We start from the raw sequence: 144,179 nt of genomic DNA, 5'->3' as shown, positions 1-144,179 counted from the left end.
CAGTACTGCAGGCCCGGAGTCGGGCCCGGCGGGGGGCGACCAGCTAACACACATTACTGCTGAACTAGCGTCCATATCTGCCAACATGCTCTCCAAGGGCGACAAAACTGCGCTTGTGGCGGAGCTGAGGGCGGCGATCAGGGAAGAGATCCAAGAGGTACGTAGGGACCTCACTGCCCTGGAGGAAAGAGTCACGGAGCTGGAGGGGGAGAATATCAGGGCCATCCAACACTCCCAATCCGCTGACCACGCCACTGCTAGACAGGGCTCGGTTCTGCTCGAGCTTCGCAGACAGGTGGAGGACCTGGACAACAGGGGACGGCGTAATAACATAAGAATCAGAGGCCTGCCGGAGGCTGAGCATGAAAACCTAGGCATGACCCTTACGCAGCTTTTCACCCATATTCTGGGTGAAGATGCCCCAGAAGATTGCCAGATAGAACGAGCCCACAGGGCCCTTCGTCCCCCCAGGAGAGATGGCCTCCCACGTGACGTTATCTGCTGCCTACTGTCCTTCCAGCTTAAAGACGCCATCATGAGAGCAGCACGTGCTCAGACCATCACCTTCCAAGATGCCGCTGTTTCGCTCTACCAGGACCTGTCTACCCTCACCCTGGACGCAAGAAGGGCGCTGCGGCCACTCACGCATATTCTCCAGGAGAAACGTATACCCTACAAATGGGGTTTCCCCTTCAGCCTCCAGGCCAAGCGGGGGAACACGTGGTGCTCCCTGAGGTGGCCCAACGACATACCCAGCTTCCTGAGATCGATGGACCTGCCACCTGTCAACGTTCGCAATTGGATACTGGACAACCCTCCACCACGCCCGGACCACCCTGAGGTTCCAGAGCCGCTCCGCAACCGAGCACGTAACGACACGCAACCTATCCGCTGGGGAGGCCCTAATGGGCCCGAAGAATAATTGAACCCGTTTTGATCCCGGCCCCGGTGTCACCTGGCCCTCCGGAACTGCCCCCGTATGATGATGTGCCTATCTGAAAGCATCGACGACAGCTAAGTACACACACTGAACCTCATGTGGGGTGCATAGTTACTACCCTCTCCACGCAGGCCATGGGGACCCGGGGCCGACATTTTGGGGACACTCCAGATATGGGGGGGGGGCTCTCTTTCACACACCGTTTATGGCTTTTGGGTGGGGAGCGGGTGTAGGCCCCCACTATATTGTACCGGGACTGCCCACCGGCGGATTTTTTCCCGACCAGGGGACTGGGGTACTCTGCCTCTTTCTGACATCCGACCCCTCCAGGGTCGGAGATCGGGACGCTACCCAGTGTTCAGCCCAGAACCGCCCGACTGCCCACGCCGAATGGCGAGACTCCCCTTAATTGTACAGGACTCCCGGGAACCGTTAGCTGCTTCAACGGCTAGAATTGGGGGGGTCCAGTATCAGGTTGGGGTGGGGCGCTGGATGGGAGGGGGGAATTGGGGGGAGTCTGGTTATGAGTGTTATATTGCATGCCAACTGCATCGTAGCCCGTTATGTAAGATACTAGTAAATTCGCCCCCCTTACAACCCACTGTATGCATGTCTTAGCCTGTATAACCACCATACACCCCACCCTTCTGAAGTTGCCATTTTCCCGGATCTGGCACGTCCCCTTGCTGGTGATGGAGCGGCCGCCCGCTCCTTAGTTGGGGGGGGGGGAGGGGGGCTTGCGGGGAGTTTCGAATGGGCCTGGGAGTTGTACGCTGCACGGGGCGTTGCATATAAGATAGCGAGCAGCCTGCACCGCACACGCCCTGTCAGACACAGTACGATCCCAGGATAGCCGTTATACTGGTTGCGCCCCGTAATGCCGCAGTTCTCAATGACCACAGGTACTGGCGGACCTCCCTTTGCCCAGTGGCTGAGACATGGGGAACTGTGAGCTTAAGGGGAACTTCGCTAAGGTTTATTTACTGTTAAATCTGAATAATGTTGCCTGTACTGTATGTTCTCTGCAAAATTGTTCTCCCTTTATCAGAATGTGTGCAATTTCCCTGCCCCGCGCACCCCTCCCCTCCCCCCCTCCCCCTGTTTCGCCCCGACCGACTGAAGTCACCCCAAGTTCCGGATACTGAGACCATTATTGGAACCCCGCCCTCCCCGCCACGCCTGGGATACCCAGGAGACGTCCCCCCCCCATGGAAACCAGCCTGACGAGACTGAGCGCCCCCCCGGCTCCGACTCCCGCCGTACCACGGCTTAGTCCCCTGTTCCGCCCCACGCCAGCCCGCACGGAACGCCCAACGTCTGATGATTCCGTAGCCCCTCAATCAGACCGTTGACTTCACATATATTGTTTATTCTATTCGTACTGATTCGCACGACCCCTGAGTGTTGCTGTCCGCCCCTATGTGGTCCGGGGGAACGTGACACCCGGTACCACCTGACGGACCACATACACGTGACTTCCTAGTCCCCCAGCAACGGACCCACCTGTATATTAGGTCGCCCATACCTGACCTAGGGCCACGGTTGCCTATAACCCCTGACCCAACCCCTGACCCGACCCCTATCTACTCCCCCCCTTATCGCCTTTCCTTCCTCTACCCCCCTCCCCCCCCACGCGTTCCGTGCCCGAACTCAGCCATGGCATCGAGCTATCTGCCCTCGCCTTTGCTCCTACGAACGCATAATGTTCGAGGCCTTAACTCTCCCGAAAAGAGGAGACACTTACTACGCTCCCTCTGGGCACAAAGGACCTCTGTGGCATTTATTCAAGAAACACACTTACAAGGTAAAGATGCCCCCCTGATTAGCGATAAACGATTCCCCCTAGGCTATTACGCCAACCACCCCGAAGCCAAACGAGCGGGGGTCGCCATTCTCTTCTCCCACAGTACCCCTTTTGTCAGCTCCGCCTCGCAGGCAGACCCCCTGGGCAGGTACATATTTGTCAAGGGTGAAATCGCCGACCATAGGTACACTTTCGCCACGGTGTACTGCCCTAACAAGGGTCAGCACCGGTTCTTAACAAAAACCCTCGCACTATTAGAGAAATTCCGGGAGGGAACACTGGTCCTGGCGGGCGATCTCAACATTCCTCTGGACCCGCGGATGGACTCATCCGCGGGCACCAGCACCATCCCCTCACACTGTATACGCCAGGCCAAACAATCCTTAGCTAGATCAGGCCTGATAGATTGCTGGAGGGTGGCGCACCCCGAAGACAGGGATTACACATGCTACTCAGCGGCCCACACCAGATACAGCAGGATAGACTATATCTTCCTTGCACAGGAATACCTCCCCTTCCTGATAGACGCCTCCATTGGCATACAGCACGACTCGGACCACGCACCGGTCCAGGTTACAATCAAATCTCCGCTCTTTAAACCCAGTGAACGCCACTGGAGACTTAATGAAAATATCCTGACTGACAATGATATCACCACACAAGTAGCCCAGACACTGACCCAATACTTTGAGGAAAATACCACACCAGATGTCGCCCCCCTCACTATATGGGAGGCGCATAAATGTGTAATACGGGGACATTTGATCAGGCTATGCACTCAACGGAAGAGGGAACACGGCGCCAAAACCCAAGCTCTGATACGTGAGATTTCCACCCTAGAGACGCGACATAAATCTGACCAAACGGACGACACTTATCGACACCTCACGGACACACGTAGACAACTCAAGGACCTCCTATCCCAGAACCTATTACACACCATTCGCAAGTCCAACAGACACTTTTATGAGTTCTCTGACAAATGTGGTAGGACACTGGCACGCACACTGAAACAGAGACAGAGACTGCATCACATACACCAAATCAAAGGACGGGACGGGACAATGAAAAGGACCCCGACAGATATCCTGCAGACTTTCAGGCTCTTCTACGAAGAGCTTTACAATTTGGATACCACCGACCGAAGTACTGACGCGCGCCAACATCGGCGCAAAATGGATGATTTCCTCACGGACCACATAGGCCGCACGCTCCCGGAAGACCTGGCCGAGGAATTGGAACAACCGCTCACGGTAGAGGAACTAGCTACTGCACTCAAAAGTTCCAAAACCCATAGGGCTCCAGGCCCGGACGGACTGCCCACTTCGTACCTGCGCAGGTTTAGGGACATACTGCTCCCATGCCTGGTGCAAGGTTTCAACTCTCTGCTAGAAGAAGGTCGGTTCCCAACTGATACCCTACGCGCCACCGTAACGGTCATACCGAAGGAAGGAAAAGACCCCGCGGAATGCGGGAGCTACAGACCGATCTCTCTCCTCAACGCCGACCTCAAGCTTTTCGCCAAAACCATAGCCATGAGGCTCTCCCGTGTGCTCCCCACCCTGGTCCACCCGGACCAGGTGGGATTCCTTCCGGGGCGTGAGGCGCGTGATAACACCACCCGAGCCCTACACATGATCCACTCTGCCCGGTCGACGAAGAGGAACCTAATCCTGGTCTCCACAGACGCGGAAAAGGCGTTCGACCGGGTAGACTGGATGTACCTTGAAGCCACCCTCCGCCACATGCAATTCGGCCCTCATATCCGCTCATGGATTCTCTCCCTATATACGAACCCCACGGCCCGCATTCGGGTTAACGGCGCTCTGTCTGCCCCCTTTGCCATCCGGAACGGAACCAGACAGGGGTGCCCTCTGTCCCCCCTCCTGTTTGCCCTCACTCTAGAACCCTTCCTGGAGGCGGTCAGACAGGACGGGGGAATTAGTGGGTACAGACTTCATAACGTAGAACACAAAGTGGCCGCCTATGCGGACGATATGCTATTTTTTCTAGATAACCCCACAATCTCTTTTCCCAACCTGCTCCGAGCCTTTAGGACCTTCGGCGGTATATCCAACCTGAAACTTAACTTGAGCAAGTCGGAAGCCCTGCCGATATCTCTCACGGCAGAGAAGGTTGCGCACCTAAAATCGCAATTCCACTTCTCCTGGTGTGACTCCAAACTTAAATACCTTGGCGTCTGGCTGCCCAATGACCTGTCACTCCTATACCGACTAAACTTTTTACCCATACTCGCGACAGTACAGTCAGACCTCCAACGTTGGAGGAACCTCTACGTTTCCTGGTTCGGCCGCATCAACGTGGTAAAAATGAACGTGCTGCCGCGTCTCTTGTATCTGTTCACGGCCGTCCCTATCACTATCCCCAGAGCATACTTCCAATCTCTGAACACAGCCATACGGCAGTTCGTATGGAATGGGAAGGCGAGCAGGGTCAGCAGGGCGCTATTGGAGCGCCCCAAAAGCAAAGGGGGCGCGGGCCTCCCATCCCTTCAAGGATACTACCACGCGACACACCTACTCAGAGTGATAGACTGGCATGCCCACCCCACGGCTAAACTGTGGGTCCCCATGGAACATGGGCAAGCAAGGGGAGCGCTCCCTTCCCGCTTATGGCTCAGCTCCCTCACGCTTTCCTCACTGCAAACAGGCAATCCCTTGATTGACGCTACACTACGGGTCTGGTGCTCACTGAGGTATACACGTCAACTCACCTCTACTGACAGCCCCCTCACACCTATTACACACAATCCGGGTGTAGGAGGTGGTCTCACGCCAGCGGACCTACACTCATTTCCCGACCCCGATTGGCTTAGCTTCCGACAGCTCCTGCAGGGACAGCAACTTAGACCCCTCACGGACCTCATGGGTGATAGGGTACCCACTGGACTGGATCACTTCCACTATGCTCAAATACGGGCTTACTATAAGACCTTCCCAAACAAACAGTGCCTACACAGACCCCCCACGCAGTTCGAATCCCTATGCATCTCTCGAACCCACCCAGACAAGGGAATCTCAATGCTGTATGCGACGCTTTTACACAACGAACACCAGACACACCCCAGATATGTGACAAAGTGGGAAGAGGAGACAGGGACTACTCTAACAGCTCAGGAATGGGACAAGATCTTTATACTGACGCACAAAACCTCCATCAGCTCCAAAGTTCAGGAGACAGGCTATAAGATTCTCACGCGCTGGTACAGGACCCCTGATGTTGCACACCGCATAGACCCTGGGATCCCTAATGAATGCTGGCGTTGCGGAGGGCCAGACGGCTCCTTCCTCCACATATGGTGGAATTGCCCTGATATTGTCCCTTACTGGACACGGATCAGAGAAACTATCCGCCTTATAACAGATATCACCCTACCCCTCCACCCCCTTACTATGCTCCTACACCATACTGAGATGTCTATCTCTGCCTACAAAAAATCCTTGCTTAGACACCTACTGACTGCAGCCATAGCGCTCATACCTACCATGTGGAGACAAAAGGGCGCGCCCACCTTCCAGAGGTGGCTAGACAGGGTTGGGGAGATACACCACATGGAATCACTCACGGCAGCCCTGCAAGGCAGATTAGAGAAATGTGACCACATCTGGATGCCATGGCTGTGGTACCTTATGATGGACGGGACCGGAACCCGTGGATCCCCCCCCTCCCCCCCCCCCTCGTCCCCATCCCTTCCTCCTCCCACACCCTCCCCACTTACCTGCGATGAAACATAGGCTAACCGTTACCCAAGCCCTGCCCCGATTAGACTGCCTGTCACCCATATCTCGACCTCGGATATAGGGTCGTTGACACCCCCCGACCTTGACTGTACCGAACCCAATCCCGACGAATGCCCGACACTACGGACCCTGTATGACCTGGACCCCTAGACTATAGATCCAGACGATCCCTACCTACACTCACCAGACCGCCCCGCAGACACTCCACGACCAGGTGTGGCGAACCGTCCTTTGAAACTGGGTACCCCACCTTTCCTTTACGTGATATGTTCCAGGCCGATACACCGGTAGCCCCAGTCACTGACAGCCGCAGAAACTGGAAACTCAACTACCAATATGGTCAATCTGAGAAACCCCACAGGGGGTTCCCACCTGGTTTCACTGTTTTGGGCTATATAACCTCACACAGTCCACCCGCGTTAGCCCCCTATGTTTCCTGAAACTACACGTACCCTACGCCCCGTTTCTGTTACCCTCATGCGAGGCACAACCCATAATCAGGAGTGGGTCTCCACATGCCCAACGGGCTAGAGGAGTCCCTTCACTCCCCCCCATAGCACGATACAGGACACGCTCTATTGCCAGCGGGTATTGATGATCATGAACACCTGAATGTTTTCTAGCCAATGATTGTGCTTAGACTGTGTCTCCTTATTACGTGACTCACCAATGCAGTTGTAACTACGCTTGTGGTATATGTTAATACCGTTACCATCACACATGCTACTGTCTACGTCTGGGAGTCTTCCCGAGTACGCCCTATTGGTTTGAGGCATCCTAAGTCTCCCCCACGCAGCACGGTACAGACCTCACGATGGTGTCAACCGCTGGTTACAAATATATATACATGCATGTCTACCAGTTGCTTAGTTTGGTTACTCTTAGGCACCCTATTCATGTCTTTGTTGTGATTTAATCTTGCCGTGTCATTACCACTTATGCCACTCATTTATGTTACGTTTTTATGTTATTGATGATGAGTACGAGCTATAGCCTGTCCTTGTCGCTCGTTATGTGTAAATTGAAAATTGAAAATAAAGATTGTCAAAAAAAAAATCGAACTTTACTGTAAGCAGCTTCCTCTATTTCATGCTCAGTTTGTGTGATTGTACCCCACTCCCCACAGGATACATGTCTGTCCTCGCCGTCTGTCGATAGGAGCAGTTACTAATTACCAACTCCTTTCTATTCTATTACCGGCTGCTGATGGTAATCAGAGTCTCACTCTGTGCATGCTTACTGCGGCCTGGGATCGGCTTTACCAGGAGATGGTGACCGTGAATACAATGTATTAAACTGGGATTTAGTGCGACGTCCTAAACAGTTCTATGGAATTGTTAATTTTCGTATAGAAAGAATGTTATATATGGCACATAGCTAAGCTTATTAAATGATATAAAAAAGAAACATAACGAGTGGATAAATGGTGAGTTAGCGTGTTTGTCGAGGGCAGAGCAGTCTGTAAACTAGTAACAACTGACACCTGTAAATGGTGCTCAAGCCTACGAACACCACAGGCTGCAGTGGTGATGGTACTTGGAGTGTCTCTTTAATTATAAACCACGGTTTGCCATCATTTCTTGGGCAGACTGTAGTCTATTTACGTCCACTCCATGAAAACAAAAACCTCCATCATTGCAGAGTGAATTGTGGGTAATCAAGCACCCTGCAGAATGTGTGTGTCCTTGGCATGTTATTAGCGTGTGATCAGGATATATCGCACCCATTCACAGGAATACTGGAGTCTCACCAGAATGTATATAACACAAAGTTGTCAGGGTATTTATATCGGCAGACATTTGTGCTATGATAGAAATACAAAGTGTATGTTCTGAAGTCATTGCTAAACAGACCAGACTCCATTTTGTATCTTCAAGTTAACAAAGAGACACAAAATTTCTATCCTTTCTCTTTGACTGACTGCTTTGCCCAAGCTGAATGGAATGTGTATATAACCAAACCAAATAGATAAGACATTGAGAACGGGGGATGGACAGAATATAATAAATTCTATTCCCAGACTTAGGTGGCAGAGGATTAAATAATTAAATTTTACTTTCGATATTGTACAACGTCCCATTATAGTTTAAGGTGAAACTTAGTTCACAAACTATCAATTTTAGGAATTATAGCAGAACTTGCAGACGCATGGTCTGGACAAAACTGAGAAAGACCCTGTGATCTGACAGATAAAATAAATTATTGGATACATAAAGATAACGTAAATGACGTCAAAAATAGCCACCAGGAAAAGTTAACTCTTTCCTGGATAGGTATGTGTAGTGGAACAAGGCTGCCCTCTTGAGTTCGAATATTAAAATGATTACCTAGAAGGCAACCACACCCCACATTTGTGATTGGCTATCACCTAAGGAATTTTTCCCTTTAAAAAGTTAAGACAAGGGAAGAGAGGGAGATTCAGAAATTCGGAGATTCAAAGATTGAAGAGAGACACATTACGACACTCTGGGGATTCAGAGAGATCCAGGCAGAATCGGGCGACCAGAGTAACCAAGAAACTCTCACACTCCATGCAGAGAAAGAGATCTATGACATTTAGCTACCTGAGGATATCTGATGAGAAAATATCTACTTAACTGGTAAATATACAGACATTTAATTAATTAATTAAAATTAATTAAAATTAATAGCATGATATATGACTGGATAAATCATGTTTGATTTCATATTTAGAAATCTTAATTATTAAAGAATATATATATGGTTATAGCATCCTATCTGCAGCTGGGATTAATATAGCCATTAATGTATTTGTGTGATTAATATCACGTTAGCATATCATGACCATTTATCCAGCTGTATTGATTGGCTCTAAAATAAGATAAAATATCTATTTAGACAAATTAATTAAAATATCAGCTAATATAACATAACAGATTTCTCATTGGATGGATCAAGGAGTGGTTACTGACTATTTAAATATTATTTCTATTTAATATTACATAGGAGTAAATCTTAACTACTTAGGAGGTCTAACCAGCATTGAAAGGGTTACTTCTGCCAGAAAATTTTACTGCAGCTCTAAGGAATGCTCTGTCTCCTTAAAACTTTGTTTCCTTAGCTGTAAAGAAAGGGTCGTAAATCAGTCTTGACAGCTAATGGAGTCTATGCCGTACTAACCAGGAAGTAAACTGCCACTCTGTATTGCAAATTGGAGGCACGCTGCTGAGATTGTTTAAGTTGAAATTATATTCCATATACAATAATATTTGTGTAATTCATGCAATTAATCTTAATATAGAAAAGAGTTTTGTATTGAGATTAAATCACTGTATAAAATATGGCCAGCGATACATCTGTAACAGATAATACTGAAATAATTGAAGACTTAAGAAAACATGCTTTAATCAATATTCATACACATATGAAAAATGATTTAAGCTATGACGTTTGGTTAAAGAGCGTAGAATGGGATGCTAAACGGACGCTTATGACTGATGAACACATACTGAAACAACTTAAAGTAATTGCTGAACAAAAGAACATAGAGAAAAAGATGGGGTACATAATACAATCCTGGCCTTTCTTTATGACAGCACTTCTTAAGGCGTTAGATGAAAACAAGGTATTGAATACCAAACTGGACACGTACAGTGAACAATTTGGCATTCAAGATGGGAAATACCAAGATTTACTTGCTGAGCATAAAACTCGTCAGGCTGATCATGAAAAAGAAATGACAGCTTTGATGGATAAATATGCACAGGAAATAAATCAGCTCAAAATGCAATTGGATAAATATGAAGAGGAGAGTCTGAAATCAGGCAGTGAGGTTGATAGCCATCATTCTGTGCCAAAAAGTTGCACAAAAATGAAAGAAAAGACTATCTATAAATCCCCTCCTTGTCATGATTTTCCCACACCAGACCAGGTTTTCATAAAACAGTCTGTAAGGAATGAGGTGAGTAATTCAGGAATATCACCTGTGAAACAGAATTCTCCATCTCCTGGCATTGCCAAACAACCTTGGCAATCTTGGGCAGAACAGTTTGAAAAAGCTGTCTTGGCCAAACTTGAGAGGGAGAGTCCAGTTCAAGATGATAGGAATGAAAACAGACATGGTTCTGTACACTGGCAGGATTCTGATGCTGATCAGAATTGTGACAGTGAACAAGAAGCTCAGAGTGATGGGAGTGAAAGTGATTGCACTGTCCACTCTGAAGGCCATGTGACTGATATGCCATCTGCACTGTTGTACGGGTCTAATTCCTCTTCAGCAGACAGATCGCATAGACGTTTAAAAAGAAACAGAAGTCGCAAATTAACGACGCCTGTTTATGAATCGCCAAAGGTTGTTAAGTTCCTTAGAGAGACTGTCCCACAATTTTCTAGAGGTTCAGGAAACATATCCGAACATCTGGAAAATTATGATAGAGCAATGAATTCATTGGGCATGTATGATGACATTCAAAAGAAATGGTTCATTACATGGACCTTTGATTCAATGTGCCGTGTTCATCTTGAAAGTCTTCAAGCTATGCAATTAATGTCCTGGTCCAAAATGAAATATGAAATAATCATGGAATATGGTAAGTATAAAACCGTTGCTTCTGCAAAGAAGGCGCTTTATAACTTAAAGTGCCGCCCAGATCAAAGTCCCAGAGAATTTTTAGTAATTCTTAAGAATGCATACTCCGTGGCCCAAAGAAAACCCAGGTATGAAAGCACAGACTTCAAAGATCTGTATTTTCATGCCATGCCGGTAAGTATACAAATGAATCTAGCAAGAGATTATGATTGTAAGCTACCATTAGAATGGCTAGTCAGTCAGTGCATGAAATTGTATACCATACACCATGCACATGACGAAAATCAGCCAAAGGTTAAGAAACCTGGTGATAAAATGGTATCAGAGACTAAAATTCAGTTAGGTTTAGAAACCCAACAGAAAAAGAGGACCTATTCTGAGGTTTTGAAAACACCAAAGCCTCAGAAACAGGAAAACGCCAGAAGCAATTCTGCAAACTCCTCTGACAATAACTCTGAAAAATCCAATGCCAATGGGAATAAACGCCCCTGGGTTAATAAAAACCAAGGCAATTCCCAATGGAGAAGGAATCCTCAGGGAAATAGGAGATATGGAAACAGAAACAACCAATCTGCTTCCAATAACTCCCAACAGTCTCAGCCATCCCAGCCAAATTCTAATGGGCAAAGACAAAACGGCAATGGGGGAAATAATTTGCGTCGTCAGGTTGGTCAATTGACAGATCAGATGGGCAAATTAATGGAGCAAATGACAAAAATCAACCAAGTCTTTGCTATCAATCCTTTTTTAGGGACAGCTCAAATTGCAGAGACACCTGTGCAATTGCAACAGCAACAACAAATACCGCAGCCACAATAGCTACAGTGACTAAACAGGATAGGTTGTCAGTAGATGTAATGCCTAACCCTGTTTCCCTTCCAGGTACTAACAGTCAAATAAACAATAGTTGTGTTAGGAAACCTATTGCCAATCCCGTCACTTCACTTCCGGGTGAAGGAGGCGCAACGTGTTCCTCTGTTTTTTCATTTCAGCCAAAGGCTAAAATAGCCCCAGCAACCACTAGTTTCCAGGATCCAGCCCTGAAAGGGTTAACTGATGAGATACCGACCACTAGTTCCCGCTTGACAGTTCAAGATAATCCTAAAAAGGATGGGCCTGTGGGTAAGACTGAGCATTCCTCAGTACAGGTAGAAACTACTGCTGTGACCGGTAATGTATGGAAAACAAGTAATATGTTGACACATTCTAAATTCTTATGTGAATTAGAAGAACCTGAAGGAAGGTACTACATGTCTGTAGAAATACGGGATTCGCTACCCCAGCCTTTCAAAGGGTTAATAGATACTGGTTCACAAGCCACGATCTTATCCAATACCTACTTCCAGCAGGTAATGGACTTAGCAACGGATAAGCCGAAGCTAAGAGATTTCCCCAATGCTCTGTTGAGTGTTGGAGGAAATGCACTTCATCTTATTGGCAATACCTGGTTAAAGTTTAAAATAGGTAACAAAACCTTTAGACACCCGGTGATAGTGGTAGATCTCCCCTATAACCGACTGATTCTGGGTATAGACATACTCAGAAGACTTAACACAATTATTGACTGTGTAAATGGAATTGTATGGTCACAAGCTAAGGTTCCTATAACCTATGAGAAATCACATGTACAATCTGATCGTAACTGCCATGTGATAGAAGAAAGACCTGACTCGATAGAGGTACATTTTAGGAATAGTCAGTCACCTGACGTGACTATCCTGCAGGTGAATGATGCAATCGCACCTGTAGATGAGCATTCCGTAAGAATTGCTCCAGAGAGGATCCAGAATGTCTCTCTGGAAGGTGATGTTTTAACCATTTCTCTCCACAGGGACTATGTTGAATCTGTAGATCTGGCAGGTCATGCTCAATTCCTTGCCAGAATTGAAAGGGTTAATAACAACTTGTTCTTTCCTATTCAAATAAATGACTTAGGAAGAAATAGGAATGCAAAGCTGGTCTTACAGAGTGAGAACAGCTATATTAGCAGAAGTCTGTTAAAGCAGATCGCTAATCCTAAAATGATCAGGTACGCTTCCCCACATGACAGGTGGATCCAGAACCTGGATGGCGAATCAGAGAGTCACAATGTGATAGCAAAATGTTTACTATCGATTTCCATCGGAAATAAGACAGTTAAACATTTATTCCTAGTGATAGACGAACCTCGCTATCAGGTTTACATTGGCAATGATGTCATACATCGCTTTGCCATACACCTTGATCTGATTAATTCCAACTTGTGGACAAGGTTAAAAGGCAATCCTTGTGGATACCTACACGAGGAAAACGCCCTAAAATCAGGACAAATACTACCATATGCGGTAAGTATCCAAGTACCTGATGACATAACCATTCCACAAGGGACAAGTAATTTTCTTTTACCCCTACAGGTCAAGGAGGGTCAGAGATTAGAAAACTCTGATACCCTAATCTGTTTATCCAACAGGATACAACGATTAGGGATGGTGGTAACACATACACCAATGGTAAGTATTGGTAAGAATCCCACCTATATTATGGTCAACAATGTTACACCCAATAGTGTTACTTTACCAAAAGGAACATTATTAGGTCTAGCATTGGATGCTGAGTACTATACATTTGGTTTCCAAAACCAAATTATAGGCCTCATCCCTGAAGAATACTTAACTGAGGACGAAATTGTCGATCAAATATTCCATTCCTCCCCAGAAGGATTATTCACTATCCTATCTGTATATCCCTTCAACGTCGAAGACGGCTCGTGTAAAATCGAAGAAGCATCAATCACCTTCGATCATCCGCTCAATGAGCAGGAATCACAAGAGTATCACGACCAAAGAGAAAAGGTAAGTCAACACCGAACTGATCTAACTTCTAGGCTTGAAGAAGCTTATGAGATAGGCCAGCCTGAAATCTTTCCAGGATTTCAGGAAAGGCTAGAAGAGCAAATATCTTTAGCTGACGGTTGCTCCAACGATGCTGAGCGGCAGCAGCTAAAGGAAATCCTTTTGGAATTCCAAGATATTTTTGCCAAAGATTCCTACGACTGTGGGTTAACTAACCTCCACGTAGCCAGAATACAAACTGATCCAAATTTACCACCTGTATTTATCAAACAATATAGACTCCCATTAGCGTCATACGATGGTCTACAAGACATCATTCAGAATTTAAAGGAAAGGGGTATTATACGTCCAGTGCACAGTTCGTATAATAATCCGATCTTGGGGATTCTGAAACCTAATGGACAATGGCGTTTATGCGCTGACTTACGACAGCTAAATAAACGCGTCTATATGTCTGGTTGGCCAGTGCCATACATAGACCAATGTTTGGTACAAATGCAGGGATCCAAAATATTCACTGCCATTGACTGTGCGCAGGGATATTGGACTGTACCAGTCCATAATGAAGACCAATACAAATTGGCCTTCACATTTGGAAAGCAGCAGTATACCTGGACCCGCATGCCTTTCGGTTACATAAACTCTGGTCATGAATTCGCTGTGTTCATGCATAAAGCTATGCCTGACGCACTCGAGAGAGGAACGTTATCATATGTCGACGATGTCTTGCTGAAAAGCACTTCCTTTGATAAGCATATCATAGAGATTAGACATGTTCTCACTCAGTTAAGAGAGGCAGGGATTAAACTGTCTTTACAAAAGGCGCAATGGTGTCGCACTCATGTCAATTTCCTCGGACATGAGGTAACCTCTGAAGGATTAAATCCCCAGAGGAAGAAGGTTGAAGCCGTACTGAAGGCTAAAACACCTTCAAACATCAGGGAATTAAGATCGTTCCTTGGTATGACTAACTACTCCCGTAAGTTTATAGATAACTATGCAGAAATAACAAAACCACTCTTACACCTGCTTAAAAAGGAAACTACCTGGAACTGGGGGGAGCCTCAGGACTTAGCGGTAAGTGAACTGAGGAGGAAGCTCACTCAGGCACCCTGTTTAGCATACCCAGAGGGGGGTAAACCTTTCTATCTGGAGACAGGATATACCGATTTAAGCATCAGTGCTGTTCTGTATCAGAAGCAGGACAGTTTAAACAAAGTTATTGCATATGCTAGCAAGACTTTGTCACCTGTTGAAGTTAAATTCAACACGTGTGAGAAGGCGTTATTGTCGACTGTCTGGGCACTACAAAATTTTCGTAGCTATATCCAAGGTGAGAAAATAATTGTAGAAACGGCTCACCAACCTCTAGAGTATCTGCAGAGTGAAAGAATTAGAGACGGTAATCTCTCTAGCAGTCGGATTACTGCATGGACTCTATCCTTACAGGGATGGCCGTTAGAAGTCCGTTATAAACATAATAAGAGAAGCCCAGTTGCCCAAGGTTTAGCAGAATTACATGACTGTACTGCTCCATCTCTGGATGATATTGACACCGGAGATGACTTCCTAGAAGAGCAATTGCTATCCCCTTATAAAGTTTATGACGAGGAATACTGTCGACCACTACCGTGGGTATACATTGATGGTTGTTCATATCACCACGTCGCTGGTGCTGAACGGAAGTTAGTTGCAGGTATCGGAATTGCCTGGATAGGTGATTATCCCAATGTATCTATAGGATACAGTATTGGTCCTAAAAGCAGTCAGATAGCCGAACTCTGTGCAGTATATAAGACCATTCAAATGGCAATAGAATATAGTATCACAGAATTTGTTATCATAACTGATTCCAACTATGTTCGCAACAGTTTCGTCGAATATCTGCCTAGCTGGAAACGTAACCAAATGCTTAAAAGCAATAACAAACCTGTTAAACATGGGAAATTGTTTTGTAAAATCGATGAGTTGGTTAAGGAACATGGTTTAACCATATATTGGAAGAAAACCAAAGGCCATTCTAAGATAGAAGGTATTGACAAGGATGGTAATGACTTAGCCGATTCACTGGCAAAACAAGCAGCCATCAATGGTGAAACCCTAAACATTGATGATCTCATGGGTTCAATTCACATTGAAGCCATAACTAGACGACAGGCTAGAGATAATGCCGACTTAAATGTCGTGCAATGGAGTCAAGAAGCTCCTAGTGAGGACCTGATTACCAGTCAGAAGAACGATCCTGTCATAGGTATATTCTATAAACATATAGAAGACCCTACTGCCAATCCCATCACAGATGAGGATTGCAAAGATAATGAAGATTTACGAATCTTGATGAGATATAAAGTCCAATTTAGTATCATGGATGGGTTGCTGGTCAGAACTTCTAAACATGGTATTCAACAATGGGTAGTCCCAACTGTATACCGAGGGTTAATGCTCCAACACGCACATGATGCACCTACATCTGGGCATCGTGGTGATAAGATCACATATGAGATATTGCGTGATTATGCATATTGGCCACACATGTTAAGAGATGTTAAGACATACTGTCAGGGATGCTTGATTTGTCCGCAATATCAACCCCATGGTCCAACCCATCGTGCACCACTTCAGAAGAGGGGGGTGTCATTACCCTGGTCTGATATCCAAATTGACTTTATAGGTCCTGTAACAAGATCTTCAAGAGGTAACAAATACATGTTAACCGTTACATGTATGTACACAAAGTGGATAGAATGTTTGCCTTGTAAAGAGAACACGAGTACCGTGTGCGCCACTTTGTTGATTAACCATGTCTTTTCCAGGTTCGGTCTGCCTCAAAGAATTGAGTCAGACAGAGGTAGTCATTTTACCAGTGAAGTAATGGCTAAGATGTGGAATATTCTAGGTGTTAAACGAAAGCTACATATTGCATACCGCGCTGCGTCTAGCGGGGGGGTAGAGCGATATAACCAGTCTATCGTTAATATTCTGAAAAAGTACGTTAAGGAGTCTGGTAAAGACTGGGACATTAAATTGCCCCTAGTTTTAATGGCGATTAGAGCTACACCTAGCACTGCTACCAAATTGTCACCTTTTGAATTGATGACAGGAAGAAAGATGGTTTTACCACAGCATTTATTATATCGTACTTCGGATCATAATTTGATCAATGCTGCCACTACGCATCAGTATATCGAAGATTTGCGCAAGCATTTACAGCATGCGTTTGCTTTTGCCCAAAAGAATCTAGAGAAAGCAGCAACAGGGGTTAAAACCTATTACGATTTAAAAACCACGAAAAAGGAATATGAGATAACAGATCAAGTCTATCTGTATAATTTTGCGCGAAATCAAGTCAAGGAAAAGAAATTTTTACCTTCTTGGAAAGGGCCATATGTCATCATTGACAAAATTTCCCCAGTAGCGTACAAAATAAAAATTCCTAAGGATGGTGATTTTATTGAAAAGTGGGTTCACATTAACCAGTTGCGTGCTTGTCATCCTAAATCTCAATTAAGGATTATAGGTGTGGATTCTGATGCAGAAGGGTGAACGACTAACCTGGATGAATGCTTGATTCACGTGGTATCGTATGATGTGAAATGTTGTGATGTGCCATGATCTCATGTATGTTCATGTCATTAACCATTTCCTTGCCATCCAATAACTACATTTTCTAAGCAAGTTACTAGCTAGTTTTACTGCTATAGGCATATTGCTGAGGAATCAGTAATAAATGTAGTGAGGGATGAAGTTATAAAAATAGAATTAGAAAGAATACATATGTTGATGAATCGTAATAATGTGTTGTCCTAGGCCAAGTGATGTCACACTGTTATAAGTTTGTATACTTAACAAACCTTGAATCATTAGTAGATAAGTCTGAAACGAGTTCCTGATCCGTGACTGTTGAAAGATGTCCAAGAAGGATGTGGCGCATTTCTGGATCGTACTGCTCCTGTGCCAAGAGCTACGGACCGACCCGATCGCAGAGATGGGACCATCCTCCGGCATCCTGATTCAAGAGACACCAGGGTTCATCTTAACAGAGAAGAGGATCCTTACCCGACGTGTGTTCGTCAGCTTGGACCCCAAGATTTCCATCGAGAAGGCGTACAACATTTCATCGATGCAGCTTCCTGAGTTACAGACTTGGTACCAGATGCACCTCCAAAGAGCACAAGACCGTGTGCGAAACATCTTGGAGCAAGCCCGGAAACCATTTGTATCCAGTTCTGTTTCGATGAGCAACCGACCCAAAAGGTTCCTCACCGCTATAATTGTTGCATTAGTTTGTGCCACTGTCTGTGCAGTTGTCGCAACTGGAATGTCTGCAGCCAACTCTATTACTGTCCAAAAGCTGGATATGGAAATCTATGCGCTAAAGCAACACATTAACGATATTCATCAGGTGATAAAAGAGCAAAGAACACTTCTCCAAGACGTGTTAACTATTGTGGAAGACACAGTTGTTACAACAAATTTGCATTCGGAGTTAATTGCCAAATCCACTGAATTGCACCAAAGTCATGACTTATTTAAGCGTGAACTTCTAGTTCTGCATGACCCAATATTGTTTCACACACTTGCTTTTCTTGACGAAGTGCAAACTGGAATGATTGAATTGACAGGGGGACGCATACCTCTGTATTTTGTATCCAAGGATATTGTTCATGCGATGCTTGCTAATGTGGATGGAGAAACAATTGAGCCTATGCAATTAAATCTGGCCTTTGAGATGGGGAGCGCTATACCTCTCTTAATTGATCCAGAACGTATGGAGATTTGCTTTTTATTGGCCATACCATATGTAACTCCCAAAAACATTTTTCAAATGAAAACAATTTACAACGTTGGTACATGGAAGGAAAATATCCATGTAAAAGTCCAAACCCCAGACGTTTTGGCTTTTCAACCGTGGGTACCAGATTGGTATTCAATACCCATTTTGAATGACTGTGAGAAATTCAAAGACAATAATTTCCAATGTGATGAAAAACCTTTTGTGTACGATTCTACCAACGCCTTGTGTGGGATTGAGTACCTTAAACATGGCTCTGAAACATGTCAAGTGACTATGTCAAAAACCGACAGTAATGCGTTAGTACATGCTATCTTAGTAAAAGATAAATGGTTGGTAAGCACATGTCTTAAAAACATGAGTGTTCTTCGCAGGGACCAGGTGACTAATAAAGTACTGCCTTACTAGCACCTGTATCACTGATCAAGGTACCCCACAACTCTCGTATCACCATCGGTGACGTTGCGCTATACCCAGTGTACACTGACGTCCTCGAAAGTGCTATTGAGATGGTGGATCCCTTCCAGAATCTAGATATCCCTCTAGATCCTAATCTAAAGTTCTTGCTGGACCATAAGCCCAACCACACTATCCAAATGTCAATCAAGAAAGATAACATTTCTGTGGACACATAAATACTCTGAGTTAGATACTGACCTTATTGATCGTGTCGACTGGTTCATACATGTTAAAATTGTTATTGGGTGTGTTATGATAATGATGATATTATGGTTGATTGTACTAAGCGTAAAGTTCAAAACACTTACAGGTACAAAAGCATACGAACATGTCCATTCCACGCATGAGCCTATGTTAGAAATGATGTGATTGCACAATATGTCTTGTGACTTCCATAGTGCCAACTCATAAGCTAAATTACTTGGCTATGACAGGCACTAAAGGGGGGTTATGTCAGGGTATTTATATCGGCAGACATTTGTGCTATGATAGAAATACAAAGTGTATGTTCTGAAGTCATTGCTAAACAGACCAGACTCCATTTTGTATCTTCAAGTTAACAAAGAGACACAAAATTTCTATCCTTTCTCTTTGACTGACTGCTTTGCCCAAGCTGAATGGAATGTGTATATAACCAAACCAAATAGATAAGACATTGAGAACGGGGGATGGACAGAATATAATAAATTCTATTCCCAGACTTAGGTGACAGAGGATTAAATAATTAAATTTTACTTTCGATATTGTACAACGTCCCATTATAGTTTAAGGTGAAACTTAGTTCACAAACTATCAATTTTAGGAATTATAGCAGAACTTGCAGACGCATGGTCTGGACAAAACTGAGAAAGACCCTGTGATCTGACAGATAAAATAAATTATTGGATACATAAAGATAACGTAAATGACGTCAAAAATAGCCACCAGGAAAAGTTAACTCTTTCCTGGATAGGTATGTGTAGTGGAACAAGGCTGCCCTCTTGAGTTCGAATATTAAAATGATTACCTAGAAGGCAACCACACCCCACATTTGTGATTGGCTATCACCTAAGGAATTTTTCCCTTTAAAAAGTTAAGACAAGGGAAGAGAGGGAGATTCAGAAATTCGGAGATTCAAAGATTGAAGAGAGACACATTACGACACTCTGGGGATTCAGAGAGATCCAGGCAGAATCGGGCGACCAGAGTAACCAAGAAACTCTCACACTCCATGCAGAGAAAGAGATCTATGACATTTAGCTACCTGAGGATATCTGATGAGAAAATATCTACTTAACTGGTAAATATACAGACATTTAATTAATTAATTAAAATTAATTAAAATTAATAGCATGATATATGACTGGATAAATCATGTTTGATTTCATATTTAGAAATCTTAATTATTAAAGAATATATATATGGTTATAGCATCCTATCTGCAGCTGGGATTAATATAGCCATTAATGTATTTGTGTGATTAATATCACGTTAGCATATCATGACCATTTATCCAGCTGTATTGATTGGCTCTAAAATAAGATAAAATATCTATTTAGACAAATTAATTAAAATATCAGCTTATGTAATATGTAGATTTCTCATTGGATGGATCAAGGAGTGGTTATTGACTATTTAAATATTATTTTTATTTAATATTACATAGGAACAGATCTTAAATCCCTAGAAGAGGTTTAACCAGCATTGAAAGGGTTATTTCTAACTGCTAGCTAAGTTCTATTGCCCTACACTGCAGCTCAGTGTGAAACTCACATTCTTTCTCCCTGTAAAGCCTATCATAAATTGTCCTGACAGCTAAGTGCTGTAGAGGCGTTTATATTAACCAGGAAGTAAATGGCCTATTGTATTGCATATATTGTTTTATACTGAATATTCATTGATTATTGCCATATTGTATTGCATATTGTTATACTCGAATTCCATTGATTATTATCATGCATGTTACTCATCATTATTATTTAAATTGTTAAGAAATAAAAATTATCTATTTTTATAACAATTTGTGAATTAATTATATGGTTTACATTATCACTTATAACGATAACGATTAGGGATCTGAGAATTGAAAATCGTGGGCAATTTCTCATCTGTTTACAATTATTATCCCATAAATATCCCCACAAAGTAATCCCTTTCCCACGGTAACATTAAACCGAGAGAGAGGCGATCATTGTCTGACGAGCTTTATTTGTATGTTTAGCACAGAAAGAGATTAGGTGACAGATTTACAAAGTTTACACAACAAATGAATGTTGTAAATGCTTGGGTACAAAAAAAACTTCTGTTCAATAACCGTTTCTGTAGACCTAATGCAATAAACCTTTGGTTAAGGGTCGTCAGGGATGTACATCTTGCGATGCAATGCTGCCTGTTGGCATAATGGGTCCACCAACAATGCTCATATTGTGGTGCAGAAGGAAGCAGGGTAGTAGGAGCCCCAATAACGTGGCTTGTTTATATGGGTATCAATGTCTGCGTGAAGTATAATTATCCTCAACGATTATGAAGCCAAAGAGTGTGCGCTATAGCAGGAAAGAAAAGGAGAAAGCGGAGGGAGAAGAGAAGATGAGAGTAATAGAGGAAGGAAAGTACGGGGTGGGGGAGAGAAAAAAAAAGTGAATTTAATCTATCTGATTAGTCTATTTAAGGTCATGTCTGAATTTGTGGTAGAGCTCAGGTTCCTTCACATACCTGCAAGAGGTCTAGTAGTGTATGATAGCCAGAGTGTCCAAGTCTGGACACATTGCTCTAAAAGTCTTCATAGGACTGCCGTCAAAGATCCCATGGCGTAGATCTCAATTCTAGCAGCACATTGCTGGAGGGCGGGTACACCAACCTGTTTCCAGAATGTCAGATTAAGGGACTTTGTGGCAGTTAACAACGGATGAGTCAAGCATTTATTTATTTTTTGTACGTTTTCAGTGGTAACGTGGTGTGATGTAGTAGCATAGTCAATGGTTGGAATGGTAGGATGGTGTCTGTGATTTCCTAGATTTTGGTGTGTTTCCATCTTCCAAAAAGGAACGATCGCGGAACATGACCACCAGATGTGCAGTCCGGTTCCTCCATCCAATTCAGCTTTCTTTAGGATTTTCAGCGTGCATATTTCGGGCGTCCTGTTCCAAAAATGTTATTAGTTTGTAGCATGACTTGAAATTTTGAGCATTTGTGTGTGAGGGTAAAGATTTTGCCCCATACTTGATCCGTAAATGTAACTCCTGTTTCTCTCTCCCATTTACTCGTAAACCCAAGAGGCATGTCGCCTCCGCTCGACAGCAGTATCGAGTATAAAGCTGAGATTACCTGTATGGTGCATAGTTGTTCAGTTTGTCAGTGGTCTGTGTATCTGCCCTTGGCCCTGTATGGACATGTAATGCGTTTTAATTTGGTGGTAATGGAAGTGATCTAGTGGGGTCAGATGTCTATCTGGGAGAAGTGCTTTAAGTTGGGGGTGTGTGTGTGGTGCATGTATACCCACCAGTGACTTGAAAACCTGCCAGGTCTTTAGATTTAGTTTGGCTTTTTCGGAATGGGGGTGAGTGGGTTGGGTGATGTTGTTAGTTGTCGCTGATGGCGGAGAGGGCAGCATATCCCAATTATGGCATCCATCAAGGGATTTTTAGTTTATAAGGTGCCCAACGTTATTTTCCCCAGCCATAGCTCGGATGTAATTTTGCCTTTCACCTGTTGGATCTCCATGTCCACCCACCGCTTCTTAGGTGAGTGGCATGGTTTTATGTTGCTATTGATGGGAGTCCAGTCCTCCCAGCTTGTTTGGTTCCATATGAACCGTTGTATTGCAGTCACTATAGAACTAAAGAATGCTCTGGGGATTGTAAACGGTATAGTCTGAAACAAGTACAGTATGTGTGGTAGAATGTTCATGTGACGAGAACAATCTCGCCACATTGCATTGGAGGGGCCTGGTTGCCCGCCTGCTGCCTTTAGACTATGGCCCCATGTTGAAATGCTTGATTTTCCCCTGCAAAGACATAAAAGCCGGGTCATTCGGTGCTTGCCCTGTTTGAGCGGTGATACCCTAGATAGCTATGCCATGGAGCCCATTCGTATAATGAAAGACTATGGGAAAGACTTTGGCTCCATGGCAATTGAACTGTATGTGTGTGATCTGAGCACCATTCAGTAATAATGTGTGCTCAGACCTAAGCTATCTGGGGATATGTTGAATGTACCTGTTTTATGCAATGGCTGCACAGTTATATATTTTTATCTTTCGCTGCCATGTGTTCAATGGAGTTTTGCCTCTGTCCTTGGAGATAATTGGATTACTTCCCAATTATCTCCAGGATAGAAGACTCTGTGGAACTGGTTTTAGGCAGAAAAGCCATGCTTCATTTGGTCACTGTAGCGGCACCCCGGTGTAGTAGGGGTTTACGCCGCTGAGAAGGTGTCCTTTCCCCCTCAAGCTGAAGTCAGCTAAAGCATAACAGGTTCCCAATAATTACGAATCCAAGTAATAGCCATCCCCTCCAAGCACGAGACGAGACTCTGTGTTGAGGGTCAAAGTAGGAATAACGTTTATTCTGTAACTCAGGCTTTTATGCCGTACAACAACTCCTCCCCGTATCCGGAGGAGATAATACATTTACAGTGGGAGTCACTCCCACTGTACCGGGCAGAATATTTTACAATTATTACAGGTTTAATAACACACACAATATGTAACGAAAATACAATGTGCTACGTGTATTAGGGAACGGAGATCTAAGGGAACAATATACGTGAAAATCCCCTAGATCGGTTGGGCCGTTCGCTAGATACACGTTTGCACCATTTACGCATGAACAATATAATATAAACAAAAAGTCTCTCTTGGATCCGGTGTCTTGATTTCGGTACTCTGGATCTGTCGACCAGCATGGACGTACGTTATCGGTAAGGGTGAAATTCGTCGTGTGGAAAGTTCGGTCATTAGTCCATGCGGTCAAAATGGCCGCGACCCATTGTTCTCTCCACGTGGCGGTGTGTACCGTACAGATCCATAAGTACCCGAAATCCCCAATAATCCACATACAACGGCAATTCTCCGAGATGGTATCTGCCACTCCAAAAGGGGTCTGTCACACGGCTCCCTCCTAGTGGTACACTCCGGCAGACCTGGCTTGATCCTTTCGGATTAACTTAGGGATGACCGGAATTCACTTGTCCGGAGAATTGTCAAGTTGTCGGGACAACCCATCGGCGTTGCCATTGAGCTTACCGGGTCGATAGCTGATGGTGAAATTGTACGTTTGCAGGGCCAAGCTCCATCTTAGCAATCGGCCATTGTCTCCTGCGACCCGGTTAAGCCATACCAATGGATTGTGGTCGGTTACCAAGGAAAATTCTTGTCCATACAAATAAGGGGTTAGTTTTTTCAATGCCCATACCAGGGCCAGGCACTCTTTCTCTACGGCCGCATAACTCACTTCCCTCGGTAACAACTTTCGGCTGAGGTATGCGACCGGATGCTCCTTTCCGTCTTCCCCGATTTGGCTCAGCACAGCCCCCAGTCCATACATGGAAGCGTCTGTATGTACAAGGAAACGTTTGTTAGGTACTGGGGCAGCCAAGACAGGAGCATTAACAAGTGCATGTTTGAGCGATTGGAATGCGGCTTCACAAGCGGGAGACCACAGGACCTGTCTGGGTAAATTCTTCTTGGTCAAGTCAGTCAAGGGCTTGGCTACCGTACTGTAATCAGGGACAAAGCGCCTATAATACCCGGCGGTCCCTAAGAAGGCCAATACTTGGGTCTTGGTATTAGGTGTGGGCCAGTTCGCTACTGCTTCAACCTTGGCAGGCTCCGGCCTCTGGTTTCCACACCCTACTCGGTGACCCAGGTATTGGACCTCGGCCATTCCTAAATGGCACTTCTCGGGTTTTAGTGTCAGGCCCGCGGCCCGAATCTTATCTAATACTACCCCTACGTGGACTAAATGTTCTTCCCAAGACTCACTGTAGATCGCAATGTCATCCAGGTATGCACACGCAAACTCCTGGAATCCATCGAGGAGCCGATCCACCATTCGCTGGAACGTAGCCGGGGCATTTTTCATCCCGAATGGCATGACCTTAAATTGGTATAGGCCAAACGGGGTGACAAATGCCGACTTGGGGACGGCATCCTCGGCCAGGGGAATCTGCCAATAACCCTTGCAGAGGTCTATGGTAGAGAGATAGTTACCCCTGGCTATGCGATCTAATAGTTCGTCTACCCGGGGCATAGGGTAAGCGTCAGTGGTAGTTTTCTCATTCAGTCGTCGGTAGTCGACGCAGAGCCGAGTGGTTCCGTCTTTCTTGGGGACTAGGACTACGGGAGAGGCCCAGGGACTGTCTGATGGTTCAATGACCCCTAGCTGGGTCATTTCCCGTATTTCCTTTAGCATCCCGTCCCGGACGGCTTCCGGAATACGGTAAGGGGGTTGTCGGAGGGGGGCCTGCCCCGGGGTTTCTACCTTGTGTATGGCCAGGGTGGTGTATCCTGGCTCCTGGGAGAAGGTACTCTGTTTCTCCCATAGGAGCTGTCTAGCTTGCTCCAGCTCCGTAGGGTTCAGTCGCTCTCCCAGCTTCACTAGGCTAACTGGGTCGGGGTGAGTCTCCCCTTCTAGCAGGTCAGGTAGGGGTAAGTTTTCGGGGTCATCAGTAGCTGGGGCACAAACAGCGTGAATATCTTCTTGCCGTTCTTGGTACTCCTTCAGCATGTTCACATGAAAGGATCGTTGGATCCGTTCATCTGCACAGCTGGCAATAAGGTAGGTGGTATCACAGAGTTGGGCTAAAACCTTGTAAGGACCCTGCCACGCAGCTTGCAGTTTGTTGTCCTTCACCGGTTTCAGCACCAATACCTTCTGCCCTATTTGGAATAGTCGTTGCCGGGCACCCCTATCGTACCATCGTTTCTGTCGCCCCTGGGCCGCCTGGAGATTCTCCCTTACCAATAAGGAGAGTTGCTCCATGCGGTCCCGGAGTTCCAGGACAAATGGCACAATAGGTGTCCCTGCCGGTTCGGTCTCCCCTTCCCAGTGGTCCCGAATGAGATCGAGGGGTCCTCGCACCCTCCTCCCATACAATAATTCAAAGGGAGAGAAACCCGTAGATTCTTGGGGGACTTCCCTATAGGCAAATAACAGGTGGGGTAGGAATCTTTCCCAGTCTCTGCAACCGTCCGTAAAGGTCCTCAACATTTGTTTGAGAGTCCCATTAAAGCGCTCACAGAGACCGTTAGTTTGGGGGTGGTATGGGGAACTGAGCAGGGGTTTAATGTGGCACACTTTCCATAAATGCTGTGTGAGTATGGCCGTGAACTGGGTTCCCTGGTCGGATAGGATTTCTTTAGGGAACCCCACCCGAGTGAATATCTTAACCAAGGCATCGGCTACTGTCTCCGCTTCAATATTTGACAGGGGTACTGCCTCTGGGTACCGGGTCCCATAGTCCACCACAGTAAGAATGTACTTCTTACCGGATGGGCTGGGTCGTGCTAGGGGGCCTACAATGTCGACGGCGACCCTATAGAAAGGTTCCCCAATGATCGGCATCGACATTAATTTGGCCTTTGGGCGATCCCCCCTCTTACCCACCCGTTGGCAAGTGTCACAGGTTCTGCAATATTGTCGTACGTCCCGGTTAAACCCTGGCCAGAAGAAGTTCTGGGTAATCCTATGGCCCGTGCGACGTACTCCTAAATGGCCAGCTAAGGGTATATCATGAGCTATCCTCATGATCTCTTGTCGGTACTTCTTCGGTAGCACTAGTTGCTTCTGTGGGACGGGGTTTTTACCTGTTGCGGGCTCCTGGGGGATCCTATACAGTCTATCCCCCACCCACTCGTAGCTTTCCCCATCCGTCCCTAGTTCCTTTTTGTCAGCTTTATCCCTATACTTCCGTAGAGTGGCGTCTCCCCGCGTCTCCCTCCCGAAAGTCTCAGGGGTATCCCAGTCTAAGGGGGTCTGTCCTAAGGTCACAGTCGGAGGGTTAGATCTTACCTGGGTCTCCACGACCGGCGGGCCGATTCCAATGGCACGAGCCTGAGCTCGGGTGGTGACAGGACAGGCTCCAGCAGGGCCTTGAGGAGCAAAAGCGGACAACAGCGGGGCTAAATCATTTCCCAAGAGTACTTCCGCTGGTAGCCCTTTCATCAGGCCCACATTCACTTGGCCAGCTCCCACCCCCCAATCCAAATGCACTCAGGCCGTGGGGAGGCGATGCACCGCACCCCCGGCCACTCTAACGGCCACCGTTTGTCCAGTATGCTCCTTTTCGGGGACCAGGTCGTGTTGAATCAAGGTTAAGGTGGCCCCAGTGTCTCGTAATCCACTGACAACTTGTCCATTTACTCGGACGGTTTGTCGGTGATGTTGACGGTTGTCTACAGCAGCCGCATATAGGGGGTTGGCCTCGTGCAAAATTTCCCATTGCTCTTCCCCCAGGGGCTGGGCTTCAATGCAATGGGCCCCCGGGGTAAAGGGCCGGGTGTTCCCTTCAGCGGGCTTCCTCCAAGAAGTTTGTCGAGCTGGATCAAGTGGGCATTTGTCTCTCAGGTGGCCCACCTGTTGGCACCTATGGCACCGCCGGCGGTCCGGGACACTGGACTGGGCGAAGCGGGAGGAAGTGTTGTAGCTAGGTTGAGTAACGGGGGTGGTTGGAGTAGGGCCGACGGGGCGGCTTTCTACTCGGGCAGCTGTCTTTTGGACCGAGAGATCGGGTTTGCGGGCGTCTGCGTACTCGTCGGCCAACCGTGCGGCTTCGGGTAGGGTAAGGGGTCTCCTATCCCGAATCCACTCTCTGAGCTCCTTGTCCACCTTTTCAAAAAAATGCTCCAACAAAAACAACTGTAAGACCTCCTCCGCGGTGGTAGCTTGGCACCCATCCATCCAGTGGCCAGCCGTGCGTTGTAATCGGCAGGCCCATTCGGTGTAGGAGTCACTGGTTTGCTTTCGGGATTCTCGGAAGCGTCTCCGATATGCTTCGGGGGTTACCGCATATCGGGACAATAGAGCTTCCTTTACCAATCGATAGTTTCCCACCTCATGGTCCGGGATCGCCCGGAAAGCATCACTGGCTCGTCCGGATAATTTGCCAGACAAAATTTTGACCCACTCCTCGGAGGGTACTTTATGCAAGGCACATTGACGTTCAAAGTCCGCTAGGTATTGGTCAATCTCCCCCTCTGTTTCCACAAAATTTTTAAAAGCGGCAAAGTGTACTTTCCTCTTTTCCTCGGGAGTTTGGAAAGTCCCAGCAATTGGACTGGCGCTGGTGGAAGTCTGGCGCCGGTTGGCATCGACCGCCGCAATTACTTGGGTTACAATCCTAGGTGAGGGGTTTGGTCCGTAGTGAGCCAGTCTTACCCTCACCTCGTGGTCGAATCGTTCGTCTTCCGGGGTTCGGACCAATGCGATCTCCGGTTCTGGGTTTGGTTCGACACCCAGTTCGCCATTATGCTCAGCTAAGTCCAATGCGACCAACTCTGCCAAAATGTCTTGTTTCTTTTTGTTGCTAGCCGAACGACCACGGCTCTCCAACAAGTCTTTTAGGGTAGATCGTTTCAACCTTCCGTAGTAGGCCTCCATCCTGTTTGCTCTCGGTAGCTGTCCTTCTGGGGTGAAAGAACGATCCCGCCGCTGCCACCAATTGTAGCGGCACCCCGGTGTAGTAGGGGTTTACGCCGCTGAGGTGTCCTTTCCCCCTCAAGCTGAAGTCAGCTAAAGCATAACAGGTTCCCAATAATTGAAGATTATATTAGCTTTAGTGTACTAATAATCTTAATTTTAGTAATGACAGGAGGCGAATATTTGCATATCTTTCTTTACTGAAAACTCCAGCAGCATAGAAACAGTAACAACCAATCAGAGAAAAGATATGCTGCCCATAAAAGGGCCTGTCTATGACATCATTTCCTCTTTCTTTGAGGCGAAAAAAGGTAACAGTCAATACATAAAATATCAATACAGATTAACGATTCAACAATATAAAACGATAAAGAACTTAGGTAAATCCATGATATGACCCAGTGGAAAACGATTCTTCGTCCCATGAAATGAATATTCACGCTGAAAGAAAAAGAAAAAGGTGAAAGGTTTCTGGCGTGGAAAACGTGTCCGCATATCATAACCATTGTATAACTGAACAATAGTATATATTAAGAATAGAAATTCAAACCTAGGGCATCAAAGTATTATACTTAAACTAGGTTATCAAAAGACCACAACGTCAAATGAAAAAGTGATGATATGAATAATCCATACATAACCAGAACAATGCGAAAAAACATATGCTAACATATACAGTAGTAACCTGCATGCTTACCTGAGCACTAGGACTTAATACCTGAAGAAAAACAAAATATCTGGGGGGGAAAGAAAAAACCCTAGGGCGGGAAATATTCGCCTCCTGTCATTACTAAAATTAAGATTATTAGTACACTAAAGCTAATATAATCTTCAATTTTACCACATGACAGGAGGCTTCATATTTGCATTTTTAAAGCTTAGGCCTAACCAGTGTGAAGGAAGCATGTGAAACCTGGCGAAAATAGAATGTCCGAAAAGTACTTTCCCTAGACCAGTCTGCGCAACGCATAATGTCGGTTAGGGAGGCGCCTGCCAAGAACGCTTGGGATGCCGCCGCCCCCCTAACTGAGTGTGCCCCAAAGCTAGAATCGATTCCCACCAGTTGTAATAACCAGCGAACCCATCTGGCCAGGGTGGTCGTAGACACTGGTCCGTGAGGCTTCACGTAGGAAATCAACAGTTGACCCGTCGGAACCTGCCGTAGAGAGGCTGTGCATTCTACGTATCTCTTGAGTGTCTTGACAACACACAGTTTGGGGTCCAATTCAAAGTATGGATAGGATACGGAGGGCGTATCCGATTTAGTCCGTCTCGCAATGGAAAAGGTGACTCCCTCTGGAGTGAGAGAGAAACCGTCCACGTCAAAGGCCCTAATGTCAGACACCCGTCGAAAGGAGACCAGACACAACAAAAGGGCCAATTTTGCTGAGAGTTGTTTCAGAGATAGAAACGGGTTGTCCGGCCAACCTCTCAGAAAGTCCAGTACTTTACTTACCTGCCAAAGGTTGGAATATTTGGGCGCTGGGGGTCTCGTCATTCTAGCGCCTCGCAGTAGGCGACACACCAGCGGGTCTTGACCCACCGGTCTGCCTTGTACTGGGATGTAAGCCGCTGAAATGGCCGATCTGATCACGTTAAGGGATCTGAATGATCTACCAGTCGAGAAGAGATGGGCAAGATAGTTAAGTATCAGCGGGATAGGGGCAGTAAAGGGATCGGAATCCCTCTCCACGCACCAATCACTCCAGGCTGACCAAGCGGAAATGTAACATCTCCTGGTGCCCGGGGCCCACGAATCCCAAAGGAGGTCCTTAGTAGACTGCGATAGGCCGTGGACTGACCAGGATCCCCTGAAATCGTCCAAGCCACCAGTTCCAACTGGTCTTCCAGGACGAGGGGATGAGGTTCCCCTCGAGGTCCCGACAGCAGGAGTGGGAAGGTCGGGAGTCGCACGGGAGTGTCGTGGGACATCTCCAGGAGGTCCGGGAACCACGGCTGACTCTGCCAGAGGGGCGTTATGAGTAGAGCCGAAGTCCTGTGGGTGCGTAAGTACCGTAGCACTCGTGGGATCATCGAGAATGGAGGGAAAGCGTAGGCTCCGTGTGAGGGCCAGTCCTGCAGGAAAGCGTCCGCCGCTTCGCTCATCGGATCCGGAAGCCAGCTGTAGTATCTCTGCAGTTGGTGGTTGGTCCTCGATGCGAACAGATCTATTGATAGCGGACCCGTCCGTTGTCGCAGTGACTGAAATATCTCTCTGTTGAGCGTCCAGTCGCTGGTGTCTCTCCAGTGCCGGGAGAACCAGTCCGCCGTCAGGTTGGCGACCCCTGGGAGGTATTCCGCCTGTAACGTGATGTTCCTCTGCATGCAGAAGCTGTAGATGTCCTTCGTAGCTTCGGTCAGGTCTTTGGACCTCGCTCCGCCCAGGCGGTTGATGTATTGCACCGCCGAAATGTTGTCCATGCGGAGCAGGATACAGCGGTTCGATTTGTCCTTGGCCAGGCTGCGTAAGGCGAAGGAGCCCGCGATCAACTCCAGGCAGTTGATATGCAGACCGGTCTCCTCCCCTTGCCAAGGGCCCCCTGTGGAGGCCTCTGAGCAGTTGGCGCCCCATCCCCATAGACTGGCGTCCGATTCCACAACGAAGTCCGGGGAGGGGCCGAAGATCGCCTTGCCGTTCCAGGCTTGTATGTGTAGCAACCACCATCTCAGTTCTGATCTCACCTCCCGAGTGAGTGGGATCCAGTGGTCGTAGGAATGTCCGGTGCGTAAGTATCCCGCTTTCAGCCGTTGCATGGCCCTGTAGTGTAGTGGGCCCGGGAATATCGCTTGAATGGATGAGGACAGGAGTCCTACAATCCGGGCGAGCATCCTGAGCGGCATTGAGTCCATCTTCAAGACTCGCCTGATTTCCTTCCTTATTGAGGCAATCTTTTTCGAGGGAAGGCGTAAGACGCATTCTCTCGAATCGATGTCGAACCCCAGGAACTGCACTGACTGGGATGGAGCGAGAGACGATTTTTGCATGTTCACCACGAAGCCCAGGGACTCTAGTAAGTGAACTACAAAGTTCGTCTGCGATCGTAGCCTGGACGCTGATTCGCAGAAAATCAGCAAATCGTCCAAGTATACGAGACAGCGTATGCCCCTTGTACGGATGTGAGCCATCACCGGTCTCAATAGCTTCGTGAAACACCACGGAGCCGAGCTGAGGCCGAATGGCAGACAGGTAAATTGGCATACCCGTCCTCTCCATCTGACGCGGAGAAACTGGCGGTAGTCTTTGTCCACGGGAACCGTGAGATACGCGTCTTTGAGGTCCAGGCGCGTAAACCAGTCGTTCTTGACGAGCAGGTCTTGTAGAAGATGGATGCCTTCCATCTTGAAGTGTCTGTAGGCCACAAAGGCGTTTAGTTGTCGGAGGTTGATAACCGGCCGATACTCGCCTGTTTTCTTCTTCACCAAGAAGATATTGCTTATAAAGCCTCCCCCGTCTGGCGCGTACTGAACCGCGCCCTTCTCGAAGAGTGAGTGGATCTCCTCGTCCACCAGTCGGTTTTGTTCTGCCGACATGTGTATCGGGGGGGGGAGAGCGGTTTGGACAGGCTGTGCGGTGAAGTCTATTACGAAACCGCGTACCGTCTGGAGGACCCAGGCGTCTCTGGTGATCCGTGTCCAGTTCTGGAAAAAAGAAGACAGGTTGCCTGCAATAAACTTTGGGGCAAATGTACGTATGGAGGGACTCACCATTATTGAAGCGGCCGCGTCCGCGGCTCCTGAAACCTCTGGACCTTCCTGCGCCTCGAAATGTAGAGGATTTTTGTGAGGCGGACGGGAAGAAGGTTGGCGTCTGTGGGAACGCCCTGGAACCTGAGGTCCAAAATCGGCTGCCGGCACGGTTCCGCTGTCGGCCAGCCCTTCCAAAAACACCTCTAGCTGGAGGAGCGTGGAACACTTGTCTGAGTGAGGTCTGGGCCTTGTTCAAAGTTGTGAATAAGTTCACATGTCGTTTCAGTTCAGAAATGAAGGCATCGCCAAATAAAAGACCTTTGGCCTTAGGCCCGAACTCCTTGGCTCCCAGTTCCAGGAGCTTGCTGTCGATTCTGATCAGAGCCGATCTGCGTCTCTCGACACAAAGCGCTGCGTTGGCGTTGCCCAGCAGACAGATTGCGCGTTGGGCCCATTCGCGCATGATATGGGGGTCCAGTAGCGATCCTTGATTGAGGGCCATGTCAGCATGATACAACATCTTGGCTATGGGACCCAGTAGGTCCAGCACTTTGTCCTGTGCTGCCTTGATGCCCTTTTCAACCCCTTTGCGCGGGTCTCTGCCCGAGCGTGACATAAAGGCTACCATCGTATCATCGAATTCTGGTGTTAGTGCCACCTTGTCGGGGATCAGGGGTCTGGGGCATTCGGCCCGGAGGCGCGTCCGCACCTCCTTCTCCAATGGCTTGCGCAGCCAGTAATGAATAAATTTTGCCAGATGTTCTGGCAGTGTCCACTCTGAGGAGCGAGGGTGTCGGATGGTGCGTGGGTCAAACAGCGGCAAGCCCTGCTCGTCCATAAGGACGCCATCCCCGGACGGACCGGCGGTGTGGCTGTCATCGGCCTCTCCGTCCAAAAAGGTCTCTTTGACATAAGTCGAAGAAGTGGGTGGCAGGTCCTGCCAGTCCTCGTTGTCCGAGGGTGAACCCTCCCGTTGCCATTCATCCACCACATTTAGGTCACGTGGGTCGTAGGCGTCGTCCTCGTCCGAGGACAGGGGTGCGCGGGGTGCGGGTTGTTGGTCCGCGCCCTTGACCCGTTTGGCGGGCACCTTGCTCTTCGCCTTGGCGGAGGGGGGGCTCAAAGGTTTCTTGAGTCGCCTGGTCTTGGACGTCTCAGAGCCCGACGCTTCCATGCGTCCCGAAGGGCTAGTATCACCATGGCTGTGGGGGAGGGCTCGCAAGAGGGCCTTTTCCACTGAAGCCGCCACGGCGGCATTGATCATGGCTTGAAAATCTGAGCTTTGCGTGTCTTCCATGACCAAAAAGTAGCGTCAAACCTGTGGGGCGAGAACAAGGTTCAGTGGGGAGAACCGTGGAGGTTTTTTGTATGCAAACGTAGACAATATAGTCGTGTATAGAAGGCTTTTATGCACGTCTTTTTTATCCAAAGGGCTAAGTCAGACTTAGGTACGCCCTAGTGCATATTCTCGGGGTTCACCCCGGGTGGCGTGCCGTGGTAACCAGAGGACACCCACATTAACCAAAAAAAGGGGGGGCCGTAGCGCCCTGCATGCGTGACTGGGGGGTCACCCCAGGTGGTGTGCCATGAAAAAATACCCAGAGGACACCCACATAAGTTTCACCCTTGGGTGCAGTAATTTAACAGGACCCTGTGAGGGGTACCCAATGATATACCCTGGAGGGTTGGTAGTGTCAGTAAATTCCCCTGAGGGGTGATAACATATATATGTGTATATGTATGTATGTCCCTTTAATAGTAGTCACATTGAGGGAACGGTAGCCTTATGAGCCTTCAGATTATTGCATGCAAACCCTTGCCTTACAGTGAGGCAGATGTACACATAGTAAACCAATGTTGTGGAGAAAATCTTGCACCCTCAGTGAGACAGAGTGCATGACACATAAAGCACAAAAAAGGAACTATCCCTGCATGTGGTGCAGGAGCTGGGAGTGAGAGGAGACCGGGGAGACACACTGATGGTGGTCCCCGGTGTCGATACGGCGGTCGGTGAGTACCGAACCGCAGAGAGAGGCCGCCGCGGATCTCGCGATAACCGCGAGATCCAAGATGGCCGCCGGCCGCGTGGGGAAGGGGTTCCCGCTCGCGGCCGCGATCTGCAAGGAAAAAACGCGGCGGAAAACTCGAATAAGCCCTGGCTACCCTCCACCCGTCACCCCACAATAGCCCTGCGCTAGATAGAGGCAGGTCCGCGCGGCGAGCGTGGCACAGGCAGCCGCGCCGCCCGCGGATCGCCGGAAAAATAAAGTGAGAAAAAACGGTCACAGAGCAGAGTGGGGGAAGCAGGTACAGGCAGTCAGGGCAAGGATAAACACATGTTATATAAAATATATAGTACACAACTAAAAAACAGGTATACAGCAAATATCTTTGCACAAGGCAAAATACTCTGACCTGTTAATGGCTGGAGCAGCAAAGAAAGAGGAAATGATGTCATAGACAGGCCCTTTTATGGGCAGCATATCTTTTCTCTGATTGGTTGTTACTGTTTCTATGCTGCTGGAGTTTTCAGTAAAGAAAGATATGCAAATATGAAGCCTCCTGTCATGTGGTAAAATTACGAATCCAAGTAATAGCCATCCCCTCCAAGCACGAGACGAGACTCTGTGTTGAGGGTCAAAGTAGGAATAACGTTTATTCTGTAACTCGGGCTTTTATGCCGTACAACAACTCCTCCCCGTATCCGGAGGAGATAATACATTTACAGTGGGAGTCACTCCCACTGTACCGGGCAGAATATTTTACAATTATTACAGGTTTAATAACACACACAATATGTAACGAAAATACAATGTGCTACGTGTATTAGGGAACGGAGATCTAAGGGAACAATATACGTGAAAATCCCCTAGATCGGTTGGGCCGTTCGCTAGATACACGTTTGCACCATTTACGCATGAACAATATAATATAAACAAAAAGTCTCTCTTGGATCCGGTGTCTTGATTTCGGTACTCTGGATCTGTCGACCAGCATGGACGTACGTTATCGGTAAGGGTGAAATTCGTCGTGTGGAAAGTTCGGTCATTAGTCCATGCGGTCAAAATGGCCGCGACCCATTGTTCTCTCCACGTGGCGGTGTGTACCGTACAGATCCATAAGTACCCGAAATCCCCAATAATCCACATACAACGGCAATTCTCCGAGATGGTATCTGCCACTCCAAAAGGGGTCTGTCACAGTCACAAAGGACTACGATCTATCTTTTGACCCACTGGACCAATTTGTATGATTTTGACGTATGTTTGTATTTGGAGTATGCTGATTCTGAAAATGTAAGTTTTTTTTTTTTCTTTTTAAGTTATGAATAATGTGCAAAAACTGTATTTCTCTGTCTGTGATAATTACATTACCCATTGTGTAAGGTAATTGATTCACAGGCAGAGGGGAGGATTTTGTGTGGGAGTGTCTGAGTGTATTGTACGTGTTTATTGGTTGTTTTCCAAAACCCTGTGGGTGGTACTAATGTGTATAGAAGAACAATAAACCCACAGCTCTGTCTGTTCACTGCTTGACCGTCAACACGGAGCTCTGTCTCGTCTTCGGGGGGATTTACTGTGTGCTGTTCCAGTTTGACTGCTAGGAGTGTAAACCTATTCGTATGGTTTTTCCTATTCGGCTGTTTACAGCATTCGTATGGTTCAGGTCCAGCTGTTTACGGCATTCATATGCTTCTCCGGTTCGGTGTACTGGTGTCTACAGTAGCTGTGCCTGTGTCTCTGGAAGGGAAGATCTACTAAACGGCTGTTAACCCCTTTTATGCATGGGGGTGCCGTTACAGTTCATCTTGACCAAACCAAGAGATATATTGCGGCGTCCAATGCTGCACGTCTATTTGGAGCGTGGGGAGTAATGGGAGGAAGTTGAGCTTATATAACTGATCACTCGGTAGCCATATGCCAGGTAAAGGAGATGTGCTGAGGAATTGGGAGGCAGCTAAAGGTGAAGAGCCTCCGATTTGTCCATATTAAGTTTCAAACTAGAGATTAAAGGTACTCTCCAGTGCCAGGAAATCAAGCCTTTTCCTGGCACTGCAAGTCCCTTCTCTCTCTCTCACCCCCCCATCCCAAGTTGCTGAAGGGGTTAACCCCTTTAGTTTCTTACCGTAGTCCAGTGCTGATGTCCCTCGGCGCTGGGTGAGGCTCCGCCTACGCTCCTCCCCCGCTGAAGTCAGCTGACGGGGAGACCTAATGCGCATGCGCGGCCGGGGAGACCTAATGCGCATGCACGCGCATTAGACCTCCCCATTGGAAAGCATTGAATAATGCTTTCAATGCTTTCCTATGGGGATTTCGGCAACGCTGGAGGTCCTCCCATAGCGTGAGGACGTCCAGCATCGTTATAACACTTTTCGTGTTCTATGAACACGGAGTGTCCTCTAGTGGCTGTCTAGTAGACAGCAACTAGAGGAGGACTTAACCCTACAATGTAAATATTGCAGTTTATGAGAACTGCAATAATTACACTGGCAGGGTTAAGGGTAGTGGGAGTTGGCACCCAGACCACTCCAATGGGTGCCTGGAGTGTCCCTTTAAGCTGAACCGTCTAAAAAAAAAAATGCCAGCAGGTAGTGAGAGCTCCGCAGAGCGCAGGGAGATAATCACAACTATCACATGCGCTCTCCAGTGATTGCGCTTCAGGCGCTCTCACCTCTACAGACTTGGCGCAGAATAGGGGTGAAATGTATTGGAGATCTGTGCAGAGGAGGAAACAGGGCTTTCCCAGACCTCCAGGAAGCTTACAAACTACCTAACTCATTAGTCTTCCAATACTTACAAATGAAAAGCATCCAGTCTGGAGCTACCATCCACAACACTAAATCCCCACACATACAATTATTGTGTAACGATGCTGGAGAGCCCCAGGGAAACCCAAGGCATTATCTATTTGCTATAAAATGGGATAAAACTAATGGGTGTCGCACCAGAGGTGCCGCTACCATTCATTAAGTCATGGGAACCAGAAACTCATCTGACGCTAACAGAACAAGAATGGTTAGCCTCACTGAATGCTCTCAGGGGCATAATGCAGAGCTACTCCCATGTGGAAGCGCACAGAAAGCTAGTTTATAGGTTGTATTGCACACCCAGCAGACTTCACAGGATCTTTCCCACAGTGCCAAATACATGCTGGCGCTGCAGACAGACTATGGGCACGATGACCCACATATGGTGGGAATGCCCAGTTATTAAGCCCCTGTGCTATGCGGTGGGGGACCTGATCGAGACCCTGGAAATCATGGATAAGCGGGTGACCGTGACTACCTGCTTGCTCCTTCTCTTCCCACCAGCTGGCGGAACTTATCATGCTTGCTGCTAGGAATTTAATAGCGGTTAACTGGAAAACAACAACATGCCCCTCAACCCTCCACCTCCTACAAAAAATACAGCTTTACTATGTATATGAACGGATGTCACGAAGCGGGCCGGCGCAATCCAAACCTTTTGAAAGCGCATGAGGCCGCTGGGTGGAATATTATGAGGCCATTGGACAACAAGCCCATTGTTGTCCCATTATGGGACCATGGGCCTCCCCTTAGGGGGACGGGAAACGGGTGAAGGTGGTCTGGGTGACCCAAATTAATAGGAGCATAAACAAGGGATATCACTGCAGACTTGGGTGACGCACATCTCTCAAATAACTGACCGTGGACGGACTATAATGAATGGACGCACAGGAGATTGTAGTTGGGATCAACTTTTCCCTCATCCCTCCTGCTTTCTTTTCTGTACTCTTTTCCCTTCCCTGTTTTTTCTTGTTCCTCATCGCAGGATTCATGCTCCGGATACGCACATGAAATGACTGAATCTCCTTCCAGTATGTCTGCTGTGATTGTTTGTGTAAGCCTCGGTACCTGCTCGTACCGTAACATTGACCCTGATTACGCATGTTATTGTATCAGTATGCATGTGGTGCCTACACCTATCGAATGTATTTCAACGTGCATACCTGCTGTGATGCTGTTCTTTCTATATAAAAACTCAAAACCGTATGACTAAAAAAAAATTAGATGATAAACAAATGAGATAAAATAACAGAAAGTCCTAATCACTTACTCCTTAGATTTTCAAAGTAAAACTTATGTCCAGGGGGTCTCTGCAAAGAAGATGGTGACTCACTCAAAATTAGATTTTGGCCCCAAGCAAGTACAATGCACACTTCAGGATCATTAGAGATATACCCTGTGGATTACCACGCTTCGCCCAGAGGTGGAGTTAAGGCGTATCTATAGAGACAATAAGTAACCTCGCCACTGGTTTTTGGAGGAGCCTGGTTGCTAGCCTCCTGCCCTGCGACTATGGTCCTGGGATGTATTGCCCTTTGAGGAACTGATTTGGGCATACTGTATTGTATTATGCTGCTGCTGGCCCTTTAAGAACCATCTGGGGACATACTGTGGAGTTACTGGGTGGCCACCATTTCATGTTTTAGAGGCACATGGCGAGAACTATGGATGGCGGCCATTTTAACTCACAGACACTATTTGGACTTTTATACACGGTGCCATCTCGCCGGCATTATTATACACGGTGCCATCTCGCCGGCATTATTTTTCATATAGCCTGTATATGTTCTGCGGAATCTGCATTAAGCCGTATCTTCCAAACTACTGAACAGATCTGGGTGAATTTTGGATATGTGGTTCACCCAGATCCCCCTGTTCCGAGGATATATTTATGGGGTTATTGTATGTTTTGGGGTCCCTGTGATATGTTTTATAATACTGTGTTTTCCTGCCTGTAATAATTAAGTTAGTCTATTGTGTTGAGATAATTGTATCACAGGCAGAGGGGAGGATTTCTGATGTAATGAATGGGAGTGTTGGCTGTGTTGATTGGTTGTTATTCAAAACTCTGTGGGCAGTACTATGTTTGTAGAATGTGAATAAAAGAGGCTGTATGTGCCAGTACACACAGTTCTTCTTCACCCTCAATCTAGAGACCTGTCTCTTATTGGGGGAATTGCTATATCACTACAAGGGATTGCTATGCTCTGCATACTCCCTTAGCTAATCACTACTAAGCTCTTTTGGAGGAGAGGTTCACCCACTGGAACCTGGAGCCTTGTCGTAGGTCCAGGGTGGGTAGGAGACGGCGAGACCCCAACCAAGCTGCGGTGGTTGTGGCGTCTGCGGAGCACTTGGAGCCCTCTGTAAGAGCTAGGAGCATCCTTCAACGGAGGTACCCAGTCGGGGTGCCAGGTGATCCGTTACACACCCCTTGTGTTCAGAACCAATCAAACTGTTCTTTCTTCTCTTATTTTACTGAGAGGGTAGTGGATGCATGGAATAGCCTTCCAGCTGAAGTGGTAGAGGTTAACACAGTAAATGAGTTTAAGCATGCGTGGGATAGGCATAAGGCTATCCTAACTATAAGATAAGGCCAGGGACTAATGAAAGTATTTAGAACATTGGGCAGACTAGATGGGCCGAATGGTTCTTATCTGCCGTCACATTCTATGTTTCTATGTACTTGCCACAGAAATATTAATTGCCTCTATGGATTTAACAATTCTCCATTCCATAGATGTGTCACACTTCTTACTTGTGACCCAATGTAACAGACATCACAATTCCTTTCCCCTATGGTTAAGTTATGCCAATCATGTTTGGGCTTGTTTAGAAGACGGTGCTTGTCACATCCAAATATAACAAAAATGAGGCTTAATTATGATTATTCTGTGGGTAAATTTAAGGTTTCTTTCTTTTGGATATGATACTGGAACATAAGGCTTGATTTTTCTCTTTTCTTGAAACCTATGGATCATTAACATATCAAAGAAAACCACTCGCCAATTAAAAGGTAGAGGCCCTATGGCTGAAGTCAACTAGTTTTTTTTGGAGCTAGACTTCCAGGACACTTCTCACGCCTTACAGAGCCTTTGATTAATCAAGGGATCAACCATATGCAAACCATCTGCCTCCTTTCCTCCATTCCTATGCAAATCACACTACCCCTTCTGTCATCTGATCTTGCAACCAATTCATATCTGCACTACATTAAATGGCAATATTCCATAGTGCAACAATTAATTTTGCAACCGTTGCGTGACATTTTGTATTTTCAATATTTCAGTAAGTTCCTTTAGAAATGTCCTGTTGCTTTACACTCGGCATTTAGACCAAAGCATGAGTTTGCAGCTATGTGATAAAGGATTCGCCGTAAGCCGCCGAGGCCTTGGCTGTGGGGCGGCAGCTCTGTGAGAGGTGGCAGCTCGGGAAGACTCCATGCCCATAGAAGCTGCCATTCTTTCGTGTGTTTATTATTTTTCCGTCTGATTCCAATCGACTTACCCCACACCACGTGAAGCAGCGTGGCCCCAGATCAGCCCGAACTGTAGGCGTTCGAGCGGGTCAGTGATGGCATTGTGCTAACATGGTAACCCTTTTTTAAAAATCTGAGTTTGGAAATAACTCCTTAAAATTCACTATAAATGTTTCTGAAATAGAAGCACCTACAATAAACATACAGTGTGCACAATGTATCTGTTTGAGAAAGCGCACTGAGTAATTTACTTACAATCTGAGGTCCTACGTTACTAGTCACTGCAAGTCAGCAGGGTCCATGGCACACTCCCCAGGGGTGAATTTTAACTTGCTAATGATTTGTGCCCTAAATGATGAACAATTTCAGTGTGTTGCAGTAGTTATGGTGTTCGGAGTGTACAGAACAAGCTCACTTGGATCTCAGTCTCCGATTTAACATTTAAATCTGTAGGAACTGGGCTGACTCACTATTTCACGGAGATGATCAGACTGGGGACAAACTGACCGTTTTCTATATATAAAAAGTGTGTTGTATGTAGGTACGTGGGTGCATGACGCTCAGTGACCGCTGTAAACGTGTGTCATATGTTCTGTTACTTACCATTGGGGATGTGATATAAAAGTTGCTTTTATAAAAGGCCTGGTTAATCGTTCATCTATAAAACACAAAGAAAAGGGGGGAACAAAATGTCTCCATGGATAACGCATAAGGAACAGTAATGCGCTGGTACGTCTATTCCAATGAACGCAAGACACAAACCGGCCAGATTACCCCCTATTCCACGGTTTATACCATTTACCCATTGCATGTTAAACATTCCTGGCAGTTTGAGGGTTAAAAGCATCTGGTTAGCTGTTCCTGCTATGGAATTTGGTTATACCACTTCCTGACAGGACACAAACCCATCGTCGCACTTTGTAGATCTGGACACAAATGATATACAGAAATCTACAGATAGAAAGATTTGTTAAATCTGGAACGTGATTGCCGTAAATCATACACAAAACAAGTAGAGTATTGATTTACAAAAAAATTCTATGCGTTATTCATATAGACCGATAATTCAGATTTTGTACTGAATGCATTTCTAGATACTGCAGGCAGTTTAATATTTATACACAGCCTGTGTATGAGCCTCTAGTAACATCTGAATATTATCTGATTTACAAAGATCTAACCAGGATAGCGGCACCACAATGTAACGTCAGGATCACGGGTAACCGTTTTATTATGCCCTAACGTTGGCGTTAATGGTTATTCATTCAATAAGTCGCACTGACTGTAACAGGAAACCAACAGAAAAAGGACCATTCTACATCACCGGCATATCTCATGGTGAACTTTGAGAAATCGGGCAGAGACAATACTGTCTGTACAACAGTGAGTGAACTGATCCTTTTAATCAATATATTATTGGAATTTGTGTATTGGCTTGGATTTTGTAATGTGCCCTAAGTTAGCTAGCATTGATTATGTTTCCTTTATTCACCTTTAATTCCCTACTAAGTAACCAGTTGCCAGACTTTCATGTACTTTGCATTTGTAAAAACAGATTGACATTTTATTTAAAAAAAAAAAATCATTTCTATACTGAAAATCAAATGACAGTGGAAAATGATCCTTGCTGTGATCGTACTGCTGCTCTGAGATCGTGGTCCTGCCTGTGTGGAGTTAGTCATTCTGGCCCCACTCGGATCTAGATCCACCACAGGCCTTGCTCTAAATTAAGATTGTTGTAACAGAAGAAGCAGAGAATCTTACAGTGCGGCTCACTGTGTGGGCTCGTCAGCACGTTACTGGACAGTTTCCAGGCTCAAAGGGAAACTTCTCTGGGATACTGGTAATCTAAGAAGACTTCCTGATAGAAGCCTGTGTAGTTTTTGGTTATTTAGAATGGTTATTCTGATTCGTTACAGGTCCTTCTAAATGGTTTTATGTTTAAAGATCTTGGGAATGTTACTTCTCACAGTGGGAACCCCCACATTTCCATTAACAGAGGTTCCTAGTCTCTGATGTCTGAGCAGGTCATATACCTCCATCACCCACATACCAGGTGGTACCAGCTGGCAGTATGATTAACACCATCACATTCTCCAGGGAATTCACGGAGCCGCACGTCACTAGGATTATAACTCTGGATGAGTTCTGGGTTCCTTGTCATTTGCTGGGAACCTTGGACCCGTTCCACGTAAACTGGCCAAGGGGCGTCGTACTTCTCTGCCCTCTGTGGGAACTTTCTGTGATTTCATCTTAATAGGGATCTTCTGAGCAGCAAAGTCTGGGACTGTACCATCCATGATGGCTAGGAAATCATAATCACGCAGAGGGGCTTTCCATTCATTCTTCAATAAGGAATCTGGAACAAAACAATAAAAGTAATAGGGCTGATTCAGTAACGTGAGAATTTAAGGTGAATTCAAAGTAAAGGAATTCTCTGTCAGCAATGCTTTCAGTTCAGATTCTTTAGGCATAGCTTTTATAAATTCACTTTGGAGAAATGATTTGTATGTTCTTTCCTCCGTATTCATTTCCACCCAACACACAACGACCCCAGGGCCCAAATACTAAATATCAAATAATTAGATGAAGAAATGTTTCTGTAAATCGTTTAAACACATATCTAGGAATAGAAACACAGGGATGCCGTCACAGTGGGGGAGACAGACTGGCTGCTTAAAGCGTTTTGGTAGCAGAATTAATGTAGGTTTCATTATCACTTTGATGGGCCTTATTCACTAAACAATGAATTGCAGTGAACTAAAAATCACATTGAAACTATAGCTGCAATAAAAAAATACCCCGTATTGTGCCTGAATAGCTATTGTAGCCCTAATTGTACATACATCCACCACAACCACTGTCAGCATGTTGTGGGATATTGGATACCTGACAGATTGACTTATCACAGGATTCCCATGTCCGACACACAATATACTGACATGCAGCCCATCTACAGAGGAACAAAGTAAACTACATAGTGTAGCACTGTCTGGGATAGGTTATCGAAGCCGTGATCCACAAACTGAGACTAAAGGCCACGTATGAGAATGCTTTCCTAAATATTGCAATCTGGAATGGAATCCACTGATTTGTGAATAGATCCCGTCAGTGTACTATCGTTTATTGTCGTTAGATTATACTTTATTGGAATTTTTACTGCTACTGTCATTTTCAAATATTTATTCATTTGCAGCTGTTATGGAAAACAAATGCTAATTTAAATAATAATCTGTTTGGAATTTCGTCCATTAGGTGTTTCCCCACCCCAACAAATCAATATATGCATTTCTTACTTTTGATCTTTCTAAAGATCCCCGTAATTTGATATTTAAGGATGTCCGATTACGGAGCTTGTCTACCAAACAGCTGAAGGATCGACATTAAAAATACATTGAGATCTCAGCGTTCCGAATCAATGAATGACTGAACTGCGTCCATCATGTGCGAATCAAGACTCGAGCAATTCGGAAGCACCAGCCAATTGGCTAATGTTTGTCCCAATCCAAATTTAGATCGATATGAGATTTCTATATTGTGTGTAAGAACTTACAGATGGGCAGTTCAGCTCCTCCTTTGATCATTTCTAACCAATATAAGATGTTGACTTCAGTGAGATGTTGGTCTGACGGTAAAGCAAATACAGGACTTCTAGCATCAAACTGGATAAGAACCAGGACGGGCAGTTGGGGTATGAACCCAAAGTACCTCTTCAGTACGCCATACCCAACTGGTGTGTTGTTTCTAGGACAAGAGGAGAAATTACATTACTTACATACGTAGAATTAAAGAACTGTTTTAATGGCCTCGTTTACAGATTTAAATAGATATTAAAGCGTCTGTCACTGTGAGGGGTCTTTGCTTAATCTGCCGAGACCCCGAAGGTGGCTGCTCTCTTGGCATCATCTCCCTGCCAGTCCTTTCAGCAGGCGTGAATGCGCACAACACTGACATATATGGAGTGCAAGATCCTCAATACACAGGTTATAGCTGGGGAGTAACAAAAGCGGTCTCTCCCCTTTGTCACGCGTTGGATAAATAGGTCAATACAGTCTTTGTCTCAGTATATCTTTGGAAGTTCAGTGAAATTCCAACCCAGTCAATGAGAGGATTTCAGGAAGATTTTATCTTTATGAAAGTCAATCTGAGCTGCTTTAAAAGATTACTATAGTGCCCCCACCCTCAGGGTCCCACTCCCGCCGGGCTCTAGCGGGTGGAAGGGGTTAAACTTACCTTTCTCCAGCGCCGGACGGGGGACTCTCCTCCTCCTCCTCCTCAGCTGAATGCGCATTCAGTCAGTCCATAGGAAAGCATTCTCAATGCTTTCCTATGGACGCTGGCATCTTCTCACTGTGAAAATCATAGTCGAAAGCGCCTCTAGCGGCTGTCAATGAGACAGCCACTAGAGGCTGGATTAACCCTATTATAAATATATATATATAATTCTCTGAAACTGCTATGTTTACTGCAAAAAGGGTTAACCCTAGCTGGACCTGGCACCCAGACCACTTAATTAAGCTGAAGTGGTCTGCGTGCCTATAGTGGTCCTTTAACCTTCCTCAGGAACAGTAGGCAGCTGTCGGAGACCTCTGGTGTAGAATATGCCAATCAATGGGCACTCTGTTCTGAGTTGTGACAAAGAGGTAAAAAAAAGAAGTACAGACCAGAGGCTGGAGAGGCTGCGTTCTCACTAAATAAATACACTTAAAGCAGAGGATTACATTCAAACCCACTGGGGGGAAATGCCATATTTTAAATAAGGAGTCGTTCAATCTTGTTTATGTGCTGGGGCTTGCATGGTACTGTAATCTGTTAATGCTGTCTGAGGGAAGTGCTCTGGGTGCCGTGGTCCTGCCAGTTAGTACAGTGCTCCCCAACCTTTTTATCGCCGCGGACCGGCAAACGTTTGATAATTTTTCCGTGGCCCGCTTGTTTTGATTTAATAAGACAAAAAAAAACAGTCACATATATTAAAAAACACGCAGACACATACATAGTCAGAAAATCACAAACACAGTCACATAAAGACATAGACTCAAAATTGTGTGTATGTGTGTGTGAGCGGTGCAGTGTGTATGTGAGGGTGGCAGTGTGTGTGAGAGTTGCAGTGTGTGTGTGTTTGGGGCGGTGTGTGTATGGGGGGCAGTGTTTGTGGGGCAGTGTGTGTAGTGTGTGTATGGGTCAGTGTTTGCGGGGAAGTGTGTGTATGTGGGCAGTGTTTGTGGGGCAGTGTGTGTAGTGTGTGTATGGGGCAATGTGTGTAGTGTGTGTATGGGGCAGTGTTTGTGGGGCAGTGTGTGTAGTGTGTGTATGGGGCAATGTGTGTAGTGTATGTATGGGGCAGTGTTTGTGGGGCAGTGTGTGTAGTGTGTGTATGGGGCAATGTGTGTAGTGTGTGTATGGGGCAGTGTTTGTGGGGCAGTGTGTGTAGTGTGTGTATGGGGCAGTGTTTGTGGGGCAGTGTATGTAGTGTGTGTATGGGGCAATGTGTGTAGTGTGTGTATGGGGCAGTGTTTGTGGGGCAGTGTGTGTAGTGTGTGTATGGGGCAATGTGTGTAGTGTGTGTATGGGGCAGTGTTTGTGGGGCAGTGTGTGTAGTGTGTGTATGGGGCAATGTGTGTAGTGTGTGTATGGGGCAGTGTTTGTGGGGCAGTGTGTGTAGTGTGTGTATGGGGCAGTGTTTGTGGGGCAGTGTATGTAGTGTGTGTATGGGGCAGTGTTTGTGGGGCAGTGTGTGTAGTGTGTGTATGGGGCAGTGTGTGTATGGGGCAGTGTTTGTGGGGCAGTGTGTGTAGTGTGTGTATGGGGCAATGTGTGTAGTGTGTGTATGGGGCAGTGTTTGTGGGGCAGTGTGTGTAGTGTGTGTATGGGGCAGTGTTTGTGGGGCAGTGTGTGTAGTGTGTGTATGGGGCAGTGTTTGTGGGGCAGTGTGTGTAGTGTGTGTATGGGGCAATGTGTGTAGTGTGTGTATGGGGCAGTGTGTGTAGTGTGTGTATGGGGCAGTGTTTGTGGGGCAGTGTGTGTAGTGTGTGTATGGGGCAATGTGTGTAGTGTGTGTATGGGGCAGTGTGTGTAGTGTGTGTATGGGGCAGTGTGTGTAGTGTGTGTATGGGGCAGTGTGTGTAGTATGTGTATGGGGCAGTGTTTGTGGGGCAGTGTGTGTAGTGTGTGGATGGGGCAATGTGTGTAGTGTGTGTATGGGGCAGTGTTTGTGGGGCAGTGTGTGTATGGGGGGTAAGAAGGGTAGGGAGGCTTTTTTTTTATTTATTTAATTGAACTTAATATATTCATGTCCCCCCTCCCTCCTCTCCCCCCTCTTACCTTTACTGGGAGGAGGGGGGACATTTCTCAGTCCCTGGTGGTCCGGTGGGGATTCCCTGGTGGTCCGGTGGTGGTGAGGTGAACTCTAGCCCAGTTACAGGGTTAGAGTTCACTCTCGCGAGATTTGGAGCGTTGCCGTGGTTACCGCGGCAACGCTCCAAATTTCGCGAGAGGAGGACCCGGAGGAGCTGCAGGTAAGAGCTCCCGGGTCCTCTCTCATTCCCTCCGCTGCCGGCTGTCAGCACAGTGCCTGCAGACCGGGGAGGGAGATCTCGGATCTCCCCTCCGGTCCGCAGGCACATTGCAGGGCTGGCACTTGGGCAATGCCAGCCCTGCATTAGCCGGCAGGCTCGCACACCCCTGGGCGGCCCGGTACCGTTTGATCCACGGACCGGTACCGGTCCGCGGCCCGGGGGTTGGGGATCACTGAGTTAGTAGATTCAGTAATGTTTACATTCACCTCTAGTGACGCTTCCTATCAGGGAATCCAGTGTGGGGGGGTTGAGGTCCTCATTAAATGGCACTTAGAAAGCTGGATAACATTTAAACCGTTACTCCAACCACCATGACTACTTCAGTGATGTGAAGTGGTGGTCATGGTGGTGGGATTCTGGATGTGCAATGTTTCACATAATTCTGGCACTTGTGTGTTTGGTGGGTTCCACTCTCAGTCAGAGAGTCTCCATCCCGGAGCTCCAGTCCCCTTCCCTCAGTCTCCATCCCAGAGCTCCAGTCTCCTCTGCTCACTGAGCTCATCCATCCCAGAGCTCAAGTCCCCTCCGCTCACTGAGCTTCTCCATTTCAGAGCTCCAGTCCTCTATCAGAGCTTCTCCATCCCAGATCTTCAGTTCCCTCCTCCATCCCAGAGCTCCAGAACCCTCCTCTCAGTCAGAGCTCCTCCAGCCCAGAGCTCCAGTCCCATGCCTTCAGTTAGAGCTCCTCCAGCACCCTCCTCTGGGTGAGAGGAGGAGACTGGAGCTCTGAGCTCCTCCACCCCAGAGGTCCAGTCCGCTCACTCAGAGCTTCTGTCCTCTCCATCCCAGAGCTCCATTCCTCTCCTCAGTCAGAGCTTCTCCACCCCAGAGCTCCAGTCCCATCCGCTCACTGAGCTTCTCCATCCCAGAGCTCCAGTCCCCTCTGCTCACTGAGCTCCTCCATCCCAGAGCTCCAGTCCCCTCTGCTCACTGAGCTCCTCCATCCCAGAGCTCCAGTCCCCTCTGCTCACTGAGCTCCTCCATCCCAGAGCTCCAGTCCCCTCAGCTCACTGAGCTTCTCCATCCCAGAGCCCCAGTCCCCTCTTCCCAGTCAGAGCTTCTCCATCCCAGAGCTCCAGTCCCCTTTCCTTACGGAGCTCCTCCATCCCAGAGCTCCAGTCCCCTCTGTTCACTGAGCTCCTCCATCCCAGAGCTCCAGTCCCCTCTGCTCATTGAGCTTCTCCATCCCAGAGCCCCAGTACCCTCTTCACAGTCAAAGCTCCTCCATCCCAGAGCTCAAGTCCCCTCTGCTCACTGAGCTCCTCCATCCCAGAGCTCCAGTCCCCGCCTCTGTCAGAGAGTCTCCATCCCGGAGCTCCAGTCCCCTCCTCTCAGTCAGTCTCCATCCCGGAGCTCCAGTCCCCTCCTCTCAGTCAGTCTCCATCCCGGAGCTCCAGTCCCCTCCTCTCAGTCTCCATCCCAGAGCTCCAGTACCCTCTCCATCCCAGAGCTCCAGTCCCCTCCTGTCAGAGATTCTCCAGCCCAGAGCTCCAGTACCCTCTCCAGCCCAGAGCTCCAGTCCCATACCTTCAGTCAGAGCTCCTCCAGCACCCTCCTCTGGGTGAGAGGAAGAGACTGGAGCTCTGAGCTCCTCCACACCAGAGGTCCCGTCCGCTCCCTCAGAGCTTCTGTCCCCTCCATCCCAGAGCTCCATTCCTCTCCTCAGTCAGAGCTCCTCCATCCCAGAGCTCCAGTCCCATCCTCTCAGTCAGAGCTCCTATATCCCAGAGGTCCCGTCTGCTCTGCTCACTGAGCTCCTCCATCCCAGAGCTCCAGTCCCCTCTTCCCAGTCAGAGCTTCTCCATCCCAGAGCTCCAGTCCCCTCTGCTCACTGAGCTCCTCCATCCCAGAGCTCCAGTCCCCTCCTCTCAGTCAGAGAGTCTCCATCCCAGAGCTCCAGTCCCCTCCGCTCACTGAGCTCCTCCATCCCAGAGCTCCAGTCCCCTCCTGTCAGTCAGAGCTTCTCCATCCTAGAGCTCCATTCCTCTCCTCAGTCAGAGCTTCTCCATCCCAGAGCTCCATTCCTCTCCTCAGTCAGAGCTTCTCCATCCCAGAGCTCCAGTCCCCTCTGCGCACTGAGCTCCTCCTCTATCCCAGAGCTCCAGTCCCCTCTGTTCACTGAGCTCCTCCATCCCAGAGCTCCAGTCCCACCCCTTCAGTCAGAGCTCCTCCAGCAACCTCCTTTGGGTGAGAGGAGGAGACTGGAGCTCTGAGCTCCTTCACCCCAGAGCTCCAGTCCCCTCTGCTCACTGAGCTCCTCCATCCCAAAGCTCCAGTCCCCTCTGCTCACTGAGCTCCTCCATCCCAGAGCTCCAGTCCCCTCTGCTCACTGAGCTCCTCCATCCCAGAGCTCCAGTCCCCTCTGCTCACTGAGCTCCTCCATCCCAGAGCTCCAGTCCCCTCTGCTCACTGAGCTCCTCCATCCCAGAGCTCCAGTCCCCTCTGCTCACTGAGCTCCTCCATCCCAGAGCTCCAGTCCCCTCTCCATCCCAGAGCTCCAGTCCCCTCTCCATCCCAGAGCTCCAGTCCCCTCTGCTCACTGAGCTCCATCCCAGAGCTCCAGTCCCCTCTGCTCACTGAGCTCCATCCCAGAGCTCCAGTCCCCTCTGCTCACTGAGCTCCATCCCAGAGCTCCAGTCCCCTCTGCTCACTGAGCTCCATCCCAGAGCTCCAGTCCCCTCTGCTCACTGAGCTCCATCCCAGAGCTCCAGTCCCCTCTGCTCACTGAGCTCCAGTCCCCTCTGCTCACTGAGCTCCAGTCCCCTCTGCTCACTGAGCTCCAGTCCCCTCTGCTCACTGAGCTCCAGTCCCCTCTGCTCACTGAGCTCCATCCCAGAGCTCCAGTCCCCTCTGCTCACTGAGCTCCATCCCAGAGCTCCAGTCCCCTCTGCTCACTGAGCTCCATCCCAGAGCTCCAGTCCCCTCTGCTCACTGAGCTCCTCCATCCCAGAGCTCCAGTCCCCTCTGCTCACTGAGCTCCTCCATCCCAAAGCTCCAGTCCCCTCTGCTCACTGAGCTCCTCCATCCCAGAGCTCCAGTCCCCTCTGCTCACTGAGCTCCTCCATCCCAGAGCTCCAGTCCCCTCTGCTCACTGAGCTCCTCCATCCCAGAGCTCCAGTCCCCTCTGCTCACTGAGCTCCTCCATCCCAGAGCTCCAGTCCCCTCTGCTCACTGAGCTCCTCCATCCCAGAGCTCCAGTCCCCTCTGCTCACTGAGCTCCTCCATCCCAGAGCTCCAGTCCCCTCTGCTCACTGAGCTCCATCCCAGAGCTCCAGTCCCCTCTCCTCTGCTCACTGAGCTCCAGTCCCCTCTCCTCTGCTCACTGAGCTCCAGTCCCCTCTCCTCTGCTCACTGAGCTCCAGTCCCCTCTGCTCACTGAGCTCCAGTCCCCTCTGCTCACTGAGCTCCATCCCAGAGCTCCAGTCCCCTCTGCTCACTGAGCTCCATCCCAGAGCTCCAGTCCCCTCTGCTCACTGAGCTCCATCCCAGAGCTCCAGTCCCCTCTGCTCACTGAGCTCCATCCCAGAGCTCCAGTCCCCTCTGCTCACTGAGCTCCATCCCAGAGCTCCAGTCCCCTCTGCTCACTGAGCTCCATCCCAGAGCTCCAGTCCCCTCTGCTCACTGAGCTCCATCCCAGAGCTCCAGTCCCCTCTGCTCACTGAGCTCCATCCCAGAGCTCCAGTCCCCTCTGCTCACTGAGCTCCATCCCAGAGCTCCAGTCCCCTCTGCTCACTGAGCTCCATCCCAGAGCTCCAGTCCCCTCCGCTCACTGAGCTCCATCCCAGAGCTCCAGTCCCCTCCGCTCACTGAGCTCCATCCCAGAGCTCCAGTCCCCTCCGCTCACTGAGCTCCATCCCAGAGCTCCAGTCCCCTCCGCTCACTGAGCTCCATCCCAGAGCTCCAGTCCCCTCCGCTCACTGAGCTCCATCCCAGAGCTCCAGTCCCCTCCGCTCACTGAGCTCCATCCCAGAGCTCCAGTCCCCTCCGCTCACTGAGCTCCATCCCAGAGCTCCAGTCCCCTCCGCTCACTGAGCTCCATCCCAGAGCTCCAGTCCCCTCCGCTCACTGAGCTCCATCCCAGAGCTCCAGTCCCCTCCGCTCACTGAGCTCCATCCCAGAGCTCCAGTCCCCTCCGCTCACTGAGCTCCATCCCAGAGCTCCAGTCCCCTCCGCTCACTGAGCTCCATCCCAGAGCTCCAGTCCCCTCCGCTCACTGAGCTCCATCCCAGAGCTCCAGTCCCCTCCGCTCACTGAGCTCCAGTCCCCTCCGCTCAGAGTTCCAGTCCCCTCCGCTCAGAGTTCCAGTCCCCGAGCTCCAGTCCCCTCCGCTCACAGAGCTCCAGTCCCCGAGCTCAAGTCCCCTCCGCTCACAGAGCTCCAGTCCCCTCCGCTCACAGAGCTCCAGTCCCCTCCGCTCACAGAGCTCCAGTCCCCTCCGCTCAGAGCTCCAGTCCCCTCCGCTCACAGAGCTCCAGTCCCCGAGCTCCAGTCCCCTCCGCTCAGAGCTCCAGTCCCCGAGCTCCAGTCCCCTCCGCTCAGAGCTCCAGTCCCCGAGCTCCAGTCCCCTCCGCTCACAGAGCTCCAGTCCCCTCCGCTCACAGAGCTCCAGTCCCCTCCGCTCAGAGCTCCAGTCCCCGAGCTCCAGTCCCCTCCGCTCAGAGCTCCAGTCCCCTCCGCTCACAGAGCTCCAGTCCCCTCCGTTCAGAGCTCCAGTCCCCGAGCTCCAGTGCCCTCCGCTCAGAGCTCCAGTCCCCGAGCTCCAGTCCCCTCCGCTCACAGAGCTCCAGTCCCCTCCGCTCACAGAGCTCCAGTCCCCGAGCTCCAGTCCCCTCCGCTCACAGAGCTCCAGTCCCCTCCGCTCACAGAGCTCCTCCATCCCCGAGCTCCAGTCCCCTCCGCTCAGAGCTCCTCCATCCCCGAGCTCCTCCATCCCCGAGCTCCAGTCCCCTCCGCTCACAGAGCTCCTCCATCCCCGAGCTCCAGTCCCCTCCGCTCACAGAGCTCCTCCATCCCAGAGCTCCAGTCCCCTCCGCTCACAGAGCTCCTCCATCCCAGAGCTCCAGTCCCCTACGCTCAGAGCTCCTCCATTCCAGAGCTCCAGTCCCCTCCGCTCACAGAGCTCCAGTCCCCTCCGCTCACAGAGCTCCAGTCCCCTCCGCTCACAGAGCTCCATCCCAGAGCTACAGTCCCCTCCGCTCAGAGCTCCATCCCCGAGCTCCAGTCCCCTCCGCTCACAGAGCTCCATCATCCCAGAGCTCCAGTCCCCTCCGAGCTCCTCCATCCCAGAACCCCAGTCCCCTCCGAGCACCTCCATCCCAGAGCTCCAGTCCCCTCCGAGCTCCTCCATCCCAGAGCTCCAGTCCCCTCCGAGCTCCTCCATCCCAGAGCTCCTCCATCCCAGAGCTCCAGTCCCCTCTGCTCACTGAGCTCCATCCCAGAGCTCCAGTCCCCTCTGCTCACTGAGCTCCATCCCAGAGCTCCAGTCCCCTCTGCTCACTGAGCTCCATCCCAGAGCTCCAGTCCCCTCTGCTCACTGAGCTCCATCCCAGAGCTCCAGTCCCCTCTGCTCACTGAGCTCCAGTCCCCTCTGCTCACTGAGCTCCATCCCAGAGCTCCAGTCCCCTCTGCTCACTGAGCTCCATCCCAGAGCTCCAGTCCCCTCTGCTCACTGAGCTCCAGTCCCCTCTGCTCACTGAGCTCCATCCCAGAGCTCCAGTCCCCTCTGCTCACTGAGCTCCATCCCAGAGCTCCAGTCCCCTCTGCTCACTGAGCTCCATCCCAGAGCTCCAGTCCCCTCTGCTCACTGAGCTCCATCCCAGAGCTCCAGTCCCCTCCGCTCAGAGCTCCTCCATCCCCGAGCTCCAGTCCCCTCCGCTCAGAGCTCCTCCATCCCAGAGCTCCAGTCCCCTCCGCTCAGAGCTCCTCCATCCCCGAGCTCCAGTCCCCTCCGCTCACAGAGCTCCTCCATCCCCGAGCTCCAGTCCCCTCCGCTCACAGAGCTCCTCCATCCCCGAGCTCCAGTCCCCTCCGCTCACAGAGCTCCTCCATCCCCGAGCTCCAGTCCCCTCCGCTCACAGAGCTCCTCCATCCCCGAGCTCCAGTCCCCTCCGCTCACAGAGCTCCAGTCCCCTCCGCTCACAGAGCTCCAGTCCCCTCCGCTCACAGAGCTCCAGTCCCCTCCGCTCACAGAGCTCCATCCCAGAGCTCCAGTCCCCTCCGCTCAGAGCTCCATCCCAGAGCTCCAGTCCCCTCCGCTCACAGAGCTCCATCCCAGAGCTCCAGTCCCCTCCGCTCACAGAGCTCCATCATCCCAGAGCTCCAGTCCCCTCCGAGCACCTCCATCCCAGAGCTCCAGTCCCCTCCGAGCTCCTCCATCCCAGAGCTCCAGTCCCCTCCGAGCTCCTCCATCCCAGAGCTCCTCCATCCCAGAGCTCCAGTCCCCTCTCCATCCCAGAGCTCCAGTCCCCTCTGCTCACTGAGCTCCATCCCAGAGCTCCAGTCCCCTCTGCTCACTGAGCTCCATCCCAGAGCTCCAGTCCCCTCTGCTCACTGAGCTCCAGTCCCCTCTGCTCACTGAGCTCCAGTCCCCTCTGCTCACTGAGCTCCAGTCCCCTCTGCTCCCAGAGCTCCAGTCCCCTCTGCTCCCAGAGCTCCAGTCCCCTCTGCTCCCAGAGCTCCAGTCCCCTCTGCTCCCAGAGCTCCAGTCCCCTCTGCTCCCAGAGCTCCAGTCCCCTCTGCTCCCAGAGCTCCAGTCCCCTCTGCTCCCAGAGCTCCAGTCCCCTCTGCTCCCAGAGCTCCAGTCCCCTCTGCTCCCAGAGCTCCAGTCCCCTCTGCTCCCAGAGCTCCAGTCCCCTCTGCTCACTGAGCCCCATCCCAGAGCTCCAGTCCCCTCTGCTCACTGAGCCCCATCCCAGAGCTCCAGTCCCCTCTGCTCACTGAGCCCCATCCCAGAGCTCCAGTCCCCTCTGCTCACTGAGCTCCATCCCAGAGCTCCAGTCCCCTCTGCTCACTGAGCTCCATCCCAGAGCTCCAGTCCCCTCTGCTCACTGAGCTCCATCCCAGAGCTCCAGTCCCCTCTGCTCACTGAGCTCCATCCCAGAGCTCCAGTCCCCTCTGCTCACTGAGCTCCATCCCAGAGCTCCAGTCCCCTCTGCTCACTGAGCTCCATCCCAGAGCTCCAGTCCCCTCTGCTCACTGAGCTCCATCCCAGAGCTCCAGTCCCCTCTGCTCACTGAGCTCCATCCCAGAGCTCCAGTCCCCTCTGCTCACTGAGCTCCATCCCAGAGCTCCAGTCCCCTCTGCTCACTGAGCTCCATCCCAGAGCTCCAGTCCCCTCTGCTCACTGAGCTCCATCCCAGAGCTCCAGTCCCCTCTGCTCACTGAGCTCCATCCCAGAGCTCCAGTCCCCTCTGCTCACTGAGCTCCATCCCAGAGCTCCAGTCCCCTCTGCTCACTGAGCTCCATCCCAGAGCTCCAGTCCCCTCCGCTCACAGAGCTCCAGTCCCCTCCGCTCACAGAGCTCCAGTCCCCGAGCTCCAGTCCCCTCCGCTCACAGAGCTCCAGTCCCCGAGCTCCAGTCCCCTCCGCTCACAGAGCTCCAGTCCCCGAGCTCCAGTCCCCGAGCTCCAGTCCCCGAGCTCCAGTCCCCTCCGCTCACAGAGCTCCAGTCCCCGAGCTCCAGTCCCCTCCGCTCACAGAGCTCCAGTCCCCTCCGCTCACAGAGCTCCAGTCCCCTCCGCTCACAGAGCTCCAGTCCCCGAGCTCCAGTCCCCTCCGCTCACAGAGCTCCAGTCCCCTCCGCTCACAGAGCTCCAGTCCCCTCCGCTCACAGAGCTCCAGTCCCCTCCGCTCACAAAGCTCCAGTCCCCGAGCTCCAGTCCCCTCCGCTCACAAAGCTCCAGTCCCCGAGCTCCAGTCCCCTCCGCTCACAGAGCTCCAGTCCCCTCCGCTCAGAGCTCCAGTCCCCGAGCTCCAGTCCCCTCCGCTCACAGAGCTCCAGTCCCCTCCGCTCAGAGCTCCAGTCCCCGAGCTCCAGTCCCCTCCGCTCACAGAGCTCCAGTCCCCGAGCTCCAGTCCCCTCCGCTCACAGAGCTCCAGTCCCCTCCGCTCAGAGCTCCTCCATCCCCGAGCTCCAGTCCCCTCCGCTCACAGAGCTCCTCCATCCCCGAGCTCCAGTCCCCTCCGCTCACAGAGCTCCTCCATCCCCGAGCTCCAGTCCCCTCCGCTCACAGAGCTCCTCCATCCCCGAGCTCCAGTCCCCTCCGCTCACAGAGCTCCTCCATCCCAGAGCTCCAGTCCCCTCCGCTTACAGAGCTCCTCCATCCCAGAACTCAAGTCCCCTCCGCTCACAGAGCTCCAGTCCTCTCCGCTCAGAGCTCCATCCCCGAGCTCCAGTCCCCTCCGCTCACAGAGCTCCATCATCCCAGAGCTCCAGTCCCCTCCGAGCTCCATCATCCAAGAGCTCGAGTCCCCTCCGAGCTCCTCCATCCCAGAGCCCCAGTCCCCTCCGAGCTCCTCCATCCCAGAGCTCCAGTCCCCTCCGAGCTCCTCCATCCCAGAGCTCCAGTCCCCTCCGAGCTCCTCCATCCCAGAGCTCCTCCATCCCAGAGCTCCAGTCCCCTCCGAGCTCCTCCGTCCCAGAGCTCCAGTCCCCTCCGAGCTCCTCCATCCCAGAGCTCCAGTCCCCTCCGAGCTCCTCCATCCCAGAGCTCCAGTCCCATCCCTTCAGTCAGAGCTCCTCCAGCACCCTCCTCTGGGTGAGAGGAGGAGACTGGAGCTCTGAGCTCCTTCACCCCAGAGGTCCCATCCGCTCACTCATAACTCCCTTCCTCTCAGTCAGAGCTCCTCCATCCCAGAGCTCCAGTCCCCTCTGCTGACTGAGATATTCCATCCCAGAGCTCCAGTCCCCTCTGCTGACTGAGCTCCTCCATCCCAGAGCTCCAGTCCCCTCTGCTGACTGAGCTCCTCCATCTGTTGTGCCTAATCATTAAATTCATGAAGCACCAATATCCAAAAAATAAATCAATACCCAATAGATAGAAAATAGATAGGAAATAGAAATCACACAGAGACCAAGTTGAATATAAGAATTCACACTACACTTAATTTGCTTAGATCCCTTTGTGGATAATAAAGTTTTACTCATTTAAGTAGTTGCATGCATTTACTTCAAACAGCTTAGTATCTAGATTTATCAGCTTAAGTATACATCACCATTAGAGAAGCTTGGTTGTCTCCTTGCCTCACATGACTGGGGGGGGAACTCAGGCTGTCACTCGGAGAGACCCTCTCTTCTGGGAACAGCAGAAACCAGTAACACGCGTCCGCATTACAGGTGGGTAGTTCTCCAAGTGAGCGCAAGATTCCCTTAGTCTTATATACCTGTCTTCAAGGACAGTCAGTAGTTCCTTATCAGTGCAGCCCAGCAAAAGACCTTGATACAAGCAGCTGGATGGACCTGGCAGTTGGCCAGACTGTTCAGGACCACCAGAACTTATGCCAAGTCTTGTGCGGTTAATTATCTCTTATCTACAAGCTTTCTTTGTACTGTTCTAGAGATGGCAACATACATTTTTGATGGCAACATAAATTTCTCAAACTGCTGAAGTGCTGTGTCAGCGTAGTAGACAGCTGTAGTGCTGTGTCAGCTCTTAATAGCTGTGGCATAAAGCCTTCAAGCTGCATCTAGTAATATGTGCTATGTGTGCTTATATGCTTATCTATAAATATTTGATTGATCACTATTGAGCAAGTCAATCATACTTAATTAATATGGAATATTATCACACCATCCCAGAGTTTATGTCCCCTCCTATCACTCAAAGCTCCTGCTCCTCCTGCACAAAGCTGAAATTCCCTCCTTTCACTTCCTCCTGCCCAGAGCTCCAGTTAAATCCTTCTATTCCCTGCTCCAGACACCAAATTTCACAATTTTAAAAACGTGTTTGTTTTTTTTACATTTCTTCAATCTAGATCCCGTTAATAAATGTCCATTTTTACTTACAGATTGATCCAGCCAGTCCGATACGACTCCAAGTACCTTCCTCGCACCAAGCTCGAGATCGATTTTCCATCACGGTGACCAATCCTGCCGTCTGAGAATAAAAGCAGTAAAGGCTTTTTAGGCGTGAAGAAAGAAGGAAAACTTTCCACTGTGATCTCTGGCTGCAAAAAATTATAAAAAAAAAAACAGATTAAAGAGTTTGTGATAATTGGTATTTGTAACATTCTGCTTCTGAGTTAGACAAGAGCTTTGTCTGAAGGCCGAGTACTCTAGGTTACGGGGCAGATAAAGCACACTGTGAGCTAAGCCATGGGCTTCTGCCCTCCGTTTATCTCCTAAAACCAGACCCTCGCTGGAGATTAAATATATAGAAAAAGAAGAAACATGATTTCATTATCAGCACCTTCTCCCCGTGTACTTAATAAAACCATCTTCCCCCAGACTCTGCCCTAGTCTTCAATCCTCCCAGGGTACCGGTCCCCATCAAACTATTGTTACAATCGGTTTCATTTATTATATTGTATAAACAGGGGCGTCTTCACACGGTAATTTACGCACCTGAGGAAGACACAGGACGAGGGTCGAAACGCGTTGTGCTTGCTGTGAATTTGGACTGTGGCATACCAGTTACCTTAATATAAGGATTTTAGATTTGTTTGAAATAAATGTTACTTATTTTTACCTTAACTGGTTTTGCCGTTGAGGACAAAGTCACTCCAAACACTTCGGTGGAATCCCAGTATCACACCAAAAAGCCGAATTACCTGAGCCAGTTATATAGACAGGCTCAGAAACATGTGAGTGTGATAATTATAAGACTCCAACTGTGATTGTTTTATATATTACAAGAACCATATTGCCCTATGAGTGTGGTGTTTTTTTTTAGTATATATTAGGGTATTCCATTTATTTTGGGCTGATGAATACTATAGCCATTGCTGCTGCCCAGTAGTTGTGGGAGTTTGAGCGCAGGGCTTAATTTTTTTTTTTTTTATATAAACATTTTTATTTACACCCTTTGGGCCACTGTGATGCACTTTATGGTTACGGATATGGATCTATAATGTTATTCCATGTTGACTTATGCGCTGTACACTATTTTGTATTTCTGGCGTTATGATGAAACAATATATAAGAATATGTATTACAAAGAAAACTCACAAACACTCCAAGTGATTGGTACTTGATCAGATGAACAATCTCCTCTGCCGTCAAGGTCTGGAGAGAAACGCCATAGGTCGTTTTATCATCGCTCCTGGTAAAAAGGATGGCTGGAGGAGACACGCCGAACTTGTCAGACCTAACAAAACAAAAACGGATGCATTTATATTAAATTCTCTGAGGGTTATTAATGCCATTATCTGGTATTTCACATTAGAGACTAAAACCGCTTAACTGGAAGAATTATCGAAGTCGGCTAAGCTTCTTTTAGACTATTAGACTATAGCCTAAAATGTAACTGAATTCCTGCCAATTGTCATGTTGGTAATAACCGCATTAAAATTGTGTATTTACTATAACGAGCACTGTGTGAGTGACGCTCCAATACGAATATGGCTTTAAATATCCCGCTGTACCAACCAGTCAGAGTGATGGGATTCAGTGTAATAGTATCTGGAAAGACAGCGTTCCAGTGCAGGGTACAGCGCTACAACCCATGCGTCATAAATCACTGAAACGCAATAAATCTGACGCTCCGCGTGTTTTAAGTGGATAATTTCCTGCCAGAGAACTACGATCACAGATTGTCTGCTTCCAGCAAAAAACACAGCCAGACCCAGTGATACAGTACAGAAAATATAAGACAATGATGGCTGGCCTCCCCAATACAGACTTACCTACATGTCTTAGGCTAACTAAAGGTAAGTATTTGTACAATGGTGTATGTTGTTACAGCATGAACGCATGGAGAATCATGTCTGAGGAATAATAAGACACTTAACGTTGCCTTTCCTACGGTCCTTCTTTTCTGGGAGATCCTAAGAATGCAATATAATCTGTTTGTTTTCCTTACTTGTTCTGCGTAAGGCGAGCCCAGGAAGGTGGAAAATGCTGAATAAAGACGGAGGAATTAGATCTGGCTGAGCATCAGAGCTCAGAAAGGACAGAGAAGGTGAACGCTGGCACGCAACGTACAGTGAAAACACGGCTTTCATATGGGATTGATCAAACTAGACTGGAATAGTTTTCCCATGTAATCGCAGCCTGGGGGAATGGTGTGTCACAGCATGTTCAGGCTTAACAGAGGGAGAGCGATAAACCGTTTAACCGGCAGTTAGATATAACACAGGTTATGATCTCACAGGACGGAAACACAGGTATATAGTTAGCTCAGATATACTATACACAGGTATATAGCTAGCTCAGATATACTATACACAGGTATATAGCTAGCTCAGATACACTATACACAGGTATATAGTTAGCTCAGATACACTATACACAGGTATATAGCTAGCTCAGATACACTATACACAGGTATATAGCTAGCTCAGATACACTATACACAGGTATATAGTTAGCTCAGATACACTATACACAGGTATATAGTTAGCTCAGATACACTATACACAGGTATATAGTTAGCTCAGATACACTATACACAGGTATATAGCTAGCTCAGATACACTATACACAGGTATATAGCTAGCTCAGATACACTATACACAGGTATATAGCTAGCTCAGATACACTATACACAGGTATATAGCTAGCTCAGATACACTATACACAGGTATATAGCTAGCTCAGATACACTATACACAGGTATATAGCTAGCTCAGATATACTATACACAGGTATATAGCTAGCTCAGATATACTATACACAGGTATATAGCTAGCTCAGATATACTATACACAGGTATATAGCTAGCTCAGATATACTATACACAGGTATATAGCTAGCTCAGATATACTATACACAGGTATATAGCTAGCTCAGATATACTATACACAGGTATATAGCTAGCTCAGATATACTATACACAGGTATATAGCTAGCTCAGATACACTATACACAGGTATATAGCTAGCTCAGATACACTATACACAGGTATATAGTTAGCTCAGATACACTATACACAGGTATATAGTTAGCTCAGATACACTATACACAGGTATATAGTTAGCTCAGATACACTATACACAGGTATATAGCTAGCTCAGATATACTATACACAGGTATATAGCTAGCTCAGATACACTATACACAGGTATATAGCTAGCTCAGATATACTATACACAGGTATATAGCTAGCTCAGATATACTATACACAGGTATATAGCTAGCTCAGATATACTATACACAGGTATATAGCTAGCTCAGATACACTATACACAGGTATATAGCTAGCTCAGATATACTATACACAGGTATATAGCTAGCTCAGATATACTATACACAGGTATATAGCTAGCTCAGATATACTATACACAGGTATATAGCTAGCTCAGATACACTATACACAGGTATATAGCTAGCTCAGATATACTATACACAGGTATATAGTTAGCTCAGATACACTATACACAGGTATATAGCTAGCTCAGATACACTATACACAGGTATATAGCTAGCTCAGATATACTATACACAGGTATATAGTTAGCTCAGATACACTATACACAGGTATATAGTTAGCTCAGATATACTATACACAGGTATATATTTCGCTAGCTAATTGAATCAGATCTGTGTGCTCACATTCCACATTTAAAGCTGCATTTATTCCAGAATCACACAAGCATTAAAGGGATACAATGTTATCTTAATAAACAGCTCTGGTGTCTGAACGTCACGGCCATTTAGGAGTTAAATGACTTGTTTCGGCCACACCTCCCCTGGCTGTCACATTATTATTTATATAGCTGTACACGGACAACGTATTGTAAGAGCACGTCTTGTGTGACGCGGACGATCTTTTATATGAATGGTTGAAGGATCTATAGATCGGTCAGTAATTCTCTATAAATTAACCCTGAGTCCTGGTAGGTGCACAGTAAACCAGTGACAAGGGATCATACATTGCACTAGCCAAACAGAACCAAACACGCCTATCTCCATTGCTCACTATGTCTAATCGGTTTACACTACACACAGGTTTATTCACTAAAAAAGTGCGCCATTAACAGGGGAATTGCCCACTTTCACCCCAAATCGCCAAGCTGGGTCATTTTAGCAGCTCACTTATCAAGGTGTAAAATTTGCAATTCTCTTTCATTTTCCACAATTCCCGGCTTTGTGAACAGACACCATGTAGTGTTTGCTTTATTACTCTGCGATCACATACTTACAAGGCAGCAGCTCGGTCCCCACAGTAAATGGCCACATTGATAAAACCAGTCAGGCTTTTCCCAGCTTCAGTCAAGGCATCAACTGCTGAGATCAAACACAGAGTAAGGAAACAAGGATTTACCAAAGAATCTATTTCACTAGGGATTCACTTTCTATTCTGAATGGGACTCTAAACCAGGGCAGACCACCCCTTGTTACAGGACTACAAGTCCCACAATGCTTTGCCAGGCTTAGCCCCTCTAGCTCTTGTATTAGGGAATAATCTGAGTGCTATTTTAGTTCTAGCGTTCCCGCTCTGCCTGCCTCACCTGGACAAAACAATTACTGAGCATATATTACCCGCTGTACTGTGCTATATAAATAATACAATAATAATAATCCTTGAACATCGTGCAAATTAATCTAACTCAATGTACAAACCCATCAGCAATGTAAACTGACTTCAAGCTGCATTATTCTGGAAGGGTCACATTTTGCAAGTATTTCGATGCCTGGGATACTGTAACATCAGGGTTAGAGATCCAGGAGGGATAAGCCAAATGGCTGATGATCAAAGTTGTGACAACTGACATTTTTTTTTTAATTTTTTTTTTTTTAAATTCTTTATTTTATTTGCGCATGGAATGACAGCAAGCGTGCAGCGCCACGACAGCTGCTGCAAGCGGATTCATATACATTTCAAATCGTGACAGGTTAAACAGCGCAGTTTTTGTTTTTTATGAAGATAACAAACTATATAAGACAGACTAGAGCTATTAAAACTATTAAAACATATAGTGACATTCAAGCTAGGTCTTATGAGATTGTCTTGGCACATTTGGTGTTGTCAACAGTTTAAAACAATATATATGCAATGACAAACATGAAATTGGTCAAGTGTTACTAGTTATGTGAACAGGCTAGATCATTTTCTAGAATAACATTCAAGCTGGGGTAAGGTATATCGCTTCAAGAATATAGGGACATGGTTGATCTAACTGTGCTAGCAATAAAAATAAAAATAAAAAATCAGGCAATAGTCGCTGAACAGCTGGTGCATTGCAAAACATAAGTTAGGGTACTGTTAGAGATTAGTCGCTTATTGTGTTTAACTGTGTTTGGTCTATCTGTGCTAACGATAGAAAGAACAGGCAGTAACCGCGTAACGGCTAGTACAGTGCAAAACAGAGGACAGAAGACTGTTAAAGATTATTCAAACATTTTTGTAGTTATATGATCGGGTCTATAAAGGTACATGGTGTAAACTTTTATATGATTGAGTATGCGGTTGTGGGGAGGGAGGGTGCGTGCACCACCACTTTGGGCCCAATCTGGGGGCTTAGTTATGCAGTCCTGAGATCCCTCAACCTATGCCTGTTACGGGCATTGATAGCAGATACTTGCTGTGTCCATGCAAAGCAGTGTGGCCCCCTGGTTTAGTTCCATCTGTGGTGTGTCTGTGTGAGGCGTCCTCCTGTACAGCCACGTGGTGCATAGCCATCTTAGTTGTGGTTAGATGATGTGGCTGCAGGGATGGCTCATTGATCCAGCTGCAGTGTGTCTGGGAGCGAGTGCGTGGGTTCCGGCAGCTTGGCACCATGGTCCGCCATGACGGGTCCTGGCGCCTTCGTGGCCACTTAGAGGGCTTGTTGGCTTGGGGTGGGTATCTGTAATGGCGTCTGCGGGTCACAGGGCGGATCCATAAGGCGATTGTTCTGGCTGCTTGGGTGCTGGACACTCCGCGGTGACGAAGTAGCGTCCAGAGGCCCTTACAGAGCTTGTCAAAGCCCTCCATGCAGCGAGCTGGTAGTGTGGCGTGTGCGTCCGCCAATCTGGACTCCTGCTGGGCGTCCATCTTGTGTGTACCGTGGTGGACTAGCCGGCGAGGTAGCCAGGGGACTGATCAGCTTGCCTGGTCTCTCTGCTCAATGGGGACCGGGATATCCCCCACCGGTCCAAAGGGGGGGGGGGTTGGAGACCTGCTTGGTTGCTTTTGGGGGTCCGGTGTCGGCGAGAGCGGCCGCCTCTCATCGGCTCCGGCAGCTGTAGGCCACGTTCGGTGTCCAGCTGTTATAGCTCCTACGGGTTCCAAAAAGGCATCTATCGTTTCAGGGGTGCACCACCGATGTGGTTGATGCACCCTGGCTGGTCTGCGGGCTATTTGGCCCTCGTTTATGCCTCCCTTTCAGCCCGTCGAGCAGGAGCTCGTGTCCCCTGCTTCTGCTCCGCTCGGCGGTCAGGCTCCGCCCCCGACAACTGACATTTAATGTGGATAAGTGCAAGATAATGCATCTTGGACGTAAAAATCCAAGGGCAGAGTACAGAATATTTGATAGAGTCCTAACCTCAACATCTGAGGAAAGGGATTTAGGGGTGATTATTTCTGATGACTTAAAGGTAGGCAGACAATGTAATAGAGCAGCAGGAAATGCTAGCAGAATGCTTGGTTGTATAGGGAGAGGTATTAGCAGTAGAAAGAGGGAAGTGCTCATGCCATTGTACAGAACACTGGTGAGACCTCACTTGGAGTATTGTACGCAGTACCGGAGACCCTATCTTCAGAAGGATATTGATACCTTAGAGAGAGTTCAGAGAAGGGCTACTAAACTGGTTCATGGATTGCAGGATAAAACTTACCAGGAAAGGTTAAAGGATCTTAACATGTATAGCTTGGAGGAAAGACGAGACAGGGGGGATATGATAGAAACATTTAAATACATGAAGGGAATCAACACAGTAAAGGAGGAGAATATATTTAACCCCTTAAGGACACATGACAGGTATGACATGTCATGATTCCATTTTATTCCAGAAGTTTGGTCCTTAAGGGGTTAAAAGAAGAAAAACTAACAACAAGAGGACACGGTCTTAAATTAGAGGGGCAACGGTTTAATAATAAAAATAATATCCAGAAGTATTACTTTACTGAGAGGGTAGTGGATGCATGGAATAGCCTTCCAGCTGAAGTGGTAGAGGTTAACACAGTAAAGGAGTTTAAGCATGCGTGGGATAGGCATAAGGCTATCCTAACTATAAGATAAGGCCAGGGACTAATGAAAGTATTTAGAAAACTGGGCAGACTAGATGTGCCGAATGGTTCTTATCTGCCGTCACATTCTATGTTTCTATGTTTATATACACTTGTCACTTCCTAGAGGATTGCAGGCAGCCTTGCAAAATGTACAGCTAGAGGTTTATTTTATGTGTGCATTGCTCCTTAATCTGTATTTTGTAAAAATTCTGGTCACTGCGGCAGCACCAATGCTGAGAAATGCATGTTCTGTGTGTGCCCCCCTATTTTCTATGCATGTTTGGAGTCCAGATCAAATACCTTTTGGGTTAAACACCCCACCCTACCCATACGAGGGGACCACGGGAAAGTATGAATTTAAGAATTTTTTAATTTGATCTACAGCAGATATACAACATGCATTGTGAGTACCTACATAACATTACTAAGTTAGCAATATACATATATTCCAAGTACTCTTACAATAGATTATTAAAATACACTTTAGTTCACAATTTAATTGGTCTCCCATCTTAAAATTAGTGTAGGACCCACGATATTGGGGTACTGTGACGTAATTAGTGTAGGACCCACGATATTGGGGTACTGTGATATAATTAGTGTAGGACACAGATATTGGGGAATTGTGACGTAATTAGTGTGATACCCTCCGATATTGGGGTACTGTGACATTAGCATAGAACCCTCCGATATTGGGGTACTGACATAATTAGTGTGATACCCTCGGATATTGGGGTACTGTGACATTAGCATAGAACCCTCCGATATTGGGGTACTGACATAATTAGTGTGATACCCTCGGATATTGGGGTACTGTGACATTAGCATAGAACCCTCCGATATTGGGGTACTGACATAATTAGTGTGATACCCTCGGATATTGGGGTACTGACATAATTAGTGTGATACCCTTGGATATTGGGGTACTGTGACATTAGCATAGAACCCTCCGATATTGGGGTACTGACATAATTAGTGTGATACCCTTGGATATTGGGGTACTGTGACATTAGCATAGAACCCTCCGATATTGGGGTACTGTGATATAATTAGTGTAGGACACACAGATATTGGGGAATTGTGACGTAATTAATGTAGTACCCACCAATATTGGGGTACTGTGACGTAGTGGTGGGCTTAACACAATATGGACATATGTGGAGCTGAATTCCCATATTAGTTTGCTAAGATAGGAGATATTAAGCAGCCTTGTAAAATGTAAAAGTGGGTGATTGTGTGTGCGCTGTTCCTTAAATCTCTATTTTGTGTAAATTTTGGTCTCTATGGCAGCACCTTTCCTGTAAAATGCATGTTCTGAGTGTACTCTCAATTTTGTCCTTTTTCTACACTGACTAAAAAGTACACCTGTGTGTAAAGTCAAAGACACAACTGCAAACGTTCAATACTTTCTATATTTAGGGACATTGCTGTACCAAGGCCGACATATCAGCAAGGTGTATGCAGTTTGAAAAGAAAATCTTGGTAAATGGATCAAATCAGGCGTATGTTAAGCCTAAGGGTGCCCTGCTTAGAGTATTACAGATTAAATACACCAAGTAAACCTTGTATGGTGTCCAAGGCAGTAAATTCCAAGTGAAAGTCGATGTAAGTAACATGCAGCCGTTAAAACATCAGGGCTGGGGGTGGAAACCAAGATATTTTATAAACTTCAAACATCTACTGAGTGTTAGTGATCAGAATGTTTAGAAACAAGCCTAGTGACAGGGAAGATTTAATGCTTTCATTTTATTTATATATTTTAAACATTAAATGGATACATATTAGTTTTTACAATGAAATGACTGTCCCTTTAAACACAGGCTGTGTCTGACAATGCCCTATGTACTCATTATTCAGAATTCTGCTAGTGACAACATATCTCTCGGTCAATCTTCCTACGTGTTGTAAGAAAACCACAGCTGCACGGTGACTGCCTCCCCTTCTCACATGGTGTATGTGCACACAGCAAAGCATTTACTGCGAATAGAACATGGCTTTCTTTTGCAGGATATTTACATCTTGCACGCTGACTTTTATCTTTCGATTCATTTCTGGTTTACTGCCATTTAGATTGTTATGGCGACTCATACTACAAGCACAAATCGCTATTTTGGATTAACATAGAATGTGACGGCAGATAAGAACCATTCGGCCCAGTTTTCTAAATACTTTCATTAGTCCCTGGCCTTATCTTATAGTTAGGATAGCCTTACGCATATCCCACGCATGCTTAAACTCCTTTACTGTGTTAACCCAGTGGTGTACATATCGCGGTCGCAGGATCGTAGCTGCTAAGGGGCCCGTCACTACAGGGGGCCCAGCCGCCCTGTGGACCCCTGTGACCGGGTGCACACCGCCATGTGTTGCAGCCCCGGCCGCGCGGTATAACTGTCGGGGCCGCACGTGAAGGGGCCCATCGGGTGGCCCCAATATCATTATCACCAGAGTGGGCCTGGTAACAGGATGATCAGGCCCCCTCTGATGATGTCAGATGCTGGGAGGAAGTGACCAGTCCAGGATACAGGGATTAGCCAGTTGTGTCTAAGGTGTTTTTACAAGAAGAAGAAAAAAACAACAAACAAATAAAACATTTTCAGCACAACAGGGTAATCCCTAAATCCTGGACTGGTGTGGGGGTAATCCCTAAATCCTGGACTGGTGTGGGGGTTATCCCTAAATCCTGGACTGGTGTGGGGTTTATCCCTAAATCCTGGACTGGTGTGGGGTTTATCCCTAAATCCTGGACTGGTGTGGGGGTTATCCCTAAATCCTGGACTGGTGTGGGGGTTATCCCTAAATCCTGGACTGGTGTGGGGGTTATCCCTAAATCCTGGACTGGTGTGGGGGTTATCCCTAAATCCTGGACTGGTGTGGGGGTTATCCCTAAATCCTGGACTGGTGTGGGGGTTATCCCTAAATCCTGGACTGGTGTGGGGGTTATCCCTAAATCCTGGACTGGTGTGGGGGTTATCCCTAAATCCTGGACTGGTGTGGGGGTTATCCCTAAATCCTGGACTGGTGTGGGGGTTATCCCTAAATCCTGGACTGGTGTGGGGGTTATCCCTAAATCCTGGACTGGTGTGGGGGTTATCCCTAAATCCTGGACTGGTGTGGGGGTTATCCCTAAATCCTGGACTGGTAGGGGAACCACTGATTTAGAACATTCTTGTTGGACCCTGGTTTGTCTCCCAAATCATTCTCAGTACGATACAGCTTTCTGTGCACAGGTCACTTGATGTCTATTGCACATTTTTATTTTTTTATACCGTAGTTTTCATTTTCTGTTGCTTTATTCTCTCGGATTTTACAAATGACCTGGTTTTATTTTCCTATATTTACATGGTGCCAGCCGCAACAAGCATGGATTCAGATTTCTATTCTAGACAGAGGATCTACAGATTTTATATAACTCTAAACTAATACTTAACATTTTCAGATCATCATAAAACAAATTCTATAAAGTGTCTTTTTGTGCTACTAAGCCAGTGTGTCAAATTATCGCTAAAGGGACACTATAGTCACTATAACAACTACAGCTCATTGCATTTGTTCTGGTGAGTAGAATCATTACCTTCAGGCTTTTCAGAGAAAATGCAGTGTTCACATTACAGCCTAGTGATACCCCCACTGGCCACTCCTCAGATGGCTACTAGAGGTGCTTCCTGGGGCAGTGCTGCACAGAGTGACTGACATTCAGTGTCTCCACCCTCTGTATGCAGACACTGAACTTTCCTCATAGAGATGCATTGATTCAATGAGGAGATGTGGATTGGCCAGGGCTGTGTTTGGCTTGTGCTGGCTCTGCCTCCTTGACAGTCTCAGCCAATTGTATGTGAAAGCATTGTGATTGGCTCAGATCACTTCTTCTGATTATGTCAGCCAAGCAGGCAGATCAGGGGCAGAGCCAGCAGCAGCCAACTGGAATAAAGGTAAGATTTTGCCATATTTAGGGAGGCCAGTGGGCGTTTTTAACACTATAGGGCAGTGCTCCCCAACCTTTTTATCGCCGCGGACCGGCAAACGTTTGATAATTTTTCCGTGGCCCGCTTGTTTTGATTTAATAAGACAAAAAAAAACACAGTCACATATATTAAAAAACACGCAGACACATACATAGTCAGAAAATCACAAACACAGTCACATAAAGACATAGACTCAAAATTGTGTGTATGTGTGTGTGAGCGGTGCAGTGTGTATGTGAGGGTGGCAGTGTGTGTGAGAGTTGCAGTGTGTGTGTGTTTGGGGCGGTGTGTGTATGGGGGGCAGTGTTTGTGGGGCAGTGTGTGTAGTGTGTGTATGGGTCAGTGTTTGCGGGGAAGTGTGTGTATGTGGGCAGTGTTTGTGGGGCAGTGTGTGTAGTGTGTGTATGGGGCAATGTGTGTAGTGTGTGTATGGGGCAGTGTTTGTGGGGCAGTGTGTGTAGTGTGTGTATGGGGCAATGTGTGTAGTGTATGTATGGGGCAGTGTGTGTAGTGTGTGTATGGGGCAATGTGTGTAGTGTGTGTATGGGGCAGTGTTTGTGGGGCAGTGTGTGTAGTGTGTGTGTATGGGGCAGTGTTTGTGGGGCAATGTGTGTAGTGTGTGTATGGGGCAGTGTTTGTAGCGTGTGTATGGGGCAGTGTTTGTGGGGCAGTGTGTGTAGTGTGTGTATGGGGCAATGTGTGTAGTGTGTGTATGGGGCAGTGTTTGTAGCGTGTGTATGGGGCAGTGTTTGTGGGGCAGTGTGTGTAGTGTGTGTATGGGGCAATGTGTGTAGTGTGTGTATGGGGCAGTGTTTGTGGGGCAGTGTGTGTAGTGTGTGTATGGGGCAGTGTATGTAGTGTGTGTATGGGGCAATGTGTGTAGTGTGTGTATGGGGCAGTGTGTGTAGTGTGTGTATGGGGCAATGTGTGTAGTGTGTGTATGGGGCAGTGTTTGTGGGGCAGTGTGTGTAGTGTGTGTATGGGGCAGTGTTTGTGGGGCAGTGTGTGTAGTGTGTGTATGGGGCAATGTGTGTAGTGTGTGTATGGGGCAGTGTGTGTAGTGTGTGTATGGGGCAGTGTGTGTAGTGTGTGTATGGGGCAGTGTGTGTAGTATGTGTATGGGGCAGTGTTTGTGGGGCAGTGTGTGTAGTGTGTGGATGGGGCAATGTGTGTAGTGTGTGTATGGGGCAGTGTTTGTGGGGCAGTGTGTGTATGGGGGGTAAGAAGGGTAGGGAGGCTTTTTTTTTATTTATTTAATTGAACTTAATATATTCATGTCCCCCCTCCCTCCTCTCCCCCCTCTTACCTTTACTGGGAGGAGGGGGGACATTTCTCAGTCCCTGGTGGTCCGGTGGGGATTCCCTGGTGGTCCGGTGGTGGTGAGGTGAACTCTAGCCCAGTTACAGGGTTAGAGTTCACTCTCGCGAGATTTGGAGCGTTGCCGTGGTTACCGCGGCAACGCTCCAAATTTCGCGAGAGGAGGACCCGGAGGAGCTGCAGGTAAGAGCTCCCGGGTCCTCTCTCATTCCCTCCGCTGCCGGCTGTCAGCACAGTGCCTGCAGACCGGGGAGGGAGATCTCGGATCTCCCCTCCGGTCCGCAGGCACATTGCAGGGCTGGCACTTGGGCAATGCCAGCCCTGCATTAGCCGGCAGGCTCGCACACCCCTGGGCGGCCCGGTACCGTTTGATCCACGGACCGGTACCGGTCCGCGGCCCGGGGGTTGGGGATCACTGCTATAGGGTCAGGAATCGAGGTTTGTGTTCCTGACCCTTTGGTGTTCCTTTAATTATTATATATTGTAATCTGCTAAAATATTAATTTGTTATGAAAATATGTTGGTAAAATGGAGGCATAATATAATCGTGTATGGAGAACACGAGTAAATGATAGAATCCTTTATTCTGCATATTGGGATTCTGCAAATTGAGAGGTTTACACTTACCTTCCTCCGTGTGAGAAGTGAATATTCCTAAAGCCGAAAAGCTGTGATAAGGTAAATTATTCTTGTGGAAAACCGCAGAGAGATAATTTTCTGCATCTTCCATAGTAGGCAGGCGCAGAGGGAGGTCCAACTTACTCCTACAGAGAAAACATGCCATGGTTTTATTTCATTCATTTAATTGTATCTGCTGAACAGTACTGACCCCATTTCATGGATCAAACTACAAATCCCAGAATTCTCATCAAGCGTAAACAACATTAAAGTACATTTCGAAACCAAAACAAAACCGCTAAAATTTCACTTTGACTTGCCCCAAAGGCACCCTTTATTGAATAACCCAGCTTAATATTGTGTGATCATGCACTCAGAGAATAGAAAATGTCATTAAAGGGAATATGGCTCTCTCTCTCCAAGCACAGAGCTGACCTGGAAATAGAAGAGGATTTGTAAAGGTTAAATCTGTAGAGATACAGCAGGTTAGGGTAAGCTACTTTCAGTGATACAGTGTATTTTGGGTATTTGTAAATGTAATTTTTGTACTGGTGTAAATACACTACGGATTTGTGCCACACACCCGTCAGGGATATTCCAGTCCCAGAGAAAGATTGGTCATTTTGATAAAGGTTCTGCATGTGGACCGAAACGTTCACAACCGAGCTGTATATGGGAAAGCCGTGGATTGACAACGTATTGAAAAACGTAGGAAGTAATCAGAGAGTGACACCCACAGGGCGACATTAAACACTTAAATAGATGGTGGCAGCAGCTGGTTGCTGGCTTCAAGGAATGGTAACATCCTGACAAGACAGGGAAAAGACAATGGCGTTGAGGGCATCGGGAGAGCGGAGAGCAACATAACAATGGAAAAGGCTGGAGAGGGATTTGACAGCAGCAGATTTAGGGAAGTTAATGGGGGAAGGGGTAAAAACATGTCCATGTGGTCTATAAATATATTGCAGTGAATCCAGCACAGTCAGAAGAGAATCAGTGGATTATTCGAAAAAAATTTAATAAAACACAGGGATTCGCCTCCGCACACTTTAGGCCAAAACAGTTAAGGTGGAGGAAAAAAATTAAAAATAAAAAGCAGGCGAGTTGGTGAATTTTTCTTATTTTGATATAAAATTCTCTCTAATTCCCTGGTACCCCAGTTTAGGATACATTGTGGGCACACACTCCAGATTACAGGAAGGGAATTGGCTGTTCAATACTTCCGTGGTTATTAATTAAGGAATTCCAAACAGGCTGATCAAGGAATAGCAGACGCAGGAAATGAGACCTAATTACATGTAAGGAAGCCTGGCACTTCGATCGAAATATGGTTAGCATTATCCTATTAAAACCGAGTCAACAAAGGATTAACCCGCCAATTAAAGGGAGACAAACCAGAGAAAACAGTCTGCATTTCATACTTTAACGATTCTCTTATACAGAGTCCCCGTCAGGTAGGATAGAAATGTAACCTGCACATGCTGCTTGCAGACACTGCGGCTAAAGCAAGGGCTGGAAGGTCAATCCAGTGGTTGAAAGTAATTGGCCCAAGTTATCATCCTGGCATTGTGGAGTTTAGGGAGTGGAAGGCCCCCTGCTGACTAGATATTAGAGCCTTTCCAAGCACCCACAATAGAACAGACATGTGCCAGTTATTATATTTAATGTTACGTATATAGGTGTGCATTTAGCACTGAAGGGTACTTACAGCATGATAAATCTGGCGAGTTCATCGGCACACATCATTCCGGTGTACAGCAGGGGGTCATTTCCTGACTGGTAAATCTTGGCAATAGGAATGTCAGTGATATTCTGTTCATTACAGAGATCATTCATATCGGCACAGTTTACTCTTCCCAAACTCACGTCCAACGCATCTGGAACAAAAAAAAGATAATGGTTTCATAATGCAAACATCTAAATGTAAAACCACTAGCACACAAAATATAACCATATCTTAGAAGTCGCACATCGAGAACGATCTATATTATTATATTTAAAAAGGAGGACTATTCTATAGCTTCAAAGGCAGGTGCCAAACGGATTGCGGTGACACCAAACACAGTAAAACGCCCGACAGTGCAATTAGAGAGATTACTGTTGTGCACCCTCTGTTTGTGCCCGAGGGGGACTTTACAAAGTCCAACTAGAGAGAGAGACACTCGGGAAATCATGGTGTTTGAGCCTGTATTCACAGTGCAGAGAGCATTCACAAACACACACCACATCTTTATACTACAGACAGAATAGATAACATGACTGATGCATTCAGTGACTTTTTTTGGTTGAAAACTGGTTAGTTACGAGATTAATAGATGTCATGTGACCAGCAGGACAGGTTCTTTATTTGTTTTAAATGTTTCTATTCACAGCACTGTGTATCTAACAGTTTAAACAAACCTTCATCCTAGCTGCACCTATCACAGAACAGTGATCCCTAGACTTGTGTTTGTCTGAATCAATTCCTTTTAATCAAATCGATTGACCCGGGATTTACCCGTGGGTCTTATTAATGGAGTCTAGTGGACACAGTGCAAAGGTAGGTGTACAGTAGACATGTGCAATTCGTTTCGGTCCAAATTAAAATTCGCCCGAATTTCGGGTAATTCAGACATTCGGGTGTTTCCGAATGTCCAAATAGCTGAATTGCCGAAGTCCCGAAATTACCGAATTTCCGAAGTGTAGTAGTGCTGAAGTTCCGAAGCACAGTATTGCCTAAGTACTAATATACTTACCCAGTGAAAGAAGAAGAATGTTACATTGGATACAATTTGAAATAAAAAGTATTCAAACAGAGCCAGGATTCAGCTGTAAGCATTTGCAACAATCAAGTAACACACATTCATATACAATGTAAGTTACTTGGCCAGTCAATGTAATGGCAGGGATGAATAAGTAGATAACTCCCTAATTCCCACGGTATTAGGGATCTATCTACTAAAAGGCGGAAAGACCTGAATTGGTCTTTCAGCTAATTTACTAATACTAAATAAAAATTACTTAGTATTAGTAAATTTTGCCCCTACTCGCTATATCGCGAGTAGGGGCATGTCTATTAAACAGTGAGCTGCCTGTGTAATTTGACTCATAACTCTCTGATTGGATGACTTAAACCCACCAATCAGAGTGCTCTGAGCCTTTATAAGCCTCCCCCCGCCCTGCAGAGCTCAGTCTGCGCGGAGCCCTAGCCGGATGAAGATGGATTTTTTTATTTATTTTTTTTAAATTGCGTCGGTTATTATGGATTTTTATTTGGCCTTTTTTGGGGCTGAAAAAATATGATTTTAGAAGAAAGAAAACATCAAATGGTAAGTTTATTTTTACAGGTACTTAAAGATCCCCCCTCATTATTTTTAGGGTGAGGGGGGTAGGTAGTGGGTTTATTTTTTGTAGAAGGGGTGACTAGGGGTTTGGGAACCCCTAGTCACCTGAGGGGGAGGGGGGTTAAATTTGTATTTAGGGCCCCCACCCACCGCTCAGGGGTGGGGGAGGACATTAGGTAACCCCCCCTTATTCTTGTTTAGGGCCCCCACCCACCGCTCAGGGGTGGGGACATTAGGTTCCCCCCCTCCCCCTCCAATTTGTATTTAGGGCCCACACCCACCGCTCAGGGGTGGGGGCCAGGGGGGAGGACATTAGGTAACCCCCCCCTTATTCTTGTTTAGGGCCCCCACCCACCGCTCAGGGGTGGGGACATTAGGTTCTCCCCCCTCCCCCCTCCCATTTGTATTTAGGGCCCACACCCACCGCTCAGGGGTGGGGGCCAGGGGGGAGGACAATAGGTCTTCCCCCCTATTTTTACTTTAGGGCCACCAGCCACCGCTCAGTGAGGGGGGACCCTTTTTTTATTTATTTTTTAACAGTGAGCAGCCATGGGCTGCTCACTATTTACTAGACATGCCCCTACTCGCAGTGTAGCGAGTAGGGGCAACATTTACTAATACTAAGTAATTTTTACTTCGTATTAGTAAATTTGGCTGAAAGACCAATTTAGGTCTTTGAGCCTTTTGCTAGATAACCAATACCGTGGGAATTAGGGAGTTATCTACCAAGCAGCTGCAAGAAAAGTCCCGAAATGACGAAGTTCCGAATGCCGAACCGAGACGAATATTTTCCCCATGCACATGCCTAGATGCCAGCCACAAGGGTAGAGAAGACATATACAGACACCGGCCATTAATGCAGTTTATTTAATTTATTGTTTAGAAGTTTTCTTGGTCTATAGCAGTAATGAGATTTTTTTATATTTATTTATTCTATCAAGTAGCTCTAGCATTATATGTAATAAGGAAATGTAATGAATCCCCTTTAACTGTTAAAGGCTAGACCATACCTCAACCTAGCTGTTTATAATTAATTATAGAGCATTCAAAACCAGCACAGCAAGGGTTAACCAGTGTTTTCTGAAAGCTGTGGCGTTTGGTTGGCTTATTCCTTTACTGGTTGAGATAAGTATCCCCTCTTACTATGGTCGCTGCTGGGTTCAGAGGCTCCCTGGTGGCATGGTGACCTGCTTCTAGCTCATACAGAGCTGCACACGCCAGAAAGCGCAGCCAATCTGCACAATTCATTTTACTCTACTTCCGGGCTGGCGGATGACATCCCAATCCGCTGCCAGAGGTGGAGATACACCCCCAACCACAGAGTAGTTAAACTTTGTAAGTAAAGGGTTTCATAGCTCATACAGGCTTTAGATACCAGGACCCATTTACTTTACTGAAGTGGTCATGGTACTTGGAGTAAACCTTTAAGCTAAAGTTACTTTGGTATTTAGAGTGTCCCTTTAATTACAATTCCTGCAACATTAAAAAGTGTGAGATATTGAAATAAAACCAGTAAACATGCAGTCAGTGAGATAATATTACAGGAATCAGCTTAATATGTGGCATTCCCACTGTACTCATCTTTAATGTCCCTCTCTCTAAAAGCCTAGAGCAGTAAATCTATAGATTCTCTCGCCCTTACTGTCTAATTACTGCAGAGCAGAATGGCTAGGAGGTTTCAATATTTGCTAATCGTGTAAAAAAAAAGAATTTCAATGAAGACTTTTAGAGGTAAACAAGCTGCTTAAAGGCACAAACCCAGCGATCACAAGCACGTACTGAACACTTGTGAAGGAATTCCCCTGTTTGGCGTTGGGGTGACAGTTTGTATTCCCTTGTTTCATGTTGGCAGTTGACTCCCTGTACTGTGCTTCGTCTGGTTACTGGGGGATTTGGGGATTTTTTACCTGATATACCAGCGGAGATACGTATGCTGTTTGGGAGTTCGTGTGTCTTACTGAGGGAATTATCCAGGGACACTATTGAAATTACATGGGGATTCGTCTACCATAACTACCGAACGGAGGGCTATGTTCACTAGGCTCTGGTGGTCCGGGAGGAAACTACCAATTGAGGTTTAAATACACTTGGTTTCCTTACAACTGGTGGCAGGAATGAATGGCTCAGCAGTACCGACAGCTTAAGAGAGCCACGCTTAAGGATTTATTGGAAGCTCGAGGCGTAATAGCAAGCAACAAAACAAAAGCCACGTTAATTGCAGAGCTGTTACAGAGCGACAGATCCAGCACTACAGAAATGGAGCGTGAGGATGAAACTGAAATGCAGAAAGACATCAGATGGATGCTCAGTTTATTGGGACCTAACCCAGCAACAGAAACGGTTCTGCAGGTCATGGCGCAAGCCAGGCAATCGCAGAAGGAGCGAGATGACCGTGACAGTCTGCTACAGGGGGATCTGCTGCACTCCCTGGGGAGTACAAATGACCTACCAAAGAAGGTAAATTATGCTGCATTTAAAACCTTTAATGACAATGAAATGGAGATTGATAGTTATCTGCAGGATTTTGAAAGGCAATGTGCACTGGAGGGATTAGACTCCACCAAATGGGCCACAGTACTGAGCAGCAAGTTATCAGGCAGAGCAGCACGAGCAGTACCTGATGAGGACATTCACAATTATGGGAAAATAAAAGACATTTTGTTGGCTAGATATGCAGTTACCCCTGAGGCATACAGGAAGAAATTCAGGGAACTGAGGAAAACAGGGAAGGATACCCATACTGAATGGGCATTCCGGCTACACAGGGCAGCCCAAAATTGGATGAAGGGCTGCCAAGCAACCACTCTGGAGGATGCTTTACAACTCATCCTATTAGAACAATTTTTTAACCATACAGCAGAGGACATTAAGGACTGGGTAAAAGACAGGAAGCCTAAATCTGTGGAGGAGGCTGCAAGACTAGCAGATGAATACCAGGACAACCGGAGGCGAGAACAAGGGGTGAGCTGACCTGCGTTTAGGCAGCCGTATTCAGCCCCAACCACGGCTGCACCACCCAGAGGCCCCCTGAGTAATCCGCCACCCAGCTCAACAGCAGCACCACGGCAACCTGCAATGTGTCACTACTGCAAACAGCCGGGACACTACAAAAACCAGTGCCCACGTTTAAACTGGGGAAGCTGGGAGAGGCCGCCACCACAGTCCAAACCCAGGGCCGCTACTCATTGTGTACAGCAGGAGAGTACACCAGTGTTCCCTACCCATGAGGAACAATGGAGTGTGTTGCACGAAGTTAACCCCGTGCAAGCAGGAGGCGATAACCGGGACCACCACCGTCAGTGGATTACAGTAGATGGGGTGGGGGCCCGCGCTTTAAGAGACTCTGGGGCCACGTTAACTGTGGTTCAACCCCACACTGTCAAGGCCCAAGCTCACACGGGCCGCACTGTGGCAGTAAGGGTAGCCGGGGGTGCCATTCACAAACTACCCACGGCTAAAGTCCTTGTGGATTGGGGCTCAGGATCTAAACAATTGGAGGTTGGCATTATGCAGGGACTACCAGCCGAAGTACTGTTGGGAATGATGTGGGATGTTTAACTTCCCAACTAGCCCGAGATCCTGCGTCCGAAGCCTACCCGGTTACCACCCGAGCTCAATCCAGACTGGAAGCACCGCCGCACTCTGAGGAGACCCAGATGCCTCCATGTTTGGGCTGGGAGCCGTGTTAAGCCAGGTGGGAGACGACGACATGGAACACCCGGTGGCCTCTCAGCCTTAAACTTTTGCCCCGGGAGGTCAGCTATGCCACCGTGGAGAAGGAGTGCCTAGCCCTGGTGTGGGCGATTAAGAAACTCCAACCTTATTTGTACGGCCGGCCATTTACGCTGATGACCGACCACAACCCGTTGGTGTGGTTAAACCGGGTAGCTGGCGACAACCCCAGACTCTTACGGTGGAGCCTAGCCCTTCAACCGTACAAATTCACCATGCAGTACCGTCCGGGCAAACAAAATGGTAATGCAGACGGTTTGTCCCACCAAATGGAACTGGATGTTTAACTTAGACCTTTCTTCTTTTGTTTTCTCGGTCATCCCCAAGCCAACCCGTCAGGGTCTTGGCGTGTATGCCGACCTATGGACATATAGGGGAGCAGTGTGAAGGAATTCCCCTGTTTGGCGTTGGGGTGACAGTTTGTATTCCCTTGTTTCATGTTGGCAGTTGACTCCCTGTACTGTGCTTTGTCTGGTTACTGGGGGATTTTGGGATTTTTTACCTGATATACCAGCGGAGATACGTATGCTGTTTGGGAGTTTGGGTGTCTTACTGAGGGAATTATCCAGGGACACTATTGAAATTACATGGGGATTCGTCTACCATTACTACCGAACGGAGGGCTATGTTCACTAGGCTCTGGTGGTTCGGGAGGAAACTACCGATTGAGGTTTAAATACACTTGGTTTCCTTACACACTAAACCCATCGCTGTCATCAGGAAACAAACTCCACGGATTTAGTTATACCGGTCAGAACATTCTTCAGATACTTTGTTTTTATGAATTCTAGTTTTCTTATTAGGATTCTGCTCTGCAGATTTAATGCCAGCGGGGATTTTACATGGTGTCTTTTATGAGCAATTTCCTTGTGACGTTATCAATATGGTCAAAAATATATTTTTTTTAAAAATATACACAATATGCTTCCATATTACTGCACTCCATGACTGAAATTGAAATTAAACACACATACACAAATAATTATTAATATATAGATTCACTAAAGACTGAATGGGGTAAAACCATTCACTGCATACAATGCCATTCGGACTGCAAAATCCAGACGTTGCTGATGGAATTGATCGATGTCTGGATTTTGTAATGGAGGCCTCGAACGAGTCTAATTTTGGCTGGATTTCAGCCGAACCAAACGCCGCTGGACGGCTAAAATTTGTATCGAATTAATTAAATCTAGGCACGGACCCCCTGCTATATTACAGGCCTCAACTCATCATTACTATTTATTGTTTAACAGATATGCATCACCCGCCGGATGGAAGTTGGGGGCTGTGGCGAAACCAACTTCGCCACTGTGAACTGGAGAAGCCTGGTTGCCCGCCTGCTGCCTTTGGACTATGGACCAGACTTTATGGGAATGTGATACCCCAGATAGCTATACCATGGAGCCTATTCATATAATGAAAGACTATGGGAAAGACTTTAGCTCCATGGCAATTGTACTGTGTGAATAGGATCTGCGCGCTATTCGGTAGTTTTATGCGCTCAGATCCCAGCTATCTGGGGATATGTGAAATGTCTGTGTGTTATGTGTAAAATGTGACTTTATGTATTTCAAAGTGTTTTATGTCATTTTGCAACCATGTGGTTAATGGAATCTGCCTCTAGTCCTGGATAATTGGATTACTTCTCCAATTAACTCCAGGGCAGAAGGGAGGAAACCAGGGTGCATTGTGGGGATGTTTTTCTGCCAGCCAGGAGGGACAAAAGGTACTTTTAGTTACTTTTGAACCCCTGGTCGGATTCATGCCATTTTTTTATATGTTGTTCCCCTGAATGGATTGATTGTGGATATGCATTTTCATATGAATGTGATGTATGGTTTTCAAGTTATGAAAGTTGTGTAAAAGTATATTTTACACTGTATGCATAATGGGATTATGTGTCACACTAAGGGGAGGGGATGTGCGGGAGGTAACATCTATGTCATTGGTTCTTTTATGCCTCCCCCTGGGTGTGGCCTGTATGTGTGAGTTGGAAATAAAAGCCAGGCTGGATGAGCCAGTCCAGAGTTCCTGTTTAACCCTCAAAATGAAGTGTCGTCTCGTTCTTGGGGGGAATTGGATTGTAAGCTGACTGCCAGGAGTGTAAGCGGATTGGATGCTTTTCTTGTTCAGCTGTTCCAGTTCGGAGTGTTATCTTGTATCCAGTTCGGGAGTTTGGTGTTCTGCAGTAGCTGTGCCTGTCTCTCAAAAAGGGGATTATCGCCTAAACTGGGTTTTATCCTCTTGTAAGTGAAACGGTCCGTTACAGGGGCACATGGAGATTTACAACCTCCATTATAGCAACATAGGTCTTCATACGGTTCTTATGGCCCCCACATAATTAACCCTCTTATTAACAAGGTTTTTGTTTTTTTAAACTGTCAGTAGCTACTAACGCTTCCAGCAGGCAAACAGTTCTTCCAATTATCAATTAACTGGCAAAAAGCATCCTGCCACTTGCATTCGGTTTATCATCGGCCTCCATGCAGTATACTGGTTTGGATAAAACGAATGTTACAGAATCGGTCTGGCTGAATCCTGACTGCATTCAGCTTTAGTTAATATGTGAATTGCTGCATTCGGTTTATCATCGGCCTCAACGCAGTATATTGGTTCGGATGTAACGAAGGTTACATAATCGGTTGGCCTGAATCCTGACTGCATTCAGCTTTAGTAAATCTGTGAATTGCTGCATTCGGATTATCTTCGGCCTCCACACAGTATACGGATTTAACGAATGTTACAGAATCGGTCGGCCTGACTGAATCTTGATTTAGTAAATCTGTGAATTGCCAATGTGGTTGGAATTCAGTCATGTTCCCCTGGATTTTGTCCATTTGGTTTGTCCAGTGCAGGGGTAGGCAACCTTCGGCTCTACAGATGTTTTGGACTACATCTCCCATAATGCTTTTACAGCCATATTGCTGGCAAAGCATCAAGGGAGATGTAGTCCACAACATCTGTAGAGCCGAAGGTTGCCTACCCCTGGTCCAGTGTTTAGTGAATAATCCTGATAGGGAATTTAACCAGGAAAGATACATTTCACTTGCCCGGGTTTCCAAAAACATTGTGAGTTCTGGGCACTGTTCTAAATCAACTTTATAAAACTCTTTATCGATGTGATCTTGTCAGATATCAAACCTGGGTGATAAACTGCAGCCAGAGTCCTGTCCACTGAACTCTCATGGCCACATTGCACACAGAATGTATAACAGGCTGTTACGTAACAACTGAAGTCATCCTTTAATTATTATAACAATAGATAAAAAAAAAAATATTTAAAGAAAAACACAATGCTTATCACATTGTCAGAGACAATTGGGACTCGCTGTGTATCCTGGAGATGTACAGTAGTCTGAACGGAAATACTTAAATAATATTAGGATATCCCTAAAAGGTGAGGGTTATAAAATAAAAATATAAAGTTGCCTAAATGATCCACAATATATGGAAAATATATAGATATTAGGATTATATTAGGTATCCACTGTGAGCTTTATTGTATCTGGCTCAGTAGGTAACCGCAATGCTATCTATATAAAATCTAATATATTAACAAAACAAAACGAAGAAAAACAGAAAACTCTAAAGTGCTACCTCTAATTAGCACAAGAAACACCCCATATTAGCATACATATCCAAACTGGCTAAACTTGCCAAAAAGATCCTCTATAGTGAGGTCTAAAGATTAAATTATCAATCAATGCTGGTAATATTATAATCCAAAGAATACACATATCAGAGAATAAAATAAAAGGAAATAAAGTATATACAAGGCTTCAAGCAATAAAATAGTCTTGTCTCTCTATATATGTCTAGTGGAAATAAATTGAGGAGTGTTCGATATAGATGTCATGATGCTTAGAATGCTCAATGATACATCTATAGATAGATAAATAAAGTATAGAGTGTATCGTTATAAGAAGGTAAAGGAATGTAAATGGTACAGTAATAAAGATATACTGCATATCAAATTTGCAGTGACAGATAATAACCAATCTCTCCCATCCCATGTACACGTGTAAGCAAAATGTAGAGCAGACTAAATTAAACATCGAAAACCCTATAAGGCAAGCTAAATATCATGCCGTGATATTTCTTAAGTGCCAATAAGTGAAAAAAATAATAAAAATAAAACGCCTGACGCGCGTTTCGGTACTGTGAAGCCAGCACCTTCGTCAGAGGAAAACGAACTGTAAATGAAAAGGCTCTTAAATACCTTATTCTCCCAACATCTGAATCCTTATGCAGCCAATCAGAATAGTATGTTCACGCCGGCAAATCTATGCTTCTCGTGCCAAAAATTTAAGTGGGCGGAGCCAGCCAGTTCACATGAGATTAACATGATAGAGCTATCCGAGTTTGCCTGTAAGGTTACGTGTGCACTGAATAATGAGGAGGTTAGCACCCCTTTGTGGTCAATGAACAGAACAAAAGACAAAATACATTTAAAAGTTTTGTATCAACTAAGTAACTTAAGCATAAATTTGTTACAATATAGTTGCGTTGATATGAGAACAGATGTCAAACACACTCTGCCTGTTGCTCCATATATTGATACAATTGTATTTTAGTAGAGCAACAGATATTGATGTAATCCTGCTATGTAGGCAAATGGAGCTCAAGATGATACTGTTACTAATTTACACATATTTACCAGAACTTTAAGTGTATATTTTACCAAGTACAATACTCATTTTATAAAGCCTTCGTACCAATATAGCTTTATCTAATAAGCATTCTTTTAGCCTCTAATCTTAGTATAACAAAATATAAAGTTCTATTATCCATACAGGTCAAACATAGGAAAAAAGGAAACAAAAATAAAAATCTAATTGTATGCAGATAAAAGCTGTAATAGTATTAAATGGGGAATATGGATCTATATGAGGTATGACAGACACCTTAATAGGGATCCCAAATTCAGTATATATCTTAAAAATTACACAAAATATCACATTTAGAAATACACCTGTATATAATGCAAATAAGTATCATGAAAGAAATATTAAAGCCAAATAGAAATGATATAAAGGAAAAAATAAATAATTAAATAATCATAATGGTAAATAAATTAATCAGAGATAAATGATGTATAGGAGTAGCCCTCATTTAATCCCAGGGGTGAGAGAGCTTTCACCTTATATATCCAGAAGCTCTCTCTCTGTAGCAGTTTGCTATCAAGATCACCACCTCTGGGTCCAAGTGTGACTCCTAATATTATTTAAGTATTTCCATTCAGACTACTGTACATCTCCAGGATACACAGCGAGTCCCAATTGTCTCTGACAATGTGATAAACATTGTGTTTTTCTTTATATAATTTTTCTCTATACAATTCTCGGGGTTAAGCCCCTTGAGACCCCTGGAGTCTCTCTTTTGGTACTTTATATATATTTATTATTAGAACAAAGCCATTTCATGACACAGATGTCAGATTCCTGCAATCGCTGAACCAAGTGCCCCGCTAACATTGTGTGAAGTATATTCTGTGAGGCTTTACCATTTAGAATGGAGGAACAAATCCTGGTGTTATGGTGGTGAGGGAGAGGAGGCCTGTGATTGTGCTGTTACAGACTTCAGTCTAGGTCCCAGGTGATGCAGTGAATGTCAGGATTTGCTACCATGTCCCAAGCATGCTATGCATTCCCTAGATCCTATGCGCACTGTGCTGGGTCCATATGGACCTCTTACCAATGTCTGTGCAGCACTTCACTCTGTCGGCCCAAATCAGGGACACTTAGGACCTCAATCCCTGAACCCTGCCATGCCATCTACAATCAACAACAGGCATTCTGCTGGAAGGGTTAAAATAACCCCGTTGGATTGATAGAATATAATGAAATTGTAAAGACGTTAAACCACAGGCATAAAGTATACAAACCTTTATATTTTTCAGCCATTTGTAGAACGGACTGCAGAAATGTCAGCGATACAGTTTCCCCTTAGGAAAAAAAAAATATATCACATTTATGGGAAGATAATAATCGCAGTTTAAAAAAAACAGATTTACAGATTAAACAAAGTAGCAAAAATAAAAATAAAAATGCTAAACTGCCGTCATTACACATTTACTTTATACCTAGATTTATTTGGTGGGGGGGGAGGGGAACATTAGGGTTAGCAATTAATTTTGCGATGGAGTTTAACTTGTCATTTTTCAGTTTATATCACCGTGTGATGCAGAACATCCTAGTGCCTTGTGAATCATAAAATGCCATAACACAGGGGATGGTGCGAGCACTGTGGCTGACAAGCCGTGCCACAAGTGAGCTTCAGCGTACAGCTTTCCCAAAGTCTATTCTTATTAAAGTGACTGCCACTTTATTTACACGATCCGATAATTACCATCATGGGAAGCTGTTATAAGAAGTTGGGGGCCCCTCCAGAAAGAGAAATTAAGACTATTCTTAGGAAGCTGAAACAACTATTAGCGACAGAGGTAGTAAAGATCTTGAAAAAGCTACACCACTTTGGAGGCAGTGTGAAGGCAGAAGAACAAGGAAGTGGGGGACCTTAATCAATACCACACTGAAACGACTGACACCTGATCTGGCCTTCAGGGGACTTGTGAGGAAGGCAGTCGCCACAAACACATTAAGATCCGGGGCATTCCTGACTATCACTGCGGCCAACTTGCCATCTTATATCAACCGTTTATTCACGGCCAGGCTATTGCGCAATGCTACTGCCACCATTCAGATGGGCTCTTTACAGTCTCCAACTTACTAGGAGCGAAGTCCAAATGCTCCTGTGATGTGATCATCCACCTGTGCCACATGGTAAATAATTTTATTTTTTTGTAAGATTTTTATTATTTATTGAAAATTTTCAAGAAGAAGGAGTATAAAACTGAACAAAGCAGCAGGTAACGGGACACACAGGTCTCCATTAAAAAAAAAAAAAAAAATCAACAAAAGAGTTCAATATTGCATTAAATACAGAAACTGGCAGAGTTCCTAAAATAAAGCTTACACAGAGGTACTGGCTTTAAGGAAGTAGAACACAGAGACAAGATGATAATAGTCATGTCACACTGTCTTATAGTATGCATTATTTAACCAAACAAGATAGAACACAATAAGTCGCCCTCCTAATTAGTATTTAAGTGGTGGAATGGTCACCCGGCAATAAGTCCGGGTAGGTACCAATCCTTAAAACAAAATCGACAGTATTTTAGGAAAATAAGTTAGCCATAATGAGAGCGGCCAGAAGCACAGACCGTAGAACTTTGAGGGCATCTCCTTGTCCTCTCGAGCCACCCTGAGAGGGAGAGTCTTGCTGGGACATGTCACCCGGCTACTCCATGACAAGGAATTGTGGAATGTAACGGAGTGATACTGAAGATGTTCAATGCAAAGGAAGCTCCAGTGTTGGGACTCTTTGCATCCTACCAAATTGGATGACCTAGGATGCGGACGCAGTCCCTACCTGTAACTACTGTCAATTTCTAACTGGAGGGCTACCTACCATGCTGCCACAGGCGGTGGCCCATTATTTACGCACTTCATCCAGTTGACCCAATCTAAGATCATTGTAAATCTAGACCCCAGTATCTGCTAACGCTTAGCATTACGTTTTTAGCTCACTTATGTTTTATTTAATGCATTCCCTATTTCATTCCTGTAAATTATGTAATGTGCCGTTATTTGTCCAATGATTTCACATAATGTCTTTAAATCTGTATCCCAAAGACATAAAATAAATTGTCAAAATACCGCAGCACAAGGACAGGATTATTAACTAATGGGTGAATTGTAAAGAATTCAAAGTGAATTTCAACTTTTAGACCAAAATAGACAAACTGGCATAAGTGCTGAAATTTGTTTGAATTCCCAACGATTAACACCTTATTGGATAACCATAAGTGCATTATGGTAATTAGTGTCGTTTCGGTGTCTGTCAAGCGGTGGAATATTCAACGCCACCAATGCGTATCAAGCAGCTGATGCACACACAGTTTATGGTTACGGTATTACCTGATGGGCAATCCAATACCGGTATGGATTCAGGCGGAGAATACCGCAATCAGATATGCAAATAATGAACCTGGTATTCGCCTAGAGACCCATTCTTTTATACAAATTCATTTATACTTTCTATGTTCAGTAAAAGCTCTATTACGCCCTTCCAAATGGCAGAATAAACAATTTATTGTGACCACTTACTGGTCCCTGATCACTAGAGATGTGGCATGTGGGTCTGGTTCTGAATGGGCAGACCAGATAACACCTAGGCCATGGGGAGATGCTGGCAGATTCAATGCCAGTACGCAGAATTCAATTCTTTGAAAAACAATTATCCAGAGTCAACCTGCATGTGATCAGACACATTATTTTACACCATATTCCAGATATAACTGGGAATAATTAGTAATATTCTTAGATGGTCCGGTTTATCCCATTAATTATTATAAAGGGAAACCATTTTCCATGGTAACCAGTTCACATTCATTTTCTTATATTTCCACCAGTAAAGTAGCAGATTATTATTTCATTGTGTTTTCAGATAGAAAGATTTAGGGAGCGTACGTACAGCTGGCGTAAAACAGAACCATTGAGTGAGGTTTGCTGGTCACCATCATCCTGAATGTTTCTGCTGTTAGGGAAGGGACTAAGTGCAGGGGCAGCACCCGCTTCCTGTCTCTGTATACAGCTTCGGCTACCTCGTCATCTTGAGTCTCTACGGGAGAGGGAAGAATGCCAAGGTTAAATATTTACACACAGTATATACATAGAATACAACGACACTGACTCAATCAATGATGATAAGAAATAGAAACTTTAATTGGTTTTCCAGTTATCTACAAATATTCTATGACCGGCATATTGCATGGAATGTCTTCTCAAACTTATGACTACATACAGACAACACGTAAAGTAAACAAAAGGATCTTCTAAACTGAATGGAGGACACTAGACCAGTGTAGACTTTGTAGATCCATACTAATCTGAATTGGACGGTTCTGTTGAATGTAAGTTACTGATGATAATAAATGTAGATCCATACTAATCTGAATTGGACGGTTCTGTTGAATGTAAGTTACTGATGATAATAAATGTAGATCCATACTAATCTGAATTGGACGGTTCTGTTGAATGTAAGTTACTGATGATAATAAATGTAGATCCATACTAATCTGAATTGGACGGTTCTGTTGAATGTAAGTTACTGATGATAATAAATGTAGATCCATACTAATCTGAATTGGACGGTTCTGTTGAATGTAAGTTACTGATGATAATAAATGTAGATCCATACAGGATGACACAGTATTTGTGATCCACCTCGAAAGCCATCCACGAATGCTCCACTAACTGATCGGATTGAATTCTGTACAATAATACTGCTGGGTTTATTCACTAAACCTGAATTGAACAAAAATCGAATTACAAACTTTAGGGAAAACCAGAAAGGCTCTGACTATAGCCCTTTATTCCATTGGATTTCCGTGTTTAATAGATGGTTATTACCGATGAGCAGTGACTATTAGCCGAGCTGTCGAATACCCAATCGTGCTCTAACCTTGGCAGTACATGGGAAGCTTGCCAAGATGAAGCAATTTAGTCTGGGCTCCTAAATTGGCAATTAACTGCCAGGGGTACACAATGCTCTCATAAAAAGTTTACAAATAATAATAATAATAATAAATAATAATAATAATAATAATATCCTGAAAGATAAAAGAAAACGCTCTCTCAGGTATTACCTTGATCGCCATGGATGGGTTTTTCTGCAGATTCCTCATTTTTCTGGTGTTTAGTATTTTTGATGAGGTCTATTATTTCCTGGGATTCCCCTAGAAGCAAGTATCGGATGGGCGCATCCTTTTAAGGAAGAGAACGTCCAGTTATTCATGTGGCATCATTATTCAGTATTTTATGGAAAATAACCATTTGTAACATGGTGCCATTGTATTGGATTATCGGTCTGCAGTACAGCATAGAAAGGGTTACAGTTACTAAATCACCTACCTCTTCTGCTGTCTTCACACCCACATTAACATTTCCCGGGATGTACGGGTCAGACGTGTCCCTTAATACAGAAAGCCAATTAGCAGGATTCACTGTATACAGAAACATTATAGACCTCCCTAGTGTCCTAAGCCCCCCTCAGCTGTCAAACAAAGAGCTACACAAATTGGGGATAATGAATAAGATCTAAAGTGAGCAGTCACCATGGAAACCAATAACGGCTCCACTTTCAGAACTTTATCTAGAATTGGATTGGGCTACAAAATTTGTTTTTTAACACACACACACACACACACACACACAGAGTCTTCACTGAAGTGAAACAAAAGTATTTACTGTATTATAAAAATACATGCACTGTGGGTAAAAGAAAATCAACGTTTCGACCCTCCTCGTGATCTTGATAAAGACCCAAGGAGGATCGAAACGTTGATTTTCTGTTACCCACAGTGCATGTATTTTTTATAATACAGTAAATACTTTTGTTTCACTTCAGTGAAGACCCAGTGTGCTCCCTTTTTTTGGTTTTTTTATATATTACGCGGGATTGCACCTAGGCATTTAATTACTTTTAAACTTTCGATTTAAGGAGGAGTGCCCTGCTGATCTATTATATATATATCCTGAATAAAAGACACAAACATGGTTCTCTCTTTCTCCAAAACCTTGACCTTTTACGGGTCAGTATGAATATTAACCTTAATAAATAAATGAGCTCTTACTACATGAAACGGGTGTCAAGCTTTCATGCAATGCTTTAGAAAACACGGTATATTCTGATCTTGCTCTTGTCAGGGGGAATCTGCTTACATAGACTATACGATCCCATATACAGATCTAGTGATACTGCAGGCTCCTATCCCAGTAGATCTGTCATCAAGCAAGCATCAGTAAGTTTAAGAAATCAGATTTCCACAAATATGCTGACAGAAAGAGTACAACACGTGGGTCAGAGCTAGCGCCATGTTGTTCGTTCTGTTTGCTCTGAATCATATCCCACGTTTTGGTTTAAGAAGCCGTGTTTCAGCAGAAAAGCCCAGTGAGCAGAGAATTCTGGGATTGGGCTGAAACATCGATGTGTAAAATGTATTAATTAATAAAACTGAATAGCAGAAAAGCCCGGTGAGCAGGGAATACTGGGATTGGACTGAAACATCGATGTGTAAAATGTATTAATTAATAAAACTGAACAGCAGAAAAGTCCATTGAGGGCTCTTCATCGTGGGATTCAATATTTATATTTACATACAAATACCTAGATAATGTTGCCACCCCCGCCTTCCCCAGCAGCTGCCAGGCAACATGTTCTGCGGTCTCTCTGTCTGCGTCATACGTCTCTTTCTCACAGACAATGAAGACCAGTGGTAGGCCAAGCTGGATATGAACACTGGTGAATTTATCAGGATCTCCAGACACTTCAGCCTAGTTAATATTAAAAAAAATAAATCAATAAAAATTGTCGGAAACAAGCACTACAAAAAAAAATCCCAGTGGATCCCCCAGATGGAGATGCTAGTTACAGTAACATTTAAGAAGGACTTATAAAGTGATTATGGTGCTCTAATAATGTCCGTGCAGCATTCCATGCTCTTTAGTTGCTCCCTGCAGAGCTTTAAGGTGGAGTTTGTAGCCGTGTCAGTCAGAGTGCAGCACGTGGTCCTGTGTGAACTCAGAGGCTAGTGCTACAAGGTGACAAAAGGATCTTTCAACGTTGACCTCCCGCACGCTGTATATTCAAAATGTTTTTCTATGAAACTAAAAATACTAAGGCCTTGATTAAATATTGCTTAACGACATTGTGAGCAGATTGGCCTGTTTCATTGCTGAATTACAAGTCAATTTAAATGTTTTGTTATAGAATAGCTCTAACATGTTCAGAGTGAGGTCACATAGAAACATAGAATGTGACGGCAGATAAGAACCATTCGGCCCATCTAGTCTGCCCAGTTTTCTAAATACTTTCATTAGTCCCTGGCCTTATCTTATAGTTAGGATAGCCTTATGACTATCCCACGCATGCTTAAACTCCATCACTGTGTTAACATCTACCACTTCAGCTGGAAGGCTATTCCATGCATCCACTACCCTCTCAGTAAAGTAATACTTCCTGATATTATTTTTATACCTTTGTCCCTCTAATTTAAGACTGTCCTCTTATTGTGGTAGTGTTTCCTTCTTTTAAATATGGTCTCCTCCCACTCCCACAATGCTCAGTGCAGATTCCCACAATGCCGAGCACATGGAGTGAGATCACATGGGTTCGCACAGCCACATCTGAGAGTAACATGGCGATTTATCGTAAATAGAAAGTTTACTGTATATTTTCTTTGAACACTCACTATGTATATATCGCATTACAGAATTTGAAGCACCGTTGTCACATATTATATGGATATCAGATCTACTTTAACCCATTCCCCGCTTTCAGGTCATGGGATTAATGATACGAACTCTCCACATACAGGGTTATTACCTAAAGTGACAATTATTGGGAATTCAAAGGGAATTTCAGATTTAAGGCCAAAAAAGCTCAACTTGAAAAAATCTCCAAGTCAACTTCTAGGTCAACTATTTCTGAAATGTTAAATTCTGCATGATTGAATAATCCCACTATTTAATTACTAGCTAGAATATCTCCCTTACTTCTAAATAACACCTCCAGCTGGCCAGTGACCCATTCTGCAGGTCTGATATAAAGTATGTAAGTGGAATATGTGACTTGTATTCCAAGATCACTTATACTATACTAAACGTCTACTAATGTAATGTGTGTATTTTGTAAAAATGTAAAAGCAATAAATAAAATAAATAAAAAATGAATTCTGCTTGATTTCCAACAATTCCTATTTTAGTAAATGACCCTGTCAGTGTTTTAGCCCCAGGGGTGGTGCTGGAACCACGTTTGTACGAGATCACCCTACAGGAAACGATACAGACAGTGTTCGAAGTTCCATACGTACAACAAGCGGTGCATTCATGAGTTTCAGAAAGCGATGGATATTCAGGGTACTCAAAGGCTGATCGGATGAAGATCTCTGACATTCGTGGGTCGGGCTCGTTACTGCTTTGCAATGACAATAAATGAGCTTTGCAGGAACTAAGTCTGATCTTCCACGGCTGCAAAGGGAAAATAAAAGAAATAACTATATATTGAAAATACTAAGGACAGCAGGTGATAACTGGTGAAATGAATGTGATTTAGGTTTCTAGAGAGAGAAAAAAAAAGCACAGGTGGAAATTAGAATAGGTTTCTGTTAGTAAGTCACAGATGGTGGTTTTACCATTTAGCATGGAAACAGACCGTAATCGCCAGCATTGGCCATTTTAGCGATTACCAACTTGTCACTAAATGACTGCAGAGAAGCAAACCCTTACTGAATATTCCTGCAAAATGAGAGAAACCTTTATGAATCCGATTTAAATAAACAGAGCAGCGACCTCTGCTGGAGGAGTTTGAGTAATCTCAATCATACAATTAAGCTGTGGGAACATTTTACATTAGATGACTGGGGTACAAGATGCAAACAGTTAGAAAGTGGAAATCGTACCCTGCCTCAAGCACTGTAATACTCATATGCAGCTGTTTAGTGAGGTCTTCCGAGCCAGCTCTTGTTGCAAGGTACTTTATGTGACAGTGGTTGTGGTGAATATATAGTATTACTCAGATTTCGAGTTTCCATTGTTGCCATCCCTCCTTAAAGGACTATGCGGTTTATTCGCTAAACTGGAAAACGTGGAAATGTACCAAATGGGAGATCAACTAAAATGGGAAACATTTTCCCAATTCGTTCTTTAAACAAATCTGCCAGTCCTTCAAATTCAAGGCAGAGATATCAAGAGGAATGTGAATATAACATTACACGAGTAAGGAACCGAGGCAGTTTTATTATAGAACAGACGGAAACCATGCATGACTCCGATACACACACACACACACACACTCTCTCGGCAAGTTGGAGTGTCCTTTTAAGAATAAAACCACAGGATACTAGAATTTATTTGTGTGTGTGTATTTGTGTTTAATCGCAGTTGACATTTTATGGTGCTTTATTTATAGGATTAAATAATTACAATTCTGAGGATGACTTACTTGACTCCCTATTTATTTTAATAAATTCCATTCTATGCACGGGGGTCACATCCCCCCAGTTAATCTACTGCCGAGAACCAACAATACAGTCAGTGAAACTTGTACTGGCCTCTCAATAAATCAGATCTAGCACATATTGCTTTTACATTTCTCCACCTGAAAAGAATGATTCCCCCTGAAGTACAAACTTACCTTATATTTTCCAGTAAAGAAGTTTCAGTCGTTAACACAAACTGGTATAGAGATCCATAAACAAAGGCGGCTTCCATGACAGCTCTGTGTTCTGAGAACAGAAATACAGCAATATAGGGCAACGCAAGGCATTTCATGGATTTAAAGGAGAATAAGACAACCGTTTCTTTTATTGAACAAATCAGAAAGATATCGGACAATGGCATTCCTGTATGTTCTAGGAGGGTACAGAAAAAGATGTGATCACAATAAACGTGTGCATAGCAATCTGTACACCCCTAAAAGTTTGCAAGAGAGACACAAAATACGGCCATTCATTTGTTAACGTTACACTAGAAATTGAATGGAATAGCAGATTGTCGGGCCAGTTTTGATGGTATTCAAAGCAGAACGGAATTTTTGCTGTGCAGGCTGAATCCCAAGGGGGCGCCTGCATCACCTTTTCAAGATGGACTAGTTTTGGGCTGGGAGTCTACTCAATGCACATATTAATCGTTCAAATCCCTCAATTCTCAGTGTTGTTCAGAACTGTGATTCTCAAAGTCTGGGAATGCATGTGTCTCCCCAACGCAATGGAAAAAAAAGGGATTTAACAGAATTTAGTAAGTAGGGGATGGAGATAAGATACAAAGGTTCTAAATAGAAGCCAATGAGGTTATACTGCAGTATATTTAGAAGGCTAACCATTCCTTCTGTGGCCAAAGATCTTACAGCACACTGTGTTTATTTTAGAAGGTATGCTTCCCTGCTTAGCCAATTGAACTTTAGTCACAGACAGGAGGCCGCTACAGACTAACAACTCACCTTTCAGGCACACAGCTAAAACACAAAAATCAAAGAATCATGAATAGCAGCAACAAGATTCTCACTACCTGGTATGCCGATAGCTCGCACATAGACGAAAACCATGTTTTTCTTCCCTTTCATGTTGCTCTCAATGTCCTGAAACTCTGAGGTAGACGTTATATATTTCATTTCATTATAAAGCAGGACACTGGAAGAAACAGAGTAGCTGTGAGCGTTAGGTTACCTTTACAATACACACACACAGTGAAGGTAATCATTGACATTTGTCCATACTGCATCAAACACACAGACCGCAGGCGTAGGGGAAAAAAAATAATAAACAAAAAGCTGTTGGCTGGTCAAAAAGTCATGATTTTATTAAAGACACGAAGGAAAGAATAATAATAATAATAATAATAATAAAATATCTCTTGCTTTATCCCTAAATAGCAGCATCGCAAGTAGAAATATATTAAGTGTTAGGATAACTGCTAAGTTTACCTTGTCCCTGTATAAATCAGATAAAAAGATCCAAATGGAAACCGGGGGGCGTGGCTTGGACGCCGGACAAGATGGCGGCGTAACCCGCGAGCTCCCGCCAGGCTCTCCGCAAAAACTCGCCGAACCGGCACCTACACCCGGCAACATGGGAAAAACACATCGGGCCACACAGGCCGCCCACGCAGCTAACACCCCGCGGGGATCCCAACCGGCGGGTATGCGCCAATTTCTCACGGCACCGGCGGAACACGCCGCACAGGCCTCAAGAGACACAGAGGCCTTCGACCTCTCCACGCCAGCATCCCCGCTGGAGAGGCAGCCGGAAGAACCCACACGGGATCCTACATGCTCCCCGCAACCAGACTGGGTGGCCCTGATCAATTATCTGCCCACAAAGGCAGACTTAAAGGAGACAGACGCTGCTCTACAGCAAAGTATCACGGGTGAACTGCACGCTCTCCGAGAAGACATGCAAGGTATGCAGACTAAGTTAGCACAACTGGAGGCGGATTGCGACCACATGACAACGGCGCAGGCTGCAAATACAGGTGTAATAAGGCGCCAAGAGACACAACTCAGGCAAATGGCACTGCACCTTGAAGACCTAGATAATAGGGGACGTAGACATAACCTAAGAATAAGGGGCCTACCTGAAGAAAAGGATCAGGTCACTTCCATAAGAGACATTCTTACAGAGCTGTTCAACGACCTCTTAAACATGCCGAAAACCACGCACATTGAATTTGTTAGGGCGCACAGGGCCCTTCGACCGCGTGGCCCGCCAGACTCCCCGCCTAGAGATGTAATATGCTGTCTCGCCCACTTTCAAACGAAAGAAGATATACTCCGTAAGGCGAGAGACACTAAACAAATCCTACTCAACGGGGTGGAAATCCAACTATACCCGGACCTGTCACCGGCAACGCTGGCGTACCGCAGGGCACTACGCCCGCTCACTAGGACATTACAAGCCAACAAGTTCAGATACCGCTGGAACTTTCCAACAGGCCTACAGGTCACCACAGCTAACGGACCATTCAACGTGAAAAACGTAGAGGATCTTGCCGACCTACAAAAGGAACTACAACTACCACCAATTCCAATGTCATGGCCGGACCCGATGACATTCTACGCCTTCCAGACAGATCCGCAGCAACAACCAGTGCAAGCCGCTAGAACGAGGAGAACCCGACAACAGGCTACTCGCCCATCGGGAGCTAACGTCTAAGGCCCAGCACACAGAACGCCCTCCCGGCGCATCACGGGCTCTCACCTATGGACTACACCACCTCCCGCACAGACACCCCACGAGATACCGCACGCAAGACTCTATGGACTAATTAAAGAGACACTGAGCACCCAGCAAACCGCAAGTATTCCGCCAAGTCGGCGGTCCCACCAGACACTTGCCTGGACATCATACCCACCACACCACCGCCGAGGCTACCCAACCTGTGACGAACCTAGGGGAGCAGGCGGGGGGGCAGCGCCGGGGGGGCCCACCCGGGTGGGGTCCAACACCCACGAGGAAGTGGAGAGGATGGAGCCAGAGACACACAAGGCCTGAGTCTCCTCATGGGAAGTAAGCGTGTAGTAGGGGGAATGAGACACTCGGGATGGGGGAGGGCGATAACTGTCACTTGCTTTATTGTTTAACAATAGTTATGCGGTCATACGTTGATAGAATGTTATTGCATGTTGATGCCTATGTTATGATCTGCTACCAAACAGAGCCACACCCATAATCCGATTTACGCACACCCATGCCGGCCTTCGGGCCAACGTACACCAAGGCGAGGAAACACAATGCATCAAATCATACACCATTCCACAGAGCCGAGTAGGGACGAAACGGGACACAGTCCGACACACCCCGAGGACAATAGGAATCCCTGACGGTATTGGACCAGAACAATCCCATACTGACAGGTACATCTGGACGTCCTTCCGACACACCCACAGGCAGAGGCGTCACCACACAGGCGAGCGAACCACAGGTGGTAGCGTGAGACACTGCTCCCCGACGCAGACTAGCGACGGACATTGGGGTAGGTTACCACAACCCCCCACTTCGCACTATCTAGACCTTCTTCTCACGACCTGTCTACTCCTGACCCCCGAGACAGACGACGGACACTCTCCCCCGACCGATATAACATGCCCACCCCCAGAAGAGACCGCCACCGGACAGAGACGATTAAGGTAACCCCAGTTACAATACCCAGACGACATGGCGCTAACACCCAAACCCCTTACTATTCTAACGATTAACGCCAAAGGACTGAATAAACCAGAAAAACGATCAGGTGTACTGAGAGACTTCCACCTACGCAAAGCCTCCATAATAATGATCCAAGAGACGCACTTCAGGGAGGGAGCTAGACCCAAAATGACCAATCACCATTACCCACATGGATACTACAGCGACTATAATGGTGGTAAATCCAGGGGGACAGCCATTCTCCTCCACAAAACGGTGCCGTTCCAGGAGGGGGGATGCAGGGTGGACAGAGAGGGCAGGTATATATTCCTCAAAGGGAAAATTGCGAACCAATCGTACACATTTGCGAATGTATATGCCCCGAACAAACACCACTACCGCTTTCTTAACCACACGCTACGCAAACTCCAGGACTTCACAGAAGGGATACTCATTCTGGGAGGGGACTTTAACATAGCACTTGACCCCACATGGGACTGCTCCTCAGGCACCTCACAGGCCCCCTCATACCAACTTCAAAATATAAAATCCTTACTCCGCAAACACCGACTCATAGACAGCTGGAGAGCCCACCATTCGGACGTTAGGGACTACACATTTTACTCCTACCCCCACAACTCCTACTCCCGAATTGATCACCTCTATGTAACACACCATAACCTACCCTTGGTAACCGACGTGAACATAGGCGAGGCGACGTGGTCGGATCACGCCCCGGTCACACTGACACTAAAATCTAACCTCTTTCGCCCCACCATCACCAAATGGCGCCTCAATGAATATCTACTCTCTAAAACAGACACCAAAGCCTCCATAGGAGAGGCGATCAAAGAATATTTCGAACTTAACACCTCAGACCAGACATCGCCAATGATTAGATGGGAGGCACACAAGAGCGTGTTAAGAGGCCATTGCATCCAACAGGGGGCGATCTTGAAGAGACAATCCGAGGCCCGCCTATCGGAGATTCTGGCTGACATACACAAACTAGAGGAGTTAAACAAACATACACAGACAAACACACGACAGACCCAACTACTACAACTGAGACGGGACCTTACCACGCTATTGCACTCCAAACATTACAGGGACGCAACCAGACATAAAGCCTTCTTTGCCCTTCATGGGAATAAGAGTGGCAAATTACTAGCCAGGATGCTGAACAAGCGGAGACAACAAACATACATTGAAAAAATCAAAGGGACAAACACGGGACACTGCACCGACTCCCGACAGATATAATGACGACGATACAAACATACTACTCAGACCTATACACCATACCGCAACCGCAGACCGAAGCAGCGAAATTGCGACTGCAAGACTCTATACGGACTTACCTCGCTAAATTTCCAATGCCAACCCTAGATGGGGAGACGGCGGCATTGATAGACGAACCTATCACAATAGAGGAAATAGCGCTCGCTGTCAAACGCACGAAGCAGGACAAAAGCCCGGGCGGACTCCCGACAGCATACTACAAAACCTACGCAGAACATCTATATCCCCCAATGGTAGAGGCATTCAACGCAATTAGGGAAGGGCAACGAATACCCAAACAAGCCTTAACAGCTCATATCACTGTTATCCCTAAGGAGGGTAAGGATGGGGAATATTGCGGGAACTACAGGCCCATCTCGCTCATAAATTGCGATATTAAACTCATGGCCAAACTCCTAGCAACGCGGCTCACACAACACATCCCCTCACTGGTCCACCCAGACCAGGTGGGATTTGTGGGGGGTAGGGAGGCGAGGGACAACACAATTCGAACACTGACCCTCATGCATGGAAAAAGAGGACAAGAGAGGGGCCTTCTCCTGCTGTCTACAGACGCGGAGAAGGCGTTCGACAGGGTCCGATGGACGTTCCTATTCGAAACCTTATCACACCTGGGGATTGGACCATATATCCAGAGATGGGTAGAGGCACTTTATTCGGAGCCAACAGCCCAGGTCCTAGTCAATGGAGCACTTACAGACCCATTCCCCATATGTAACGGCACCCGGCAGGGTTGCCCCCTATCACCGCTGCTATTCATACTGGCCCTGGAACCTTTCCTAACCCACATCAGACAAAACAGGGACATAACCGGGCGTGAAATAGATAAAACACACCACAAGGTAGCCGCGTTCGCAGATGACCTCCTGTTCATAGTCTCCAACCCGGAAATCACACTCCCTAATATCATGAAAGAACTCCAAGTGTTCGGAGATGTCTCCAACCTGAAAATTAACAACTCCAAATCCTTCATCCTTAATATTAGCATACCGACCAAACGAGCCGAATCGTTACGCCATAGCTTCCCATTCCACTGGGCGGACAGTAAGATAAGATACCTAGGCATCTGGCTAACGAGGAAGAGCAGCGATTTATTTAGGGAGAACTTCGCAGACATGCTTAAAACATTCCAAACTGACATGAGAGACTGGTCGTACCCACACATATCGTGGTTGGGACGTATCCAGGTCATTAAAATGAATTTCCTCCATCTCCTACAGGCTATCCCAATAACTATACCTAAAACGTTTTTCACCACACTTAACTCCGCGATGACTAGATATATATGGAACGGGGGGAGGCCCAGACTCAAACTCACTACCCTGATGCAACCAAAAAACAAGGGAGGGCTGGCCCTACCGGACTTTCATCTTTATTATGTCACCACACACTTACAAAGGGTAATGGAATGGTCGAAAGAGGGAGTCTCTAAACTATGGAAGACAGCGGAGGAGGCGGAGGCAGGTAAGCCGATATCCGGGATTCCCTGGAGGAAGGAGAGCACCGATAGCCAGGAAATGTCAATATACACGAGACACACCCTGGAGGTGTGGCGTCGGACCGCAAAGCAACGGGGACTAGCGCCGTACCCATCTCCCTTAACCCCGCTAACCCATAACGAGGCCTGCCCACCTGGCCTAGACCCACGAGCATTTCGACACATCCTCCCAATCCCCACGCCGCGCCTACACCACATAATGCGAGACGGGAAATGCAAACCGTTACCGGACATGATAGGAGACACTACCCCCTCATTCATGCACCAATTCAAACATACCCAACTCAAGAACTTTGTCCTCACTCTGCCCCAGGGGTCAGCGCTCACCAGGAGCCCTACCACATTTGAAAAGATTTGCATGCAACCAACCCCAACCCCACACGGCATATCCCTACTATACTCCATGCTCCAAGCTGAGACACCACAGGAGACGCCCCAATTCATGGGCAGATGGGAGACGGCACACCATATGCTACCTCACTCACCACTGCTCAGTACATAGCAAGACACAGGAGACGGCCTATAAGATATTGACAAACTGGTACAGGACGCCACACATCCTCCATGCCCTAGACCCGACCCACCCCGACCTCTGCTGGAGGTGCGAAAAAGACGTAGGTACAGTAAGACACATCTGGTGGGACTGCGAATTAATCAGACCGTACTGGGAGGGGATCCACAAAATTCTGGAGATGTTCTCCGATGCACCCCCCCCCCCCGGAACCGCGGCAATGTTACTCCACCATACCACTATATCCAGATCGCGGTACAAAAAAAAATCTATGACCATTAGAATATTAAACATAGCAAAACAGGTCCTTCCCCAATTATGGAAGCAGAAGAAAACCCCCTCACTACTAACCTGGTTCAACCAAATGGAGGGACTCAGAGCTATAGAAGAGCTGACCCTGACGACCACGACAAACCCAACAATTTACACGATGGATCCTATGGACACGATGGATCCTAGAGACAGGAAGGGAAGACTTCCAACGTAAGCTCCGACAAGACTACCAACCTGACACCGACCACTAGACTTCTAGTCGACTGAACAACTCCCAGTCGTCTATAGACAACTGACCATTCAGGACGCCGTCCACCATCCCTACCCCCCTCCCCAAACCCTCCACGTCATCGGACTGGACACCCTAACCCCACCGCACAGGACAAATCGACCGACAGGGAGAGACGGGGGAAAGAGCGCCCCCGACCACTTGAAGGGCCAAAGGTACAGGAGGGAGACGGGTCTAAATGGGAATGAGGAAAGCATGACTGTTCCATAAGCACGACATATCGGGCAGGGGATTCACAAAAGGGCGACAAGCAACATACCCAATAACACCGGAGGGGTAGAACGATCCGATCCCGGATGCAGGGAGCTGCAAGAGTTCCCACCCTCCCCAACCACCAGACACCCGCAGAGTTGACACCGACAATAAAAAGGTAGCCACCTAACCCACAAACAACACACAACACGCAGGAATTACCCCTTGAAACATATCTTGTAATTGAGGCCTGCGAGCCAAAAAGCGAAGCACCTAATCATGGACCTGCGAGTCCAATACATGCTGAACAGCAAGGTACCCCTATACAGCCCACTGTGTATATTATGTAGTTACAGTAAGCTGCATTTCCCAACCCAACACAATACAGTCAATGGAATTCTCAAACTTACTGATGTTAATATAAATGGAAAATCTCACTCAAAATGAAACCTACAAAAATGCTGGGAGACCTGTGCGTCTCAAAAGTATGTTGTACGCAGAAGAGACGAAACCTGCGAGTTTCGGAATTTATAAGTGTAAAGTTAAAACTAAAAGGTTAAAAAGCGAGACCTGCGAGTCTCAATGTTTACTTTTCCTATACGAAAATAAATAAAAACATATTTACAAATGGAAACCGAACAGAAAATAGAAATAAACAGATCTAATAATGTGTACAATAAAACCGTCCAGAGAGACAGATACTCACAGAATTACCAATCACAGTATAAAGAAGAGAAAGGAAAAGAAAGCGACCAACAGACTTTACACAGAGGTAGTGACAGAGAGATATAACAGACTCTGTGATAAATCACTGTCTATCCCTGCTGGACACTGAAAACAGAACTAAACAGCTCTCATTGTTCGGCCATGTGTCGCTTATTGACAGTATTTGGACTTTGTGCTGTTTAGAGATGGCTTACTCAGTGCAGTTTACTTGGGTTTTCAGTCTGGCCGTAGTTGACTTGCCATAGAGGGCCCAGCAGGTAAAGGCAGTGATTTACTACAGGGTCTGTTATATCTCACTGTCCCCGACTGTGTGTTTCTCAAATGGAACCTTCCCTCCCCCCCCCCCCCCAATCTTATTTATGATTAATAAGTAATCCTGTGAGGGTCTGTACTCTTTGTACAGTTTTTCCATTAAACAACTAGACAAGATCCCCATACACTGTGGTTCAATTTATGACGTGTAAGATCCATAAACTTCAGAAAAATCGACTGCCAACTCCAGCATTTGTGGAAACCACAGTTGGGGCTGGTAACGTTAGTAAGACACTGAGATTTAGCATGGGGTTGAGTTCTCAAAATTGCAGGAAAATGGGGAAGAGCAGAATTTCAATTTTGAGACCAGTCTTGAAGAAGAGCATCCACTGCCATGACATCTGGGTCCAGAAGGAAAGATGGAACATGGGTATTTAACTTGGAAGCAGAGAGGTTTATTTAAAGTCTAATGTTTAGGAGAATTTTTCCAGTTGCTGTAATCTGATCAATATCTCCAATGCCAGTCAGCAATGGTGTTTGACATATCAGGGGAACAATCTGCGCACATATTGGAGCACAAATATTGTGCTCCAAACCAAATTGCCAAATTCACTATATCCTTTGATTTAAAGGACTCCCAAATAACTCACGTGACAAACTGCTAAATATTGTCCATCCGAAGGGTAACCGAACATTCCGAATGGTGTTTGAGAACATTTCAGGCCCACTAATAAATCTAGAAAGCGTACATGAAGTGCAACTTCCCTTCGATAATTTTCCTTTAATTGATAAATGTGCGCCCCAGCCAGCTTTGCTGGCATCTGATAGATTAGAATAACTGGTGCCCATTCTAGCTGCTAGCCGCTTCGAGTGTTATGAGATCAGAATAACATTTTCCTTGATGCAGAGCTTGCGTTTTCAGACCCTGAAGTGCCCTGTAATGTAGAGAACCAGGAAATTTAGCTCTTATTAAGGCCGATGACCAAAAGGAAAGCAAGTGAATTGTGATCTTGTTCCATAAAAATCGAAAGAGATTTTGTTTTTGTTTTTTAGCAATTGAAACTGTTAAATGAGAGTCTTAAAGGACAACTATAGGCACCCAGACCACTTCAGCTTAATGAAGTGGTCTGGGTGCCAGGTCCATCTAGGGTTAACCCTGCCTACTGCAACTGCTATGTTTACATTAGGTTTAATCCAGCCTCTAGTGGCTGTCTCATTGACAGCCGCTAGAGGCGCTTCCACGCTTATCACTGTGATTTTCACAGTGGGAAGATGCCAGCGTCCATAGGAAAGCATTGAGAATGCTTTCCTATGGACTGACTGAAAGCGCATGCGCATTTGGAGCTGACGTCCGAAGGAGGAGGAGAGTCTCCGGCGCTGGAGAAAGGTAAGAATTTAACCCCTTCAGCCCGACGGGAGGGGGACCCAAAGACCCTATAGAGCCAGGAAAACGATTTTCCTGGCACTATAGTGGTCCTTTAAGTCTATTTTGGCTTTTCGTTCTGCATGTTCTAGAATCTCTACCATTTTGAAATAGTGACAGATGGAGAATAAATGTATTCTCCGAGATTTATCATTGGACACATTTGACCTCCATTCATTTCTACGAGGAAGTTTAGATTGCATGCGCATGCACTGTGGTTGCTATTGGTGGAGAGCAGAAGGACTGCCTGTGGGGCATCTCTTCTCCTCTCCTTGTTCGTTATAGAGTTTATGGCAAAGAATTAATTGACTCATTGGAAGAAAAAAAAAAAAAAAAATAATAATAATAATAATAATAATAATAATAATAATAATAATAATAAATATATATATGTTATAGTTTAAATATGTATTTCGAATACGTTTGCAAAAAAAATGTAAATAAAACTTGCTAGCACAATGTATAGATGGAATAGTAGTTTTTTGGCATTACAGTTGCTCTTTAAGATAAATTCACGATTAAAGCAGCACGGTCACAGTCCCCAGGGTCAAGAAGTGTCAGGAATAAGAAATATTCAGAGACAAAATAGTCACTTTTTTATCTCAGTATATCTCCATACTGGGTTGAAATTTCAGTGAGCATTTCTCAAAGATTCACATAGAAGACAAGAGGAACAAGCCACACGGGAAAAGAAAACTATCTATACAGAGAATAAAATAAAATCAGATCTAGATAGATATTCCCATTTAAGTTATTTTAGAACATGGGAGTAAAGAAAGACGTATTGTAATGAAATCTCACAGCACCCTCCCTGCCCATACAGGTGACTAGCAGAGGTTCGAGGATTCTTTAATAGAGTAGAGGGAGGACAAGCACAAGGGACACTTAACCTGTAATCTACCAAGCCAGACAGGCGCTCTATGGATACCTCCTGTAAATAAAGCCATACATTGTTCATTTACTTACAATAAAACATTTGCGACAATGGCATTGACGTCAAACAAGGTGTCGGTAGGGAACTCCCTTAACAGTTTGGTTCCTCTAGATGGAGAAAAGATATTAATCATCAGCATTTTCCTATTTTCTAGAAAATAGAATTGTCAGAGTATTTAGGGTAAAAGGAATAGGAATATACAAGCTAATTATTTAAAAATCTTGTCAGATTTCAACAGAACAAGTAATCATCACTGAGGATTGAAACATTTAGCAAGTCCAATTTCTTACATTTTAAGGACGATTCATAAAGGATAAAAAAATGACTATACCGGAACAGACAAGCGATTTCCTTCGTGCAGTAATACAGAGAATCTTCATTCACACAGTTCACCTAACAAGTGACAATAATTGATGGTTAGCTTTAAAGGGAATTTCACAATTTTTTAAGCATTGTATTTTAAAAGGAACAATGTGGGAACTATAACCACTTCAACAGGCACTCTCAGCCAATCACTGCTCAGTACCCTTGTTTTGACATGAAGCACAGCACCTTCTCCAGACTGCTGGGGAAGAGAATCTCTGCTAAACATCAACTAAACTATTCCGTAGTGATGGAGGACCTGTACTCCAATCACCATAACTACTTCAATTTGTTGAATCGGTTATACTGCCAATATATTAGGGAGTATAAATAGATAATGGCTGTGTTAAATATGAAGATTTTTAAATTGATCCATTAATCGTTTAAATTGAGCCCTAAATCTTACAGGAAGCCAATGTAAGGACTGCCAGAGGGGGAGGCGTAGGAGGACAGGAAGGGGAATCTGGCGGCAGCATTTATTACAAGCTGGAGCTGGGAGTATATTAGACAGGGAGAAAGCATTGCCGCAATGTATATGGGGAAGGATTGTGGCATGAGGAGTCCTTCAATGCATTTGATTTCAGATGGGTGGATACAAGCTATAAATGAAAAGGTGGAATGCCCTAATGACTGGAAGGAGTAAAGGAGAGGTTATAATATAACAGAAGATAAGGCTGTGAGAGCCCAATGGGCAAGGTTAATAATAGTACGAGTGATCTGGAGGGAGGCGGACATAGTGATAGGAAGATTAAGTTTAAGAAACGGAGTTGATATTTATTTAGAAATGGCACACAGGCAGCAGGAGAAACGTCAAGAGGGATGGAGAGTGTCAGTATAAACATACTGTGAGCAAAAGGAACAGATTCATTTATCAAGGGAGGCAGTATAGATGGGAATCATAGGGAATTGAGAACATCAACGAGCAAAGACAAAAAAAGCAGATACGGTAATCTAAAGAGCACTGGGAGACGTAAAGGTAAAGGCATTGTGAGTAAATGTGGAAAGGCCAATAAGAGTTCTTTAACCAAGTTATTTCATAGAGTGATGAGTGTGAAAAACAAACTGAAATGGGTAGCGTGAGATTCACGCAGCTTGGGCAGCAGGAGGTGGGGGGTAGCTGAGCGGGGGTGGGGGGGGGTAGCTGAGCAGGGGGTGGGGGGGGGTAGCTGAGCAGGGGGTGGGGGGGGGGGGTAGCTGAGCAGGGGGTGGGGGGGGTAGCTGAGCAGGGGGTGGGGGGGTAGCTGAGCAGGGGGTGGGGGGGTAGCTGAGCAGGGGGTGGGGGTAGCTGAGCAGGGGGTGGGGGGGGGGTAGCTGAGCAGGGGGTGGGGGGGGGTAGCTGAGCAGGGGGTGGGAAGCTGAGCAGGGGGTGGGGGGGTAGCTGAGCGGGGGGGGGGGTAGCTGAGCAGGGGGTGGGGGGTAGCTGAGCAGGGGGTGGGGGGGTAGCTGAGCAGGGGGTGGGGGGGTAGCTGAGCAGGGGGTGGGGGGGTAGCTGAGCAGGGGGTGGGGGGGTAGCTGAGCAGGGGGTGGGGGGGGTAGCTGAGCAGGGGGTGGGGGGGGGTAGGGGGGGTAGCTGAGCAGGGGGTGGGGGGGGTAGCTGAGCAGGGGGTGGGGGGGTAGCTGAGCAGGGGGTGGGGGGGGGTAGCTGAGCAGGGGGTGGGGGGAATAGCTGAGCAGGGGGTGGGGGGAATAGCTGAGCAGGGGGTGGGGGGAATAGCTGAGCAGGGGGTGGGGGGAATAGCTGAGCAGGGGGTGGGGGGAATAGCTGAGCAGGGGGTGGGGGGGGAATAGCTGAGCAGGGGGTGGCGGGAATAGCTGAGCAGGGGGTGGCGGGAATAGCTGAGCAGGGGGTGGCGGGAATAGCTGAGCAGGGGGTGGCGGGAATAGCTGAGCAGGGGGTGGCGGGAATAGCTGAGCAGGGGGTGGCGGGAATAGCTGAGCAGGGGGTGGCGGGAATAGCTGAGCAGGGGGTGGCGGGAATAGCTGAGCAGGGGGTGGCGGGAATAGCTGAGCAGGGGGTGGCGGGAATAGCTGAGCAGGGGGTGGCGGGAATAGCTGAGCAGGGGGTGGCGGGAATAGCTGAGCAGGGGGTGGCGGGAATAGCTGAGCAGGGGGTGGGGGGGGTAGCTGAGCAGGGGGTGGGGGGGGTAGCTGAGCAGGGGGTGGGGGGGGTAGCTGAGCAGGGGGTGGGGGGGGTAGCTGAGCAGGGGGTGGGGGGGTAGCTGAGCAGGGGGTGGGGGGGTAGCTGAGCAGGGGGTGGGGGGGTAGCTGAGCAGGGGGTGGGGGGGGGTAGCTGAGCAGGGGGTGGGGGGGGTAGCTGAGCAGGGGGTGGGGGGGGTAGCTGAGCAGGGGGTGGGGGGGGGTAGCTGAGCAGGGGGTGGGGGGGTAGCTGAGCAGGGGGTGAGGGGGTAGCTGAGCAGGGGGTGGGGGGGTAGCTGAGCAGGGGGTGGGGGGGTAGCTGAGCAGGGGGTGGGGGGGTAGCTCAGCTACCCCCCCACCCCCTGCTCAGCAGGGGGCAGGGGTGGGGGGGTAGCTGAGCAGGGTGATTGAGTTGAGTTGTGGCTGGGCGTTTTGTAGGATTGGAGTAATGGCTGCATGCTTAAAGCAGGTCTGTCACAAAATGTAAACTCTGTCTTATCTCCCTCTATCTGAATCTCTTTATTTATTTTTCCTGAACACCTGAGGTTTCATAGAATATATAAATAAAAGCAGGAATTACTTTTTCTTATTTACAGCAATCAAGTTGACAAAACGGGACAACAATCCATCAGTAAAATCAATTCCACAGAAGGAGACAACAGCAGCCGTTGTGGCAGAGGAGAACAAAGATATTGAAAGCCGCACAAGGAAAAGAAAAAGCCAATATAAATTAAAGTAATGGAGGGGCCAAAATGCTATTATTTCATATTCTGTCTGTCTATCACACACAGTGCTATACCGATCTAGCCTTAATCTAAGTTATGTGCAATCTGCGTAGCGGATAGCTAGGACGTCTGCCTCACAAGCTTACTTATTAACCATTCTGTCTATCAATGCCATACAGTTGTTTTTCTATGTGTACCACCCGGTTTGCTCCAGCTATTGTGGCAAAGCAAGCATGCCAGAGGGAGTATAATCATTAAGATACACCGGGAATAAAGAATGTAAAGCCAAAAACAAGCACAGGACAGAGACGATTGTGTGACATGTCAGGATTCCCTTTTATTCCACAAGTTTAGTCCTTAAAGGGTTAAAAGGATCAGGAGAGACACCAGAGAGGCTGAATATTTTAATAAGAAGTAATGCCAGAGAGGGAGACAGAATGAATAAAAAGTGCTAGAGAAGGGTCGAGCCTCCTTGTGTAATGGGTATAAATTAGGAGGGTTAGTGCCCCGACTGAGTCACTTCAGCATGCACACACATCACTACCAGCAACTTCTACAAATCGAATCTCTAGTCATAAACCACCCTCAGAGCAGGAGCAGAGTGCGGTCATAGTTGATGACTGTTTAGAAGATATGCTTTCCAACACTAACAACGGCACTATTACGGGCCTGCTGATAATTTAATGTGAGAGCGAGGAAAGGAATTTCCAAATTCAGCGGCAAATCCCCTTGTGACGAGACCAATCTCGCCACTGTGCATTGGAGGAGCCTGGTTGCCCACCTGCTGCCTTTAGACTATGGCCCCATGTTGAAACGCTTAATTTTCCCCTGCAAAGACATGAAAGCCGGGTCATTCGGTGCTTGCCCAGTTTGAGCGGTGATACCCCAGATAGCTATGCCATGGAGCCCATTCGTATAATGAAAGACTATGGGAAAGACTTTGCCCCCTTGGCATAGCTATCTGGGGTATCTGGAAGGGAAGATATACTAAACGGCTTTTAACCCCCTTTTATGCCCGGGGTGCCGTTACACCCCTCTTTGCACCATGAGTTCAATGAACCCCTAATCCAGCGGCCATTAACATTACACAGGATATTCTGGGAATGACTGAACTATTGGTGTCATGAATAGTAAGACAAACGTAGTCAAGTTCTTCTCACGGACCTTGAATTTAAATACACACTTACCTTGGCCACCGAAATGCCGTAATCGTGAAGAGTGTCCACAGAATCGCCAAGTTCCTTGAAGAAAGAAGTGTCTGCAGGAGATGCTGGAATGAAAGAATCACAGTTCGGAATGTTTCCAGGACAAATAGAGGTAGCACTATATAGACAGACAGGGATACATACATACACAGATAGATACACAGACACATATATAGATAGATGGATACATACTGTGACGGACCACCTGGCACCCCAACCGGGTACCTCAGTCAATCGCTGCTTCCTAGTACTTGCGAGCACCATAACCACCATAAACCCCACAAACCGCCGCAGCATGGTTGGGGTCTCGCTGTGCTCCACCCACCCTGGACCCAAGACCAGGATCCAGCTTCCATTGGGTAGACCTCTCCTAGTCCAGACAGCAAAGCCGGCTGCTCTTACAAGAGCAATTGTTGTGATCCAATAGAGTATGGTGATTATAGCAATCCCCAGAGTGAATATAACTCTCCAATCCCCCAAACATGAACCTAGGCTTCATGAAGGGTAAAACGAATCTCAGTTTAATGGTAGCCAGAACTGGCCTTATATGCAGGTCCCCATGCAAAGGGCACTCCCCCCTGGACCTGAGAATAGACTACAGTAAAAACACACACGATTACATTGGCTCTCAGGTCCAGGACACTCCCATGCAAAATAGGTCAATCCCTCCCCTATGCCTGGGAGATAATGGAGTCAGCCACTGTATTAAACTCAATTATCTCCAGGCACAGAAAACAAACCCCAAAAAAATCCTTAAAACACATAAAACCCCACAAAAGTTAAATCCCCTGATAGCCCCAATCTGGTTGAACAGCATATCCAAACAATAACCCAGATCGGTTTAGGGGTACAGGAATTTCATGGAAGTCATAATTTGTAAAAAGTAAAAAAAAAATATATATATATATAACATTTGGATCTTGTAATACCTTTCTTAGTGGACTAACAGAATTTCTTGAGAACAAGCTTTCGAGAGAACCTCTCATTCTCAAGTCTGAACCACTTGAGAAAGGGAGGTTCTCCCGAAAGCTTGTTATCAAGAAATTCTGTTAGTCCAATAAAAAGGTATTACAAGATCCAAATGTTATCTACTTTTTACATCTAGATAGATACATGATTAGAACGGTACACACTATAGTGCTGTAATCTTTCCTTTTATATCCTTGGGAGCGTGTTTTGAAATGGGAAGACGTTGGCTTTTGCGAGTATTATTTATTTCCATGTGATGTAGCGCACCCATTTTATTTCAGTTTATGTAATAACATGACAGATTGGATTTTAGCAATCCCGGTGAATATTAAGGTTGTACAGCTAAACCCAATGCAGCTGCCATACGCAGTGTATATGGCGTATAACAGGGGTGAGTGAATGGAGATCCCCATATGTCACAAAACTGCAACTTCCACTATGCGTTGCATTCTAAAGGCTGGCAAAGCATGATACAATATCTATGGATCTACGTCTGGCTCCCTCCTGTACACTCTGAGCTTCCACGTGAGATCTGCCAATAACAAGAAAGTGATCTTACCAGATTTAGTGAAGTACAGCAGACAGATTTTCCCAGGATGCAAAGTGCTAATATAATTGTTAGAGGTTAGTTCCAATAAGCGACATTTGGCTAAAATTAGGGAAAATATATGGACGAACAGAAGTAAAAAGATTAAAAGGGACATCTTTGCTTTCAATATGATCCAGTTTCACAAGTTTTGTATCTGTGGAGAACAAAGACAAAAATATCCATATATTAATAAAATACTGATAGATAACCCTGACGCTCAGCCGGCTTACAAGGGAGCAAGGAACATTATGTAACATGGCAGAAATGGCCCAGGATGTCAGTCATGGATTCAGAGATCCCAAAACTAGAAGACGTGTAGTTTATTTTAAATCAATAAATCAATCTCCTGCAAAGATCTAAAAATGGACAGCAGGGACACTCCCAGGGATCCCACTTTATAACAATACATTGCTTTAAATCAGTTACACTGAGCAAGTTACATCAATGCTATTAACCCCTTAAGGACACATGACGTGTAACATGTCATGATTCCCTTTTATTCTAGAAGTTTGGTCCATAAGGGGTTAAACCAGAGGAATCATGGGGAAAAAACATTTATTATATGCAAAAACTATAAAGATTTGCGCATGCCCCAGCAGGTAGGTGGGTGGATAGGGAGGTAGGCTGGTGGGTGGGTAGGTAGGTAGGTGGGAAGGTTGGTGGGTAGGTAGGTGTGTGGATAAGGAGGTAGGTTGGTAGGTAGGTAGGTAGGTGTGTGGATAAGGAGGTAGGTTGGTAGGTAGGTAGGTGGGTGGGTTGATGGGTGGGTGGGTAGGTAGGTGGGAAGGTTGGTGGGTAGGTAGGTGTGTGGATAAGGAGGTAGGTTGGTAGGTAGGTAGGTGGGTGGGTGGGTGGGTGGGTGGGTGGTTACCATGGCAGCACGGTCCTGGCGCGCTGTCTCCTTGGTAACGGCCATGTTTCTCTCTGACTCCGTCGCACTCGCTGTCGGCATCTGACGTCATCAAATGAGCGCCAGATTCCCCGCCCCCTCCGCGCGCAGGAGTCGCCTTGTCCAATCCCCTTCCAGGTCCAGACAGCGCTGGGCGGGCACAGACTGGCGTCTTCTCACCCAATGGACGGAGACATTCCTGATAGGGCGGGGTCACAGCTGGCCAATCACTGCCCAGGACGGTGTCACGCGGGCGGGAGGCGTGTTTGGCGGTCAACGTCCGTGATTGACAGCTGCACTGTCCTATAAAATGGGCGGGTTGAGCTGGGCGCAGCCAATCGGATGGCGGGGGTGGGACTGAAGCCGCTTAATCATTGTGTGGCTCCCCGAGGAGGTTCTCACAGCCCGGCGGGGATTACGACAGCGGGACGGGGGCGGCTGGGGGCGGATTGTCGGGTCTGAGTGTGGGAGTTCCTGGGAGGCGGGGCCTGTGTGGGGGGTTCCTCGGAGGCGGGGTTAGAGTGTGGGAGGCGGGGCTCTGTGAGTGTGGGGGTTCCTGGGAGGCGGGGCTCTGTGAGTGTGGGGGTTCCTGGGAGGCGGGGCTCTGTGAGTGTGGGTGTTCCTGGGAGGCGGGGCTCTGTGTGTGGGGGTTCCTCGGAGGCGGGGTTAGAGTGTGGGAGGCGGGGCTCTGTGAGTGTGGGGGTTCCTGGGAGGCGGGGTTAGAGTGTGGGAGGCGGGGCTCTGTGAGTGTGGGTGTTCCTGGGAGGCGGGGCTCTGTGAGTGTGGGTGTTCCTGGGAGGCGGGGCTCTGTGAGTGTGGGGGTTCCTGGGAGGCGGGGCTCTGTGAGTGTGGGGGTTCCTGGGAGGCGGGGCTCTGTGAGTGCCGATTGTCCCCTGGGAGGCGGGGCTCTGTGAGTGTGGGGGTTCCTGGGAGGCGGGGCTCTGTGAGTGTGGGGGTTCCTGGGAGGCGGGGCTCTGTGAGGGTTTCTGGGAGGCGGGGCTCTGTGAGTGTGAGGGTTCCTGGGAGGCGGGGCTCTGTGAGTGTGGGGGTTCCTGGGAGGCGGGGCTCTGTGAGGGTTTCTGGGAGGCGGGGCTCTGTGAGTGCCGATTGTCCCCTGGGAGGCGGGGCTCTGTGAGTGCCGATTGTCCCCTGGGAGGCGGGGCTCTGTGAGTGCCGATTGTCCCCTGGGAGGCGGGGCTCTGTGAGTGCTGACTGTCCCCTGGGAGGCAGGATTTGAGTGGTGTTTCCTGGGCCCTTGACTGTAAGGCTCCCTGGAATTCCATGGTCTTGGCACTGTCTCTCATTGCCCTGTGTATTCCTTAGGGGCCCATGTCAGTAAGCAGCATGCAGGGGCCCATTCCCTGGGAGTGGGAGCTGGGACTTACCGTGCTGTGCACTGGGCTCTCTGCTTGTATCTTCGTGGCCACCTACCTTCAGCTCTGGCTGCTCCGATTCTATAATCAGAGAAGGCTGAGTATGCAGAGCCTGGGGCTCTTCCTATGCCTGTTCTGGGGGGCCATAAGGACTGTACTCTACTCCTACTACCTGAGCCAGAGTGCCCAGGGGGGCCCCCTGAAGCCCTTCCCCCATTGGCTGCCCTACTGCTCCGCAGACTGCCTGCAGTTCCTCTCTCTGGCTCTGCTCAATATCTACCTCTCCAAGGTAGGTGGCCCTAACATTCAATAGAATAATTCCTAATAATGTCTTATCTAACAATGGTTTCTTAATGTTTCGCTGACTCCTCTCTTTCAGGTTCCTCCTGGCTCTCAGTGTGTGGGAATGCCAGATCGGTTTCCCCCAACACGCCACATTGGGGGTGGGTATGGGAACAGGTCCCCCCAGCCAGAGTAGCAGGAAGGTTATCGAGGGCTGCAGCTGGTGCATGAACTCTTAGCCAGTAACCGAGAACCTCCATTTTATTGCCGTAATACCACATATCGCAAGCGTTTCTGCAGTAAACACAGCGATTGCTGCTCCAGACCAGACTGTGGCTCATGTTTGCCCAGACTGTCTCCATATTGCTGGCCTGTTTGTTTGCCTTAAATCTCATTCCTTGTTCCTGCGTTTTCCACACAAGGGCTGCCCTGGCTGCATACGTATTAAAGGCACACTAGGCATCAAAATAACTGTCGTAACAAAGCTGTTTTAGTACATAGGAGTTAAATTACTTTTGTTTCTGTTTATGAAGCCATAGTCATACCTCCCCTAGCTGTGACCGACCGCCTGCAGGAAAAAAGTTTCATCTGCCTTCAGATATTAACTTGCTTTAGAAACACAGAATGTGACGGCAGATAAGAACCATTCGGCCCATCTAGTCTGCCCAATTTTCTAAATACTTTCATTAGTCCCTGGCCTTATCTTATTGTTAGGATAGCCTTATGCCTATCCCACGCATGCTTAAACTCCTTTACTGTGTTAACCTCTACCACTTCAGCTGGAAGGCTATTCCATGCATCCACTACCCTCTCAGTAAAGTAATACTTCCTGATATTATTTTTAAACCTTTGTCCCTCTAATTTAAGACTATGTCCTCTGGTTGTGGTAGTTTTTCTTCTTTTCAATATAGTCTCCTCCATTACTGTGTTGATTCCCTTTATGTATTTAAATGTTTCTATCATATCCCCCCTGTCTCGTCTTTCCTCCAAGCTATACATGTTAGGATCCTTTAACCTTTCCTGGTAAGTTTTATCCTGCAATCCATGAACCAGTTTAATAGCCCTTCTCTGAACTCTCTCTAAGGTATCAATATCCTTCTGGAGATACGGTCTCCAGTACTGTGTACAGTACTCCAAGTGAGGTCTCACCAGTGTTCTGTACAATGGCATGAGCACTTCCCTCTTTCTACTGCTAATACCTCTCCCTATACAAGCAAGCATTCTGCTAGCATTTCCTGCTGCTCTATTACATTGTCTGCCTACCTTTAAGTCATCAGAAATAATCACCCCTAAATCCCTTTCCTCAGATGTTGAGGTTAGGACTCTATCAAATATTCTGTACTCTGCCCTTGGGTTTTTACGTCCAAGATGCATTATCTTGCACTTATCCACATTAAATGTCAGTTGCCACAACTCTGACCATTTTTCTAGTTTACCTAAATCATTAGCCATTTGGCTTATCCCTCCTGGAACATCAACCCTGTTACATATCTTAGTATCATCAGCAAAAAGACACACCTTACCATCAAGACCTTCTGCAATAACCCTAATAAAAATATTAAAGAGAATGGGTCCAAGTACAGATCCCTGAGGTACCCCACTGGTGACAAGCCCCTGCTTCGAATATACTCCATTGACTACAACCGTCTGTTGCCTGTCACTCAGCCACTGCCTCACCCATTTAACAATATTGGAATCCAAACTTAAAGGACCACTCTAGGCACCCAGACCACTTCAGCTTAATGAAGTGGTCTGGGTGCCTGGTCCAGCTAGGTTTAACCCTTTTTTTTTTTATATAAACATAGCAGTTTCAGAGAAACTGCTATGTTTATATAAGGGTTAAGCCAGCCTCTAAATCCTCTAGTGACTGTCTCACTGACAGCTGCGCATGCGCATTCAGCCGAAAGGGAGGATCGGAGGCGGAGGGCAGGAAAACGAGTGTTTTCCTGGCACTATAGTGGTCCTTTAAATATTGCAGTTTATTGATAAGCCTTCTATGTGCAACAGTGTCAAAAGCCGTACTGAAATCTAGGTAAGCAATGTCTACTGCACCACCCTGATCTATAACTTTAGTTACCCAATCAAAAATAAGTTTTTATATCCTGCTGTTGTAAAGTGAACTGTAATCACACACAGGAGATCCCAGCAGGATATAGTGGGCTATTACCAGAGCAGGAGATGGGAAATTCTAAATTAAGCAGAATTTGCAATAAAGGAAGTGTAAACATTGAATGACCCTGCAGGAAGTGTTTATAGAGGCTGTCAGTCACATGCAGGGAGGTGTGACTAGGGCTAAATAAACAAATGGCAGCGAATGGAACAGTGAGGGGCATAATCTATACACCACAACTGAGCTAAAGTTGTATTGTTGAATGTAGTGTTTCTTTAGTAAAAAGCCTTGGCTTATTCCATTACATTAAAGTCTGAATCATATCAAATTAAAATCTAAATGTTTACCTTTGGATTGATGGATGGGAGCTGATGAAACTTACAAGGTCTTGATTATATTTAATGAGACGTGACTGTTTTCATCCTGGCAAATTCTTACACTTTAACAAAAATGTTTCAGAAAACTGCTAAATTCCGTGATGTAACATGAAACAGAGCACTTTTTTTTTCTTAAAGGATCACTATAGTGTCAGGAAAACAAAGCAGTTTTCCTGACACTATAGTGCCCTGAGGGTGCCCCCACCCTCAGGGTTCCCCTCCCATGGCGCTAAAGGGGTTAAGCCTCCTGCCACAGACTGTGGACCTTGTAAAATGTGATAAGTCTCCATTCGTGTATTTGGACAATATGGTTCAGGAACCGAACAGCTGCATGAATTGGAGACCACCCTGGAGCTTGTTCAGCCTAATTGCTACTTTGTAGCAGTTTCCACCGCAGTGTTCGTCTAGGTGGCCGCAACTCCTACCGATGACCACAAGGTGACGGCCATCATGTTTGCATGAACACATGGCAGCGGTGGTTAGTCGTCGAGTTCATTGAACTATTTTCGGACACTGAAGCTCCCGAACACCGCTGGACTTCCATGATCGCCTGGGTTCGGTTTTACAACACTTAGAAAGACGCTGTTCGGTAGAAATGTTCCCACGAACAAGGGGAACAGGCTCCAGGGTAAGACTATTGACAATGTTCGGTAGTCTGTTCGTTTTTTAAACTACCGAACTAGACAGACTGCAATCCCTGATTATCTGGAACTGTTTTGGGCATGGGACCGTGCGGTCGGTCAAACAAATGAACTGATCTGGGTGATTTTGGATATGTTGGTCACCCAGATCAGGGCTATCAGGGGATGTAACTTTTGTGGGGGTTTTATGTATTTTTAGGTTACTTCTGGGGATACTGGGAGGTGAAAGGGCTACTCTTTTTAATCACTGTTCCAGTGTGGTGGATTTAACGGGGAAGGTCCTTGTAAGGACTAGAGCTCCCAGGACTGGGTGTCTAGAGCAAATTCCCCATTGAGCTCCAGGAAGGAGCAGTTCCAGGACCCCAGTCAAGCCACGGCGACTCTGGGCAAAAGTGCTGCAGTTTGTCCACTGTTCCAGCTAGGAAGCGGTCCTTGGCGGAGGTACCCAGCCGGGGTACAGGGAGCTCCGCTACAGTAATTTCAGAGCCATGGTCCAAACACAAGGTGAAACGGTTGTAACTCTGCAGTATTCATTCTTTACAGCTACTCTAAGCAAGCTAGCCAGTTACCATGCAGGGTGACAGCTCGTTGTGTTGTTGCTTAGAGCTGTAGTGGTTAGTCTGCTGACTTGTAAAACGGAAATGGCATGGCTGGGTGCAGTGTAACTATATATTGAATAATTTTTATTTCTTTTTCTCTCTGTAGGTTATTTTTAAAGCCAGCCTTGCACCTGGGTTTAATGAATGCAAGTAAGTTTATACATTTATGGTTTCCCATTTTGTTAAATTCCGCCTTCGTGCCTATAATATTATCACTTCCTTTGGGAAGAGATCAGCTCAGGTGAAGTGGTATTTCCCTTCCCAGGTCGGCTTGTTGGAGTCTTGGTTTAAAGGGGAACTAATCAATATTTTAACCCCTTAAGGACCAAACTTCTGGAATAAAAGGTAATCATGACATGGGAAACTCCAGTTTCCCATGTCATGTTTTCTTGGCACTGGAGGGTCCCTCTCCCTCCCACCCCCCAATCCCCGGTTGCTGAAGGGGTGAAAACCCCTTCAGTCACTTACCTGAGGCAGCGGCGATGTCCCTCGCCGCTGTCTCCTCCTCCTGTCCATTGCGTCGGCCGGTGGGCGAGACTGATCCCGCCCACCGGCCGAGGAGACCTAATGCGCATACGCATTACATCTCCCCATAGGAAAGCATTGAAAAATCATTTCAATGCTTTCCTATGGGGTTTTGAGCGACGCTGGAGGTCCTCACACAGCGTGAGGACGTCCAGCGACGCTCTAGCACAGGAAGTGACCTCTAGTGGCTGTCTAGTAGACAGCCACTAGAGGTGGAGTTAACCCTGCAATGTAATTATTGCAGTTTGTGGAAAAACTGCAATAATTACACTTGCAGGGTTAAGAGTAGTGGGAGTTGGCACCCAGACCACTCCAATGAGCAGAAGTGGTCTGGGTGCCTGGAGTGTCCCTTTAAGGGGTTAAACTTCTTCCACGGAGTCTCCCGGGTGGGGGGCCTGTAACTTCTCTGGGTCGGACTCCTTAACATTCAGCATGGTTACACCAAACCTCTTCTCAAAGAACCACTGAAGACTCAGTACCCCAAATGTGTATAATGGGCTCCGTCTAAGTACCAAAACAACTTCATTACAGCTGCTGTCACTCCCCATGAGTATTTAATAAAGACAATCTTTCACTGTAAGAGCACTGTGGTCAAACGATAAACCAACAAACACTTCGAAATAGGTGCACAAAAATAATTATTGTAGAAAGTCACAAAAGGTGACAATGCACAGAAAGTGCATCCGTGTCTCAAACATTTTTAAAGTGCTCAAGTGACAACAGCAATAAATATTAATGCAGAGATAAGTCTCAACTGCCAGACTTCACCTCTGGGCGTTCGTGCGCAAAGATGGCCACCGCCACGTGTTCGTTCATACGAATGGCGACCACCCATTAAACCATTAGGGTTTTGCGGTTTTCACAATGTTGCCAGTTGTTAATTGGAGACACACCACTCCCTTGTGTGGTCCCATCCATTCGGCAGTTTATTCGTTTTCATGAACATTACATCCTTATTCTGTTCGTGAAACTAACATACGAATGCACATAGTCTTTGCAGATGGAAATAAACGAATGGACATAGTTCTTGCACAATGAAGTGGCTAGTTTTGCCACAGGTTAGTTTGACATGACCTATGTTTCATAAAACCATGTTGATTATTGCTAATAACAAAGTTCTTCCCAATGAATTCCTGAATATTATCCCTTCATATAGGAATGACCTTTGCCTTCCTCCAATCCTCTGTTAACAATACCTGAAACAAAAGAATCTTGAAAGATTAAATAGAGGTTCACTTATTTTCCCACTTGGCTCCTTAAGTACTCGTGGGTGAATACTGTCGGGCCCCAGAGCTTTATTTACATAAATTTTCTTTAACTGCTGTAGCACCTTGTTGTAACAGACGCCTTCCGTTGACGGATGCTCCTAGCGCTTCCTGAGGACTCCACGCACTGCAGACGACACCACAACCACCGCAGACACCACAACTGCCGTAGCTTAACTGGAGCCGCGCCGTCTTCCTTCCACCCTGAATGAACCTCCTGCATTCAGGACCGTGTGGGAAAGACCTCTCCTCCAAGTAGAGCGTAACAGGAACAAGAACTAAGTGATTAAAGCTCCAGGGAATATGCAGCACATAGCAATCCCCAGTGTGATATAGCAGTTCCCTCCAATAACGAGACAAGGCTACGTATTGAGGGTCAAGAAGAAGTCTGACGTTTAATTACACACACTCTGCTTTTATGCAGTGCTCCCCTGCAAGGGAGACGCCCACAGGCAATTAGGCATTAACCAATCACATATCGGTTACATCCCACATATTCCCTCCCCTCTGCTTGGGAGATAATTGAGTTTCCTACTGTATCTACTCAATTATCTCCAAGCTAAAACTTATACTTTTTTTTTTTTATACATTTCTTTAACTTCTAAAATATACATGTCACAAACATAAAACATCCATTTTCATAATCAATCCATTCAGGGGAACAACAGATTAAAAAATGGCACGAATCAGACCAGGGGTTCAAAAGTTAGTAAAACTTTCCGGCCCAAACCAGTTTCAGAGTCTTCTATCCTGGAGATAATTGAGAAGTAATCCCATTATCTCCAAGGACAGAGGCAAAACTCAATTGGCCACATGGCAGACAAAGAACAATAAAAGACATAAAATACATACTGTTACATTTATCACATAGAACATACACATTCTACCTATCCCCAGATAGCTTAGATCTGAGCGCACATTATTACCGGATGGCGCTCAGATCACATACATACAGTTCAATCGCCATGGAGCCAAAGTCTTTCAGTATACGGCTGGGCTCCATGGCATAGCTATCTGGGGTAGCATGGCTTTAACAGTTCGCAGAAAGGCACAAACCAGCCTTTCTGCAGGGAAAATAACAGGTTTGAACTGCAGGGCCATAGTCGCAGGGCAGGAGGCTAGCAATAAGTCCTCTCCAATGCCCAGTGGCAAATGGCAGTTTGTCACACTTGTCTAGAGTTATTTGCAAGTTTTTTGCAGCAATCATTTGCAGATCTCTCGCCATAGGATCCTCCTTAATATGTACTGAAGAAAAATAGTTATTCAAAATTTCTGCCTTTTCCTGGTCCTTATTAGCGAAAAGACCCATCTGTTTCCAGTGTACCTACACTTTCATTTTGTTTTTTTTAGGATTGATGTACTTGGAAAACAATTTGGGGTTGGTTTTGCATACATTGGCGATCAATGTCTAATTTTCTAGTTTAGCCACTTTAATTGCCTTTTTGCAAGCATTATTGGCTTCCTTATATCTTATATAGGATGCCTCTGATTTAAATGCTTTAAATGCCCTTTTCTTATTTTTAATCTCTTGTTTTACTTCTCTACTAAGCCACATTGGTTTTAATTTGTTTATTTTATATTACCCAATGGTACATACTGAGAAATGTACCTTTCTAATATTGGTTTGAATAGTTTCCATTTATCCTCCGTGTTCTTTTCACTAAGGAGTTTATGCCAGTCGATATGTTGTAGAGCTGCTCTAATCTTATTGAAATTGGCTTCTTTAAAATTATACGTTTTAGTATACCCTACGTTCTTTTGCTTTTTTGTTTATTTAAAAAAAATACCATATTGTGATCACTATTTCCCAAACGCTCCCCTACCTGAATGTTGGTTAAAAGATCAACATTGTTTGTTATAACGAGATCCAGACAAGCGTCCATTCTAGTTGGTGCTTGTACCAGTTGTGACATAAAGGTGTCATTTAACGCATTCAAAAACCTGATTCCCCTAGCTGAAGTACTAGTCCCTCTATCCCAATTTATGGCCGGGTAATTAAAATCTCCAATAATTAACGTGTTACCCCAATTTGCAGCTTTCCCAATTTGCTCTAACAGCTGTTCTTCCTCATTAATATTTACATTAGGTGGTTTATAACATATCCCAACCAATAACGTATTTCCCTTTGTTTGCCCCAAGCAGATATCTACCCATAAAGCCTCCACATTTTCCCCGTCACACTCCACATGCCTAAGATTTGGCTTTCACTCATGGCTGACATACAAACATACCCCACCACCCTTCTTGTTTTTCCCTATCCTTCTTAAATAACATGTACACCAGGGCTCGAGTCCTGCAGGAACGCGTGGGAACGGCGTTCCTGCACTTTTTTTAGAGCAGGAACGCCGTTCCCGTTTGTGGTCCTGCAGGCACTCAGGGGACGGAAAAAAATGCCGCCCCCAAATGCCCCTGTGTTCCCCCTGTCATGGGGGGCCCAAGAGGTGGCCTAATGGCCACCTGAAGGACCCCCCCGGCCGGCTCTTGTCTCGCTGTCAGACGCGGCGAGGGAGCTGTGTTCTCTATGCTCCCTCTCGCCGCGCGCCGTTTGCTGATGCCGGGAGCCGGAATATGACGTCATTTCCAGCTCCCGGCATCAGTAGACAGCCCGCGCGGCGAGAGGGAGCAGAGAGAACACAGCTCCCTCGCCGCGTCTGACAGCGAGACAAGAGCCGGCCGCACTGAAGCCCCACTGGACCCCAGGGACAGGTCCATGCCAGCTCTCCAGGTAGGGAGGCTGGGTGGACATTTTTAAATTTAAAAAAAATATACAAATAATTATTGTGTATATGTGTGTGTGTTGTGTGTCTGGGAGTGTATGTGTCTATGAGTGAGTGTGTCTGTGAGTGTATGTATGTGTATGTGTCTGGGAGTGTGTATGTGTCTGGGAGTGTGTGTATGTGTCTGGGAGTGTGTGTATGTGTCTGGGAGTGTGTGTATGTGTCTGGGAGTGTGTGTATGTGTCTGGGAGTGTGTGTATGTGTCTGGGAGTGTGTGTATGTGTCTGGGAGTGTGTGTGTGTGTATGTGTCTGGGAGTGGGTGTGTGTGTATGTGTCTGGGAGTGGGTGTGTGTGTATGTGTCTGGGAGTGTGTGTGTGTGTCTGGGAGTGTGTGTGTGTATGTGTCTGGGAGTGTGTGTGTGTGTATGTGTCTGTGAGTGTATGTGTGTATGTGTGTATGTGTCTGGGAGTGTGTGTGTCTGTGAGTGTATGTATGTGTATTTGTGTGTCTGTGAGTGCGTGTGTGTGTCTGGGTGTGTGTCTGTGAGTGTATGTGTGTATGTGTGTGTGTGTGTCTGGGAGTGTGTGTGTATGTGTCTGGGAGTGTGTGTGTGTCTGTGAGAGTATGTGTGTCTATCTGTGAATTTGTGTGTGTCTTTGTGTGTGTGTCTGTGTGTGTCTTTGTGTGTCTGTGAGTGTACGTGTGTGTCTGTAAGTGTATGTCTGCACCTGAGTGTGTGTGTGTACGCGTTTATATATGCATACAAGTTTTGGGTTTTTTTTGGTGGTGGGGTGGGGGTGGAACTCGAGTGAGTTCCCACACTTTATTCCCCAGGACTTGACCCCTGATGTACACCCGTTCAACACAAATTATTGGTACACACGTGGGGTGATTTTAACACCAAGATTGAAGTCTGGCATTTGAGACTTATCGCTGCATTAATATTTATTGCTGTTGTCACTTGAGCACTTTAAAAATGTTTGAGACACGGATGCACTTTCTGTGGATTGTCACCTTTTGTGACTTTCTACAATAATTGTTTTTCTAAGTATTTACAAACCGGTTTTACCAGGATTGTATATGGCTGCTGCCTGCATTGATCAGTGACATAGAAATATAATTGTTTTGGCATTTTGAGTTTTATTTTGCGCCACTTTATTTATTGGATGTTTTTTGTTTTAAACGATCCACGAAGACAAAGAAGGAATTATGTTATCTTGGTATCTTTCGTTCACTTGGCAAAAGGCAGAGCTCCTGTTATCTAGAAGGCACTGTATATGGAGTACAGTCTTTTCTCGTGGGCTCCTCTCATGTTAAGCACCAGGAGCTGAAGAGGACGGTCAGGAAGACTAGGGTGGCAGCCACGAGGGATGGGTTCAGGTAAGTAAAGCTCTTCTTCCCCTGCACCCCGTGGCCCCCAGACACCCAGCAGAGCAGTCACCATCCAGCATATTAATATTCTCATTGTATGTGTTCTGGCTTTTGGTAACGGAAGGTGTGCATATTGAGATTTGCCTTAAAGGGTCATTGGTTGTAATTCTCGAGTCCCCAGTACGTCTGTACTCGGGGCTGAAAGTGCAAGAACAATCTAGACACTTTCTTAGGAGCTCACAAACTGTATCGTGTTCTGACTGTTTGCGATATGTGACTATTCCATCCTCTTCCCTTGCAGATGTCCTGTGCGTTCTGGTATCTTCTTTGTGAGCCTTGTATTCCTGATAACAAATCTGTCCCTTACCCTGGCTGCAGCCGGGACGGGCAGTCTGCAAAACTGGATCCCAAAGGCCAGGATGATCATCAGTGACGTTCTCTATACTGGCTGTTCCATCTCTCTGGCTACTTACATCTGCAATATTTATGGCGTAGCACCAGTAGCTGTGTATCTGGAGTCCAAGGTAGTGGTGGCTTTGTGGACCTTCTATTTCTATTTAACTCTTGGTTTTTAGTTTGACTTTATGCAATGGAAAGGGAATTGGATACATTTTTGTTTCGCGATGAACTCATTGATGGTAATCCAATCAAAGAACAAGTTGCAGCAAATGACATAAATGAGTATAATCAAAAGATCCAAACCGATCTAGAACACCATATATTGTAACACAAAATCTTGCTTCAGATGAAAATAAACCACTGGTGCAGACTAATTATAAAGGTTGGAACAGAAACCACAACATGTGATTGGCCACCCACATTATCCGGAGCTTCAAACAAGCCCCAGCATGGAGTGTGCAGTAGTATATCTCCATATTTGGATCAATGCCTCTCATAAATAACAGCCTGTGGTGAAAGTGCAGGAATTATCAAAGTGTGATATTGTAAATGAATGTGAGAAACCCTTGGTTATTTGAAAAATCTTTTTTGTTCCCTCTGCAAGGAACAAGTTATAGGGTGTGTGCCAATAAAGGACTTGCACCTCGTGATTTCAATACGCCTGTATCAGCAAAACAAACCTGTGATACCCCCCCATAACCCCAAGCGTGACTTCTTTCTTTTTGTTCTAGGGTACATCTGGTAGCTGGGCCGTCTTTATGTGCTTGGTAACGTGCACTATGTACACTGTCAGAGCATTGTATAATCTGGTGACAGTCTTCTTAAAACCAGAAGATGAACAAAGTCCTCTGAGCTATGGCTGGAATGGAGTGTCCGACAATGTGAGCAATGGCCGGAATCCTTTAACGTCCTCCTTAACAAATGGATCCTGGTGTTATACAGTATTGTATATCTGAATATTCCTTGCATAGCATGTTTAATTCAAAATGTGCTCACTGGTTTCCATGGCAAATACCCCACACATTGGAAATTCTGCCACTCAATAAAATGGGTTTGTTTCACCTCCTGGTTTGCAGAGTAGGGAGTTTCCCTTTAAGGTTTGCAAAGCATCATGGTACTGCGCTAAAAAGAGCTGAGAAAGCTATGGGTGTCTGTCCCGTGTTTGCGGAAACCTAACTTGCAGACTTTGCTCTAGCTGTTACTAAACAGTGTGCAGCAATGTCTCTGGTCCCCTCCACCCCTCGAAACTGCTAAACTGCAGCTACATGATTGACTGTTGTGTACAGAGAATTCTGGGAGTTGTAGGTTTTTAACATGTGGAAGGTCAGTTTGATATCTGTAATATCTAGAATTACATCGCTTGGCTGCATACCTCCCCTATAGAATTAATGGCTTGCACTCGTAGCCTTGTGTCAAAGGAGGATTATCTGGGGTGTTTTCTAGAACTGTATATAGAATGCCCGGGTCCAAACCGGTTACATGACTGTATTGAGTTAAACTCCATATAGAATCTCTGCATATTCAGGCACCATGACCTCTTCGAATTACTGAAGTGGTTATTGTACCTGGCGTAACACTTTAAACTCAAGATTAACAGACTTCATCTACATTTATTTTAACACTTCTATAACTGAAACATCGCATTGACCTAAGCATTCAGACCCTTAACTTTTGTACTGGGTTGACGCACCTTTTCACAGTAGCCTCGAGTCTGTTTGACTTTAATGCATAAAGCTTTGCACACTTGGATTTGGGTAGGTTTTCTATTAATCCTCTCAAGATATCTCCGCTTGGATGGGGGCTGCTGGTCAGCCATTTTCAGGTCTCTCCAGAGATGTTTGACAATTCAGAGTTGTCCCAAAGCCATTCTTGTGTTGTCTGGGCTGTGTGTTCATAGGGTCATTGTGGTCTGGAACGAGCTTTCATCAAAGATTTCTGTATTTTGCTGCATTCCGTTCTCTGTCCGTGCTGCTGAAAAACACCCAAAATGTATGACCGCCACGTTTCACTGCTGGAATGATACTGCACAGGTGATGAGCCGTGCCTGGTTTCCTGCAGATGAGATTCTCTGAAAAGAAGATTGAGCTGTTTGGCCCCAATTCAGAGAATCTCGTCTCTCCGTGTGAGGGTGTTCAGTCTGCCATGATGGTCAGATCAGTGGAGTTCTGGCAGTGATGGGTTTCCTGCGAGCTTCTCCGCTGTCCATGCATGACCCTGGCGCTCAGCCAGTGACAATCTACTACTTGGCCACTTTCTACTAATGCCGTTCTCACCTGACACGGGAGTTTAGTCAGGTGGCCATCTCTAGGAAGTGTCCTGATTGTTCAAAGTTTTCTTTTCTGTTAAATTGGTTTAACAGTTGTAGCATAAGGCTGCAGCATGAATCTGGTAACAGGAGGTGAAGCTTCCATTCTAACTGGGAAGGGAATGAAATTCCTGAAGGGTTTTTAACCCAATGCCTGCATGTCATTTCACTAATGCTCTTCTTCCCTCTCAGGTTGCTACAGAAGAAATTGATAGTGTGGAGTATGTCATCTTTGGAATAATCTTCATCACTTGTGAGATTCTCCCAATGAGTACGATGGTATATTTTTTCAGGGCAAAAAATCTAAATCCGAATCTGGTGAGTTTGCATCTTTGCATCCTGTTGGTGTTTACTGATGTATAACATAAACTGTACATGTTTCCACTCCTTGATCCTTCTCGTGCAGGAAGAGGGTGGTATGGTGAACAGTCAAAGCTTTGGCTCGAGAACTTACTTTTTTGATAACCCACGACGCTATGACAGCGATGATGACTTGCCAAAACTAGCAGAAAAAAAGGGAGGACGGGCAAGGTAAGCATGTTTGCAGTTTGTCAGCAAATGTTCTATAGCTGCAAAAATCTCAGTGGCCTTTACTGGATGCTGAGGCCCTAGAGCAGGGGTAGGCAACCTTCAGCACTCCAGATGTGGACTACATATCACATAATGCTGGCAAAGGATCAGGTACGATGGAGTCCATACCTACCCCTGCTCTAAAACCAGGGGTGCTAATGTCCTGTTTGGCTGCTAAGGGCAGTCTTTCAATAAAGATAAACCAGCTGTGTAGAGCATACCCATTCTCTAACGGAACATTTTTTTCTGTGGGGGTGACTGGTTTTTCCTTTCTGTATTTAAGCTTGTCATCGGTTTCCAAATACCGGTCCCCACATGAAGGCATATGCCCAAGTGGAAGCTGTGCTATCTCTCCACCTCTTCAGAAGGATTCGACTGGGTCTCCTGTACACTTCACCTGTGGAGGGCACACCATGGCGTGACGGTCCGTTCGTTGTGGGATAGAATAAAATCTGTTGGCCAAGCAGTGTTTCCATGAATCTCATACATTCCAAATCCAGTCTTCTCAACCCAGCTGAACATATCCTTAAAGCTCTCTGGTCAAATTGGGTTCATCTTTCTCTAGACTTTAGCACTGACTTCACAATGCAATAACTGCTGACTTTAATATAAAGATACTCATTGAATTTCAATGGCTGTTCCTTTATATGGCCCCTTAATTCCTGCCTGGGCTCAGTTCATTTAGTTGGTTTTGGGAGTGATTTGACTACTGAAAGTTAAATGATTTTTCTCTTAATCCTTGTTCACACTTCTATACCTCACGTTCTAAAATAAGAAACCCGGACAATCTCCATACAGTAGGTCTGGGGTGTTTGCAACCTATACTTGGGGCCTGGCTGGAATTGTGAGATCTGGCCAGTGTAGGGGTCCCCAGAAAAGGTTTGAAGATGGAAGGCAAAATGATAACCTTCATGAACTGGTAGATAAATGTTTCAAAAAGTGGATCATATAGACATACGATTTGTGAATGCTACTAAATACCTCTGGTACAGGCTATAACTTACACTTTATTATTCTCTAGATTATTGCAGATTTGCACATCAAAGTTGTTTGTAAATAAGCATCCAGGTACACGCTGCCAAATGTAAATCTGGGAGACCGGGGATGGCTACAATCTGCTGCCAGGCAGAGTGCGTTTTTGTTTAATTTAATGACAAAGACTTTGTGATAGACCAGAGCATGATGTGACTAACCTCCTCCATGAAAGGAAACCTGTATTTAAATTGTAAAGGCCGCAGGAGCTGCTTCCCACTCAGCATTTGGAAGTGAAGCAAAGACAATGTTTTATATTTGCAATATCACAAACCATTGCGGAGTGCAGTCCTAAAATCTAACTGGATAACACTGATGGCTAGACTCGGGGTTAGACTCCTTTACCTCGGGTCATGCTTGTCTGACTGTCAAACGCCACTGGAAGAATTGGGTGTTCCCTAAAGGCCAGAAACAGACATGGTGATGTAGTTCTGGACAGGTTCTGTGAATGCCATAAACTGTCTGTCATCTGGTACTCTAGATACTCCCCAGACTTGTGCTAAGCTGGACCTGATTTCTTGTTTTTTAGTGTTTTCAACCCAGTCACATTTCCCTATTCGGTCGGTGTGATACTGACTTGGGAATGTCCTCGTCTTGGCGTTGGCATTTATATATCGATTTGCACAGAATCCTGAAAGGAATTGGATCTAGCAATGTTAATTTTGGTTTCAGTGGAACTTATCATATTGTTATCTGGTGGTGGCAGTATGGACATATAGACGCTGAGGATACTGTGCTGACACAGATGAATTTGACTTTCAAACTATAACATGTATTGGCATATATCCGTGGGAGCTCGGATTTAGAATATGAAGCCGTAAGTGCGGTCAGTAGCACCTCTCACAATTTGGGAAAGTCATTTGTGGCGTTCTCTTTTTTTTTTTTTTTGGAGCAAGGCATAAACAAAGTTCGTCCGTTACTAGGCCCAACTGTAATCCCTCCCCAGCTGATCTCCCCTCCCTCCCTCCCCCCGTTCTGCTTAGCATAGACTTAACTTAACATGTCATGTTGCTAGTATTGTATGGCTTTAATATAATCTATTCTGTTTGAGCCCTATGACATCCAGCATTATTGACCTGATACTGTATTCAATTATTGAATTTATTTCAGATGTTCTAACATTCCATTGCTGTATCCTTGACCTGTGTCGGTCTTATCATACAAGCCTGATCAATCATTCTCTGTCAAACACCCCATTTATTGTCCTGTCTGAGTGCTACATCTACTGCACTCTACCTTGGCCGTTTTACTCTGTAGATGTCTTGATAAACGGATCTCTGGGAGGGCTGATTTGGTGCCAGGTAACGTGGCACTAAATGGGCATTGTAAGCCTTATCCACTCTCAGCACAGTCTGCTGCCTCTGGAGGTATCTAAAAAGGAGACCTCCGTTTTGTGGCATTACAATATGAACGTTTGGCTCATTGTATAGTGTTTAATGCTGTGTTCCTGTGTATATATTAATGGTTGTGGGAATCATATCTTGCACTATAGACCTAGAGCATGGGGTAGTCAGCCTTTTACATTCCACATATCTCAGAATGCTGCCAAAGCATCAGGGTAAATCTAATCAAGATCTGGAGTGCCATAGGCTGTCTTCCCAGAGTCCTAGAGGATAGATGGCGATATTGACGATCATGCTCTGAATCCATTATCCGAAATTCTCATCCCCTGCGAAGGGTGAAGCATGGCCTACATACACCAAAGAATTCCTACGATCATTGTGACTGTTTTGGTTTTTTTTTTAAGCACTTTTTGCACTTTAAAATTTAAGACTGCTAGCGCTGGCTAGAGTTCTTAGACTGCGACACTTTATAATCCCACTGCTCCCAGCATGGCCAGGTAGCTAAAGCATTGTTTGTGTGCTGGTGGGGTATGGGTTTTGTTTAATTCGAAATGTGACAGACCTGTTATGGGTTGGGTGCATTGTCTTTTTAACCAGTGACTTGCTGGTACCATGAATGTTTAACTATTCACTGAGCTGTCCTGAAGCACTAATGTTAAATAAACGTATCTGCACTCGTGCAAAATAACCTCCTTGTTTCTGTATTTATTTCTTTTCCAACCAGGTTTAATAAAAATGACCATATGTTTTTTTCCCCTCTATTACATTCCAAGATGGCAACGCACACACGGTATGAACTGGTCTGCACAGTTTTTAGCTGGGTACAAGTTACTTCTGATAGAGCAATGCACACATTTAATTCAAATAAAAGCCGATCTTGAATATATTTTATATTTTTTTAATGAAGAATCACGTGTCATTTGATCACATTAACCATATAAAGGCACACTTGCCCTGCTATGTAAGGGTTAATACACTGTGGGTAATAGGGTGAGCAATATATGGTACTTTGGGGTCTTATCTTATGATGGGGTAAGTTGATAACTCTATTGGTGCTTCACAAGTAACACCAAGCGTCCGTAACAAACCTGCCACTGGGTTCCTTTTTAACAATGAAACGGCCATCAATGATTGGTTATCTGGCTTTGTCTGCTTTGAAACAAATCAGGAAGAAGTGGAATAACGAGGGTGAAAAGACTATCCTTGAACTAATTTGCTTATGCCCACTCAGAATCCCTTCACACCAGTAAGAGTTCTGTGGGAACCGAAAGTCTTATGGTTTGACTGGTGTTTGCAGATCTGTGTAACAATGTATTTACTATTGACGAAGTCCTGCTCTGAAACGCTCCTGGGCGGTAGCAATGACTATAGTAAATGAACCCCAAAACTTACACTAAACAAACTTTTACCTGCGCACTTTGACCAGAGTAATAGCGTGTATACAGGGAAGCTTTATAGTAAAGGAATTTCCAAATGTGTAGCTATATGCAATAACCGGTTATCTATACACCATCTGTACGTAGCTGCCAATAACCGGTTACCTATGTGCCAACTGTCCGTAGCTGCCAATAACCGGTTACCTATACGCCACCTGTCCGTAGCTGCCAATAACCTGTTACCTATCACCACCTGTCCGTAGCTGCCAATAACCTGTTACCTATCACCACCTGTCCGTAGCTGCCAATAACCGGTTACCTATGCACCACCTGTCCGTAGCTGCCAATAACCGGTTACCTATATGCCATCTGTCTGTAGCTGCCAATAACCGGTTACCTATGCACCACCTGTCCGTAGCTGCCAATAACCGGTTACCTATGTGCCAACTGTCCGTAGCTGCCAATAACCGGTTACCTATGTGCCAACTGTCCGTAGCTGCCAATAACCGGTTACCTATACGCCACCTGTCCGTAGCTGCCAATAACCTGTTACCTATCACCACCTGTCCGTAGCTGCCAATAACCTGTTACCTATCACCACCTGTCCGTAGCTGCCAATAACCGGTTACCTATGCACCACCTGTCCGTAGCTGCCAATAACCGGTTACCTATATGCCATCTGTCTGTAGCTGCCAATAACCGGTTACCTATGCGCCACCTGTCCGTAGCTGCCAATAACCGGTTACCTGTCTGTAGCTGCCAATAACCGGTTACCTGTCTGTAGCTGCCAATAACCGGTTACCTGTCTGTAGCTGCCAATAACCGGTTACCTGTCTGTAGCTGCCAATAACCGGTTACCTGTCTGTAGCTGCCAATAACCGGTTACCTGTCTGTAGCTGCCAATAACCGGTTACCTGTCTGTAGCTGCCAATAACCGGTTACCTGTCCGTAGCTGCCAATAACCGGTTACCTGTCCGTAGCTGCCAATAACCGGTTACCTATGCGCCACCTGTCCGTAGCTGCCAATAACCGGTTACCTGTCTGTAGCTGCCAATAACCGGTTACCTGTCTGTAGCTGCCAATAACCGGTTACCTATGCGCCACCTGTCTGTAGCTGCCAATAACCGGTTACCTATGAGCCACCTGTCTGTAGCTGCCAATAAACTGTTCCGGCTGTAATGTCTTAATGCTTCATCTTGTAGGACCATCTGGTGATGTGTCTACGAGACATGACTTGGCCAGATGTAAACTTTACACTACCATGTGAGGGTCTAAGTGCCCACTTGCTAAGGATACCATTGTAGAAGTTCTGCCCATTGCATGCAGACCACAAGCAGCTTGTGCCTACGTTAATACCATTGTTGCTGCATTCATATAAATTTGAACTGGTAAAACAGGCTAATTTCTCCCTCCCCCCCCCCCACACACACACACACTTCCCTTCACTGGCCATTTGGATCCAATCTTAGGAAAATCGCCATCGGAAAGCATTGTAGAACTCTCCTGTGTGGGCATTAGATCTCCCATGTCAGCAGACCTGAGCCAGCAGAGGAACATCAGTGCTGGGCCCAGGTGCATGACAAGGTTTTTTTTTTTTTTTTTCTTCTAAACCCCTTCTGCACCGCGTGGGTTGGAGGTGGGCACTAGATTGAGCTTTAGTGCCAGGAAAACTACTTAAACAATGTTGGTCTCTAAACTCGGTTTACAAAAATAAAGCTAGAATGGTATAATAGACCAGGCAACAACATGCAATGTTAGACAGCTGCTGAAGCCCACCAACTTAAGAAATTCTATTTATCATGTGAATTAAAGAAGACTACCCTAATTCTGGTTCCACTTCTAAGACTTCACCAAGGGGCAGAGGAATGTGTTCTTTACATTCTGCAGATTAATCTATGCCTTCACTTTAATTTAAATATTCAGATGAGAGAATTAAGTCATACCCCAATCAAAATATTCAGAATGGTTTCACATCCTACCTGGGGTGTGCCATACACTGACCTTATACACTCGGCACCAAAACCAGTCAGCTGTAGTGATTATAAAACATAGAATGTGACGGCAGCCATTCGGCCCATCTAGTCTGCCCAATTTTCTAAATACTTTCATTAATCCCTGGCCTTATCTTATAGTTAGGATAGCCTTATGCCTATCCCACGCATGCTTAAACTCCTTTACTGTGTTAACCTCTACCACTTCAGCTGGAAGGCTATTCCAAGCATCCACTACCCTCTCAGTAAAGTAATACTTCCTGATATTATGTTTAAACCTTTGTCCCTCTAATTTAAGACCGTGTCCTCTTGTTGTGGTAGTTTTTCTTCTTTTACATTATAGTCTCCTCCTTTACTGTGTTGATTCCCTTTATGTATTTAAATGATTCTATCATATCCCCCCTGTCTCGTCTTTCCTCCAAGCTATACATGTTAAGATCCTTTAACCTTTCCTGGTAAGTTTTATCCTGCAATCCATGAACCAGTTTAGTAGCCCTTCTCTGAACTCTCTCTAAGGTATCAATATCCTTCTGAATATGCCGTCTCCAGTACAGCGTACAATACTCCAAGTTAGGTCTCAACAGTGTTCTGTACAATGGCATGAGCACTTCCCTCTTTCTACTGCTAATACCTCTCCTTATACAACCAAGCATTCTGCTAGCATTTCCTGCTGCTCTATTACATTGTCTGCCTACCTTTAAGTCATCAGAAATAATCACCCCTAAATCCCTTTCCTCAGATGTTGAGGTTAGGACTCTATTGAATATTCTGTACTCTGCCCTTGGGTTTTTACGTCCAAGATGCATTATCTTGCACTTATCCACATTAAATGTCAGCTGTCACTTTAAGTGTGTCCCCCCCCCTGCCATTTCTGGTGACCGTTTGAACAGAGGAGAAGTTGAACAGAGGAGAAGTTGGACTACCACTTCGGAACAAAGATGGACACTTTCCTCAACTTTGTGGCAAATATTAGAATTGTTTGGGCTTAGATTAGTTTCAAAATCCATTCTCATCTACTCAAAAGCCCCTCTGGCCACAAATACACCTTAATGGATGCAATCGGTATTTGGCCTGTAGCATGCCATCTTAATGCCGATTGTGTCTTTGTTAATTGTATTTTTTTGGAACCAGAGTGTTTACAGCTTTCTGCACTGAAACTAGTCTTCATTCTCTTACTGTAAATGCATGTGTCGCCAGAGTGAGCTGAGCAGCCAGCAGTACAAGACACGTACTGTGATGTAATTCCAGTAAAATACAAGTTTAGCAGGCTAAGATTGCCACAAGGCATATGTATGTATATGTGTTTGTAGTATCAGTTGGTTAATTACACGTAGCTAAGATACTGTCATCACTGTACTGACCAGGTGCAGGAATGTAAGAACTGGAATTACGCGTCCCTCTCCTTTGTATCAGATGAGCCACGTGGTTAGACCGGATGGATGAGTTTAGACTCTATTCATTAAATAGGTTAAGGGTATGTGTGGGTGTAGTTAATTGTGGGAGGAGCTACAGTGCTATATAAGGAATGTACTCTATGTATTCAGTACTCAGACTTTGCTGTATTTTGGTGACGCTAGTCCCTCTGAGTCCCGATCGGTGATCCAATAAAGAATCTCTTCCTTCCTGAAGAAACCTGTGTCCATCTCTCTGTGCTTGGCTTCCGTCAGTTTCTCCGGTATCATTTGGTGCATTGGCCGGGAAGCTCATCGTTCAACGGTAGCTGAGAGGCAGAGGCGTGAGACGGTCTATCTTTGCCCACGTTCTCTACGGCTGCACCCCTGAACTTCTGCGTGGACCTCCCTTCGTCTCGGCGCCACTGGTCTGTTGTCCAGGAGATCATCGGCCTCTACGTGAGAAGTGCTGGGGTGTCCCCGTCGATGAGTGTGAACTCAGGTTCAGGAACGAGGAGGTAAGATAACTGCTGTTTTAGACGGCAGGACCCACTAGGGGTATACCGATTGTGCGGTAGGCCCAAAGGGGTTTTGAATCTGTGTATCTGCCCCCTCTGTCGGAGGGAAGGAGCGAAGGCGCACCGCTCGATCGAACGCTCTTTAGTCAGACCGTTTGATTTGGTTAGTCAGGCGGGGTCCTGGTGTAAATAGCCCTAGCCGGACACCGGTGTCTTGTCTAGACTAGCGTTCTAGGGTGTATATTACGTTCGCTAGGTCGGAGGGACCGGGAGACTAAGCGGCGCCTGTGTAAATTCGGTTCGCTAGTTCTCATCCTATCTGGGCTAAGTGGGAAGGCGTGTAAATTTGGAACCCACTAGACTTTTGATAGTGCGACTAAGAGGCGCCTGTGTAAATTCGGTTCTCTAGCTCGCTATATATGTGGTGATTGGGCAGTGTGGCTAACCAAAACGGGTGTATATAGTTTTAGGTAGTCCATTCAAGGTACTGGCCAATAGTTTAGTTGGGAATTGTAAATGTGTTAACGATTGTTTTAGTAAAGTGTATATCTTGTTAGATAGCGCGAGCTCAGCCGTCTAGCGAGAGTGTTAATAGTGTGTTGCTGTATTATAGTGCACGGTACCATAACCCTGTATATTTACTGACATTATATAATAAGTACTAATCATTGTCGTCCATTGCATGTTTAACACCATAACCACTAATAATTGTATTGTGACCTTAACTTGTGCTTTGACCTATGCTAACCGTACTGTAACCGCTATTTGTAAAAGACGATGTTACTGGGGTGTGTTATAGACGGGTAATTCGTATATAGAGAATTATAGCGTGGGTGACTGTGTAGTTACGCCAAAGGGCATAATATTGATTATATAGTGACTGGTGTAGCAGCTGTGTGTGTACGGGAATTCCCTGAGTGTTTATTGTTATTGTGTACGTTTCACTTGGTAACCGTACCACGTGGTGCTGTTGCCAGAGGAAACGGGTGTGACTGTTGAATAGTACGCGTGTATAGTAATCGTTGTCGACGACGTTCCACTGTTAAATATGGGCGCGTCGCAGTCAACGATTCCGGATCCCTTAGGATGTATGGTTAAGAATTTTAAAAAGGGATTCAAAGTTTGTGATTTTGGGGTTAAGATGTCCCCTGTACGTTTGGTCACTTTGTGCACTAGGGAGTGGCCTACTTTGGTTGCGGCATGGCCGCCACGTGGCAGTTTGGATCCAACTCTGGTACAGCGCTTACACGTGGCTGTATCGGGTAGGCCTGAACTTTACGGCCAGTTTCCTTATATTGACTGTTGGAGACAGGCCGTAAATGACTCGCCAAAATGGCTCCAGACATGCCACGAGGAGCAGTGTCGCCTCATGGTAGCTAGGACTTGCTCGTCCACTAGGACTGGTGTTAGGCCCATTTTGGACACGCCCCCTGAGTCCGAGATCCCTTTGCCGCCCCCTTACTTTCCGTTAAGAAGAAGTGACGCAAACGCAGGAAGTCCTGCACCCCTCCCCTCATTACCCTCATCCACTTCCGCTTCCTCCTCCAGTACAGGATCCACCCCCCCTCGTACTAAATCTCCCCTTCCGGAACCAGAACCCACCCCCATTAGAAACGAATATCCTGATTTGGCGCCACTTCAGACTTCCGGTCAAGCTTCATCTAGCTCGGCCCGAAGTGTTCTATTCACTACCTTTTCCCAAAACCAACCTCCCACATCCCCATACCCTATATCTCCCCGACCGGAACCCATGACTGACGCTTCCCTACGTAGCCCCATCCAAACCTGACAGTTGACTGGTGCCCAACAATTAAAGCACTATCAGATGCCTCTTCGCTTAAATCCCGGGTCAGCTTATATCGATGCCGCAGGTCAAATGGCACACGCTGACCCTGTCTTCGTATATGTCCCTTTCACCACTACCGACCTTTTAAACTGGAAGACCCATAATTCCTCGTATACTGAGAAACCACAAGCCATGACTGATCTGTTCACCTCAATAGTACAGACACATAATCCGACATGGGCTGATTGCCAGCAGTTATTAATGACTTTATTTAACAATGAGGAAAGGACAAGAATAAATCAAGCAGCCATTAAAGCATTAGAGGATAGAGCCCGTGCTTTGAACCAAGCTAATCCAGCAGCATGGGCCGCAACACATTATCCCAACACTGATCCCGATTGGAACGTAAATGGTGCTGATATGGTTCAACTCAGAGCCTATAGAGACGCTATAATTGCTGGCATGAAAGCCGGAGGAAAGAAGGCTATTAATATGTCAAAGACAGTTGAGGTGATTCAGAAAAGCGATGAAGCGCCCAGTGTCTTTTATGACCGATTATTGGAGGCGTACCGCTTGTACACCCCCTTTAATCCGGAAGACGCAGACAATTCCCGAATGGTTAACTCCGCCTTTGTCAGCCAAGCTTACGGAGATATTAAGCGCAAGCTACAAAAGTTAGAAGGGTTTGCAGGTATGTCAATCTCCCAACTAATGGAGGTAGCTAATAAGGTCTATATGAATAGGGAAACAGAAAGCAAGAAAGAGGAGGAGCGCAAGATGCGTAAAAAGGCTGATATGCTAGCGGTAGCGATCGCAGGCGTAGATAAACGGGGCCCAGATAGAGGCAATAATAGATGGAGTAGGGAGCCTTTGAGTAGGGATCAGTGTGCGTATTGCAAGGAAGAAGGGCATTGGAGGAACGAATGTCCGCAAAGAGAGCAGTACGAGAGAGACCAACCCAGGGCAGGCTACGGAAACTTTAGAGGCAGAGCGAGAGGTAGAGGAGGTCCCGGAGGGAGTAATGGTTATAGAGGGAGTAATGGGAACAGAGGAAGTGTTAGGGAAGACAGGTATATTCCAGCAGCGCAAAGGTCTCGCGATAGAGAAGGTAGGGACTTTGTAGGATTGGCTGACACGGTCATGGAGGACTATTGATACCGACCGGGCTCCATCCCCCTTGGTCGAGCGGAGCCTATGGTCGATGTATCAATAGGGGGGAAAAGGAGTGCGTTCATGATCGACACTGGTGCTGAACATTCAGTGGTGACTAATCTAGTTGCTCCTCCATCTGGAAGGACTATTACTGTGATAGGAGCAACTGGAAGAAGTGCTGAAAGACCGGTTCTTAAAAGTCGACTCTGTACATTGGGAGGCCACGTAGTAAAACACCAATTCCTTTATATGCCTGAATGTCCAGTCCAATTGCTGGGACGTGATATGCTATCCAAATTACAAGCGCAGATTACGTTCCTACCAGATGGAACAACATCTTTAAAGTTTAATGGACCTTCAGGTATTATGACTTTATCCGTACCAAAGGAAGAAGAGTGGCGACTTTATACAGTGTTGACTAGCCAAAACCCTAGGAGTGATGAGACATTGTTTAACATATCAGGAGTTTGGGCAGAGAACAACCCACCAGGACTGGCCCGCAATATTCCACCAATAAAAATTGAACTGAAACATGGGGTTTATCCAGTGAGCCTAAGACAATATCACATTCCGCAGAAGGCTAAGAAGAACATCCAATCCTATCTGGATAAATTCATACGGTATGGTATCCTAAAATTCTGTACTTCCCCCTGGAACACCCCATTGCTGCCTGTTCAAAAGCCCGGCACAGATGAGTATCGACCTGTGCAGGACTTAAGAGCAGTCAATGATGCGGTTGTTAGCATACATCCAGTTGTACCCAATCCATATAACCTGCTTGCTTTAATTCCGGGCGGGGCTACTTACTTCACAGTCTTAGATCTCAAAGATGCCTTCTTTTGCCTCCGAATTGCCGCAGAAAGTCAATGTATTTTCGCTTTCCAATGGGAGAACGCTGTAACGGGCTCAAAACGCCAAATGACTTGGACAAGACTGCCCCAAGGGTTTAAAAATTCACCTACCCTATTTGGTTCAGCCCTAAGTCAAGATCTATTGGATTTCGAGTCCATCCCAGGAGAGTGTGTATTGTTACAATATGTAGATGACTTGTTGATAGCAGCAGTTACAAAAGAAATCTGTCAGCAAGCAACGCACGATCTACTACACATTCTCTGGAAGGCAGGATACAAGGTGTCTAGAAAGAAGGCTCAGTTGTGTTTGCCAACTGTCAAGTATCTAGGATTCCATATCTCTGAAGGTCAAAGAATTATGGGGCCAGAGAGAAAAGAAGCTGTCTGCCAAATACCAATACCCAAGAATAGAAGACAAGTGCGAGAATTCTTGGGGGCAGCAGGCTTCTGTAGGATATGGATTCCCAGTTATGCGATACTAGCAAAACCTCTGTACGCAGCTATCAAAGGTACAGAGCACGACCCCTTCTTATGGACCCAAGAACAGCAAACGGCATTTGAAGATGTGAAGAAGGCTTTGATGAGTGCCCCAGCATTAGGTCTACCTGATCACACACGACCATTCTACCTGTATGTACACGAGCAAAGAAGAATGGCTGTGGGAGTATTGACACAGTACTTGGGATCATGGCAAAGACCTGTTGCCTACATGTCTAAGCAACTGGATGCAGTGGCCAGCGGACTTCCACCTTGTCTAAGAGCCGTAGCTGCAGCCGCCCTGCTAGTAGCTGAAGCCGATAAACTCACTCTGGGTCAAGAACTTTATGTACGAGTCCCACATGCAGTACAGACGTTGTTGGATTACAAAGGAAATCATTGGTTTAGTAACAGCCGTATGACCAAGTATCAAGCAATGTTGTGTGAAAACCCAAGAGTGCATTTAGAGACTGTAAACACCTTAAATCCAGCTACCCTTTTGCCACAACCTACTGAAAGTCAACATGATTGTTTGGAAGTAATGGATGAAGTATTCTCAAGTAGACCAGATCTTCGTGATTTTCCCATCCAGAACCCCGATGTTCAATATTACACCGACGGCAGTAGTTATGTGAAAGAAGGGATCCGCTATGCAGGATATGCAGTGACAACAATAGACAAGGTGATAGAAGCTCGGCCACTGGCGAAAGGAACATCAGCACAAAAGGCAGAATTAATAGCACTAACACGAGCGTTACAATTGGCTGAAGGTTTAAGAGTAAATATCTATACGGACTCTAAGTATGCGTTTTTAACCACTCATGCCCACGGAGCTTTGTATAAAGAAAGAGGACTACTGAATTCAGAAGGCAAAGAAATCAAGTACGCAGCTGAAATCCTACAACTATTGGAAGCAGTGTGGGAGCCGAAAGAAGTCGGTATCATACATTGTCGAGCGCATCTGAGAGGAGATGGTGATGTAACCAAGGGAAATCGGATGGCAGATAGTGCAGCTAAGCGTGCTGCTGAATCAGGAAGACAGGAGTATGTAGGGCATATAGCTGCTCTTATACCAACTCCACTGTCCCAATGGACTCCAGTTTATACAGCTCAAGAAGAGGAGTGGTTAAAGACTGAACCGGGAAAGTATCTGGAGAACAAGTGCTATCAGCTAGAAGATGGAAGAATAGTTATACCAGCATCGCTAGCGGTAGAAATTGTCCAAAATTATCACAACGGGACACATTCTGGGAGAGACAGTACTGAAGAATCTCTTAGAAAACATTTCTACATACCAAGATTGTCCAACTTGACTCAGGCCATTGTACGCAGATGTGTAACGTGTGCTAAGAATAATGCAAGACAAGGACCAGTAAAGCCACCAGGAGTTCAGTTTATGGGGGGACTCCCCATGTCCGATCTACAAATAGACTTTACAGTGATGCCTAAATCGGGTGGACATCGTTACCTGCTGGTAATTGTGTGCACCTATTCAGGCTGGGTAGAAGCATGTCCTACTCGTACAGAGAAAGCAGGAGAAGTTGTGAGATTCCTGCTACGAGAAATAATACCCCGATATGGACTACCCTGTTCTATAGGATCGGACAATGGTCCAGCTTTTGTTCACCAGTGCCTACAACAACTGACTCATATGCTTGGTATAAAGTGGAGGCTTCATACTGCATATAGACCCCAGAGTTCTGGTAAGGTAGAGAGAATGAATAGAACTATAAAGAACCAGTTGGCTAAAATGTGTCAGGAAACCCAACTTAAGTGGAACGTTCTCTTACCCATAGCTTTATTGCGAATCCGCAGTACCCCTACCAGAAGGATGGGCCTCTCTCCTTTTGAAATCATGTATGGGCGACCACCTCCCGTACTTGGTAACTTAAGGGGGGACTTGAGTCAGTTGGGAGAAGGAATTACCCGGCAGCAGGTTGTAGAGTTGGGTAAGACTATGGAGGAGGTACAGAAATGGGTACAAGATAGATTACCTGTGAATATTTATCCCCCTGTTCATAGTTACCATCCAGGAGACCAAGTGTGGATTAAAGAGTGGAATACTGTACCGTTAGGGCCCAAGTGGAGAGGTCCTTATGTTGTTCTTTTGTCTACCCCTACAGCAATAAAAGTAGCAGAAGTGACTCCGTGGATACATCACTCCAGGGTTAAACCAGCAGCAGTCGATTCTTGGCAAGTTACAGCAGATCCAGAGAATCCCTGCAAGATCCGGTTAAAACGCACTACTCAGTCGGAGTAACGAGGAATTATTGTGGATTACAAATTTTATTGTTACAGGTGTGAGTGAGAAGGCCATAATAAAGCCTGTCCGCTTACCATCACATAGTGTATAAGCCAGGAAAGTCTCGAAGGGACACCTGTGAAGACGAGCAGAACTCCATTCCCTGCAGCCCCTCACATCCTGGAAGCTGAGGCGCCATCGCACGGACGAAGACTGAGGATGACGGCGAAAGATGTGCTTTTGATTGTGTTTATTTATATGTGTTTTTATATTCAGGAAGGTAGAGGTACCGACACTCCTAGCTGTGAGGTATGCATTAAGACTACGAGAACAGGTAACCATATTTCCCAAACCCTAATTTGGCATTCACAATACGAATGTAAAGGAGATGTATCGAGATGTAGATACTTAAATATAGATTATAGTGTGTGCCATTTAGGAGTAGGAGAACCTAAGTGCTTCAGTCCGGAGTATCAGCCTCGTACAATTTGGTTGACTCTCAGGAATGGAGATCCTCAGGGGACCCTAATTAATAAAACGGTGTTAGAATCCGTACATTCTTCGGGTGTTCTGCTATTTGATGCGTGTAAAGCGATATCGAGTGGTAGAAAGCCGTGGAATGTATGTGGGGATCTTAGATGGGAGAGGACGTATGGGTCTAACGATAAATATATTTGTCCCAGTAGCAAAAATAAATATGTAAGTCCTAGATGCCCAAATAGAGATTATAACTTTTGCCCATATTGGTCTTGTGTGGGGTGGGCAACTTGGGGACAGACAGTAGACAAAGACATGATAGTGACTAAGTTGCCGACTAGCCCTTATTGTAAGTCTATGGAATGCAACCCAGTCCATATACTCATTAATAACCCCGACAAGTTCTTAGATAAGTATGGAAATTTATTTGGGTTTCAAATATACGGGACGGGTTTAGATCCTGGGACATTATTGTTTATAGGAATAGAGACTGATACGGTATCCTCCCAGACTCATCAAGTATACCATTCCTTTTACGAAGAGATGAGTATAGATAATAAGATCCCCCATAATGCTAAAAACCTGTTCATCGATTTAGCTGAAAGTATTGCCGGTAGTCTTAATGTTACCAACTGCTATGTGTGTGGAGGTACTAACATGGGAGACCAATGGCCTTGGGAAGCAAAGGAGGTAATGTCCGGTTCTGAGGCAGTTGACCAATTAATATCTACACAAGCCGATTATCATATGAGTGTTAGAGGTAAATCTGAGTGGAGATTAAAGACCTCCATCATAGGTTATGTTTGCATAGCAAGGAAAGGAATAATGTATAATACTTCTGTAGGAGAATTAACTTGTCTAGGGCAAAAAGCTTATGATGATGATACAAAGAATACAACTTGGTGGTCGGCTTCAAATGTCTCAGAACCATCTAACCCGTTTGCTAGATATGCCAATTTAAAGGACGTGTGGTTTGATCTATCCATCACATCTACCTGGAGAGCCCCAGCAAATTTGTACTGGATCTGTGGTAAGAAAGCCTATTCGGAGCTTCCACAGGACTGGGAAGGGGCATGTGTGTTGGGTATGCTCAAACCATCCTTCTTCTTGTTACCGATTGAAACAGGTGAGACTTTAGGTGTTAAAGTGTATGATGTGAATCATAGGAAGAAAAGGGGACCCATAGAGATAGGCGCCTGGGAAGATAACGAATGGCCTCCCCAGCGTATTATAGATTACTATGGGCCAGCCACGTGGGCTGAGGATGGTACCTTTGGTTATAGAACCCCTATTTATATGCTCAACCGTATTATAAGATTACAGGCGGTGGTTGAGATTATCACAAATGAGACATCACAAGCGCTCAATCTTCTAGCGAAGCATAACACCAGGATGAGGACAGCAGTCTACCAAAATAGATTAGCCTTGGATTACCTTTTGGCAGTAGAGGGAGGTGTATGTGGGAAGTTTAACCTAAGTAATTGCTGTCTTCAAATAGATGACGAAGGGCAAGCAATAGCTGAGCTTACTAGCCATATGGTTAAACTAGCGCATGTGCCTACTCAGGTATGGAAAGGGTACAATCCAAGTAGTTGGTTTGGTAGCTGGTATGAGTGGTTTGGAGGGCTTAAGGCAGTGGTAGGTGGAGTCCTACTGATTTTACTGTTGTGTCTACTCCTACCGTGTCTTATACCCTTAGTAGTTAGGTCTGTGCAAAGCCTGATAGGAAGTATAGCAGAGAGGAAGGCTGCTGCACAGATAATGGCGATATATAAGTATAAGGCTCTAGATCAAGGAGAACCAATGCAGGAAGATGAGTGTTAAAAGATTCACATCATAAGATAAGTCTGGTCTGGTTCATGGTAACCTGAGGTATATGCAAACCAAGGTTAAGTGATGCCTCAAGTAATTGTGAAATATCAGAGGCATCAAAGGGGGGAATGTGATGTAATTCCAGTAAAATACAAGTTTAGCAGGCTAAGATTGCCACAAGGCATATGTATGTATATGTGTTTGTAGTATCAGTTGGTTAATTACACGTAGCTAAGATACTGTCATCACTGTACTGACCAGGTGCAGGAATGTAAGAACTGGAATTACGCGTCCCTCTCCTTTGTATCAGATGAGCCACGTGGTTAGACCGGATGGATGAGTTTAGACTCTATTCATTAAATAGGTTAAGGGTATGTGTGGGTGTAGTTAATTGTGGGAGGAGCTACAGTGCTATATAAGGAATGTACTCTATGTATTCAGTACTCAGACTTTGCTGTATTTTGGTGACGCTAGTCCCTCTGAGTCCCGATCGGTGATCCAATAAAGAATCTCTTCCTTCCTGAAGAAACCTGTGTCCATCTCTCTGTGCTTGGCTTCCGTCAGTTTCTCCGGTATCAGTACTGTTTCCAGGGGCGTATTAGCCGCAAGGCAAACAAGGCATTTGCCTTGGGCGGCATTTTCCAGGGGGCGGCAAAAAAAAGCCGCCCCCAAATGCCCAAGGCAAAATGTCTTGTTAGCCTTGCGGCTAACAGACACGCCGGCGGTCGGGCTGCGCTGGCGGGCAGGCGGCCGGCGAGGGAGCACTTCCCCTGAGCTGTCTGCTCAGCTCCCTCGCGCGCCGCAGAGTGAGGCTGGGAGGCGGAGCCGGAATATGATGTCATATTCCGGCTCCCAGCCTCACTCTGCGGCGCGCGAGGGAGCTGAGCAGACAGCTCAGGGGAAGTGCTCCCTCGCCGGCCGCCTGCCCGCCCGCCAGGCAGTGCCGCCCGATCGCCCAGCAGCCACTGGACCACCAGGGAGGAAGAGACCCCCCCCCCCCCCAGCATTCCCAAAGGTAAGGAGGCTGGGGGGGGGGTTAAATTTTAAAAAAATGTATTAAAAAATTTTTTAAAAAAAAGTGTTAATAATAAATTAAAAAAAGTGTGTTCAAAATAAATAAAAAAAAAGTGTTCAAAATAAATTTTAAAAAATGTGTTAATGTCGGTGGGTGAGTGTGTGTGTGTCTGTTAGTGTCTGTGTCTGTTAGTGTCTGTGTGTGTCTGTGTCTGTGTGTGTCTGTGTCTGTGTGTGTCTGTGTCTGTGTGTGTCTGTGTGTGTGTCTGTGTGTGTGTCTGTGTGTGTGTCTGTGTGTGTCTGTGTGTGTCTGTGTGTGTCTGTGTGTGTCTGTGTGTGTCTGTGTGTGTCTGTGTGTGTCTGTGTGTGTCTGTGTGTGTCTGTGTGTGTCTGTGTGTGTCTGTGTGTGTCTGTGTGTGTCTGTGTGTGTCTGTGTGTGTCTGTGTGTGTCTGTGTGTGTCTGTGTGTGTCTGTGTCTGTGTGTGTCTGTGTCTGTGTGTGTCTGTGTCTGTGTGTGTCTGTGTCTGTGTGTGTCTGTGTCTGTGTGTGTCTGTGTCTGTGTCTGTTAGTGTCTGTGTCTGTTAGTGTCTGTGTCTGTTAGTGTCTGTGTCTGTTAGTGTCTGTGTCTGTTAGTGTCTGTGTCTGTTAGTGTCTGTGTCTGTTAGTGTCTGTGTCTGTTAGTGTCTGTGTCTGTTAGTGTCTGTGTCTGTTAGTGTCTGTGTCTGTTAGTGTCTGTGTCTGTTAGTGTCTGTGTCTGTTAGTGTCTGTGTCTGTTAGTGTCTGTGTCTGTTAGTGTCTGTGTCTGTTAGTGTCTGTGTCTGTTAGTGTCTGTGTCTGTTAGTGTCTGTGTCTGTTAGTGTCTGTGTCTGTTAGTGTCTGTGTCTGTTAGTGTCTGTGTCTGTTAGTGTCTGTGTCTGTTAGTGTCTGTGTCTGTTAGTGTCTGTGTCTGTTAGTGTCTGTGTCTGTTAGTGTCTGTGTCTGTTAGTGTCTGTGTCTGTTAGTGTCTGTGTCTGTTAGTGTCTGTGTCTGTTAGTGTCTGTGTCTGTTAGTGTCTGTGTCTGTTAGTGTCTGTGTCTGTTAGTGTCTGTGTCTGTTAGTGTCTGTGTCTGTTAGTGTCTGTGTCTGTTAGTGTCTGTGTCTGTTAGTGTCTGTGTCTGTTAGTGTCTGTCTGTGTCTGTTAGTCTCTGTCTGTGTCTGTTAGTCTCTGTCTGTGTGTGTCTGTGTCTGTTAGTGTGTGTCTGTGTGTCTGACTGTGTGTCTGTTAGTGTGTGTGTGTCTGTTAGTGTGTGTGTGTGTCTGTTAGTGTGTGTGTGTCTGTTAGTGTGTGTGTGTCTGTTAGTGTGTGTGTGTCTGTTAGTGTGTGTCTGTTAGTGTGTGTCTGTTAGTGTGTGTCTGTTAGTGTGTGTCTGTTAGTGTGTGTCTGTTAGTGTGTGTCTGTTAGTGTGTGTCTGTTAGTGTGTGTCTGTTAGTGTGTGTCTGTTAGTGTGTGTCTGTTAGTGTGTGTCTGTTAGTGTGTGTCTGTTAGTGTGTGTCTGTTAGTGAGTGTCTGTTAGTGAGTGTCTGTTAGTGAGTGTCTGTTAGTGAGTGTCTGTTAGTGAGTGTCTGTTAGTGAGTGTCTGTTAGTGAGTGTCTGTTAGTGAGTGTCTGTTAGTGAGTGTCTGTTAGTGAGTGTCTGTTAGTGAGTGTCTGTTAGTGAGTGTCTGCGTATCTGTCAGTGAATGTGTGTGTGTGTGTGTGTGTGTATTTAGAATGCGGGGCGGGGGGAAAGGTTGGGTGGGGGTGGCGCGGGGGGGAAAGGGGGGGCGCCTGAGTTTTGTCCTGCCTAGGGCAGCACAAAACCAGGATACACCACTGACTGTTTCTGTACATGGTTGTGTTCCCCCAGGCTTGGGCTAAGAAACCAATGTCTGCAAGAGTACAGCCTGATTCATATACCAATACTGTATTTATAAAAACGCCCAGGAATGAGCTATGGCAGTTCCAGTTTAGCAATAGCTGAGCCTAGATTGGGCAGCGTTATCCTGGAGTACAAGGTTTTGGGGATGGGCAACAATTATCACATTCAGCCAATTCCACAACTCGTTGAAACATTAACACAGAGCATGAACATGCTAAACCTCAGTCCACACCAGGAAGGCCCCAGAGGTGGCATTAGGCAGCAATGTAAAAACCCTTACAATGCTGCTGCCCACCCCATGTGCTCCCGATGAAGGGTGAAGTATATAGAGGTGTTTATTAAAAATACCCCTCTCTGTCTCAGAGAGATCTTTGCCTGCAGCTCAAGGAAGCAAGGTGGAAGGTTAGTGTAGGACCCGCCCTAGAGGTTTGCCTTGGCGTTTCAGGTGGGTTTCCATCTACTGACCATTGGAGTGATACTAAAACCCAAAGGGATTTGGGATAGCGTGATGGTAACTCTTTGGTTTTACTTCTAAGCAACGTAAACACTGCCTTCTCTCAGAAAGAGTCAGCAATGTTGTCTCAATGGTTTGAGTGCTTGGACTGTCCCTTTAAGTACACAAGAAAACAAACTACCCAAACTAGGGAAATAGCCACCACAGTTCCTTGCATCGTCTCTGTATTCCTGGGACCAGCCTTAAAATA

General features: G+C 46.2%; 2 protein-coding genes across 4 annotated transcripts; one reads left to right on the top strand and one right to left on the bottom strand.

The window, feature by feature from the left end:
• Window positions 1-42,786: 42,786 nt before the first annotated feature.
• On the bottom strand, window positions 42,787-109,662 carry TXNDC16 (thioredoxin domain containing 16). 2 transcript variants are annotated; one of them, XM_063439779.1, is made up of 20 exons: window positions 109,563-109,662; window positions 108,662-108,845; window positions 107,116-107,198; window positions 103,036-103,097; window positions 102,737-102,811; window positions 92,690-92,811; window positions 91,818-91,908; window positions 90,496-90,652; window positions 88,791-88,957; window positions 87,536-87,596; window positions 87,271-87,388; window positions 86,097-86,243; window positions 83,446-83,505; window positions 72,212-72,380; window positions 70,513-70,649; window positions 61,596-61,680; window positions 58,462-58,600; window positions 57,301-57,461; window positions 44,276-44,466; window positions 42,787-43,081 (listed from the first exon to the last, which is right to left on the bottom strand). In XM_063439779.1, exons 2-20 carry the CDS (start codon window positions 108,804-108,806, stop codon window positions 42,852-42,854), a joined length of 2,400 nt encoding a protein of 799 aa, XP_063295849.1. In that variant the 5' UTR covers window positions 108,807-108,845; window positions 109,563-109,662; the 3' UTR covers window positions 42,787-42,851. The 2 variants fall into 2 exon arrangements, with proteins under 2 accessions (XP_063295849.1, XP_063295850.1); XM_063439780.1 differs by having other exon boundaries at window positions 107,116-107,186; window positions 109,563-109,661.
• Window positions 109,663-110,721: 1,059 nt separating this feature from the next.
• Window positions 110,722-126,112, top strand: LOC134582420 (integral membrane protein GPR137C-like). Of its 2 annotated transcripts, none has more exons than XM_063439014.1 (7): window positions 110,722-111,242; window positions 115,069-115,112; window positions 121,144-121,366; window positions 121,973-122,122; window positions 123,739-123,864; window positions 123,953-124,077; window positions 124,400-126,112. In XM_063439014.1, exons 1-7 carry the CDS (start codon window positions 110,910-110,912, stop codon window positions 124,536-124,538), a joined length of 1,140 nt encoding a protein of 379 aa, XP_063295084.1. In that variant the 5' UTR covers window positions 110,722-110,909; the 3' UTR covers window positions 124,539-126,112. The 2 variants fall into 2 exon arrangements, with proteins under 2 accessions (XP_063295084.1, XP_063295083.1); XM_063439013.1 differs by having other exon boundaries at window positions 121,144-121,369.
• Window positions 126,113-144,179: the final 18,067 nt, after the last annotated feature.

This window comes from Pelobates fuscus, chromosome 13, assembly GCF_036172605.1.
Source record: "Pelobates fuscus isolate aPelFus1 chromosome 13, aPelFus1.pri, whole genome shotgun sequence".
Classification (NCBI taxonomy): Eukaryota; Metazoa; Chordata; class Amphibia; order Anura; family Pelobatidae; genus Pelobates; species Pelobates fuscus.
Note: the sequence above shows the minus strand (reverse complement) of the source record. Positions and strands in the feature narration are given on the sequence as shown.

Coding starts and splice junctions, on each gene's coding strand:
- TXNDC16 (XM_063439779.1), bottom strand. CDS start 108,806: ATGTCCCTTTTAATCTTTTTACTTCTGTTCGTCCATATATTTTCCCTA. Junction 103,098..107,115: donor ACGGCATTTCGGTGGCCAAG/GTAAGTGTGTAT, acceptor GTCACTTGTTAG/GTGAACTGTGTGAATGAAGA. Junction 90,653..91,817: donor TCTTTACTGGAAAATATAAG/GTAAGTTTGTAC, acceptor TTCCCTTTGCAG/CCGTGGAAGATCAGACTTAG.
- LOC134582420 (XM_063439013.1), top strand. CDS start 110,910: ATGTCAGTAAGCAGCATGCAGGGGCCCATTCCCTGGGAGTGGGAGCTG. Junction 111,243..115,068: donor TCAATATCTACCTCTCCAAG/GTAGGTGGCCCT, acceptor TTCTCTCTGTAG/GTTATTTTTAAAGCCAGCCT. Junction 115,113..121,143: donor CCTGGGTTTAATGAATGCAA/GTAAGTTTATAC, acceptor CTTCCCTTGCAG/ATGTCCTGTGCGTTCTGGTA.